This window comes from Schistocerca cancellata, chromosome 2, assembly GCF_023864275.1.
Source record: "Schistocerca cancellata isolate TAMUIC-IGC-003103 chromosome 2, iqSchCanc2.1, whole genome shotgun sequence".
NCBI lineage: Eukaryota > Metazoa > Arthropoda > Insecta > Orthoptera > Acrididae > Schistocerca > Schistocerca cancellata.
Window position 1 is genome coordinate 977,604,124 of NC_064627.1, and position 144,179 is coordinate 977,748,302.

General features: G+C 40.3%; 3 protein-coding genes across 4 annotated transcripts in view; 1 reads left to right on the plus strand and 2 right to left on the minus strand.

Annotated features, from left to right (window-relative positions):
• The first annotated feature begins 32,063 nt into the window (after positions 1 to 32,063).
• LOC126162960 (chromatin complexes subunit BAP18) lies at positions 32,064 to 79,732 on the plus strand. The gene is made up of 4 exons (XM_049919799.1): positions 32,064 to 32,351; positions 54,702 to 54,793; positions 63,430 to 63,528; positions 79,289 to 79,732. Exons 1-4 carry the CDS (start codon positions 32,334 to 32,336, stop codon positions 79,518 to 79,520), a joined length of 441 nt encoding a protein of 146 aa, XP_049775756.1. The 5' UTR covers positions 32,064 to 32,333; the 3' UTR covers positions 79,521 to 79,732.
• Positions 79,733 to 88,711: 8,979 nt separating this feature from the next.
• On the minus strand, positions 88,712 to 130,183 carry LOC126162958 (chitin deacetylase 1). Of its 2 annotated transcripts, none has more exons than XM_049919795.1 (8): positions 129,935 to 130,183; positions 120,019 to 120,157; positions 113,812 to 113,924; positions 112,679 to 112,828; positions 104,757 to 104,872; positions 102,773 to 103,009; positions 92,650 to 93,219; positions 88,712 to 89,721 (listed from the first exon to the last, which is right to left on the minus strand). In XM_049919795.1, the coding sequence occupies exons 1-8, from the start codon at positions 129,984 to 129,986 to the stop codon at positions 89,488 to 89,490; spliced, it is 1,611 nt and encodes a 536-aa protein (XP_049775752.1). In that variant the 5' UTR covers positions 129,987 to 130,183; the 3' UTR covers positions 88,712 to 89,487. The 2 variants fall into 2 exon arrangements, with proteins under 2 accessions (XP_049775752.1, XP_049775751.1); XM_049919794.1 differs by lacking the exon at positions 113,812 to 113,924 and adding an exon at positions 115,323 to 115,453 and having other exon boundaries at positions 129,935 to 130,182.
• Positions 130,184 to 144,022: 13,839 nt separating this feature from the next.
• The window catches only part of LOC126160296 (craniofacial development protein 2-like), an 816-nt gene continuing 659 nt past the window's right edge, over positions 144,023 to 144,179 (minus strand). The window contains exon 1 of the mRNA XM_049916898.1: positions 144,023 to 144,179. This exon is cut by the window's right edge and continues 659 nt beyond it. Coding sequence (XP_049772855.1) covers positions 144,023 to 144,179 — 157 coding nt within the window.

The window sequence follows — 144,179 nt, forward strand, 5'->3', positions numbered from 1 at the left end:
GGAACTTCCTAGCAGATTAAAACTGTATGGTGGACAGGGACTCGAACTTGGGACCTTTGTCTTTTGCGGGCAAGTGCTCTACCAACTGAGAAATCCAAGCACGACTCACGACCGGCCCCACAGCTTCAATTCTGCCAGTGTCCTGTCTCCTATCTTCCAAACTTCACAGAAGCTCTTCTGCGAAACTTACAGAACTAGCACTCCTGGAAGAAAGGATACTGCAGAGACATGGCTTCGCCACAGCCCGAGAAATGTTTCCAGAATGAGATTTTTCACTCTGCAGCGGAGTGGGCGCTGATACAGTGTACATATTCTCCACAAGGTGCAAAAAGCTTGTGTTCTCAGCACATTAGAAAATCTTGAAACTTATAAAGCGAAAAAGGATGAGCAAACAAAAGTGCTCAATGAGCAGAGCGATTTTTTGCCAGATGCCTACTTTGCTTTCTTTGACAGCGTCCTTCTTTAACTACTGAACGCCTCTATTAGATACATCTTGCCTTAGTCTTAAGTTAGAATAGAATGCACTATATATTTACTTAATTTTCTTATTTTGAATGTATTACTTTCGCATTTCCTCACCTTTTTCTGTTTATATGATGAATTTCAATAACTAGATAGTCTTATTAGTTGACTGTTATGGTTTTTTATCATTCTTTTCATGAAACAGCGTGTTACTGGGTATGAGAGTCCCTCTGGCATGTAGTTACTCCAAGCACTTCACACATATGCGGCTTTCTGGTGGCTACACCAGGAGAGAGCACCGATTGCTTACCACAATGAGTTGTTTCATCCTTTCCCTATTTATTTTCTCATTTTTACATTAGTCGCCGGCCGATGTGGCTGGGGTATTCTAGGCGCTGCAGTCTGGAACTGCGCGACCGCTACCATTGCAGGTTCAAATCCTGCCTCGGGCATGGATGTGTGTGATGTCCTTAGGTTAGGTAGGTTTAAGCAGTTCTAAGTTCTAGGGGACTGATGACCTCAGACGTTGAGTCCCATAGTGCTCAGAGCCATCTGAACCATTTTTTTAACATTATTCGTCTAGTTCCTTAAGCTTTTTCTTATATTTGCCACTGTATTTTTATTTAAAATCATCAAATGAACATATGAGGATTATTGTCATTTAATTATTTCCTTTTTAACTTTAATTGTATTTTTAATTTATCGCATTTTATCACCGTAATAATTTATGCGCCTGTTAGGCCCATTATAAACTTTCCCTATTGTATTCTTCTTTTTCTTGCATATTGTACAATCATGTACCTGACAAATATGTGTAGATTCACAATAGTAATGTCTAATGAACGTCTGAAACAACACATTTTGTGGTTACTGTATAGCAGTTTGCTGTGAACAGTAGCACTGTTATAAAGATGACTCTGCTTTCACTGTGGCTTAGTATACGGCATATTTTAAATGTGTGCCATGACGCTAAGCTGACTTTATCCTTATCTTTTGATGATGTCTCTATGGCTTCATTATATTAGGACAAGTTCTAAAACGGGTCTGCCTCATCACATTTAAAGTGTACATTTTACACATGTATTTCAGTCATACTTTTCATTATGGTCTACTTTATTGTTTTATGATGTAGACAATCCACTGGTTGTATTTGTATTTCCGATGTTCTGCTGCAGATCTGAAGATGGTCATTGCTGACCAAAATCATTAGTCAAAGGACATAACGATTTTGTGTTCAAAGGTAGAAATTTAAAGAAATTTATTCTAAGCTTTTGTTGATGCTTCCCTGAATGCTCTGAAGATATACAAGGGAGATATAATTAACATGAATGGAGGGAATCGATCAACAAAGAAACAAAGTAACGAGAATTTCATGATACATGGGAGTTAACAGTGTGCTGTTGAGAGAAGAAACCAATTTACAGCAAATAGGTCTTCAAAATTAATTATAACCAAGAAGGAGAAATTGAAAGACATAAGGAGCGGTGTGTAATAAAAGGCTGTGCTCAGAGGAAGGGTTATAATGAAACACATACTCCTTTATCACTTTTGGCTACTTGAGAACAGGGAATTACATGAAAATGTCTACATGAAGATCTCTCAAGGTCTTACACGTCAAAAGAATAGAATCTTCAAATTACAAAGGGCCATGTGAAGACTGAAACAAAAATCAAACGTTGCATTTCTTTATGAAGAGCTTTCTTCACACGAAGGAATGTAACATTTGATCGTTTTGTCAAAAGTTTTGGACTTAGACATTCTAATGTTGACAAGTGTTTGTTTATGGGCAATTTAGAAGATAATAGAGTATCTCTTTATGATATGTAACTACTGGAAGGAGCTCTGATGAGTTTAACAAGATTAAAAGAGCTTTGCCAAATAGATTTTTTTATATGATACATGGGAGTACTTAAATCATTTCTTGGTATTGAGTCCAAAACATCAGGTGATGGGATGATTATAAGCCAACCCAGATACTTGTGAAATCTATTGGACTTCTTTGAAATGAACAAATATAACCTGGTTAAGATACCAACTGGGAGCAAAACCTCAATGGAAAACCAACCAGAATGAAATAATGATCCAGATTCCATAGGCAAATCCAAACCATTTCGTCAGTTGATAGGTTGTTTAATGTGTGCTAAGCTTACAGCAAGACAAGGCTTGAGTGTAGCAGTAAATTATTCTGAGGGTACGAAGGAATGTTGGATTTTGGTTTCCACTATGAAAGAGGAGGAATGAAGAGGCTTCTGTACTACACAGATGCAAATTTTGTCAGTGGAAAAGGTAGATGATCTACATCAGGATTCCTTTTGCAAGTGCATTACAATGCTATTTGATGGATGAGAAAGCTTCAAAGCTGTGTTTCCTCATCTTCAGCTGACGCTGAATATGTAGCCTTGTGCACAGCAGCAGCTGAACTTCTTTGGCTAATTCACCTCTTGACAATGGTTAAATCCTGCGTCCAGCCATCCTCATTTAGGTTTTCTGTGATTTCCCTAAATTGCTCCAGGCAAATGCCTGGATGGTTCCTTTGAAAAGGCACGGCCGACTTCCTTCCCCGCCCTTTCCTAATCCAATGAGACTGATGACCTCGCTGTCTGGTCTCCTTCCCCAAACAACCCAACCCAACAATATCCTCCATTAAATTCTACTACAGTAAGATTCCCTGTGGCTCATTGTCAGTAAATCCACATACCCACCAGTATCATAATTTTCCCAGTTAGAAGGAAACAAATATAGGCAGTATTTCTTCTTCAGACTTGGCAAACAAGGCATAAATTATTTAAAAACTTGTGAGGCTTGTTGCTGATCACTGAACGTGGAGCTGATAGACTCATTAGCTATGCAACATCCAATTGCTGTTATTTCATATTAATTATTTATAAAATTTATCCAAATTTTACAGTTGAATGCCTGCTCAGCAATCGCATACAAGGAAACTTTAGAGAATGAACTTTCTATGAAAAATTGAGACCACTGCAATTTGTGAAAAATGGTTGAAACTGGAATCAAACATTAAGTTTAAAAGGTGCTATATACCCCACAAAGAAGACAAGTTGGTAACGGAGGTGTAGCTCTATTAATAACGACCTCTGTGGCTTTTACTGCACATTATATAGATTTTTCCAACATACATACTTCCCAAGCAGCAAAACTGTAAAAGACATCAGTAGCTGTGACTATAATCTGAATGCATTAAACTCTGAGATCTAAAATAACAATTAGAGAATGGTACCATTGTTTAATCAGTTACATCCGCCATTGAGTACTCTTAATTCTTCATGGGGCAGTTCAATCAATGACGTCTATGGAGAAACCATTTTGGGTGCCACGTATAAATTACATTTATTTATATAAAACGATAGGTCTTCAACATTGCTTACTTCACCATATTGGAGTAAATCAGTTGCTGATTTATCTACATGTTCAGCATCGCTAGCATATACATTTGATTGGGAAGTTATCAAAAAATTGTTCAAATGTGTGTGAAATCTTATGGGAATTAACAGCTAAGGTCATCAGTTCCTAAGTTTACACACTACTTAACCTGAATTACCCTAAGGACAAACAAACACACCCATGCCCGAGGGAGGACTCGAACCTCCACCGGGACTAGCCACGGGAAGTTATCATATGTCCAGTAGGCTCTGATCACTTTCCAATTGAAATATCACTATGTACATACCCAATTGATGTTATTTTTGAACCAAAATCGAGAGAGGATGTAGGAAAGCAAACTGAACCAGTGGTACATTTTACCTGTTAGAAGCATGCCATGGTAACAATGGGAAATTTGCAGATATGATGAATGCAGATGATTCAGCTTCCATCACTTAGAAGAAGGCAATAAGAAATCCAGAAATAAATTTGATTTGTGCCATGGTGGAAATCTGAGAATTAACATGGAGTGTACTTTGTACAAGCACGACAGCATGTGGGAAAGTTTTTGCAACTATAAGGAAGAATATGTCAAAGAAAAACTATCACATAAACTCCAAAAGAAATCTTACAGGAAATAATAATGTGAAAGGGTTGCCAAAAATTCCCCTCTCTCAGAAGTCTGGGCAATGAAAAGGAGGGTCAACAATAAATCTCTGCACCTGAATTCATAAATAACTGTACTCAAGACCTTGCAGACAGTATTGCACTCCACTGGCAGAAAGATAAACGTTACAATTTGAAAATGGCAATAACAAAATACTACAGGTATGTAGTGATTTTTTACTAAACCATTCACATACAAAGTATTAGATGTGCTATTTAAATATTTTACTATTACAGCACCTGGAATTGATAATGATCTTCGACTTTGCTTCAGTAGCAAAAATCGTACTTTCATACATATTAAATATAACACGGGTAAAAAGGGAAATTTCTCAAGGATGGGCTATAAATACTATTACATTTCCATTAAAACTCATTAAAGATACTTTGGATAGAGAGGTATTTGCGATTATTATATGGAGACTATGATATGCAGTTTCAAATATTTGTACTTTTCATCACTAAATCACAGTTTGGCAAGAAGAATTTTTAATTATTTGTTCGAAAAAACTGGAATCAGTATAGCAAAAACAGCTCTTCAGCTGCAGTGGAGACAATGACTCACAAGAGAAAGAAAGAGAAATATTGTAAATAAATTGTAGCTAGTACTGTGAAATATACTTTCGTTACACATGTTAATTGGGGACTACAGTATATGGTCATAAATACATGTATATATAAGTAATGAATCGAAAAGTTATCGTACATGAATAACTATCTATTGGAAAGAACATGAACTGAATACTGCAAAAAAGTCCCTCAAGCCGAAGTGTTGAGTGTGATAAAAAGTACAAATAAAGAAGAACATGCAGTAAAGAAAACATTCACAGAATATTAAAATTTCCTGCAAATTAGATGAGACGGTATTTTGTTTCTCATACACACACATATTAAAAATATCATTTCTCTCGAAACCAACTAAAATATGACAACAATCACTGCTATAAAGAAATACACCTCAATATGTACACCAAGAAAATGACATCAAGCATCCATTATCGTTATGACACTGGTCAAAGCCAATAGCGTGTTTCACAAATTCCTCTTGAACTGATCCTTCAACAACAGATGCAAATTGTCATTTTGCACTATCACAGTACTTGCTAAAGACTTTTGAACACCTTCTCAAGCTATGTTTCAAGTTATGGTTGGGACATAAAACAATTTTGACAGTGTCACAGTATGACTCCCAAATCAGGAGGAGCACTGTTTAAGTATCCCAACATTGCATATCAAAAATACCTTTGCTGATGAAGGTTATCTTACAGTTTTAGTTTTAGATATATCAGAAGTATATGAATCTGTTGACGTTTTCTAATAGCTGCAAATTTTAGGCCACCTATGGGTCCCACATATTTGTTTTCATTTTCTTCAAAACTATTTACATTGTAGAACTGTTTACATCAGGCAACAAAACAACTATTTACATGGACCTTTCTCATTGCTGAAGGACTACTTCAAGGTATTCTAAGTCCCTTCTTATATGTTTCCTTCTCAGCAGATCTAGGAAACATAGTTTGCCCCACTATTGATGTAATAGAATATGCAGATGATGTCTGCACGCACACAGCATCTATTAGCTTAGAAATGCATTGCTCATGATGAGTAATGCAACTTATCCACTATCTGAATAGCCCTGAAAGAATGGACACAATCTGGCACCTTCGAAATCTTCTGCGGTTTTCTTTACAAGAATTTACCAAATTTACAGTGGTGGATTTACATATAAGCCCACTAGGCATGGGCCTAAGCACGACACCTTAAGGGAGGTGGCATTTTTTGCTCTGTATTCATTTTAATCTTTTACTTTTTAAAACAACTGTGCTTACAAACAGCAAAAATTTTTGATAATGTTAAACAACTTGCTAGTTTAAATAAGCCTTAAGATCGAAATTCGAGAATACAAGTTTGGAAATATACATAGTTTACTTGGTGACTAAATGGAAATTATAACTGGATGGCAATCTACTATACAATGTTTAAAACGTTATTATTCCAGGAATATCGCCTTCCACTTAACTCTACCATAATTTCCCTTTGAAAATGTTGGGACCCCTGAAAAGCTGTGATAAACTAATCAGCAGTTTCTTTTATATAACATGCGTGGGCCTCACTATCTAAAACTTGAAGTTACTTAAATTTCTTGTAGAAAAATGTATTAAGCCAACCCTCCATTACTGTAATTAATGTGAAGGCTCTGTTGTTTTCAATATCTGAGCTTTGATTTAATGACACCCATTTAACAAATCATGTTCATAATGGGAATATTTCACATTTTTAAACACATGTTTATATGAAAAGAACATAAGCGGAATATCTAATACTGTGTGAAATACGCTTCACAACACTTTAAAATTTTTGTTTTACTTAGTTACTTTTTTGGTGAGAAAAGAAGAAGAAACCAACTTTCGTTTGTCTCATTTGTTGTGCTGCAGCCTGCACGATATGTAAGTTCCCACTCTGTGCAATCGAATAGTATGTGGCATTGCAAATTTTATATTAAACTTCTTAACTAAGCTTTCTTTATTCAAGGAAATGTTATTTTAACTTTATGTTAGAATAAAAGGTGCATTTGCGTGTAGACATAACAGCAATGTTTACACAACAGACAACACACCACATCAACTGCCAACAAGACTACTTAAACTTTGTAATCTGTCTTCTCTCCCCACATAAACTGGTAAAATGTTATAAGAATAAGTGGGATAACAGTCGATCCAGCACACCTCACTGCAAGAAACTGCTTAAATTATTTGGTTTTTAAATTAGAAAGACAGAGTCAACCATATTCAGAACATATTTGCGTCCCAGAGAAAATTCCAGTGATGTGGGAAGCAGAAGCCGCAAAAGAAACTGTCCCATTTTCTTTACGAGACGAATTCCAGCTGGTAGGTGTTCTTCTACTTTTCACTGGCAACACAGAAACAGGCAACAATGAAATTAAACTATTCTGCATTGTCGTTCTTTTGTAGCACAGTTACGTCGAGTAGTCCGAGTTGGTCAGTTCATGGCTCCGTGCTTAAAGGAAAAAGCTTTGTGCTCATATGTGGTGTAGTACGATTGGAGCTGGATACAGTATTTCTTTCTTTCCTTTTACAATTTTTTCTTTTGTTTTGACTGTTCGTTGATAATTTTGTAAGTGCCTTAACATGAATAACAGTGCAAAAAGCAAACATGCAAAATTAAGTGGGGTGGCATTTCGGAAATTACCAAAGGAAAGGCGAGAACGAGAAGCCTATGTTCTAAAAACTCTTGGCAGAGTAGATAAATTTTTCGCAGAAAATGTTGCTGGTTTGACTTCAAGTAGTACAGATGATATTTCTGGCACTGCAGCTGTTGTAAAAGACGTAATTCAGAAGAAACAGAAGTTAACAACGAAGAAAAGCATATTATTCCTGATTTCGAATTTCACGACAAACCAAGTGTCGAATCTGATATCACAAAAAGAAATAACCTTGTTAGTGATGATCCTGCAGAATGGTGTGTCAGTGAATCAACAATCGACATTCTGTTACAATATGGCATTAATCAAAATTGTAAGGGTGATTTTTCTAATTCAAGAAGTTCAATAGACGATAAAACCAGGCATTTGAACAAATATGTATTTTACTGTGAACCTTTAAATGGTGAATCAATTTTGCATGATTTTCTAGTATACTCCTGTAGCAGCGGTGCTGTTTTTTTTTGTACCATGTAAATTGTTTAGAGGTAAGGTGGCGATTGCTACCAATGGTATTGCAGATTGGAAAAATATTTCTAATATTTTATCTCATCATGAGACTTCGCTTGAACACAAAAATTCTGAGTTATCACTCTTAACAAGAAAAATGTCACTTGGAAAATAGATAACCATTTCGAGTCATATGTTGAGACAGAAAAAATGTACTGGCGCAGTGTGTTGAAAAGGGTGTTTGCTGCAGTGAATTAGCTAACAAGTCGTGGACTTCCCCTACATGGACATGTTGAAAGATTCCATTTATTACAGAATGGTCAATTTATGACGTCTCTTGAATTTATAGCCAAGTTTCATCCTTTTCTCGTAGAGCACATAAACGATATGGAAATCTAGGGCAGGGACATACAAGTTATCTTTCTTCAACAATCTGTGATGAAATAATAGAGCTGCTTTCTGAATAAATAAAAAGAATTATCATAAGTGAAATAAAAGAGGCCAAATATTTCTCTATAATAATAGAAGATTCTGCTGAGGACATTTCACATATTAATCAATTATCTTTCGTATTAAGATATGTGAATGAGAACAGTGAACCTGTTGAACATTTCCTTCTGTTTTTCCAAATCCGGGACACAAGTCGGAAAACTTAGCTGAGGCCGTACTAAAAGTCCTGTCTACAAATTCCATTAATGTTACTGACACTATAGGCCAGTCACGTGACAATTCAAGCAATATGTCAGGTACCTACACTGGTTTGCAGGCCCTTATTAAGGATTGAAATCTGAAAGTGCGTTATGTGCCTTGTACAGCACATTCTTTGAATTTAGTCGGCACTAGTGCTGCAAGCTGTTGTCAGGAAGCATGTTCATTTTTTGATGTAATGGAAAATCTTTATAATGTTTTCTCTGCTTCTATACAGCGCTGGGATAAACTTCTTTCTTCCATGAAACCAGGGGGCAAAACGGTAAAAAGTTAACCAAGAACATGGTGGTTAGTAAGAGAGAAAAAGTGTGTAAGTCTATATGAAAACTGGGAGGGCGTTACTAATGCCCTCAAACATATTGCCCTCAAACATATTGCCAATAATACTTGTGCGAAATGAGGCTTCAGCTTTATTAAACCAACTCAGCAGACTCGAAACAATATTCATGATGACAATTTTGGTAAACATTTTTGGAAAACAGTGATCAATTAATTGTTATATTTTGACTAAAGTTCAGTCTTGATCACATCATTTATGTTTTAATGATATAGGTAACCGGTTTCGGTTCTTTTTACAAAACCATCAGACCTGTGGATAAATTTTAAGAAATACTAGATACCAATCTTTAAATAAAATGAAAGCGTCTAATGATGTAAAAATATAACAAGATAAAATAAAATTAATTATATCCATGGCTCCCTAAGGATGGTAGGCGGAGCTCTCCTCGCTGCTATGCATAGAGTTACCTGTATCATTAAAACATAAATGATGTGATCAAGACTGAACTTTAGTCAAAATATTCATGATGACAGTTTGGAAGGACATACTCGAGAGATTTAATAGTGTAAAGCTGAAATTGCGAAGTGTAAATATTGATACTAAACTAGTGCATGAATTATATGAATCACTTGTAGGATATATTGCATCTATTCGTGTCATGTTCGACTATTATCAAAATAAGTCCATGGAGATTGTGACTGATATAGACTATGAATGCACCTACAAATGATCACGAAAACGCAAACTCCCTGATGACAAAGAAGCGGAGTCTGAAGAAGTTTTTCTGACTGCAAAGGGAAAAATTTACAGTCGAAATATTTCTCCCAGCACTCGACAACTTGTACACCAAATTAATGAGGAGGAAGGAAAGCTATAGAACACTGTTGGATTCCTTCACAGTTTTCAGTAACCTTAAGAACAGTTCACCTGACTATGTTGCTGAACGTGCAGCAAAACTTCCAAGCATCATATGACACAAATTTTACGTTCTAAGTTGTTTGAGGAGAGATTGAACGCCTTGTCCATTATTCACAATGAAGCCGACCGCCTAACTGATAACCGTCTGAAATACGAAGACATGATCAATGAGTTTTCTACCGTCAGAGCCTGACACAAACTTTGCTAACTCGTGAGTTAGTTTATTTATTGGTATAAGTTTTTAAAATTTAATATCATAATATGATTTTTATTATAATTTAGAGCACATTCATTGGATTTACAAACTACATATTACGTGTTTATTTTACAATTGCCGATGGCAGAACGTGGAACTAAACCTCGTTTACATGCAGACATGACCGAAGGCATTCGACAATACTAAACAATACCGGAATGACCCAGGCTTCTCATCGCTGTATAGTCAAGTCACACTGATACTGCAGTATATTAAAACTGGTGCGTATTCTTGGCGTCTGCTGAAATGTATAGTTATCGCGGAAATATATGTTATTGGAGAGTACGTTCAGATGAAAAAGTGTTAATAAATAATGTACTTCAGATCTGTCGATAAATACATAAAGGCTTTGCTAATACCTTTAGAAAGAGCTATGGTAAGAGCAGTAGCTGCAGTACAAAACTTATCCCTTACAGGGATTAAAGGTATTGTGCACACTAATTATGCTGCATGTAGCTACACTGACCCTAATGCTTTAAACGTTAACTAAGACGTTAACTATTAGATTATGAAACAAATTTGATTTTTCCACACCAGTCAGTAAAATTATGTAATAGCAGTTCTGCGTTTGTTATTCTGTATTTAGTTATTAGTTCATGCACTGAAATCTCTATTTTATTTTCATTTCATAAACTTTCCTATAGATTCACATATTAATATGGAATGTGTTTTTTTTTATCTGCTATACATTCAAGTTATTAGATCGTAAAACGACAGTTTAATTTTAATTTGGAACGGACCTCTGTAAAAGTACATATCAGTTTCTAATGTGTGACACTTTCGCTTCAATTTTTCGATCATAACACAAGTTTTTTATTTTCATTTTCAACTGTTTCGTGTAAAAGAACATATTAAAAGTGAATGTATAACAAAAGTCCGTTGACTCCTACACGCTCTGCTGAATTTTTAGGTCATAAAAGAAAAGTTATTTTCCTTGTGTTCGTTTCTGTTGTCTTTCTACAGAAGAATGTGTTAACACAATGCAGTTTTAAATTTGTTTTATCCACTGCCATACAGAAAGTACAGTTCAGGAACCATATTATATTTTGAATGAGAACGACTAGACCACTGACGCGCCCTTGAGAACAATGAATAGCAGAGTACGGAAACAGCTCACTATGCTCCCATCCAAAATGGCAGTTGTGAAGTGATCGGATAATAATATGGTGGGCTTAGGGGCTCAAATTTTTTTAAATCCGCCACTGCAAATGTACGCTATGAATATAATAAGCCTGGTACTTTTACATTTACGAACATCAACAAAGGTGTTGGGGCTTCTTCTGGATGAAAGGCTATACCGGACCGAACAAGTTAATCTTATTGATTGGAAACAGAAGGAGCTCTAAATATATTATATGTACTAAGTCACATTTGGTGTGGAGACCATCTCAGCAACTCCATCACCTTATACTATGAACTAATATGGTTTGTAATGGACTATATAAGTTTTGTATTTCAAAATGGCCCATCACATGTACTACAAAAAGCATTTGTACTTAAATTTCTGACTATTAGACAGAGTGAAAGAGCAATGAGGTCATCACAAATAATTCCCTTCCAACAGAAGCCAAAGAAATTCCTTTTTATATCCACAAAGAAATGCTGGCTAAGTAGTCTCTGCTTCAAGGATCTATAACTATTAATATCCCCGGAATGGTTAAAATTAAGCATTTGGCAGAAAGGTGTTGTCCAGAAGAAAACACAAGAACACGATTGTTAGTAAATATCTTCCAGTATCTCAAATTCATATTTATTCTGACATGGAAGGCTTCAATGTTATCAGTGTTTAATAAAGAATAGGAAACAGCAGTCTGTCAACCGGAAGTGTTTTACTGACAAGTCAAAATGTATCAACAGTTTAGCATTAATAATGATGTAATAAACTACATAAAAAGCAGATGGCCATTTATATATGTAGTTTTTGGGGATATATGACAATATACAGTGTGGGCCATAAGGAACTGTCAAAAACGTGTTTGGTGAAAAAATGCTAAACAAATGAAAATTCAAATTTATTATCTATACAGAAATAAATGTAGGGTTCAATAACCTACAAAAGACACTCTATGTTGTTCCCATGCTGTCATAAACAAACAACGCATCTTTTACACAATGATTTACAAATTTTGTTCTAAATTTTCCAGGTCTGTAGTGTTTCAAATTTTGATTGGATTCGTTCTTTCAAATGTTCAACATCATCCATGTTGAGAGAATAAATTTCATAAATTTCATTTTAGCACACACCAAACTGAAAAAGCTATGGCTGTGATATCTGGGGGTTGTGGAAGCCCCTCAACAAGACCTCGCTCGCCAACCAATGCAAAAAAGTTTTCATTTAGAAAGTCTCTCACTTTAAATCAGTAATGCAGGGATGCTCCATCTTGTTGACATATCAACTTTTCCTTTACCGGCTACAGACGCTCAAAAAATGGATTATTTTCCAGTTTTAGCAACACTTTTTGAATTATATATAGGTTATTTATATAACTGACAATACTGTTAAAATGAGGCCTGATTACCTCATTGCAGAAAATCCCTGTCCATACCCTCATGCCAGGAGAGTTTAGCTCTGTCTCCATCGCCAAATGACGATTCGTAGAATCCCATAAGACACAGATGTGTCCATTACCTCTGCCACTAATCTTAAAAGTCACGTTGTCATCCCAGTGAATGCTTTAAAAAAAAAAAAAAAACTTGGGGTCGGATTCTTGTCAGATTGTGTACAGCTTGCAGAATTCCACACGCTAGCCCAAATAATCTAAATTTACACTTTGAAGCGTAGTAGGCTTATATGGTCTCAATTTAAGCGTTTTCTGAATCCTTCATAGGCTTGTTCTTGCTATTATATACTCCTTGGACACCTCTATTTCAGATTTTGTTGATGATTTCACAAAACATTGTGTGACATCCTTGACACATTCAAATCACTATGGGCAGGTTGTTAGTTTCCTAATAGCCAGTGTGAGAAGAATCTGCAAGGTTGGCTTTCCTGATTGTTGCTTCATGATGCATTATTTCCAAGACGTAACTGCTTGAAGTCCGTTTTTCGCTCGTTTCGTACTTTGGGAAGCCGCTAAACGGATGTTCCTGTTTCCATAAAGTGCTATGTGACCTGAAAATCGTATTATAGGCGTGATCAGTTCCCACAGATTTGTTGCTGCAGTGTGCTACCGTAGCTGTACTGTCACAAAAGTTTGTCTTAAAATGTTGGACAGTTTGACTGATGAAAGAATTCTGAGGCTGCTTGAAGAATCTGATCTCGAAATTTGCGATAACGGTTTTGAAGTCAATGGCAGTACTTATGAAACGCACAGTAATGTGCTGGAAGGAAAATTTATGATGCCTGGGGGACTGGAGCAGTCACTAAATCTGGACTACAATGTGTTAAGATTCTCTTCTACCTGAATGAGAGAGCTCTACTATCGACCCCATCTCTCCAAATATTAAATTTAGTTTGCAAATATCCTGTCGACATGGGGGTTGGATGTTTGGAAAACATTCCACATCCAAATCACAAACACCATTGTAATTATGGCCAAGTTTCCAGCATGTTTGCCAAAGAAATACACGTAGTTCTGTAATTAGCTTTCTATTCATTGTTTCTCATGTAACAACAAATAACAAATCTCAAACTACTGGTGACAAATGACATATGAATGTGACACACTAGTCGAGTTCACAACTGACTACTGCTCCACTAGGCAAAACAACGTCAAAGGATTGTTAGTGATAACTGAATCATGGCACATCTGTAGTTCCTATGTGTATATGTCTGCCGCAAAGTGAACTGCACAGAGTTTAATGGAACTTTCTGACAATATACTGTGCTGTCCTCTGTAATCATGGCTGTTAAAACATAGCTTGCTTTATTTCTGCAATTTAGATTTCAGAATTACTTACTTTGCTGCAATAGTTCTAACAGGTTATGGACCCAGAAATCAGAGAATGTGTTTGGAATAACTATTCTGATATACAGAAGGAAAAAAATCATTGGATTAGTTTTGAACATGAAAGTGTGTTGTGAAATCTGTCGAGACTAGCTCGTTGCAAAGGAGTTTGCGAAATTTCGTACTGTCCTTATTACCAAGAAAGGTAACTGTGAAAAATGAGTGTGGCACAAATACCACAGATAGAGGAACTTATGGGTCACGAGAACTATGCTATATAGAAATTTGCTATGGATGCATACTTACACTAGGACGATATGTGGGTTTTAGTGAATATTAGAATGAAGCCCACAGAACAAAATTACACCAAGTGGGTCTAGAAGATAAGAGAAAAGTTGATTCTTTTGGTTGACCCATTCAACTTTGTACACATAGAGAAAGTTGTGAGGGCAAAACAAAACTATGACAAGTTACAGAGCGCATATGAAGATGGAGGTCTTACAAGTGAAGTCAGAACATGAAGAACATGGACTACATTTAAAAGGTAATATCTACATGAAGTCAACTAAGGCATCTTGCGCATTAGATTGCCAATCGATGCATTGGCACATTGTTGGCCATACTCTGAAGAAGAAAACAGTTTCAGCACTTTATTCTAAGAATTTAAAAGAAGAAACGAGTAAAAAAGTGATAGAACTGTCAGAAGATGGGCAGCATCACATCCCAATGCAATAAAAGGTAGAGTAACCGGTTAACAGCCCTTCTAATCAAGGTAAGTCACTCTCCATTATCACTTTTATGGAAAAATGAGTAATACATATAGACAAGGGCATCACTGCATAGCATTCGAAACAAAAACAGCTCTTTATGGTATTAGTCATAAAACGCACGTGGATATATTTACAGTGAATCTTTCTAAGCTACAATCTCAACTTCCTGGTAAAGGTGATCTTAATGTAATTGTAAAGTGAGAAGCATAGTATTGTGGCATGTGATGTTTACTATGCAAAAGATATTGCAACTAACTTGTTATATGTAAGTGCAATAGTCAAAATGGGCAACAGAGTAACTTTTAATATAAAAAGAGAAAGAATAGTTAATTACTATGGAGAAATTATAGCTACGGTAACAAATGAAAGTGGAATTTTCGAATTTGATACCACTACAGACAAAAAGGACCCGCCAAGTTAGCCTAGAGCGTTAATGCTCTGCTTCCTGGACTCGGGTAGGCGTACTGGCTCTGGATTGAATCTGCCCGGCGGATTAACAACGAGGGCCAGTGTGCTGGCCAGACTCGATGTGGTTTTTAGGCGGTCTTCCACATCCCACTTGGTGAATACTAGGCTCATCCCTATGTCCCGCCTCAGTTACATGATTCGCAGACATTTGCAACATGTTCGCACTATTTCATGATTTACACTAGAGGCAGACAGCTGGATTACATTGAATCCATCCTGGGGGGGGGGGGGTATGAGGTGGTGGCAGGAAGGTCATCCAGCCATCCCTTCAAATTAACCTCGACAAATCCGATTGTAACCACGCCGACCCTGCGAAAACTGTGAGACAAAGGCGTAAGCAAATGGAAGAAAACAAGATTTTGCTACAGACTACTACGTGTACTATAGACTATGCTGTGTACTCTGCAACAGGTTTCTTATGACATAGAATCATTTTTAGTTAGTAGTTCTCCATGGATGTGAAGAAGCATTTCTTTGGTTTCTATCAGGAGGATATTAGTTGATGATGACAATGAGCATGCATAGTAACTAGAAATTAAAGTACAATTAGCTTTGTAGCACACATTGTGTGGCATTTTCAAATAGTAAACTTCTGCGGTCCATTACTGGGCGTAATCAGTCCATAGTATAAAATGATGAGGATGTTTGCTGGGCTCCCACCACACACAAATCATACCACTATTGTCAGTAAATTTTTCTGGTGTACTAGGTTCAGATTTTCTTTAATAAGAAAGGCCTATCAGTCCGACATATTTTATCCACTAATCAGAATATATCAACAGTATGGCGTTAATAGTGACATCGTAAATTACCTGAAAAGTGGATCGCCAGATTTTCTGCATGTGTATAGCACGCTGATAGGTCGAAAATACACAATGGAGTTGGTTACGCATGTTATTGCCTTATGTTGCAGGTATAAAAAATTCATTACCACAATTAAGTAGTGTTTATACTACATAAATAACTGTAATTAAAGAAGCAGTTCTGTTTAGAACCGATAAAGGTAACAAAACATTAATTATGACCATCTCTTGAAATGCTTTACTTATTTATTTGTCCATCTTTAAGAATTTTTATGCAATCGATGTTATCATGATTAATGTAGAAAAGACTGTATGAAGTATAAATGGTATGTTAGGAAACATATTTACACACACTACATTAACACACATAACTAAAATACTCATAATAATTAGAACATCTAAAATGGAAATCTGTTAATTGATATGTTTCTGACATGGTAGAATTAATAGTCAAAGCCAACAAAGGCAATAAAGCTAATCATCTAATGTGGTTAAAGATGGCACTGAGTTGATCTACACAATGAAGTAGTAGATGACCTTGTGAAATACAGCACCTTCCATATTCAGACTTTCTCTACATTTTAAGAAAATAGACATACAAATAATGGGAACAGCAGCTGCAAATGTAGCAACAAAAAAGAGCTTTTTATTCACTTCAGTTCATTCCACTATTTCAGCAAAATTATGGTACAGCCAGAAGAATTTTCTGACAAGACGTTTCACATCCATTATTAGAATCAGTCTGCGACACTCACGTTTCCCTGCGCCCTCTAGAGGACTGGAGTGACACAATTTCCCAAATGGAACGAATATCGGGAAGACATAGAAATTCTTAACCAGAGCATTCTGGAACGTTCTTAAGTAGCCACCACACCAAAATAAACTGTGGGAAAACCTCGAAAACATGCAGATACCCCTCCCAACGAATATTATAACATCAATGAATCAAAAGAACATTCAAATTAATTTTTGACTAGCACTTTACATGCTAGAAGTGAATATGAACCTCTGACATATCAGATAACGACATTTGTAATTTTATATTCGTATAAAAGAGCTATGTACTTAAAGCTTAACTCTTGTCACTAATCATTCTGAGCAATTGTAATAACTGCATTAGTTCCAGTAAATAGCCAATGAAATTAGACACTGTCACCCCAAGTGGTGAGAAAGCAGACAGTCACAAGTGTCGTAAGGATAATGTTTATTTAAAATTATTTTCTACTTAAGTAACGAAATAATTCTTATATATTTGCTCTCCATGCATTAGTGTGTCACCAAGGGATATGAATTATCGGGAAATAATTATAAAAAGAGCTGAATTGCAATGATTCGAATACATAAGCCACAATGTGTTCATGAAGAAATCCATTCGAATATGTGTATAGTATCAGCTTATTCTGCTGAAAGAAAGTGAATATAAACACATATTTCATGCGTGAAAAGCATATATTCTGTTGTTATTATCATAGGCACTTTTCCTTCCTCTAAAAATTTTGCATAGAGTCTAATGTTTCTCCCATTCTTACACTTCACTCGACTTTCTAATACGTGAATATTATTTACATGTAATTTCTTTTGGTTAAAAAGCGAATGTGTTGTAGATTCTCGCCTTCTATGGCTCAGATTTAGTGACGATTGTGAAATTGGTTTCTTCTGTGTTGGGAAATAGTTTTATTGTTTTGACAATTTATTTTCACATCTGTTATGTTTTCCCTTAAGCTACAGTCGTGGTGGCTCATTTAGTACATTAAACAATGTAGGTATTATATTCTCTATAGGTCTCCTAAGTTACATATTCACTGATTTGGCTGAAAGTCTAGCAAATAAAACTCTGCTTTGTTGGGAGATTACGACGTCTTTCTACATAAGGTAAGGTCTTCAGGTGTTTACAAGCAATTTTTTTGTTATGAAAGGAAAACGGCGTTATTCAGTAAATGTCTGTCCATTACAAGAATATCGTAAATGAACTGATCTGTAATGTGCCATTTTGTACCTCCCAAAGACCTTAGGAAACAAAGTAATGGCAAATGTGGTGTCATTTTTAATTATTGTCGATTTTTATGGCACTACATAGTCTCTATTTTAAAAAGTATGTTACAAATTAATATAAACGATAGTATTCACTCTCATCCAATATTGTATTCAGAAACATCGCTTGTTGGCCGCTTGGAGCGCTGCTATCGCTATGGGTAACGAAAACGAAACGAGTGTCTCGACTGTTATGCTAGACTGTGGTGAAACTGTCTTGTCTGTATATCTCTGAACGGAACAGAACCACTTATTAACATATACACGTAACACCATAGGTGGAAGATGCTAGATTCACCGCAGCAACACTTCTCTGTGACGTCACTACGTCATTTACATGCCCAGTTTCGACTGTCGGGGACACCTATCAACTTTCATGGTCGTATCGAGTTCTGAAAAGTGGAAAAAGCCCTATTTGATCAAGTGGAGCCCACAGTGCATGCACAGAACCGATATTTTTCACCATACAGCACATTAAGTCAGTGTGGAGAAACTGTGGTCAGTTAACACACACTATTGTGTGTTGAAGCAAGTAAGTTCAGTATTGCTGCTGTTTGTTTTCATGTTCTATCGAGTTTATTTTGTCTGCTTGAAGTTAATAACGCCGAACTGTACTATGGCTGTATGTGAAAACTGTGTTCAGAAGACTGTCATACGTTTTCCAAAGATCCTGAAATATGTGCTCGATGGGTTCAGCTCTGCCGTGCAAAGTATTAACATTAAAAATGCTACTATCTGTGGCATACATTGTAAAGAAGACGATTATTTACAGGGTCTCCAAGCTGAGTTAATGAAACATCAGCCAAAGAGGATCTTAAAGATGACTGGAGTTCCTACATTACATGTCATTAAATCCATTTCTGTTGTTGCTTCATTTATTGTCCAACAAAGAAGTAGCAGAGGAAAAGATTGTGAAACATGTAAACATGCACTTAACACACTAGCTTCAATGTCACTGAAGGAAAAAAGTGCATCAAAGCATAGAAAAGGAAAAATGCCATGTCGATGATGAAATGGAGAGACTTGGTAAAGAGTTATATCTACTGAGAGAAAAGAAACAGTGTATAACAGCTGCAAACAGTACGCTGAGAACCAAAAACAAATTACTGGCGCAATCGATTTAGTAGGCAGAGGAAATAATGCCAATGCTTTCAGTATCGACAAAGTGCTAAAGTGACAACAAAAGTACATCAAACTTTAGAAAAAGTAGTTAAGGACACAAAAATTAAATGGCACTTTAAATCCAGGAAAAGCACCCATTAGAGTCAGGAAGACATAAGCAAAGCCTTGCTTTTACACTCGCTGCCCAGAAAAAAATATTATGTTGATTTGAGACATAATGGGTATACCATTACTGGGATTTTCTACAGGAAGAAGACAGATACCTAATTCTTTTCGCTGTATTCCTGACATTTTGAATGATGTGATGTACTTAATGAGTAAGCAATCCACAAGCTCAAATGAAGCAGAGAGGCTGTGCTTGTTAAGCTTTGATGGACAGTCGCATATACTATTGCCAAGAAACCGACACTATACCTGGACCACTTAGCAAGTTACAAGTTGCTATGGCACATGGTTTATGTGGACCTGGAAGCAGTTTATATTTTAAAATTCTAATGCTACGATGAAACAGGTTTTTCTGGTCAGTATCATCAAAGAGACACATTAAGTGGGATTTGTTGTAGTTGATATTGTACCTGATTTTTTTTGGGGGGGGGGCGGTAAATATGGAAAAGCGTGGAAGAAATTCCACTTAGACTGCACAGGCGTACTTCACCAACCCAAATGATGAAACTAAACATGTGGGGGTATTTGCTGATTTACCACATATTTTGAAACTTTCTAAAAACTACTTTTTGGATGTTGGTCCTTTATTGAGGAACGGAAAAGCAACAACAAAACACGTATTCAAGCAACTATTGTTGAAAGGTAATACAGAACTAAAACTGTGCTATGAGCTTTCTGCTCATGATCTGACAGTTTCTGGAAGAGATCGACAGAGCTTTCATCTTGCTTGCCAACTCTTTTCCAAAACTATATCATGGGCCATTTCTTTCGTAATGTCAAAAGAAAAGGACACTGCAGAATTCTTCAAGTTGGTGAATGACACTTTTGATATTCTGAATTCGAGGGTACCTGTTTATAAACGATTAGTTGCAAGTCCTTTTGTTTATTGCATATGTAGATACAAGAGGAAGTTCTTCACAGGTTCTACTCTGTGAAAAAATGAGAGTTGGAAGTCATAAAATTTTTCTAAAGGGGCTTACTCACCTCGGTACGGTCATTGCTATAGCGTTGACCGTTTGATCGAGCAAGCGGTCCCATAACATGTACGTGTACATGGGCTAAACATACAGTGGTGTCTGGAAAGTCGCCGATCGGGGCATGTACATGCCGAGACACTTTACTCCTTTAGCAGTAAAAATATGTCTTTGTCCTTCTCCAATATTCCTTTTCTATGCTCGGCCACACAAAGCGTTGGGAGATACGTCGAAAAGTGGGGCATACTCCAGGGTGGCACAAGTTATGGATGCTGTTGAAAGATTGTCTTCCGGACACCGGTGGAAGAAACGGGCGATCTCGTCCACCACGAGAGACGTCGCAGTAAAGCTTGACATCTCCTTCCAGATCGTCGATGAGCTGCAGTTGTAGTGCTGACTCGTCGTTGTCGACGAACGTTCGGAGTTCCCCGTCTTCTTTTTTCCTTGTGCAGTGCAGAAAAGTCGACGGCCTTCCGACGCCTGAAAGACAATCGGCCACGACATCATCGAGTCCCAAGTCGTGCTTGATGTCAATATTGAACTGGGCTATGAACTCTAGGTGGTTGACGTGGCGAGGAGAGCAGCTGGTACTGTAATGTCTGAATGAAAAAGTCAAACGTTTGTGTTGCGTGAATATCGTGAACACTCATGCTTCGACTTGAGGGCGGAAGTATTTCACTGCTTGCCAGGAGCTGGCGATCGTAGGCCCTCCGCGTTCTCTGAGATGGTGAGAGTTTCCGAGAAAAAAATGCCAATGGTTGCCACGAAACGTCAGACCACTTGTAGCTCCGTGCCAATAGCCGTCTGACTTGCATGCACCACTAATCCAAGATGTGTATTGAGCTTAGGATGATCTAGAAGTACTGCATCAGTCTATTCTGTTTCACAGCCTCAAATGCGGAACACATAGCCTCAGTCCACTGCACTGTGGAGTTACCTTTCGTCTTAGGACCAGTCAGCGCTGCAGTCAATGGTTCCAGCAAGTCTGCTGCATGAGGCAGTTTGCTACAATAAAAATTCGACAAAGCAAAGAAATAATGCAATTCCTTGATTGTGAATGGAGTAGGTAATCTTACCTTCTATGTCAGAGGCAGGGAGCCAGCAGCAGGGAGTCTGGCAACATTCAACACGACTCCACAATGCTCCAAACACTTGAACATATGTTGTAGATGCTGTCGATGTTGTTCCTCAGTCTCAGATAATACGAGCCCTCAGATAACATGAGCACTTGAAATCCAGGAAATGCACCCATTAGAGATTAGAGTCAGGAAGACATAAGCAAAGACTTGCTTCTTCACTCCCTGCCCAGAAAAAAATCTTATATTGATTTGAGACTTAATGCATATGCCATTACTGGGATTTTATACAGGCAGAAGACAGATACCCAATTCTTTTTGCTGTATTCCTGACATTCTGAATGATGTGATGTACTTAATGAGTAAGCAAGCTACAAGCCCAAATGAAGCAGAGAGGCTGTGCTTGTTAAGCTTTGATAGACAGTTGCCTATGCTACAGACAAGAAACCGACACTATATCTGGACCACAAGCTGCTATGGCACATGGTTCATGTGGCCCTGGAAGTAGATTATATTTTAAAATTCTAATGCTACGATGAAGCAGGATTTTCTGGTCAGTATCATCAAAGAGACGTAGAAAGTGGGATTTGTTGTAGTTGATATTGTATCTGATTTTTTTGGGGGGAGCGGTAAAAATGGAAAAGTGTGGAAGAAATTCCACTTAGACTACACAGACGTACTTCATCAAGCCAAATGATGAAACTAAACGTGTAGGGGTCTTTGCTGATTTACCACATATTTTGAAACATTCGAGAAACTACTTTTTGGATGTTGGTCTTTTATTGAGCAATGGAAAAGCAACAACAAAACACGTATTCAAGCAACTATTGTTGAAAGGTAATACAGAACTAAAACTGTGGAGATCGACAGAGCATTCATCTTGCTTGCCAACTCTTTTCCAAAACTATAGTAGGGGCCATTTGTTTCGTAATGTCAAAAGAAAAAGACACTGCAGAATTCTTCAAGCTGGTGAATGATACTTTTGATATTCTGAATTCGAGAGTACCTGTTTATAAAAGATCAATTGCAAGCCTTTTGTTTATTGTATATGGAGATACAAGAGGAAGTTCTTCACAGGTTCTACTCTGTGAAAAAATGAGAGTTGGAAGTCATAAAACTTTTCTAAAAGGGAGTGCTCACCTCGATACGGTCATTGCTGTAGCGTTGACCGTTTGATCGAGCAAGCGGTCCCGTAACATGTACGTGTACATGGGCCAAACATACAGCGGTGTCTGGAAAGTAGCCGATCGGGGAATGTACATGGCGAGGCACTTAACTCCTTTGGCACTAAAAATATGTCTTTACCCTTCTCCAAAATTCCTTTTCCATGCTCGGCCACACAAAACGTTGGGAGATATGTCGAAAAGTGGGGCATACTCCAGGGTGGCACAAGTTATGGATGCTGCTGAAAGATTGTCTTCCAGACACCGGTGGAAGAAACAGGCGATCTCGTCCACGAGAGACGTCGCAGTAAAGCTTGACATCTCCTTCCAGATCGTCGATGAGCTGCAGTTGTAGTGCTGACTCGTCGTTGTCGACGAACGTTCGGAGTTCCCCGTCTTCTTTTTTGCTCATGCAGTGCAGAAAAGTCGACGGCCTTCCGACGCCTGAAAGACAATCGGCCACGACGTCATCGATTCCCAAGTCGTGCTTGATGTCAATATTGAACTGGGCTATGAACTCTAGGTGGTTGACTTGGCGAGGAGAGCAGTTGGCACTGTAATGTCTGAATAAAAAAGTCAAAAGTTTGTGGTGCGTGAATATCGTGAACACTCATGCTTCGACTTGAGGGCGGAAGTATTTCACTGCTTGCCAGGAGCTCGCGATCGTAGGCCCTCCGCGTTCTCCGAGATGGTGAGAGTTTCCGAGAAAAAATGCCAATGGTTGCCACGAAACGTCAGACCACTGTTATAGCTCCGCGCCAATAGCCGTCTGCCTTGCATGCACCACTAATCCAAGATGTGTATCGAGCTTAGGATGAACTAGAAGTACTGCATCAGTCTATTCTGTTTCACAGCCTCGAATGCGGAACACACAGCCTCAGTCCACTGCACTGTGGAGTTGCCTTTCGTCTTAGGACCAGTCAGCGCTGCAGTCAATGGTTCCAGCAATTCTGCTGCATGAGGCAGTTGGCTACAATACAAATTCGACATAGCAAAGAAATAACGCAATTCCTTGATTGTGGTTGGAGTAGGTAGTCTTACCTTCTATGTCAGAGGCAGGGAGCCCGCAGCATGGAATCTGTGTCACAAGAAGGTCACCTCAGTTGTGCGAAAACGCTCTTGGCAACATTCAACACGACTCCACAATGCTCCAAACGCTTGAACGTAAGTTGTAGATGCTGTCGATGTTGTTCCTCAGTCTCAGATAACACGAGCACGTAATCCAAGTACTCAAAACAGAACGGTAGGCCTTGAAGAAATTAATCTTTGCCATGTCTGCGCGGCGTTTCGTAATCTGAAGCTCATATAGATGCTCTCAAACAAGCCAAACTGTGCTATAAATGCTGTCTTTGTAATATTCTGTTTAGCCACAGGCATCTGAGTATAGGCTTTATCACAATCTAAGATACTGAATATTGTCGCACCATGTAACGTGTAGTTGTTGTCTGTTAATAACAGAACAGAATATTGGCCCGGCACTGTTCTCGCGTTCAGCGCACAGCGCACGACAATCTGTACATGGGCGCAAGGCTCCAACTTTTTTCGGCACCAGATGTAAGGCAGAGGACCACAGACTGTTTGAGGGTCTAATAATGCCCTCTCGCAGCGTAGTGACGAATTCGGCTTTCGCCATTGATAGATGATCTGATGCTAAACGTCTAGGTCGCCATGACATTGATGGTCCGTCTGTCGTCTTGATGTCATGCACTGTATTTTGCTGAATCTGTTTAGGTGCGTCGAGTGGCCTAGTCAAATTCGGAAACTGCTTCACTGATCAGGCTTAGTCGCCCTCATGTACCTGCACTAGCTTTGTACTGTGGACAGTTGGACTGCGATGAAAACTGGTGGCGGTTAAACCAGTAATGCTGTCCACTAATAGGGCGTCTGCCACGTCTAGAAAGAGGTTTTAATGTACTAGGAGATATGCACTGATGATCGCTGCCCTGTTGTCTGCAACAGTGAAATTTCATGTGGATGGACGACGTAGACCTAAGTCTGGCTCCATTCACTAGGTTCCATAGGTCGCAACAGTCGAGTTACTGGCAGCTGTTAGACTGAAGGCAGTTGGTGGCCAACAGCTATGCAACGAAGACTGTGTTTATGAGAAATTTCAGGCCAGAACCCCTGTCGCTGATGAACAGGCGCTCGGATGGCGAAGGGCAGTCAGTTGCGCCTACAATCGACTGCCACCGGCATTTGGTTGGAAGCTCGGTGAAATACATTTTCGAGCATTATCGCCAAAATTGCGGTGGTATCAACACACAGGCTGCTCTCCTTCACCAGCTCTTCGAACGTCTCCGGTAGAGCCCTCTGTTGTTTCCGGCACCGCCTTGTGATAGGAATGCTATAACCTGTGTATATAATATGTCTACTTTTGCTGCGAGCTAGTCGTAATTGGCGCGCGATATTGTTCTGCTGCTTTGCGCCGCGGCCGCGCTAATCTGGGCAGCAGTGATAGCTCAATGTATGCGGTCTGTCAACTCTGCCATGGCATCCAATGGTATGTTAGGTTGTGATGCCACTAGTGTCGTAATTTGCAGCAGTAATCTACCTATCCACAGTGAACACGATAAGTTGTCTGCCACAGTGATGGTGTCTACTTTACTGCGTAGAAGCCTCAGATATTGTGACGCTTTACGATCACCGATGTCTTCTTGCATAATAACATGTCGAATGCGATCTTTCAGCGAAGCAGCGACTCGATGTATTAGTTATGCCTTGAGTTTCTCGAAGGAATCCATCGCTGCAGGTGCAGTGATGAAGTCTTGGACTTCGGTTGTGAAATGGTCTTCCAACTGGATTACAACGAGTGTGAACTCGTGGTTTCGGCCGTCCAGCAGAACAAATCTTGCTTCCATTTGTGCAAACCACAAGACAGGTTTACTGGGACACACTAGTGGCAAACAGACCACTAGTCTCGATATGGTGCGTTCTTCAGACATCTCCTGAGCTCAATAGAAAAAACGGCACTCACTGGTGCCACTTCCTTCAGTGGAGGGTCACGTCAGGGTCACCACTTGTCAGAATCTGCATAAATAAACCTGATCGACTTAACATTTCTAATTAATCCGATGCCAGAGGATTAAGATCGCCAGGAAACTCTTTATTCAGTAAAAACAGGAAGCTAACTCACAATCAGTTGTAAGCCAGAGCAACAAAACACCACTAAAAACATTTTAAAAAAGCATTGAACTTAAAAAATCGTGCTTGGAGGATGCACTAGTATATGTGGAAAATAAAAAACTAGTGTTCCTGGTGGCTTGGCGCTGAACTCATTGACAGCCGCAATTCACTATTATACACGAAACACAGGGCCCTTGGTGGCTGGCATAGAACTACCTTGACAGTCACAAGTCCACTGTTACATCACACGACACTGCGAATACACACTCTTAAGCGAAAACTTCACTTCTCTGCACTAGGGCGTAAAATCTGGAGTGTCAGACGTTGTAAGTTCATTTTTATCGCAGTCAATTGTAATTATTCTCATGAATTACAACATACTTCACACAACCACCACACTTTTACCGTTAGGGAAGCTTGTTGTCAAGTGCTTTTCGTAATACAAAATTGCGGTTGTAAATAACAGGTTCTCACTTCCAAAACAGAATAGGAGAGTATAGTTTCGAAAATTTCAATGAATGTACCAGGTAAGATATGAGTTGCTGCTATAATTTGTGAACAAGAATGCCTACCACAATCACTACAATACTGCGATATTACAATATTTTTTTCGATTTCAGAAGACTTTTATAGTAATATTACATTTATTATTCAAAGCACATTTAATTATTTATATGTAGCCAGACAAAATTACATTACGTATATGGTCCCAAAATGAATAAACCGATCATTTAGAACGGAGTCAGTTAACAGGTCAAACTGAATAAGATGAAGGAAAAATTCTTGTAGTAGTTGGTGTTAGAGCTGCACCTTTTTTAGATTGAAGTCAGCTGATAGGTATACCTGCTTAAAGGAAGTCTCTCACACTAAGGGCTCACCTTCTGAGGATGTAATGTTTCCAAGTAGAGAAGGAATTAGAATATTTCATCAAAATTTAAGAGGTATTAGAGATAAAGTTAGTGAACTACTCATAGATGTTGACTCTGAAATTATTGGTATGTTGGAGCCCCACTCAAATAATTTAACAATTCAGAGGCTTCCTTTACCAGGATACAGATTAGCTAGCTGTTTTTCAAGGAGTTCCTTGTGGGGGCGGGGAGTGGCTATGTACATAAAAAACAGTATTCCATTTGAGTCCATAGACATATCATGACACTGCATTGAACAGATATATGAATGTTGTGCGGGGCAGTTGAGTTTATTGAAACTAAACTTAAAATTCTTGTTGTTTATAGGTCCCTAACTCTGATTTCAGAGCAATTCTGCTCAAGCTGGAGAGGGTACTTGATTCACTTTTGTACCAAGTATCAGGAATTAATTACATGTGGTGACTTCAATATATATTTTGTATATTATGGTCCAACGAAAAGGATGTTGGTAGATATCCTAAGTTCATATGATCTGTTGCAGATTGTGTTTTTTCCAAATAGGGTGCAGGGGAACAGTAGCACAGCCATAGACAATATTTTTATTCATTCTTCATTACTAGATGGGCATTCTGTTAGTAAAAGCATGAACGGTCTTCCAGACCATGATGCACAAATTTTAACACTAAAAGACTTTTGTACCCAAACAAATGTCATATTTAATTACAAACTATGTAGGAAAGTTAATCCAACAGCAATAGAGAGTCTTTTAAACCTTGTCAAGGAACAAGAGTGGCAGGATGTTTATAGTGCCAATAACATAGATGATAAATACAATGCTTTCCTCAACACATTTCTCATGTTCTTTGAGGGTTGCTTTCCATTAGAACATTCTAAACTGGGTACTAGCAGTAATAGGCAGCCTGGGTGGCTGACTAGTGGGATAAGGATATCTTGTAGAACAAAGCAGGAATTATATCAAAATGTTAGAAGTAGTCACAATCAAGCTACAGTAGCCCATTACAAACAGTACTGTAAGGTACTTAAAATATTATTAGGAAGGCAAAGAGTATATGGTATGCAAATATAATAGCTAATTCACATGCTAATTCACATGATAAAATTAAACTCATAAGTTCAGCTGTGAAGGAAGTGTCTTGTCAGCAGCACAAGGTCGAATATATAAAGTCAGTTCGTAGTAAAAATATTTCTGTTACTGATAAATCAGATATATGTACATATGCACAATCATTTTCTGAGCATTGCTGGTGAATTAAAAAAAACTTGTTTTCTACAGGGAATTAAATAACTCTTTTGGAAAATGCATTTCCGAGACTGATGTCTGAAATACTCCTCTGTGATACTGACAAGAGGGGATTGAGGCAATAATTAAATCACTGAAGACTAAGGATTCTCATAGTTATGATGGAGAGTCTAGCAGAATATTAAAGTACTGTGCCATACATGTTAGCCCTGCAGTTAGCCATATTTGTAATTTTTCCTTTAGGAATGGTCAGTTTCCTGAGCGATTAAAGTACTCAGTAGTAAAGCCGCTTTATAAAAAGGGAGAAAGGTATAATGCCCATCAGTGTTTGCAAAAGTTATTGAAAAAGCTGTGTATGTAAGGATAATTGATCATTTCATATCACACGATTTGCTGTCAAATGTACAGTTCGGCTTTAGAAGTCGTTTAACAACAGAAAATGCTTTATTCTCGTTTCTCTGTGAGGTACTGGGTGGGCTAAACAAAAGGTTTCGAACGCGTGGAACATTTTTTGATTTAACTAAGGCATTTGACAGTGTTGATCACAAAATATTGCTCCAGAAGTTGTATCATTATAGAATAATGGGAGTACCTCGCACCTCTTACTTTAGCAACTGGGAGCAAAAGGTCATTTCTTCACAACATTGATAACAGCTGTGATGTGGGGTCTGAGTGGGGTACTGTCAAGTGGGGGGTGCCCCAGGGATCAGTGTTGGGGCCACTCCTGCTCCTATTTATATAAATGATATGCCCTCTAGTATTATGGGTAACTCTAAAATATTTCTGTTTGCTGATGACACTAGCTTGGTAGTAAAGGATGTTGTGTGTAACATTTACTCGGTTTCAAATAGTGCAGCACATGACCTAACTTCATGGCTTGTAGAAAATAAACTAACGCTAAATCACAGAAATACTCAGTTTTTACAGTTTCTAACACACAGTTCAACAAAACCTGACGTTTTAATTTATGATTAGTGAAACTGAACAGTTCAAATTTCTAGGTGTTCAGATAGATAGTAAGCTTTTGTGGAAAGCCCACGTTCAGGATCATGTTCAAAGACTTAATACTGCCGTTTTTACTAAGCGAATGGTATTAGAAGCGAGTGATCGTTCGACACGAAAATTAGTCTACTTTGCTTATTTTCATTCGCTTATGTCATATGGTATTATATTTTGGGGTAACTCTTACCATTCTAAAAGGATATTTTTGGCTCAGATGCGGGTGATCGAGCAATAAGTGGTGTAAGTTCATGAACCTCTTGTCGACACCTGTTCACCAGACTGGGTGTTATCACATTGGCCTCTCAATATATATATTCATTACTGTAATTTCTTATTAACAATATTAGCTTATTCCGAAGAATAAGCAGCTGTCACTCAGTGAATACTCGGCAGAAATCAATCCTGCATTTGGATTGGACTTCCTTAACTCTTGTGCAAAAAGGTGTGCCGTACACTGCTGCATCCATTTTCAATAAGCTACCACTCGAATCTTAGCAGTTATCCACGCGCTTTCGAATTGAAACTGAAGAGTTTCTTTATAGGTCACTCCTTCTATTCTGTCGAGAAGTTCCTTGAAAAATTAAGCTGATTCTTATTGTATTGTTGATTGTGTTTACTTAAACTTATGGATTGGGTTTTTTTCAGGTTCATAAACATTTATTTTTATCTGTTATTACTCTTTTGTTTTAATTTCATGTACTGACACGTTCCATGACGTTGGAGATTTGGTCCCCAATTTGGTCCTACGGAACTTGACGTGTAAATAAATAGAAAATAAGGAAGATGTGACTTATCCCCTGTTACGCAGTCCATATATCCGTTTCAGTTTTGTAATACTAATGAGCTGCACTTAATAATTGGGCGTTTGCAGACCATTTCTGAAGAGATCATAACTTTGTTTTCCATGGGTTACTTTCATGAATGGAAATAAGTACCTATTGAAAACAGCAACCAGTCACATGATCAGATCGATAGACTGCTATTACTCACTTAGGTGGTAGCACGTATCAGTTCTACCACAGTCTAACATAACAGTCGCGACACTTGGCCTCGATTGTGTTGCCTTTTGCGATAGCAGTGCGCCAAGTGACCAGTAAGTTAAACTGTTGAATTAGGCGCGATCGTGAAAGCGAAAGCGAAAAGTAGTTGTTTATTTTGGTTTGTACTGTGTTTTTTTTTTACAAATGGAAACGTAGAGTAGCGCAATAAATTGCAGCAACAACAAGAGGAAGATACCACATCTGTCTTTTTTAGGTTTCCTAAACACCCTGAGAAGGATATAACAGAATGTTATTAAACTGTGTCGTCAGGATTCGCTTGCAAACTACATGTATATAGATGATTAAGATTTCCTTCTATGAGCAGAAAATAGATAGTGAATGTGTATAGCAGATGAGAACATCTTATGAAAAAAGACCCTGTTTACCTTTATAATAATGTTAAGTTTTCGCCGCTACACGTCGAACAAAACCAGTTCATGAATGCAGACGGTAATAACTTCGTGTGGAATGCAGTTAACCTCATTGTTTGACATTCCGGATAAGCTATCTCAGCTGATGCTGTATAAAAAAATGCCACAAAGGTTCGACATTCAGTCTAAAGCTGTAAAACACTCCTATGGCACTGAAGCAGCCAGTTCAACCCTCCATATATCAGTGCCAGATTCATCTGAATCGTCAACACAGGCCCGTTTCGACGATGAAGTAATAAAATGAAGTGCAATTATTCGTGTCTAGAAAAAGCGTAGAATATCAGAATGTGCAGATCGCTAGATTTCGTGCAAAACTTTTATCGGACAAGGAAAGTGCCTATCATTTTATGCACAGACAGCAAAGGGAACTATCAGAAAGCTCAAGTGAAGAAAGATAAACAAATTTTGAAGACTGTAGGATCCTGATATTTAAAAAACGATGCTCTTGACTTATTGTTAAGCCAGATAAGCATCCCATCTGCAAGATGGAAAGACAAAATGTGCTGTTGGCTCTAAATTTATTATATTACAGCACTCAGACATACAGGTTTTGTCAAAATGTTTTGTTTCCATCAGTGCATACATTACAGAATATGTGGAAGGTATATAAATAAAATGTAGGATAAGTGACAATATCTTCCACCTTTTAAAGCAGAAGGTACAACATTTCTTCGATACTGATAAACTAGTGCAAATGTCATTGGATGAAAAGTCTCTAATAGCAAATTTAACATATGACAGCACTTCTAACAGTGTTATTGGTTTGAAGACCTGGGTTTTCCACTAACAGTATGTTTCTCTCACTATTTGGTACCGTAGTTGCTTGTCCCACTTAAAATAATATAAAGATGAAGGTCGTACTTGTGGCAACAGGCGACACTGTCTAAAACACAGGAGACAACTGAACGACAAATGCGGCGTTGATCCCTTTTGCATGTAGAGATACATGTCTGTGCTTCTTGTGTCTGAATCTATGTGTTTATATTCCGTTGGTATCAACTTGGTACCGTGCAGTTTTATCCAACGTTAAAAGTGTTCTTTCGCGAATGCGTTGTAAGTTGCCACTGTTTTCATGGTTTTATTCCCTATATGCGCTTATTTTAGAATCATTTTTAGAAACATCTATGTCTTCTGATATTACACAAACACTTGGAGGCAAAAAAATAATTTAAGTATTTCGTAAACCACGTATGAAAAGGCTGCAAAACACACATTAAGCTTACGACGCATTTGAAGTTCTCCTTTCTCACCGCTAGGAGCGCTAGTGTTGCTCTAGCTGTCAAACGCCAACAACTTTCACAGCAGTGAATGTTGCGATTGTTATGTTAGACTGTATGCTCTAAACAGCATGAATGACCAAGGAAAAAAGTTACCTTTTTATGTGTGTCAGTACATTTATTTGTGACGGCTAAAAAGTTTGTATGCTAGAAGCCAATAAAAATAAAAAAAGTTATGTTAGGCTGTGGTTCCACCCTGTACGAAAGTCATAGACGTACCCGATGGTCGATACTGCGCATGTTTACGTCATAGTGACGTCACGCAGGAGAGGTGAATCTAGCGTCGCCTACCAGACGTCGTTTTGTTTACCTATTGCATCTTTGGCTTAAGGATAAGCGAGTATATGTTGCCGATGTTGTTATTTATTACGATGTGATATTCTCGTGTGCGATTAAACACGTGAGGGATTATATGATTTGGAACTACATTTTAGGGCATTAAACAGGTTATTTTATGACAGCACTCAAGAATAGTAATAACTTGTGGTGTGAAGTGTAGAAACTATTCTGTGTCGTTGCTCGTATTTAAAATGAATTCAGCTACGAAGGTAATGTTTTCATGATTTGTTTGTAAGACAAATCTTTTATATTAACATGTTTTGGTTCAAGAGATAATATTACCCAAAGCTGTTACGGATAAAAGAAAGCAAATTAAAGTCCTTGGAGATTTTGACATTAATTTTATGAAACGTTAAGATAAAAGAAATGATTTGGAATTGTCATTGAACGCATATGTCTGAGTTCTGTTTCTAATTTTCCCACCATAATTCTACAGGAAAGCAATACACCGACATTTTAATAGGTTCACATAAAATAAATAAATTTTTACCTGTGATGAATTGCATCACTGTCAATTAGTTTTCTATTTCTTTGTGTAGTCTTGTGTAAGATATTTTCAAGGTTCTTTAACATGATGTTAATATCGCCAGTAAAGGAAAGAGTAATTAATGCTTAGGCAACAGAAAGTTTGAAGAGAGCCGTGCATGAAGTTTATTGGAGGGACATGTGTAATGTCACAAATGTCAGTTCCAAATTTAATGTGTTTATATTTGAATTTCATTCATCTATAGTAGCTGATTTCCCAAGAAAACAATTTATGACTTAAAGACAGTCTCGTGGAGTAGTTCTGAACACATTTTCTGAAAACTATCTTGAGCAACTGATTCAGCAAGCCACTCAGTAACAATATCTTAGATCCTGTAGCTGCAAAAATAATCAGAATTATATTGTCTTACGACATATGAACATAAAATCATTGATTCAAGTACAGGAGACTCTTCAGTATAGATAATGTATTAGAGACACAAGCAGTGTGTCAAAGAACAAAAACAATCTTAATTTACAAAACTCATTTGTTTCATAACTTTGCAAAGAAATCTTCATCATCATATAAAAATTCCATGAGTGAATAATAACATTTTTGTGGTAGGATGGTGCATAACTTCATCTTCACTAAATCTAGTTCCATACCGTGAAAGTTTTTCATTTATAATTTATTATAAATTTTCATAACTATTTATTAAGGAGTCTGAGGGTAGAGTTTCTGTCTATGAGACAGGAGCATACAATTTGCTTTGTTGAAAATGGTTTACTGTAGATAATTCTGGATTGGTACGGATAAATGTAAATACATGGAACAGTAAAAATTTTTAGATCCCTCAAAAAAGTCAGCAATAACTCTCAAGGCTCAATATTACACTTATTTCTAATTAATGGTTTTTTGATGTAATAATATTCTGTTTACATCATTTATAATTCCCATATTTTACTGTGGCTTCAACATAGTTGTGGTTAACCACTTTCCTGGTGTCAGTGTCACTTGTGTAATACGTTGTTGTCATTGCAAATGCAAGACTGTTTAGCTTGTTTGCCAAGGCTTATCTGTGAAGACCCGTAGAAAGTTTTTTCCAAAAATATTCCCAGGTATTTGACAGATTCTGCTTCCCTAGCTTGTTTTTGTGGGTATTTTGGAAGTCACTTGATTTTGATTGTTTGTAAAATGTGTGACATGTTTTATCATGTTAGGTTTTAATACATTTACATCAAACCAATTTTCTAAAATATTTATGGCCTCAATGAATCTTTGGGGAATTTGTTCTGTGGTCTCACTTTCAGTAAGTAAAGATTAAATCATGGGGATGTTATATTTAGAGGTAAATTATTTATATAAGATAAAAAAAGGGATTGGACCTAAGATGCAATCTTGTGGGGCTCCCTGTGAAACAGTATTCTATTCTGAGAAACAGTTTCATTGACCTAACATTACGACTACCTTTTGCTTTCCATCTGTTTAATATGATATTTACCATTTCAGAGTACTACCATTTATTCTGTATCTCTCTAATTTTTGTAACACTAGACAATGGTTTCCACAGTTAAAAGACTTCTTGACATAACGAGAAATTCCTGTGATTTTAAGATTTCCTCAAAGATAAGCAAATTTTCTCAACAAATTTGTTGGTGGCAAATATTTTACATTTCCCTTTCTGGAAGCCAAATTGATGTAATGTGATGACAATACACTTTGCCATGAAATATTGGATATGGATTACAAGTTTTTCGAATATTTTTGAAAATAGTGGGAGAAGACTTACTGGTCTGTAGTTTCCTGCTTCTGCCTTCAGGCCTTTCTTGAATAATGGCTTTACTGTTGTGTCTTTAGAGCATCTGGGAAGCATCCTTCTTCAAATGGCTGATTTATTATTTCAGATAGGGGTTCTGAAACTGTACTAGAAACTGTTTTAATTACTCTAGTGAGTATTTCATCCCATCCAGTCGAATTTTTAAGGGAGAATACTACTTTTTCTACATCTTCAGCTGTAATTCATACAAATTGAGTTAGAAATTGCCTCTTATTGTGATTAAGACCAAAGGGTTTGACATTCACTAGGTAACTACTTACATCAACATCTGATTTTGATACATTTATAAAATAGTCATTCCATGTCAAATGAACACAGAAAAGTTCAGTTTTCAACCGCTCTGATTTTCATAAGACTTGGCATGTTAATTCCGCATGACAACAGAATGGAAAATACTAAGTTACAGAATTTTAACACAAGTAATGTAAGAGTAATGGCCACTCAAAGTTCTAAATATGTGCGCAAAATTTGACAAACACTGCTGACAAAACTGGCTATAACTTCTGTTCTAAAAAAGATAGAACAGAGTATCAAGTAGTTTTGGTGATACATGATTTTGTCATATTCAAAGAATTTACACTATTAAGGTCAGTGACCTTGACCTGTAACCTCAAATAACTCTAAACATGTGTTGTTGTTGTGGTCTTCAGTCCTGAGACTGGTTTGATGCAGCTCTCCATGCTACCCTATCCTGTGCAAGCTTCTTCAACTCCCAGTACTTACTGCAACCCACATCCTTCTGAATCTGCTTAGTGTATTCATCTCTTGGTCTCCCTCTACGATTTTTACCCTCCACGCTACCCTCCAATGCTAAATTTGTGATCCCTTGATGCCTCAGAACATGTCATACTAACCGGTCCCTTCTTTTTGTCAAGTTGTGCCACATACTCCTCTTCTCCCCAATTCTATTCAATACTTCATCTTTAGTTATGTGATCTACCCATCTAATCTTCAGCATTCTTCTGTAGCACCACATTCGAAAGCTTCTATTCTCTTTTTGTCCAAACTATTTATCGTCCATGTTTCACTTCCATACATGGCTACACTCCATACAAATACTTTCAGAAACGACTTCCTGACACTCAAATCTATACTCAATGTTAACAAATTTCTCTTCTTCAGAAACGCTTTCCTTGCCATTGCCAGTCTACATTTTATATCTTCTCTACTTCGACCATCATCGGTTATTTTGCTCCCCAAATAGCAAAACTCCTTTACTACTTTAAGTGTCTCATTTCCTAATCTAATTCCCCTCAGCATCACCCGACTTAATTCGACTACATTCCATTATCCTCGTTTTGCTTTTGTTGATGTTCATCTTATATCCTCCTTTCAAGACACTGTCCATTCCATTCAACTGCTCTTCCAAGTCCTTTGCTGTCTCTGATAGAATTACAATGTCATCGGCGAACCTCAAAGTTTTTATTTCTTCTCCATGGATTTTAATACCTACTCCGAACTTTTCTTTTGTTTCCTTTACTGCTTGCTCAATATACAGATTGAATAACATCGGGGAGAGGCTACAACCCTGTCTCACTCCCTTCCCAACCACTGCTTCCCTTTCATGCCCCTTGACTCTTATAACTGCCATCTGATTTCTGTACAAATTGTAAATAGCCTTTCGCTCCCTGTATTTTACCCCTGCCACCTTTAGAATTTGAAAGAGAGTATTCCAGTCAACATTGTCAAAAGCTTTCTCTAACTCTACAAATGCTAGAAACATAGGTTTGCCTTTCCTTAATCTTTCTTCTAACAAGGGAACCTCCCCATCGCACCCCCCCTCCGATTTAGTTATAAGTTGGCACAGTGGATAGGCATTGAAGAACTGAACACAGATCAATCGAGAAAACAGGAAGAAGTTGTGTGGAAGTATGAAAGAATAAGCAAAATATACAAACTGAGTAGTCCATACGCAAGATAGGCAACATCAAGGATAATGTAAGTGTAGGTGCGTCGTGGTCTCGTGGTTAGCGAGCGGTCTTTGGTTCAAGTCTTCCCTCGAGTGATAAGTTTATTTTCGTAAAGTTTTGATCTGTCCGTTCGTTCATTGACGTCTCTGTTCACTGTAATAAGTTTAGTGTCTGTGTTTTGCGACCGCACCGCAAAACCGTGCGATTAGTCGACGAAAGGACGTGCCTCTTCAATGGGAACCCAAAACATTTGATCGCAAGGTCACAGGTCAACCGTTTCCACCACAGGAAAACACGTCTGATATATTCTATATGACACAGGTGACGGCATGTGCGTCACATGACAGGAATATGTTGTCGACCCACCTAACTTGTACACTTGGCGAATGGGTAAAAAGATTCTTCTACCTTTCACGATTTAGGTTTTCTTGTGGATGTGATAATCACTCCCAAAAAAGTGATGAAAACATAAGAGTTTGTGACATAAACTGAAAACAAAAAATTAAAATTTCCACTCGAGGGAAGACTTGAACCAAGTACCTCTCGTTCCGCATCTGCTCACACTAACCACACGACCACGGCGCTCCTGAGGTCACCTTGTCCTAGATGTTGCGTATAGCGCATGGACTACTCAGTTTGTATATTTTGCTTATTTTTTCATAGTTCCACACAACTTCTTCCTGTTTTCTCGATTCATCTGTGTTCAGTTTCTCAAGGCCTATCCACTGTGCCAACTTAGAATTAAATCTGAGGGGGGTGCGATGGGGAGGTTCCCTTGTAAGAGAAGTGGTAAGGTCAGTATTGCCTCACGTGTTCCAATATTTCTACGGAATCCAAACTGATCTTCCCCGAGGTCGGCTTCTACCAGTTTTTCCATTCGTCTGTAAAGAATTCGCGTTAGTATTTTTCAGCTGTGACATATTAAACTGATAGTTCGGTAATTTTCACATCTGTTAACACCTGCTTTCTTTGGGATTGGAATTATTATATTCTTCTTGAAGTCTGAGGGTATTTCGCCTGTCTCACACATCTTGCTCACCAGATGGTAGAGTTTTGTCAGGACTGGCTCTCCCAAGGCCAGTAGTTCTAATGGAATGTTGTCTACTCCCGGGGCCTTGTTTCGACTCAGGTCTTTCAGTGCTCTGTCAAACTCTTCATGCAGTATCGTATCTCCCATTTCTTCTTCATCTACATCCTCTTCCATTTCCATAATATTGTCCTCAAGTGCATCGCCCTTGTATAGACCCTCTATATACTCCTTCCACCTTTCTGCTTTCCCTTCTTTGCTTAGAACTGGGTTTCCATCTGAGCTCTTCATATTCATACAAGTGGTTCTCTCTTCTCCAAAGGTCTCTTTAATTTTCCAGTAGGCAGTATCTATCTTACCCATAGTGAGATAAGCCTCTACATCCTTACATTTATCCTCTAGCCATCCCTGCTTAGCCATTTTGCACTTCCTGTCGATCTCATTTTTGAGATGTTTGTATTCCTTTTTGCCTGCTTCATTTACTGCGTTTTTATATTTCCTCCTTTCATTTGTTAAATTCAATATTTCTTCTGTTACCCAAGGGTTTCTACTAGCCCTCGTCTTTTTACCTACTTGATCCTCTGCTGCCTTCACTACTTCATCCCTCAGAGCTACCCATTCTTCTTCTACTGTACTTCTTTCCCCCATTCCTGTCAATTGTTCCCTTATGCTCTCCCTGAAACTCTGTACAACCTCTGGTTCTTTCAGTTTATCCAGGTCCCATCTCCTTAAATTCCCACCTTTTTGCAGTTTCTTCAGTTTTAATCTACAGATCATGACCAATAGATTGTGGTCAGTGTCCACATCTGCCCCTGGAAATGTCTTACAATTTAAGACCTGGTTCCTAAATCTCTGTCTTACCATTATATAATCTATCTGATACATTTTAGTATCTCCAGGATTCTTCCATGTATACAACCTTCTTTCATGTCACATTCAAAATTGATGAAAAAATATAATTGCTTCTTAATGTTACACCACACAGCATAGTAAAAAGTCAAGCTGGTATGACAGTGGGATTTGGAGATATAAATTAATATATACAGCAATGTGTTGCTAGAATTCAGATTCCAACAATATCACTCAAACCTCTGAAAAACATTTTAGTGTTAAAAAGGTGGTGTTATAACAATGCACAGTAAGGTAACAATGTAGGCAGGTTAATATCAACCTATCAGATATTGGGTGGGAGTGTGTCTGCTGTATGTACATCGATAGTTGCTGCAAAAGATGTTGTGTGTTAAAATTATACAAATCTGCCCTGAAGATGGAGTTCGAGAAGATCATGTGTTGTTGTAATCCATTCAGGGAAGATGGGCACAACAGATACAAGAAAAAACTACAGAAAGTGCAAATTTGGATGGTGGATATGATCGGTGGCATAATGACAGTCAACAAAATTTGTGATAAATGTAATAAAAATTAATTCAGGGACAAGCGAGTGTGGCTGATTCAACTACATTGAAACAAGAGTAAACCACAAATGTGCATAATTCCTCAAATGAGTTAGACACATCTGTAGTCCTAAAAGTTGCATTAAATGATACTTTGGTATCTCTTGGTGAGTTCCCAATGAAAAAGAAGACACTGGGAGAGAAACATATGCAAGGGAAAGTTGGAGCAAGTTTCTGAGGCATCCAGAAGTAAGTACATACCATGTGTGGAAGGAAAATGCTTGAATACTGCTCAGCAGTGTGGGATCCGGACCAGATAGGGTTGATAGAAGAGCTAGAGAAGATCCAATGGAGAGCAGCGCACTTTGTTACAGGATCATTTAGTAATCGCGAAAGTGTTACGGAGATGATAGATAAACTCCAGTGGAAGACTCTGCAGGAGAGACACTCAGTAGCTCGGTACGGGCTTTTGTTAAAGTTTCGAGACTGTACCTTCACCGAAGAGTCAAGCAGTATATTGCTCCCTCCTACGTATATCTCGCGAAGAGACCTTGAGGATAAAATCAGAGAGATTAGAGCCCACACAGAAGCAATCCTTCTTTCCACGAACAATACGAGACTGGAATAGAAGGGAGAATGGATAGAGGTACTCAAGGTACCCTCCGCCACACACCGTCAGGTGGCTTGCGGAGTATGGATGTAGATGTAGATGAAATATTGAATCTGAAGTGATTATGCAATTTGAAGGAGAAATTCAGTACTAGCACCATAAGAATTGAGAAGATCCAAATTCTGGCACTTCTTTCGAAAAGTTGTAGCATTCCAAGGACTGAAAATGAATTTGAAGCCTCTAACTATTTTGTGAGAAAAGCAAAACAAGTAGCCAAAGTATGTGGTATCTTAGCAACTCCCAATCCAAGATCTAAATGTGTCTTAAGCAAACAACTTGTGAATGATGTTATAGAATTATACAACAGAGACAATAAAAGCTGCTGTTTGCCTGGGAAGAAGGATGTTGTTTCTATGAAGGAAAATGGTTCTGGGATTCGTAAACAAAAAGAACTAGTGTTGGGAAACCTGCATGAATTGTATCAGGCACTCAAAGATGAACATCCATGGCTGAAAATAGGATTATCGAAGTTCTGCCAGTTGCCACCCAAGAACTATGTACCCATAGTGTGTATGTTTGCAGTATTCACCAAAATGTGAAGCTCATGTTGGAACATTCCGGATGTAATGTGTTGACACATGCTGCAGGCTGTCAACTTAGCACTTACACACACTGTCTTACTCGGATCATTTGTAATCCCACACTGTCAGAATGCTGTATGTCCACTTGTGAAAACTACCCATGTACACATTCTATCATGACACATGTGCAACAGTTGTTTGGTGAAATAACATATAAACTGTGGACATGTGCAGTTAGAACAACTCTCCAGACAAGTGTATCACCTGTGGAAGACTTCTTGGAAAACCTTGAAGACAAATTAGAATAGCTTCTATTGCGTTCCTTCACAACCATCCAAAAGTTGAAATTTCTACAAAATCTGAAGGAGACACTTGATGACAATGAACACATTGTAATATGTGATTTTTCTGGAAATTGTGCATTTGTTGCAGGATGAGGTGCTGGGGTTTCATTGGAACAATGCACAGGCCATCATTGATTCCTGTGTCGTTTATTATAGACATCTAGGAAACCCTGCAGTTGATCACATTTCCTCTGTTATAATATCAGAATGCCTTAAACATGACACATTGAGTGTTCATCTTTTATATCTTCACTTGGTTAGCTTCATGAGATCCATTTCCATAGAACACCCAAGTGCATGTACTACTTCTAGATGGTGCTGCAGCCCAGTATAAGAAGCACAAGAATTTTGTCAACATAACTTTTCATCAGGCTGACTTCAACATTTCTGCAGAGTGGCATTTATTTATTTATTTATTGTTCCATGAGACCAAATTAAGGAGAAGTCTCCATGGTCATGGAACGAGTCAATACATGAAATTATAACACTATAGTAGAAACAGATAAAATGAAATATAAAAAACATATTCAGGTGACAAGTCGTAAGTTTAAATAAAGAAAATCAACAATGTCACACTGGAATTTGCTCAATTTCTTAGCTCTTCCAGGAGCTCCTCGACAGAATAGAAGGAGTGAGCCATGAGGAAACTCTTCAGTTTAGACTTAAAAGAGTTTGGGCTACTGCTAAGATTTTTGAGTTCTTGTGGTAGCTTGTTGAAAATGGATGCAGTAGAATACTGCACTCCTTTCTGCACAAGACTCAAGGAAGTGCATTCCACATGCAGATTTGATTTCTGCCTAGTATTAACTGAGTGAAAGCTGCTAACTCTTGGGAATAGGCTAATATTGCTAACAACAAACGACATTAAAGAAAATATATACTGTGAGGGCAATGTCAGAATTCCCAGACTATTGAATAGGGGTCGACAAGAGGTTCTCGAACTTACACCACATATAGCTCGAACAGCCTGTTTTTGAGCTAAAAATACCCTTTTGAATCAGAAGAATTACCCCAAAAAATAATACCATATGACATAAGCGTATGCAAATATGCAAAGTAGACTACTTTTCGTGTTGAACTGTCACTTATTTCAGATACTGTTCTAATGGTAAATAAAGCAGCATTTAGTTTCTGAACAAGATCCTGGACATGGGCTTTCCACAACAGCTTACTATCTATCCGAACGCCTAGGAACTTGAACTGTTCTGTCTTGCCACATCATATGGCAAAGGATCATGTGATGGTATTGCTGGTATCAAGAGTCTTGCTGCCTGTGCCAGTCTGCAGCAGTGCAAATAACAACTCTCATACAATGACACCCAGACAGTTGCTTGAATGGTGCTCAAAGAACATTGCAGTGTGTCATTTCCATTGTCCAACTAACAGTGAGAACAGCAAAAGGGCTAATGTATTTCCTTTCACCAAAAGATGCAGAAAAAGTGTTATATGTTGTTTCATTGGTTCATGGGCATTGCATTGGACAGTGTTGTGGAAGCTGCACAGTGTTTCAATGACACAGTTGCTCATCACCTTCAGGTGCTTACTGATGTGCTGCTGCAATATATGATGAATAGCTAGAAAAGTCCCCCCAATGAACCATGGACCTTGCCGTTGGTGGGGAGGCCTGCGTGCCTCAGCGATACAGATAGCCGTACCATAGGTAAAACCACAACGGAGGGGTATCTGTTGAGAGGCCAGACAAACAGCCTTGTTGTGCTGGTACTGCGAACGGCTGAAAGCAAGGGGAAACTACGGCCGTAATTTTTCCCGAGGGCATGCAGCTTTACTGTATGATTAAATGGGTAAAATATTCTGGAGATAAAATAGTCCCCCATTCGGATCTCCGGGCGGGGACTACTCAAGAGGATGTCGTTATCAGGAGAAAGAGAACTGGCGTTCTACGGATCGGAGCGTGGAATGTCAGATCCCTTAATCGGGCAGGTAGGTTAGAAAATTTAAAAAGGGAAATGGATAGGTTAAAGTTAGATATAGTGGGAATTAGTGAAGTTCGGTGGCAGGAGGAACAAGACTTCTGGTCAGGTGACTACAGGGTTATAAACACAAAGTCAAATAGGGGTAATGCAGGAGTAGGTTTAATAATGAATAGGAAAATAGGAATGCGGGTAAGCTACTACAAACAGCATAGTGAACGCATTATTGTGGCCAAGATAGATACGAAGCCCACACCTACTACAGTAGTACAAGTTTATATGCCAACTAGCTCTGCAGATGACGAAGAAATTGAAGAAATGTATGATGAAATAAAAGAAATTATTCAGATAGTGAAGGGAGACGAAAACTTAATAGTCATGGGTAACTGGAATTCGAGTGTAGGAAAAGGGAGAGAAGGAAACGTAGTAGGTGAATATGGATTGGGGCTAAGAAATGAAAGAGGAAGCCACCTGTTAGAATTTTGCACAGAGCACAACTTAATCATAGCTAACACTTGGTTTAAGAATCATGATAGAAGGTTGTATACATGGAAGAATCCTGGAGATACTAAAAGGTATCAGATAGATTATATAATGGTAAGACAGAGATTTAGGAACCAGGTCTTAAATTGTAAGACATTTCCAGGGGCAGATGTGGACACTGACCACAATCTATTGGTTATGACCTGTAGATTAAAACTGAAGAAACTGCAAAAAGGTGGGAATTTAAGGAGATGGGACCTGGATAAACTGAAAGAACCAGAGGTTGTACAGAGTTTCAGGGAGAGCATAAGGGAACAATTGACAGGAATGGGGGAAAGAAATACAGTAGAAGAAGAATGGGTAGCTTTGAGGGATGAAGTAGTGAGGGCAGCAGAGGATCAAGAAGGTAAAAAGACGAGGGCTAGTAGAAATCCTTGGGTAACAGAAGAAATACTGATTGTAATTGATGAAAGGAGAAAATATAAAAATGCAGTAAATGAAGCAGGCAAAAAGGAATACAAACGACTCAAAAATGAGATCGACAGGAAGTGCAAAATGGCTAAGCAGGGATGGCTAGAGGACAAATGTAAGGATGTAGAGGCTTATCTCACTAGGGGTAAGATAGATACTGCCTACAGGAAAATTAAAGAGACCTTTGGAGAGAAGAGAACCACTTGTATGAACATCAAGAGCTCAGATGGAAACCCAGTTCTAAGCAAAGAAGGGAAAGCAGAAAGGTGGAAGGAGTATATAGAGGGTCTATACAAGGGCAATGCACTTGAGGACAATATTATGGAAATGGAAGAGGATGTAGATGAAGATGAAATGGGAGATACGATACTGCGTGAAGAGTTTGACAGAGCACTGAAAGACATGAGTCGAAACAAGGCCCCCGGAGTAGACAACATTCCATTGGAACTACTGACGGCCTTGGGAGAGCCAGTCCTGACAAAACTCTACCATCTGTATGAGACAGGCGAAATACCCTCAGACTTCAAGAAGAATATAATAATTCCAATCCCAAAGAAAGCAGGTGTTGACAGATGTGAAAATTACCGAACAATCAGTTTAATATGCCACAGCTGCAAAATACTAACATGAATTCTTTACAGACGAATGGAAAAACTAGTAGAAGCCGACCTCGGGGAAGATCAGTTTGAATTCCGGAAAAATACTGGAACACGTGAGGCAATACTGACCTTACGACTTATCTTAGAAGAAAGATTAAGGAAAGGCAAACCTACGTTTCTAGCATTTGTAGACTTAGAGAAAGCTTTTGACAATGTTGACTGGAATACTCTCTTTCAAATTCTAAAGGTGGCGGGGGTAAAATACAGGGAGCGAAAGGCTATTTACAATTTGTACAGAAACCAGATGTCAGTTATAAGAGTCGAGGAACATGAAAGGGAAGCAGTGGTTCGGAAGGGAGTAAGACAGGGTTGTAGCCTCTCCCTGATGTTATTCAATCTGTATATTGAGCAAGCAGTAAAGGAAACAAAAGAAAAATTCGGAGTACGTATTAAAATCCATGGAGAAGAAATAAAAACGTTGAGGTTTGCTGATGACATTGTAATTCTGTCAGAGACAGCAAAGGACTTGGAAGAGCAGTTGAACGGAATGGATGGTGTCTTGAAGGGAGGATATAAGATGAACATCAACAAAAGCAAAACGAGGATAATGGAATGTAGTCAAATTAAGTCGGGTAATGTTGAGGGTATTAGATTGGGAAATGAAACACTTAAAGTAGTAATGGAGTTTTGCTATTTGGGGAGCAAAATAACTGATGATGGTCGAAGTAGAGAGAATATAAAATGTAGACTGGCAATGGCAAGGAAAGCGTTTCTGAAGAAGAGAAATTTGTTAACATCGAGTATAGATTTAAGTGTCAGGAAGTCATTTCTGAAAGTATTTGTATGGAGTGTAGCCATGCATGGAAGTGAAACATGGACGGTAAATAGTTTGGACAAAGAAGAGAATAGAAGCTTTTCAAATGTGGTGCTACAGAAGAATGCTGAAGATTAGATGGGTAGATCACATAACTAATGAGAAAGTATTGAATAGGATTGGGGAGAAGAGAAGTTTGTGGCACAACTTGACCAGAAGAAGGGATCGGTTGGTAGGACATGTTCTGAGGCATCAAGGGATCACCAATTTAGTATTGGAGGGCAGCGTGGAGGGTAAAAATCGTAGGGGGAGACCAAGAGATGAATACACTAAGCAGATTCAGAAGGATGTAGATTGCAGTAGGTACTGGGAGATGAAGAATCTTGCACAGGATAGAGTAGCATGGAGCGCTGCATCAAACCAGTCTCAGGACTGAAGACCACCACAACAACAACAACAACAACAACAACAACAGCTAGAAAAGTGCATGTGCCAAGAGGTACTCTAGATGATTAATTGAGCAGGACAACATCCAGTGCCCTCTGCGAGAGAAACAGACCGTAGTCTTTGCATTCACAGCATGGAAAAAGTGTGGCTGCAAATTGTGGACCTTTGCATGCATGGACACTGTACTGGCATCCAGTTTAAGTGTGCAGACTACAATTGTCTGTCTGTGTTGACTCGGATTCATTCGTCTGTGGCTGTTGATGCCTTAGTGCTACCAATGCTGGTTCCCATGCCTTGCCGAGTTGAAATCCTGTGTCTCTGTTGATCAGATCATTACTTATATGTATTTCAACTGCTGCTTTAGTGATGGGGTCCCAATATGTGGAAGTGGATGAAAGGATCATTGGCTCTCTGTAGTTCGTGCTGTGTCCCATACCAAGACAGTGTTCAGCCACAGCAGACTTTTTTGCTGACCTAATCTAATGTGACATCTTGTGTTCAGTGCATCCATCCTTGACAGTGCAACAAGTCTGGCCACTGTTTGATTTCCCACACTGCCAAGGGACTTTATATATCCTTGGTCGCCTTAGACCTAGATTATCTTTAACAGGACCCAGCATAGTTTGCACTCGCGCTGTAAGGTGTGCCAATCTTAAAGGACACGTCACCAGCAAAGGGTAGAAAAACCATCCTCGTGGAGTTTTCCTTTTCTTCTGGTTGTTCTTGAGAATTAGTGCTTGCAGGTTGAAATGCATTATGAATCTGTTTATCAGAGTACCTGTTTTGTACGAACATAGAGCAAAGATGGCTAAGCTCTGCTGATAAGCTCCCTGCATCTGAGATAATTCTGGCCCTTTGAACAAGAGTCTGTAACACACCCCTGGATAGAGGTGGGTGATGGCAGCTCGCACCTCATAGATATTGGTCAGTGTGAGCTGGTTTATGTAGCATGCTGTGACGCAAGGAACCATCTTGTTTTGTGCAGAGCAAGACATCTAAGAATGGGAGGTCTCTATTTTTCTCTGCTTTCATGGTGAAGCAAATGCTTTGATGGATGGCGTTAAGGTGTTCCAGAACGGCATGAAGCATTGCTGCTCTATGTGTCTAAACTACAAAGGTGTCATTCACATATCTCCAGAAACATTTAGGTTTTCAGCACCACTGCAGGATTCAGTGTACTCTAGTCTCCAGAAGGATCCTACTGATGCAGTACAACGGAAGACATCTGTGCTCCTCAAATCCAGCCACTTTTGTGGTTATCTTAAAAAGAGCTTAAGAGTACAAGCACCAGTTCCACCACAACTGTATAGGCTGCCTAAGATCCATAAGGAAAGGGTTCCACTTCACCCCATCATGAGGAATGTAGGAGCCCCATCATAGTACCTAGTAAAACATCTGTCTTCTCTTCTGATCCCTTTGGTAGAAAGATGTGAACATCACATTCAAAACTAGGCAGATTTTATACAGTGACTGAAGACTTTACATCTCAAACCAGCTGACTTATTAGTGAGTTTCGGTGTAGTCTCCTTGTTGAAATGAGTATCTCTGGTGGATTCATTACACCTTACAGGAACTAAGTTGAAGGAGGACATCTTACATCTATTCAGACATGTGCTTAGCTTGACTTACTTTTTATTTAATGAACAATATTTTGAGCAACCTGACAGTGTCACTATGGGTAGCCCTTTGTCTCCCATAGTGGTTAATCTTTTTGTGGAAGACTGAGGAAAAAGCACTTCTGTCAGTGGTGTTGAAACCTAAACATTTCTGGATATATGAAGTTTGGCCACATAGAGCAGCAATGCTTCCTGCATTTATGGAACACCTTAACTCCATCCATCCAAGCATTTACTTCAACATGGAAGTGGAGAAACATTGAGACGTCCCATTCTTGTATGTCTAGGTTTGCAGAAAAGTAGACGGTTCCTTGGGACACAGTGTCTTTCGCAAACCAACTCACACTGACCTGTATCTATGAGCTGCCATCACCCATCTCAATGCAGTGGTGTGTTACGGACTCTCATTCATAGGGCTAGAGTTATTTCAGATGCAGGCAGCTTGTCAGCAGAGCTTAGCTATTTTCACTCTGTGTTTGTACAAAACGGGTACCCTGATAAATGGATCCATAATGCATTTCAACCTCCACTCACTAATGCTCAAGAACAGCCATAAGGAACGGAAAACTCCATGAGGATGGTTTTTCTACCCTCTGTTGGTTGCATGTCCTTTAAGATTGGCAGGCTGTTCAAGAAACACCAAATAAAATGTGTTTTACACCCTCCAGTGCCAGTGCAAACTATGCTGGGTTCTGTTAAAGACAACCTAGGTCTAAGGAGGCCAGGGATATGTAAAATCCCATGCCAGGGTGGGAAATCATACATTAGCCAGACTTGTTGTCAAGGATAGATGAGCTGAACATAGGTGACACACCAGATTGGGTCAACCAGAAAATTCTGCTGTGGCTAAACACTCTTGACACGGGACGCAGCATGAACTACGGAGAGGCAAAGATCTTTTCATCCACTTCCACTTACTGGGACTCCACATTAAAGAAACAGTGGAATACGTATAAGTAACGACCTGATCAATAGAGGCACGGTATTTCAACTCAGCAAGGCATGGGAACCAGCATTGGTGATACTAAGCCATCGTCGGCCACTGATGAATAGATCCATGTCAACACAGATAGGGAATTGGAGCCTGCACATGTGCAGGGCCACAATTTGCGACCACGCTTTTTCTTGTATCGCAGATGCAAAGACTGTGGGTTGTTTCTCTGGAAGGGGGCACTGGAGTCTCCGTGCTCTATGATTCACCTACAATGATGTTATAATCCCGCCCTTTGGCCCTGTGCTTTTCTAGTGAGTCAGCGTATATATTGGTGAGCCATTGCAACAACATGTCTGTAAGCACATGAAGATGACAAGCAGCTGTCCACTGAAATTCTGTGCAGCTTCCGCAACATTATCTAACATGATGCCCATGAACCAATGAAGCAGTTACTATGTCGAGAAAATCTCTGATAGTGTTATATGTTGCTTCCCATTATTGAGGCATAGTTTGTCTAGATGATACATTTGTCATATTTGTTTCTGTAAGTCAGAATCTGTTTACCATGCCGCCCATGCATGTGTTTGGCTGGGATGTCTGTATCATGTTTTGCGTCATTGAAGGTCACATGTGAGAGTGTGTGACCTGCTATGGCTTGCTATAGGCCTGTTGACTGTACTATCTTACTGTGCTGTTTTATAACACCACCTTTTTAACAATAAACCTGTTTTTCAGTGCTTTGTGTCATAATGTTGGAGGCTGAATACAATTTAGTTTGCATTAATGCAACACATTGCTGTACTAACATGAAGAGTGACTGACCATACTGCCTTTGATGTATTTGTAAGGTTCAGAATGAATTTTTTGTGTGTCATTTCTTTTGCTGCCTTTACCACCCTTCTAAATATTATTTTATACCTTTTTATGTAATTTATGAAACCTAAATTCTTATTACTTTTCTATTTATTATGTAACCGTCCTTTTCTGGCACTTGATACTTTTAAACCAGCTCTTATCCATTTCAGTTTGCTTGTCTTTTTTTTGTGGGGGATTTAGTGATACTTCGTTAAACACATGCAAAAATAAAAACTCTTATCATAATTTTTGGAACTTGTAGTACAATGACACAATGGCCAGTCTACTTCTTTAAGCCTACAGTTAAAAAAAAAAAAAATCCTTACGCATTGTTTGATGGATGTTTTTCTAATGGCTGATCCATTTATTTTTATTAGCTGCAAATACAGTGCAGAATGATCAGAAATACCTAAATCAATGCAAGATTTTTTTATATCATCGAATGAATAATTTGTCACAATGTTATCTATACAGGTTGCAGACTTGACGTTATTGACAATGCCCAAATAGAGATGGGGATTAGTGTTCATAGCAACTGTGGTTGCTAAAACTCGTAAATCCATCAAGAAAACTAACAGTGTCTTTATGCTGGGAATAGCAGATAAGCAGTTGCTAGCATCCTAGCAAAGTTTAAACTGATTGTGATGCTTGCTCTGGAAAAGTATGTGCTAAGTAAGTGATTTAGGGATGGGAAAGTCCCACCCACTGTAATATAAAAACAAAACTCACAAAATACAGAGGAAAGAGAGATTGTTTCACTCTTGGTTCGAAACAGCACACGGACATGTCAACAGTCAAAAGTTGGCAGAAATTTACATGTCTGCAAAAAGGTAGATGTGCAAAGTGGACAACAAATTCCACAGTCACATGTTAGTGAACGGTCTTATGTAAAATTATTTGTATGTCTACATCTATACTCTGCAAACCACCCTGAGTTGCATGGCAGAGGGTATGTCCAATTGCACCAGTTATCAGAATCTCTTCTGTTCCATTCATGTATGGAGCATGGGAAGAATAATCCAAAGCTTTCAGTATGTCATGTGAGAATAGTGCAAGTTGGGTTTCACATGATCAGTGTTTTCGAAATCCATGCTGGTTGGCATTGAGGAGGTCATCTTGTTCAAGATACCTCATTATGTTTCAGATCCGAATGTGTTCTAAGATTCTACAACAAATCAATGTCAAGGATATTGGACCATAGTTTTATGAATCACTTCTACTACCGTTGTTGTAGACAGGTGTGACCTGTGCCTCCTGTGCCTTTTTCCAAGAACTGGGCATTTTTTTTTCTTCTGAGGGATCTACAATAGATGAAAGCTAGACGAGGGGCTAACTAAGCCACAAATTCAGTATAGAAACTGACAGGGATTGCATCGAGCCCCAGAGCTTTGTTAAATTTTAATAATTTCAGCCTTTCTCAACATCACTGACACCAATATTTTGTTCATATTTTCAGTGGTCAAGGATTACACTGGGGCAATTCTCCTGGGTTTTCTTTTGTAAAGGGACATTTGAATGCAGAGTTAAGTATTTCAGCTTCGGCTTTGCTACCCTCAATTTCAGTTCCTGCCTTATTCACTAGGGACTGGACACTAACTTCGGTGTCACTAAAAGCCTTTACATACAACCAGATTTTCTTTGGTTTATGTGAAAAATCACTGGACAATATTCTGCTATGGTAGTCATTGAAGGCATCACACATTGCTCTCTTGACAGCCAAACGCGTTTCATTCAGCATCTCTCTAGCTATAGCCCTACACTTTGCTATGCAGTAATCTCTTATTTCCTTAGAAGTTTCTTTACAGTGACTGTATAAGTGGGTTGAAGGCTTGTATCCAGTCATTCAGTGACCAATCTTGTCTGGCAGTAGAAGAAAGCAAAAGGAAAGATGAGTTTTAAATTTTCTGTTTAAAAAATCATTGAGACAGGAGGATCATATAGATGTACCATCCGTTGACCATTGTACAGGCTGTCGTACGGAAGGTATAGAAACAGGCATCCCTGGCAATGAGAAGCAACTGATAAGAGTTGAATACAGATAGGTTGCCAGTCTAGATGGAATCCCATTCAGTTTCAACAGTGACCCCTTACTTAGCTTGCATTTATCACGAATCAACACAAAGTCCCAAGTGACTGGAAAAAGTGCAGGTAACTCCTGTATATAAGAAGGGTAAAAGAATGGACCTTCAAAATTACAGACCAATACTTTAACATCAGTTTGTTTCAAAATTATTGAGCATACTCTTAAGACAATCATGTAAATTGTCAGTATTGTGCTATATTTTTCACTGAAAAAGTGTGCTGTAATTGTTAAACTGATTCATTCTTCATCATAGGAAGAAGTCACACTAATGAACCATGGAAGTTAGTTTCATAGTTTCATGTTCCATTGATCATTTTGCGTGGTAAATCCTACTTGTGTGGAAAGAATCGTTTTTCATCCACATCACAAATTAATTTGTAAATATGACTACATGCTGATATTTAGAAGTTAAAAAAAAAAAAAATCAGATGTTAGTGGGCCCCTAATTTCTACCCATCACCTTCTACACATTACAGTAGTAGAAATTCTTCTACAGTATACAAGGAGATGTCAAGTAGAAACTTGTTCAGTTTGTTTTCAGATTCTACTTTGCTGTGTGTCAGACATTTTATATCACTGGGCAAGTGATCAGAAATTTTAGTTGTAGCATTGTGCAGCTCTTTTTGTGCTAAAGTCAATTTGAATTAATGAGTGTCTCATTTTTCCTTCTGGTATATTAATTATATGTATAATCATTCCTTTGGGACTGCAGTAGATTATGTACAACAAAATTCATGAGGGAATGCAGTAAGCAGTAGTGAGAATGCCCAACTTCTTAAACAAATGTCCGGAAGATGATAGTGGGTGAGCACCACACATTATTCTTACAGTGCATTTTCGACCAATGAAGACTTTCTTTCTTAAAGATGAGTTACCCAGATCATTATTCCATATTACATTACTGAATAAAAATATTCAAAATATGTCAAAAATACTTGTTTGTTCCTCCCCAAGATTTGCAATGATTTCTAAGTGCAAATAACTAACTAACTGCCTTTCGATGTGCTGCTGAAATTGCTGCAGGAAATCAAACTGGACAATAAACTGAATAATTATGTGCTGCGTTGAAATATTGGAAGATTTTGCAATTTCTCTTAATGACCTGGTTATAAACAGTGTGTTAAGGGGCTCCGGAACGCCCTATACTTGCAATGTTAAAATAACGCTTATAAATTACATCTTTCCTCACAAAGTATTTGAGGTAAGAAGTTGAACTTTTTACAGATTATTTATTGGAATATGGGCTACAACTTAACACAGGGATTTTACAAAATTTTAGTTCAGTTATTAAAGATGATTTTTTTTCAATTGTAATGAAAATTCACAACATTTTTTTGCAATTTTTTATTTATATATTCAAAAATATACAGTTTTTTGGAAAAAGGCTGTGTTACATTATGCAGAAGGTACTGTGTAACATTTACTGAAAGTTTGAAACAAATATGTTTGGAAGATCCTTAGAAAACATGTAATTAGTATGAGAAAATAAAAGTTTAGGGAATCGAGCGACAAAGATTGGATTAACTTTTTAGTGCATTCCAGGTCCATAGGATGGATTATCTTCATCCTCTGCAAACTCCTCCTCCAGCTTCCTCTTGTTCCTCCTCCTGTTTACTCTTGCTTGTATTTCTAGACTCTTTACAGCCCTGTCTGCAGCCCGAAGGCGTTCCTTGTCTAAAGCAAGCATCGCTCGTACCATGTTAGAATGTTATTATTTACAGTAATAACACATACCTTTGGCTTTCCAACATTTCTCCTTTTCTTAAAAGCCTTCAGAGGATTTCTAATAACTTTACTTTTACTCATTATTATACTTCAACAAAACAGAGACTCAAGAAACAGAATTAATTACGAATATTTTCGAGATAACAACAGAGTAAATAAACATGAAACAATCAACAATCACACCAGCGATGTATATTGAACCATCACAGCTTAGCCACAACACATACTTTATCTCACATCACTAAAATGTACCTGATGAACACGGACGTTAATAATAACACCATTTGACAGCAGTTTAACAGCGCCATAGTGGGTCACGCCCATGTAGAACACATTTCAAAAAAAATTTAAAAATAGTTGTAGTCTTCGGAATTGAATAAATTATATATCTATTAAAAGGTAATAGTCTGCAGATTCAGAAAACGCAAAAAGGTAAAAATTGAACTTCTCATGATTTTGAGCCTTTCCGGAGCCCCTTAAGCCCTGTGAAGGCATGGCACAGGTGTAATATCTAACCAGCATGGTTCATTGTTTCGTTGATTTAATAGTACATACCCTTTTTTGTGTAATAGCCATAGATTCTTATGAAATAAAAGGAAAGCTTTCATATGGGCACTGTTTTTTTATTATTTCATTTTATTTACTGGTATGTCATCTTACAGTGATTATTTATTTCAGTCACAGTTGCAATTTAATGTATCACTTATATATTAACTTATATACCACTTATATATTCACTGAAATAAATAAAAAGCTATAACTTGCCAAAAGTTGCTGCATCTCTCCACAGACAGCATGTCTGCCCATACACGTTATTTTGTTGTGCCTCATTCATGACAATTGTAAAGCCACATGCCCCATATAGGACCAGTAAAGAAACATTTAGAGAAACATTTGTATGAATATCAACAGCTTAGATGGCAAGATAATACTAACTGAAGAAGGGAACACTTAAAGATGAAAGGAATGTATGGAAGGCTACACAAAGGAAACACACATACAGACAACTTGGTGGAAGCCAAAGATGATGCAAACAAAGATGAAATGGATGGTAAGGTATTCACAGAGAACTGAAAGACATAATTTGAAACAAGACACCCTGAGTAGCTGACATTCCCTCAGAATTATTGAGAACCTTGGGAAATAATTTATCAAGACTGCTTGAAGGTGGTAACATATGCCAGGAAAGTAAAACATCGCTCATCATCAACTTCATATTGACATTGAATGAAGTCAAAGGATGGCTTACACACAAGTTCAGATTCTGTCTTGGATTTCGTATGTTGAACATTGTATGTTCTTTGTGCTGGTAGTATTTCACTTGTTTTAATTATTTTATATTCTCAAACATTGTATTGATTACTGTGGTTGGTTGACAAACCTTTTATGCAATTTCTCTTGATCTGTAAATGAAAGCTTAGACTTCGAACTGTGATAATGTTCCAAGTGAAGAGAAGAATTGATGAATATGAGAGGAGAATTGAAGAATATGATAGAATACATCAGCTTTGACCATTGAAGCCATCGACTGGTATGGCGACTACAATGTCATACAGTGATGCATATTTTAAGGCAACTGTGATGTCATACACTGATGCATGTTTTAACTATTGAAGTATACAAATTCTTGGATGAGGATATTCTTACCATTAATGTCTTCAGACTTGAAAATTTCATCCCACAGCAGAAAATAAAAAAATGAAATCATGAAAGTTGTACTTAATTAGTAAAAGAGATTGTCATGATATACCCGTTAGCTTTGCTAAATCGTAATAAAACTTCCAGTGTATGAGAAAGGGGAAGTGAGTCATCAGCATAAATAGAAAATGGAACTATCATATTATTCTCCTTTGCAAAGATCCATTACAAATTTATAAGAAACCAAAGCGTCTTGGGATTAATATAAAACAATATAGAAAATAATTTATTGACAAAGAAATGACTGCGCGAACATACCAAAAAGAGAACAGTGTCATTCTTGCGACTTTATTACTTCTGGATGAGCATAACAAATTTTGCTGTCTAATAATCATGAGTAGAATGAACCAGTCTTTTACTTAACAGAACTTGAAAGTAGGAGAGAGTTGCTAGCAGAGCAATTGCGATGGTGGGTCCTGAGTCGTTTCGGGGTACCTAATTAAGTGATAGTGTTACCTACAAAAGGCAATGATCCAGGATTGAGAACTGATGAGGCACTCAGTTTTAACCCATCAGTAAGTTAGGCAATAAGTAATTTGAAGATGCAATGTTGTCACTGTAGACACACACTTTGTTTCCTGAAGTAATAATATCTGGCCACACAGGGTAAATAATAATGGTTAACATTAAAAGCATCTAGTAATATAAGATGAGCATATTAATTTTGTGGAAACCAAGAATAATTATTCTTTTGGGTTGACATTGTGTGTATTGTTATTGGTTTACTGTTGCAGGTTGGCGAGATTTTTGCTGCAGCTGGTGCAGCATTCAATAAACTAGGTGAACTAACAATGCAGCTTCACCCCACAGCTGATTCTCCAGCTGGGTAAGATTATTTTAGAGATGGGGAGTTCACTTCAGTAATTTTTGACATGATAATTTGATACAGTAGAGCTGTGTTGTGACCTTCAGTCCAGAGAATGGTTTGATGCAGCTCTCCATGCTACTCTATCCTGCGCAAGCTTCTTTATCTCCGAGTAACTACTGCAACCTAAATTCTTCTGAATATTTTTAGTGTATTCATGTCCTGGTCTCCCTCTATGATTTTTACCCTCCATGCTTCCCTCCAATACTAAGTTGATGATCCCTGCCCCAGAACATGTCCTACCAACCGATCCCTTCTTCTAGTCAAGTTGTGCCACAAATTTCTCTTCTCCCCAGTTCTTTTCAGAACCTAATCTTCAGCATTCTTTTGTAGTACCACATTTCAGAAGCTTCCATTTTCTTCTTGTCTAAAACTATTTATCATCCATGTTTCACTTCCATACATGGGTACACTCTATACAAATACTTTCAGAAAAGACTTCCTGACATGTAAATCTATAATCAGTGTTAACAAATTCCTCTTCTTCAGAAACGCTTTCCTTGCCATAGCCAGTCTACATTTTATATCCTACCTCCTTCGGCCTCCCCCTGCGGGTCCGGGGGTAAGAATAGGCCCGAGGTATTCCTGCCTGTCGTAAGAGGAGACTAAAAGGAGTTTCATGTTTCGGCCTTTATGTGATGGTCCCCTGTAGGGTTTGACCTCCATTCTTCAAAATTTTCCCGATGAGCGAGCCAATTGGGTAAGGGTGCCTTACATGCTGCATTGTGTCCATCGTACATTGAGATCTTTAGCCCACTTTCTCGTTGTCACATTTCAGTCCCGCTCATTCTCCATCTCTTGGGTGAGGACACATTCCTGGGTGCGTTTTCTACCGTGCACTAAGCAGTGTTGCTTTCTGCATCGACGATGACCATGGACTTCTTTACACCTGATATCCAGCATAGTAGCCAGTCCGTTGTGGTGGGGCTGCTATGTACCCTGTTTGTTGTAGCCCCCTGACCACACAGGGATCGCTCTGCTGATGCCCGCGCTGTTAACTCCCCACGCATACCAAGGGGTAGATGCCCATCCCCCTGTGGCATCGGGACTCCTGGCAGTGGCCATCTGCCAGATGGCCTTTGCTGCACCCATGGGGAGGGCCCCTGGTCAGAGTGGGTGGCATCAGGGTGGATGACACGCGATGAAGTGTAGTCCATCATCTCTTGCTGGTGGTGAAGCATCAGCAGTCTCTAAGCTTTCAGGAGCTCAATTCAACGCACAGAAGTACGACCCCAAATCATTCCCCTCCCTGGCCACACCATGGGAGTAACATCAGGCTAAGGATGGCAGCAGATCTTATTCGCCCCGGTACCTTGTATGTTCGAGAGCTGATGAGGAATCTTTCATGACGATGAAGCCTCAGTTTTTATTGAACATTTAGAGGACAAGTTTGGGGAGGTGGAGAGATTGTCCAGAATGAGATCTGGGTCAGTCTTGATCAAAACAGCATTCTCTGCCAAGGCACGGATGTTACTCACTTGTCACAAGCTGGGAGACGTTTCTGCAACCATCACACCACATAAGAGCTTAAATGTGGTCCAGGGTATCATATATCACAGGGACCTGCTTTTGCAGTCTGACGATAAGCTGCATGCCAGTTTAGAGCAGTGAGGTGTACATTTCGTCCGGCATGTCCACCGGGGTCCGAGGGATAATCTGGTTGCCACCAGTGCCTTCATCTTGGCCTTCAAGGGTGATACATTGCCTGAGAAGGTCAAGATGATGGTCTACCCCTGTGGTGTAAAGCCCTATACCCCTCTCCTGATGCGATGCTTTAAGTGCTGAAAGTTCGGCCATATGTCTTCCTGCTGTACTTCCAGCATCACATGTCGAGATTGCGGACGCCCATCATGTCCCAATACTCCATGTGCCCCACCTCACATCTGTGTCAACTGTGGAGAGCACCATTTGCCTTGCTTGCCAGACTGCAGGATTCTCCAGAAAGAAAGGAAATTCATGGAATACAAGACCTTGGACCAACTGACGTACTCGGAGACTGAGAGAAAATTTGAACGCCTGCATCCTGTACGTTTGACATCATCTTATGCCGCCGCTGCAACATTTCTGGCACCATCAGCTCCGCCAACCCCAGTCACTTCTCAGAGCCGGAAGACTACACCGGCCCCTTGATGGTGGGGGGGCAGTTCCCTCCTTGTTGCTCCCGCACCACCTACTTCGGGAGGAACACCCCCTGAACTATCAGGGATGTCTGTCCCCACTTCTAAGCCGGAGAAGCGTAAGTCTTCTTCGGCTTCTCTCGTTAGGAAGGGGTCCCTTGGGTCACTCCCTTCCCAGGTTTCTGCTAGTGGGAAAGATGACACCTGCCAGTGGCTGAAGAGCTCAAAAGTAGCTGGTCGTAGGTCTTCACGCTCATCCTCAGTCCTGGAGACTGAGCCAGTGAAGCCCTCCCAGGCAGGGAAATCCAAGGAGCAGCAAGAGAAATCCAAAAAGAAGACCCCTAAGACCATGGAAATTGCGGTGGCATGACATGTAGATTCTGGTGTCTGCTGAGGACCTAGATCTCGCAAGATCCTCAGACACAATGGATATAGACTGCTCAGGCAATAAGTCGGTGGCAGCAGGTGACCCTGAGGCGTAAACAGCCTCATTGAACGTTCCATGCCTTGACTGTGGGAGTGTGATTCATGGTTTGGCGACACCCTCAGCATTGCATTTGCTTGACCCATTGCACCATTGCAGAGTTCGACTAGTGACAGGAGCTTTTAGAACGAGTCCGGTGACAAGCGTACTGGTGGATGCTGGAGTTCCTCCATTGAAGATCAGACGTACACAACTGCTCGCCAATTACTTTGCACACATTCATAGCTCTTCTGAACATCCTAATCATCGTCTTCTTTTCCCAACCACGCCGGTTCATCTGCTGTATAGGCAGCCCAGGTCAGGGCTAACGATTGCGGTTCGCGTACGATCGCTTCTGTCTGAACTGAAGTCCTTCCCTTCACCACCTCTCCTCAAAGTCCATTCACGTACACCTCCATGGTGTAGCTGAAGGCTGAAGCTTTGCCTGGACCTTTCGTGTGGCCCTAAGAATTCTGTTAACCCTGCGGCTCTCTGCTGTCACTACCTCTTGATTCTTGAAGTGTTCCGGGGCTCTGAAGTGGTTTACACCGACGGCTTGATGGCTGATGGTAATGTTGGCTTTGCCTTTGTCCACAGTGGCCATATTGAACAGTATTCCTTGCCCAATGGCTACAGTGTATTCACTCCAGAGCTGGTGGCCATATCTCGTGCACTTCAGTATATCCGTTCATGCCCCGAGGAATCGTTTCTACTGACTCCTTGAGCAGCCTACAAACAATCGACCAGTGCTACCCTTGCCATCCTTTGGTGGCATCCATCCAGGAGTCCATCTATGCCCTGGACTGGTTCCGTCGTTCACTGGTGTTTGTGTGGACCCCAGGACACGTCTCATCCCAGGCAATGAACTTGCCGACAGGCTATGCAGAAACTGCTTCTGGAGACAGGGATCCCTGAACCTGACCTGCGTTCTGACTTACGCCACAGGGATTTTCAGCTTTGGGAGATGGAATGGTATAACAATATGCACAACAAACTGCGTGTCATTAAAGAGACTTCGAATGTGTGGAAGTCTTGCTTGTGGGCCTCTCGGAGGGATCAGTTGTCCTCTGTCGGCTCTGCATTGGCCACACTTCGGCGACCCACGGTTACTTGTTGCGCCATGAAGACCCACCTCAGTTTTGGTGCGGTGCCCGGTTGACATTGGCCCATATTCTGGTGCACTGTCCCACTTTGACTGCCCAGCAATGAAATCTTGAGTTACCGGACTCGTTGCCGCTCATTTTGTCTGACAAAGCCTCATTGGCTGGTTTAATATTACGTTTTATTCGTGAGGGTTGGTTTTATCATTTGATCTAAGTTTTTGCACATGTCCTGTGTGCCTCTGTGTCCTCCACCTTCGTGCTTTTAGGATGGAAATTTTAATGTGTTGCAGAGTGGCTGGCTTTTCCTTTTTATTCTCATGGTCGGCCAGCCACTGTAATTTGCATACGTATTTTACTCTCTTCTGTTTCTAGCGTCTCTGTTGTTTTATTGTCCTCTTTTGTTCCTTTTAGTGTTCATTGCCTTTCCTTCATTCTTGTGGTTTTTGCTTTCTTTTGGTTTTGTGTTATATGTCTTGTTTGTTTTATTCTCACACTTGTGGCATTGTTTTATTAGGAACAAGGGACCGATGACCTCGTAGTTTGGTCCCTTCCCCCCTCTTTTAAACCAACCAACCAACCAACCAACCAACCAACCAACCAACCAACCAGCCTCCTTCGACCATCATTAGTTATTTTGCTCCCCAAATAGCAAAACTCCTTTACTACTTTAAGTGTCTCATTTCCTAATCTAATTCCCCTCAGCATCACCCGACTTAATTCGACTACATTCCATTATCCTCGTTTTGCTTTTGTTGATGTTCATCTTATATCCTCCTTTCAAGACACTGTCCATTCTGTTCAGCAGCTGTTCCAGGTCCTTTGCTGTCTCTGACAGAATTACAGTGTCATCAACAAACCTCAGAGCTTTTATTTCTTCTCCATGGATTTTAATTCCTACTCCTATTTTTTCTTTTGTTTCCTTTACTACTTGCTCAATATACAGACTGAATAACGTCAGAGATGTTTCCTTTCATGCCCCTCTTATAACTGCCATCTGGTTTCTGTACAAATTGTAAATAGCCTTTCACTCCCTATGTTTAACCCCTGCCACCTCTGAAATTTGAAAGAGAGTATTCCAGTCAACATTGTCGAAAGCTATCTCTAAGTCTACAAATGCTAGAAAAGTAGGTTTGCCTTTTCTTAATCTACCTTCTAAGATAAGTCGTTGGGTCAGTATTGCCTCACGTTTTCTAACATTTCTATGGAATTCAAACTGATCTTCCCTGATGTTGGTTTCTACCAGTTTTTCCACACGTCTGTAAAGAATTCGTGTTAGTATTTTGTAGCCGTGACATATTAAACTGATGGTTCAGTAATTTTCACACCTGTCAACACTTGCTATCTTTGGGATTGGAATTATTATATTCTTCTTGAAGTCTGAGGGTATTTACCCTGTCCCAAACGTCTTGCTCACCAGATAGTAGAGTTTTGTTATGCCTGGCTCTCCCAAGGCTATCAGTAGTTCTAATGGAATGTTGTCTACTCCCAGGGTCGTGTTTCGACTCAGGTCTTTCAGTGCTCTGTCAAACTCTTCATGCAATATCATATCTCCCATTTCATCTTCATCTATGTTCTCTTCCATTTCCTTAATATTGCCTTGAAGTACATCTCCCTTGCATACTTGTAGACCCTCTATATACTCCTTCCATCTTTCTGTCTTCCCTTCTATGTTTAGAACTGATTTACCACCTGAGATCTTGATATTCATACAAGTGGTTCTCTTTTCTCCAAAGGTCTCTTTAATTTTCCTGTAGACAGTATGTCTCTTACCCCTAGTGATATATGCCTCTACATCCTTGCATTTGTCCTGTAGCCATCCCTGCTTAGCCATTTTGCACTTCCTATCGATCTCATGTTTGAGATGTTTCTATTTCTTTTTGCCTGTTTCATGTACAGCATTTTTATATTTTCTCCTTTCATCAGTTAAATTCAGTATCTCTTTTGTTATCCAAGGATTTCTACTAGCCCTTGTCTTTTGTCTTTTTACCTGCTTGATCCTCTGCTGCCTTCACTATTTCATCTCTCAAAGCTACCCATTCTTCTTATACTGTGTTTCTTCCCCCCGTTCTTGCCAGTCATTTTCTAATGCTCTCTCTGAAACTCTCTACAACCTGTGGTTCTTTCAGTTTATCCAGGTCCTATCTCTGTAAATTCCTGCCTTTTTGCAGTTTCTTCAGTTTTAATCTAAGTTCATAACCAATAGATTGTGGTCAGAGTCCACATCTGCCCCTGGAAATGTCTTACAATTTCAAACCTGGTTCCTAAATCTCTGTCTTACCATTATATAATCTATCTGAAACTTTCAATTGTCTCCAGGTCTCTTCCACATGTACTGTCTTCTTTCATGATTCTTAAAGCAAGTGTTAGCTATGATTTAAGTTACGCTTTGTGCAAAATTCTACCAGGCGGCTTCCTCTTTCATTCCTTACCCCCATTCCGTATTCACCTACTACTTTTCCTTCTCTTCCTTCTCCTACAATCGAATTCCAGTCCCCCATGATTATAAAATTTTCTACTGTCTTTACTACCTGAATAATTTCTTTTACCTCATCATACATTTCATCAATCTCTTCGTCATCTGTGAAGCTGGTTAGCATATAAACTTGTACTACTTTGGTAGGTGTGGGTTTCATGTCTGTCTTTGCTACAATAATGCGTTCACTATGTTGTTCATAGTAGCTTACCCATGCTCCTATTTTTTTTAAATTCATTATTAAACCTACTCTTGCATTACCCCTATTTGATTTTGTATTTATAACCCTGTATTCACGTGACCAGAAGTCTTGTTCCTCCTGCCACCGAACTTCACTAATTCCCACTATATCTAGCTTTAACCTTTTCATTTCCCTTTTTAAATTCTCTAACCTACCTGCCCGATTAAGGGATGTGACATTCCATGCTCCTCATCAGACAATTTTTAGCTTCATTTCCATAATCTGCCACCACCAAACCACCCTTTTAATACATCCTCACGTAGTTTTTTCGAAATTTTCCCGTAGGGATATGTGTGTGTGTGCGAGTGTATACCTGTCCTTTTTTCCCCCTAAGGTAAGTCTTTCCGCTCCCGGGATTGGAATGACTCCTTACCCTCTCCCTTAAAACCCATATCCTTTTGTCTTTCCTTCTCCTTCCCTCTTTCCTGACGAGGCAACCGTTGGTTGCGAAAGCTAGATTTTTGTGTGTATGTTTGTGTTTGTTTGTGTGTCTATCGACCTGCCAGCGCTTTTGTTTGGTAAGTCTCATCATCTTTCTTTTTAAGTATATTTTTCCCACGTGGAATGTTTCCCTCTATTATATATATATATATATATATATATATATATATATATATATATATATATATATATATATATATAAAATGAAATGTTGTATTTCATTATTTATTCTTTTAGTTGTTATTTATTTGTCAGGCTATACATTCAATACAGTTCGTAGTGCATTTTCAACAGTTCATAATAAATTTGTAATCAGTTTTCAAAAATTTATACTTCAACATTAATGGAATATGTTACTTTACTTCTGTTATTGTCTCTGTGTTGTTTTCCTTTACAAAAGCACATGTGCCCATAGTACAAGCTAACAGCTGCAGTTATGTTATATGTTGAAGGTGAGCACTACCAAGACCAATCAATCAACTAGGAAACTATTGTTGAGCTGTTGTTTCACCTGTAAGGTGTTGTATGCAGAGGCTTCATCATGCCAGAAGTAAATTGCATTATTTGTAGCCCAGGGAGTACCCTTCAGTTGTGTCATTCATTCCTCCAAAATAAAAGTCACAGAGTACTGTCTCAAACTTGAAGATGTTGCACATACTGTAGGGGTCAAAATGGCAGAAGCTTTTTGCATGTAATGATTGCCATACATATAATGTATGTATGCAGACTGAAGCCATGTATGAAAATTTGTACCAAGGCTGGTATTCATATCCGAGTCTCCTGCTCACTAGGCAGTTGTACTAACTATGCCACACTGCACAGTGACTTTGCACAACTGCGTGGACTAACCTAGCATGCCTCTTTCCTCAATCCAAATACCTTTCCGTGCTTCAGCCTACTTGATACACCCTGTACACCTGAACAGCATTGCAGAGTTAATCCAACTGTATTGGAATAGCAGCTCAGCCTTGAATGGGTAAGGCGGATTGCGCCTTCATCAAATGAAATACCAAGTAGGCTGAAGAGTGAATGGAAATCAGGACTGAGGAGGGAGGTGTGTGAGTGTAGTCAATGCCACTGTGTCAGAGTGGAATAGTGATTAGCACATCTACATAGTGATCAGGAGACCCAGGTTTGAATCTCGGTCGTGGTACACATTTACATTTGGTGCTTCAGCCTGTGTATGTACAGCACAGGTGTTTGGACGTGAAAAGGTTTTGGGATCCACATAGATTCACATGTACCGTACACGTGTTGGTGAAGCACTAGATGTGCAGGAGGTGGTTGCATGCTAGTGGCAGAACTGTGACGGATGCTATTGTTAATGTGTTGTTGTTCTGCTCATGTGTTGAACTCATCCAGATGCAGATGTTGATTAGGCAGTTCACTCCTTTCATGCAATGTGTTAAGTTGGAAAGTGCAGTTAGCATTCTTTAACAGAATAAGATACACTGCCATTGCATTGTCTTTTATTTGAATAGATTATCCATTTATAATTAGCATTTTTATTGTGCTCTTAATGTAATTGTAGTCAAGTATGTGTATTGGTTCTTTACAATTTTAAAATAGTTGTTTACATACTAAAACTATTCAATGTGTCTTCTACAAACAATTGATAGTCCTTCAATGTGAATCACTTATTTTCTTTTCATTGTTTCACTCTTTTGTTTGTTCATTAGTAGTACTGCGTGTTGGCACTGTTGACTTAAATTATTTACTGGTATAACACAGTAAAAAAATTTCTTTTTTTTTGTGGCAGTAAATGGACTGATGAAGAAATAGAAATGCTTCGGCAGGCTGTCAAACACTTTGGTGAAGAACTTACGAAAATAAGTGAGCACATTAAGGGCAGAACTGTGTAAGTTAATGTAGCATGTGGGATCTTTTTCACTGACAAGTTTGTGCTGCTCCAAGCAGACCCAGTTTTCTTTATTTTATAACCATTATAATACACTTTAAGTTTGAAAGTTTTTATGGTCCATGATGCTAGGACTAACGAAGTAGTTTTTTGTGGACCAATGTTTGTTCAGTATCGAGCTAGTTACGAGGTGAAAGGTCATTTAACTCCAAAACTGTGAAGAATTTAGTGACGTGTCAGATTAACAATGCAGGGGTGAATGAACAGACAGTTTACATACTTAACAAGGAAGACTTTATAAAAATAAACCTATATTAATGTTTCAGACTAGTTTCTTTTCTTCTAAATATATTTTTGTCTTACGATTCACTAAATGTTATATCCTTGTTATTTGTGGAAGATTATTGTGTAACGCTGGTACACAAAAAGGAATACAGATTTTATTGGTAGCTGATGTCAGCAAAACTCATATTCTAATAGTTCAAGTGGATTAAACTGTACAAACAGATTACGACAAGAGAACTCTAGAAGTAATGTTAATTTGATGAACTGAAGGGGGAAGATCAATGTGGAAATGAGTGATCACAGATTAATTAGTCCCATAATTATTGGTTGCTGCATTGCATTTTACCCTCTATTGCATGATGTTATTTTTTTAACAAACTGGTAGTTTATGTATATTGTTAAAGAAACCACTTGTTTATGCATTGTTGTGACAGGTCATCACAAATGAATTGGGCTCTGAACAGTTGATAAATGTCATGGTTATTGCACTTGAAACATGTAAGAATTGAAATATATTTACAGACTAAATGAACACTTATCTTTTGTTATACAACTTCTCCTTTGCTGTGACTGTGGGTCATGTTAAAATTAGATACATTAATAGAACCACTCTGAAACTTGTGATGAAACAGACTGTCATTGGTAATACAATTCGAAGCACTGTTCAGTAGAAACTCTCTTGTGTAGCACTGTTCATTCAGTAGAAACTCTTTCTTGTAACACTATTCTAAGACAACGTTCACAAACATATGCAAGGGCTTGCATATTAACCTCAAGAGTGTAACTGGTTGTCGCTAACTCTGTTCTTGCCAGACGCGGTACTCCTCTTGCTGCTTTCTGTGGGCTAGGCATTGACTGGAATGAGCCTGGCATAGAACAAACCTCGTGTGTGTGCGTGTGTGTGTGTGTGTGTGTGTGTGTCGGTCTATTTCAAGGCAGCCCACCGATGGTGGCGTGGAGAACTTCTGTGGGCGTGTCTCGCTACTTGTCTCATTGCTGTAGCCAGTGATCCTCTGGTAGCAAGGAGCATCTTTGTGGTGTTGACAGTAGATGCCAGCACCACACCTATCAACTACACCACATTCATGATGATGCTGTTTGGCAGTGCACACAGACTCGCCACATTGAGGTAGACTGTGACTAGCGTCATTATGTGGGCAGAAACAGTTCAAAATCCATGATCTTCACTGAAGGTCGCAAGTACATAAACACTCTTGAAAGCAGCTGAAAGAGTGAGTTACTGCTGCCACTTATATCATGCCTAGTCAGTTTTGTAAGGTATGTAAAATGAGAGCACAGATTATGTTTCTGTGTCTCTGTAATTTTACGGTTAATAATTAATCAATGTTTCTGGTTTGTTGCCATATGGCAACAAATCTAAAATACTGAATAAATCAAAATTTCCATGTTCAACCTCTTATGTAGCATTTTGTGTGCCAGACCCTACCCCCAGATATTTTTGTTGCTGAAATTAGTTTCCTAAAAAAAGTCAGCCAGTTGATTGACGAACAGCTAGTTGTAGTTAAATTATCACTCGGAAGTAATGGAAATAGAATCCTTGACAACAGCAAGAATATTATTCATGCAATGTAAAAAAAGAAATTTATAATAAATTTAAATACAAAAACAGGAAATTGTGTTGCCTGTTATGCTGTTTAAGAGACAGATGAAACATTTAACGCAGTTCAGAAATTACTCTGTGTCAAATTCTATTCAGATGTGTCTGGGTTCTGAGGTGGAACAGAACACACTAGTTACACTATATGCAACTTTTCTCCCTGTTGTCTTAACCCATTCGCCTACAGTCATTTTGGTGGTTCCATTTATTGCACTTCAGTGATGGGTACAGCTGACAAAGTGCTGCAGCAACCTCATGTTTTGCCTGGAAGTTGCTGTTTCTGTGGTACTTCTGTGACCACACCAGTAGATGAGAGTAGTGGTACATTTATGAAATTGAGTCCATCAACTGAGTTTGCAAGCATTCATTTGTTTCATGAGCTCAGTGAGTGACAGCATGCTCAACATGTACTAAGAAGTAGCTGTGAGAATTCTGTGTTTTTTGGAAGAAAGTGTTTGTAGTGATTCAGACAGTGTTGAGAACATTGATAGTGCAAATGGTATATTGCAAAACAAAGAAAACAGTTTCGGTATTTTTTATAATGGGCAAATTGAATGTACACAGCAAAGTAATGTGTTAGTAGAAAATTGCAGCTACAACATTGGTTTTTGATCCAAGCAACAACACGAGTTCTTTTCCTGTAACAGTGAATGAATTGAAAGTGCACTTTTGCCTCTGTATCCTTCTGTTACAGATAGTGAAACCTCCCATTCTAGATAACTGGTAAAGAAGAAAAATAATTGAGACTCCAGTTTTCGCTGAAACGCTACTACTGACAAGGAGACTGCACGGCAATCGGATTTTTGTAATTTTTCGTATTAATAATATGTGAAGTTCAGAAGTCAAGTATTAATTGGCCAGAGCAGTTTGATGCAACCCACAAACATTATCTAGAAAATCGACTTTCAAATTTTCCGATTTGTTTTTTATCAATGGGAGGCTTGGCTCTGTGGTACAATGTGCACCTACCTTGGGGGGGGGGGGGGGGGCTGGGTTCACTTCCTGGAGAGTGCAAAATTTTAACAGAAGTGCATGTCCCACAAGCATTTTTGGGAAGCATAGAATACATAAAAGTGGAAAAAAATTGATAGTGCTCGAGACTGGTAATTGTTGGTTTTGAGTCATGTTTCGGCTCTCCCCCCCCCCCCCCCCCCCTCCCCTCCTCTCCCCTTTTTCCACTTCCCTCCCTCTTTCGTTCAGTTCAAATACCTATGTCGTTAAAATAGAAAATTCATCAAATGAAGGGGATTTATGGCATAATGACGTAAGTCAATGTTGCCCATTTTGAGAAATTTTATCATTTTGTAAAACACTGTACAGGAAAATAAGGAAAGTGTAATAGAAGTACAGTCGTAGACTTGGTCGCCGGTCAGTCACAGCAGAGACTAAGTTGTTCACTCATGGTGGCCAATATAACAGGCTGCCATTCAGAATTCTAAGTCCGGCCATATGCACGATCTGGCAACACTGCAGGGTGTGGACATGTGTATGGAGGACATGCCATCATTCATTTTGAGCCGCTAAAGAGCTGTATGTGCTTGTGGTCTAGAGTTAAGTGCTGCGCAATGTAGATATGAAGTCGTGAGTTTGAGACACCTCGATGCCTTACTTTTTTAAATCGTATTTCAGGCATCTGCTAAAGTTCTGTCTGATGGAGCCTCAGATATAATTCGCTTCACTGTCTAATACACCAGTAACAGCAAAACTTGCAGAAAAAATTCCACCAAACAGCTTATGGCTGCATGAAAATCAGAACAGTTCATGCTGAAGAGTTGCCTCATCCTACACCGGCTACTGGCTGCCACCCATATGCCACCCACCGCCTAATGCCAGGCACCATGCAACAGCTGAATGTGGTGTGGTTTTCCAGCAGAATGAGCAGTATATTACTTTACTAATTACGATATGGAGAGTAGGCAGGAAAGCAGAGTACCCTTTACAGCAGTGAAGATTTTCGCACATATGTGCATATCTGTATTTAGCTGTGACTGCCAGGTGCCACAACTCCTTCCTGAATTAAGGTACCAGGCAACACAACTGTCAGAACAGTCCAGACTTCATTCTGTAAGTCATCAGGAGAGAGACTGAAAATCAAAATAGCATTGTGTTCAGAATCCCATTCAATCCAAAATTGAGTATTGCTTAAGGAAATTGAGAGTTAAGGCAATTAAACTTGGATAATACCCATATGAATATTTTGATAGCAGAATGTACCTATTAATGCACAACTATCAGGAATTAATTAAGATCAAATTGCAAGAACACGAAAAAATAAATAAAGGCTCTGCCCTTTGCTCTGTTGTGTTAACATTTATTGTTATTTTGGATCTCAGTCATAGGCGAACAGCATGTAGAAATTCATTGATAAGGCACTTTTCGCATTTCTTGGCATGCGTCATTAGCAATTATGTTGTAACTGTTATGAGTTGGTGATAGTAACATCTGAATGATCAGAGTGATATGAGTGCTCGGTAAATCTGATGGTGCTACGCTGTCCTCTTGGTTTGAATGACATTAGTGGTGACACGCGTACTCTAGTGCTGAGTACTTAAGCAAGAAAGTGTGGGACTGTTGGTGCTTCACCTTCCCTGATACATTGCCTTATGTTTCCCTCAAGAACAAGCAGAGAATGGAAGCAAGAACTCCTAACGTTTAGAAGGAAACACCTGTCAATATGCTCAGTGTAGCATATGTATCACATGTATCATTAGCACCTAATAGGCACAGAGTTCATTCTTGTGCTAAATACACTAATTCTACAGGTAGTTCCTTAACAAATATTACTGTCTGCTATGCACCTGAAATGTCACTAACTACACATTTTATATTTTACAGTTAATATAATATATTTTACAGTTAATATAATACCACTATGCCACCCAGATACAATTTTTATCGCTGTTGCGTGGATTTGGCCAATCCACATTCCGCCCTCCCATAGTGCCATCTATCCCAGTCCCTGTCCATGTCCTCTGTACTTGCTACTTGGAGATATCAGCAGGGGGTTGGACATAATTATGCATCCACACTGAATGTGCTGAAATCATTGCCCATCGAGGTGAATCAGTATTATGAACGCATAGTGTCTGTTCTTTCGAACATGTCCGGGTGATGTAGTGGTTAATGCAGCTGCCAAGTAAGCAGGAGATCCCAGGTTCGAATCCTGGTCTGGCACACATTTTCACTCATTGCCATTGATGCCGCACAAAGTCCTGATTCAGCTGATATCAATAGTTCCTTTCGTTTCCTCCTCCTTCAGAGTTACATAATATATGTCGCAGCTGTGGATTCCATGCGGTGTGTGTCCTTTCGAATATGTCCGAAAGATCAGACACTATGCATTCATATAATTAATTTGCTTGCTGGGCGGCGGATCCTCCGCATTCATTGCGGATGCACAGTTATGTCTGACCTCCTGCAGAAATCTCGAAGTAGCGAGCATGGAGGACATGGACAGGGATTGTGGATTGGTGGTGTTAGTGGGAATGTGGGTTGGCTGAGAGATGTGCCAAGATAGACCTCACAGTTGTGATATTCACTGTGTCCAGGTGATGAAGTGGTTAAAGCAACTGCCTAGTAAGCAGAAGATCCCGCATTCGAATCCCAGTCCGGCACACATTTTCACTTGTCACTGCTGATGCAGCACAAACTTCTGATACCGCTGATATCAGTAGTCCCTTCCTCTCCCTTCCCTTTCCTTTTCTGTCTCCCCCTCATTCAAAGTTACATAAAATTTTATATAAAATGCCATCTAGAAAATGTTTGACTACTGAGTGATAGGCAATAGACTTCCAGGACTTTAGCTGAATTATCCTACTATGTTTTCTAGACTTGTAACTTTGATGAAATATTCTGAACAATCTGCATGTAATAAGTGACAGTAAGTTGGAAAATTGCATTTTCGACTGCAAGAAGTTTATATTACAAACCTGCCTCTTTCCGCCTTTGCCTCTACTGCAGCAATGTGAGAATGTTCATGTTCTTGATGCCTTACTAGTTGTGACTGGTTTAATTTTAACAGCTTTTTGAGCCTACATTTTCTGCCATTGTATGTGGTTTCCAATACAGTAGCCTTTGTTGATAGGAACTTTGTTATTTGTAACTTACAAAGTCACCTTGCGGGTGTTCACACCTTGCAGTCAATGCTGTGTTGTCTTTTCATTCCTCTATTTTGGGGATAGTGCCAGTGACACTTATTCCAAGAAAAATATTTTCCAAGTCTGTTATTATAGAAAAAGATATGTTGCCTACTTATAACATTGACAGTATAAGCACTGGAGATGCTCCAGAAATGTGCATGTTGTCTGATGATTAGCTGTTTAGTTTTCAATACTCTTAGGACAGAAAAATGCAAATAATTGTGGCAGTTCTGGATGTGTGATGTTTAGTTCGCAGTCGGTGCACATTAGTAACTATGCTCTAGTCCCTAACCTTGTTAAAGAAATGCAAATAAGACTCAGTACCATATGCTTTTTGTATTCCGAACTTCGGCAGCCACATCTTTAAGACAGAATAGCTCTACAGCCAACTCAAGCACCATTGGCTGGTTTTCTTCTTGCAAGTAATCTAACTGAATCTTGGCAACAACACTGGATATGTTTGGCAACTATATGAATGACGAGTTACTTCCTGGCTGGCACAAAATTATCCTGCTAAATTCAATTGATCTATTTGTCCTGCTTTTGTTGAATAACGTGAGTGATTTGCGTATAAGGTGTGAAATAAGTTTGTCGGTGTGTGATTTTGAATCCAGGAAAGTTGTTCCATGTGGAGATTGCAACTAATTTCATCTTTTACATTGCAGTTTAGCTGTCGTAGCCACAACTGGGGCAATGAGGGAGGCAGCGAAACTATAGCTCTTCCCTAGCACCAAAGTAACATTGTCACCTATGAAGCAAAGGTCATATTTGTATCAGTTTCGTTTTTCATAGCTACAGGCAACCAGATGTAAAGTCAACACGGAAATCTTGTTGTTGTTGTTGTTGTTGTTGTTGTTATGGTCTTCAGTCCTGAGACTGGTTTGATGCAGCTCTCCATGCTACTCTATCCTGTGCAAGCTTCTTCATCTCCCAATACGTACTGCAGCCTACATCCTTCTGAATCTGCTTAGTGTATTCATCTCTTGGTCTCCCTCTATGATTTTTACCCTCCACGCTGCCCTTCAGTTCTAAATTGGTGATCCCTTGATGCCTCAGAACATGTCCACCAACCGGTCCCTTCTTCTTGTCAAGTTGTGCCACAAACTCCTCTTCTCCCCAATTCTATTCAATACTTCATCATTAGTTATGTGATCTACCCATCTAATCTTCAGCATTCTTCTGTAGCATCACATTTCGAAAGCTTCTATTCTCTTCTTGTCCAAACTATTTATCGTCCATGTTTCACTTCCATACATGGCTACACTCCATACAAATACTTTCAGAAATGACTTCCTGACACCTAAATCTATACTCGATGTTAACAAATTTCTCTTCTTCAGAAACGCTTTCCTTGCCATTGCCAGTCTACATTTTATATCTTCTCTACTTCGACCATCATCAGTTATTTTGCTCCCCAAATAGCAAAACTCCTTGACTACTTTAAGTGCCTCATTTCCTAATCTAATTCCCTCAGCATCACCCGACTTAATTCGACTACATTCCATTATCCTCGTTTTGCTTTTGTTGATGTTCATCTTATATCCTGCTTTCAAGACACTGTCCATTCCGTTCAACTGCTCTTCCAAGTCCTTTGTTGTCTCTGACAGAATTACAACGTCATCGGTAAACCTCAAAGTTTTTATTTCTTCTCCATGGATTGTAATACCTACTCCGAACTTTTCTTTTGTTTCCTTTACTGCTTGCTCAATATACAGATTGAATAACATCAGGGAGAGGCTACAACCCTGTCTTACTCCCTTCCGAACCACTGCTTCCCTTTCATGTCCCTCGACTCTTATAACTGCCATCTGATTTCTGTACAAATTGTAAATGGCATTTCGCTCCCTGTAGTTTATCCCTGCCACCTTCAGAATTTGAAAGAGAGTATTCCAGTCAACATTGTCAAAAGCTTTCTCTAAGTCTACAAATGCTAGAAACGTAGGTTTGCCTTTTCTTAATCTAGCTTCTAAGATAAGTCATAGGGTCAGTATTGCCTCAAGTGTTCCCATATTTCTACGGAATCCAAACTGATGTTCCCTGAGGTCGGCTTCTACCAGTTTTTCCATTCATCTGTAAAGAATTCGCATTAGTATTTTGCAGCCATGACTTATTAAAGTGATAGTTTGGTAATATTCACATCTGTCAATGCCTGCTTTCTTTGGGATTGGAGTTATTATATTCTTCGTGAAGTCTGAGGGTATTTCGCCTGCCTCATACATCTTGTTCACCAGATGGTAGAGTTTTGTTAGGCCTGGCTCTCCCAAGGCTGTCAGTAGTTCTAATGAAATGTTGTCTAAACCTGGGGCCTTGTTTCGACTTAGGTCTTTCAGTGCTCTATCAAATTCTTCACACAGTATAATATCTCCCATTTCATCTTCATCTACATCCTCTTCCCTTTCTATAACATTACCCTCAAGTACATTGCCCTTGTATAGTCCCTCTATATACTCCTTCCACCTTTCTGCTTTCCCTTCTTTGCTTAGTACTGGGTTTTCAACAAAGCTCTTGATATTCATGCAAGTGGTTCTCCTTTCTCCAAAGGTCTCTTTAATTTTCCTGTAGGCAGTATCTATCTTACCCCTAGTGAGATAAGCCTCTACATCCTTACATTTGTCCTCTAGCCATGCCTGCTTAGCCATTTTGCACTTCCTGTCGATCTCATTTTTGAGACATTTGTATTCCTTTTTGCCTGCTTTATTTACTGCATTTTTATATTTTTATTTATTTTATATTTTTATATTTTCTCCTTTCATCAATTAAATTCCTTTATTTCTTCTGTCACCCAAGGATTTCTACTAGCCCTCGTCTTTTTACCTACTTGATCCTCTGCTGCCTTCACTACTTGATCCCTCAAAGCTACCCATTCTTCTTCTACTGTATTTCTTCCCCCCATTCTTGTCAATTGTTCCCGTATGCTCTTCCTGAAACTCTGTACAACCTCTGGTTTAGTCAGTTTATCAAGGTCCCATCTCCTTAAATTCCCACCTTTTTGCAGTTTCTTCTGTTTTAATCTACAGCTCATAACCAATAGATTGTGTTCCTAAATCTCTGTCTTACCTTTATATAATCTATCTGAAACCTGTCAGTATCTGCAGGTTTCTTCCATGTATACAACCTCCTTTTATGATTCTTGAACCAAGTGTTAGCTATGATTAAGTTGTGCTCTGTGCAACATTCTACCAGGCGGCTTCCTCTTTCATTTCTTCCCCCCAATCCATATTCACCTACTATGTTTCCTTCTCTTCCTTTTCCTACTATCGAATTCAAATCACCCATGACTATTAAATTTTCGTCTCCTTTCACTATCTGAATAATTTCTTTTATGTCATCATACATTTCTTCAATTTCTTCGTCATCTGCAGAGCTAGTTGGCATATAGACTTGTACTACTGTCGTAGGTGTGGGCTTCGTGTCTGTCTTGGCCACAATAATGCGTTCACTATGTTGTTTGTAGTAGCTTACCCGAGCTCCTATTTTTTTATTCATTATTAAATCTACTCCTGCATTACCCGTATTTGATTTTGTATTTATAACTCTGTATTCACCTGACCAAAAGTCTTGTTCCTCCTGCCACCGAACTTCACTAATTCCCACTATATCTAACTTTAACCTATCTATTTCCCTTTTTAAATTTTCTAATCTACCTGCCCTATTAAGGGATCTGACATTCCACGCTCCGATCTGTAGAATGCCAGTTTTCTTTCTCCTGATAACGACGTCCTCCTGAGTAGTCCCCGCCCAGAGATCCGAATGGGGGACTATTTTACCTCCGGAATATTTTACCCAAGAGGACGCCATCATAATTTATCCATACAGTAAAGCTGCATGCCCTCGGGAAAAATTACGGCTGTAGTTTTCCCTTGCTTTCAGCCGTTCGCAGTACCAGCACAGCAAGGCCGTTTTGGTTAGTGTTACAAGGCCAGATCAGTCAATCATCCAGACTGTTGCCCCTGCAACTACTGAAAAGGCTGCTGCCCCTCTTCAGGAACCATACGTTTGTCTGGCCTCTCAACAGATACCCCTCCGTTATGGTTGCACCTACGGTATGGCTATGTGTATCGCTGAGGCACGCAAGCCTCCCCACCAAAGGCAAGGTCTATGGTTCATGGGGGGCAGGAAGGAAATCTTATTTATTTTATTTATGAACTGCCACAATTCTGACTCCTTGAGAGTGACACAAGACAGCGAATAAACACAGACCATTTTGAAGTCCATTGTGAGCAATATCTTGCTCATTCATGCCGATGTAAGCTCATTGGTGTTTTGGATACCTTATGTTTCATAACAATAGACTTTCAGTGTATGGTTTTCGTTCTAAGTAGCATTTCATTTCTATTAGCACAGTGTGTTATCTAATAGCACTTACCGTTATTTTATCTCAGACAGAAATTAATCATCAACATAATATTCTCTCATGTTATCTAAAAAGAGTCTGACAGTGCTCAGGTAGTTTACCAGTTGCCTGTAGAATTCTACAGGATCTGGATTAAAGATGACATCAAACCAGGTTTGAATTGCATTTTTGTCCAGAAAGGCTTTTTGATAAGGAGCAAGAATGATAAACTGTTGAGGGCATAAGATCAGAAGAATAAATGCATTAGGGATTACTTTTGAAACAAACTCCTGGATAGCTTTGTTTGTGAAATCAGCAGAGTGCATTATCTTATAGTAGCAACATGTGTTGTAGTTTCATTGGTTGTTTTTATTGTGCTTCACCTGAAAGGTGTGTTAGTTGTTGGCAACAAATACCAGCTGTGTGATAGGCATACCCCAGGGGAGAGGTCCGCAGTGCACAACACCCTTTTTGTGCTACTGGATACAAAATATTATGTTCAGACTGATTTTGCTGGAGTACATGTTTTTTTATTAGGACTCAGCAATTAATTTCTTAAGAAGTTAACATAGAAGCATCATAACACACCACCAGTAACAATACGGCATAGGAATTTTCAGTGAGCGAACTGATGTCCCTCAAGGAAAAATGCAGCAATGGTCATTCCTTTGACTTCTGTTGCTTTGAGGTAGATCATCCAGTACTCCTCGAGACTTCTGAACCTTGTCTATTGAATACAAATGTTGCACAATGTTTAAATGGTCATGGTTCACCACAAATGTCTGTTATTGAGACTTCCTGAAGTGAAAAACCATTCATGCCAGAACAATCTGTCTTGAAAGAAGAAAATCGTCTTCTGACGTGCTTTCCCAAAAGCACTCACTTCACACACAATACAGGGGTTTGAAGCTGTTTGTGTTGCCTTCACTCTTCTATTAAACCCATAGCCTATAGTGAGTCTCAAATGTTGATAATAGACTCAGCGCAGAGATCAGCTGGTCTGATGACATCTGGCATAAGGTAGTGGGTGGCGTATGGCTGTCTAGCGTTTTTGATAACTAAGAGTGTGTGTAGTGTATGTGCAAACTCCCCACTTCTCTTACATGAGTTGACTTACTTGGCAATGCGCAGCTGATCTTCTTCTCTGGATAGCCGGCGTCTGGAATCTCTACAAACTACTTCTCCGAAGAATGATGCTAGTCACAGGAACCTTTAAGACTCTCTCTCTCTCTCTCTCTCTCTCTCTCTCTCTCTCTCTCTCTCTATGAAATAATGAGGTACTCAAAACTATCGGTATATTTGAACTTCCACAAAGAACAAAATTCACACTTCTCACATAAACAATTGACTTCTTGTAAGTCACCTGTGTCGTCTCACATTAGAAACAATTAAGTTACATTTACAACAGAGTTGGCTTGATAACCACGACTCTATTATACAGGAATCATACACATGTCCTGCCTCTAGCAAGTTCAAGCTAAAAGTTTAAGTCTTCTCAACTAATACATTCTTTTGTCACTAACAATAGTCACAGTTATAAAACAGCTCAGAATAACACAGAAGTTACTTGGTTCTGCTGTGTGCTTTCATTACAACTTCCATGGCACCACCAGCAAGTACTTGTCGGTGCCATTCGACCGCCATGTCTACCGACTTCTCACGATAAACTTCGGACCTGTACACACAGACAGGTGATGTGCAGTAGATAGTGTTTCTTTCTCCCACTCACATCCAAAATATTGTGTGTTTGAGATGGTGGAAGGCCGAGTGGTTCTAGAATTTACGCGGAAATTCTCGAAACACTACAGCTGGTAGCCTGTGCCTGATAGCTATTGTAGGCCAAGGAAACTCTTGAGCACGATCTGTTCTGATCTTGTCGCAGACACAAGCTGTTTGGTGGAATTATTTCAGGAGGCTTTTTTTATTGCTGGTGTATTAGTGAAGCAAATTATGTTTGAGATTCCATCAGACAGGACTTAAGCAGACACCTGAAATTCAAATTAAATAAGGCATCGAGGGGTCTCGATCTAGCGACTGCATTTCTGCATTGCACAACAATTAGCACTAGTCCACAAACACATAGAGCTCTGTAGTGTCTCGCAAAGAATGACAGCTCTTCCTCCATGGACTTCTGCATCATGCAGTATTTCCAGATCGTGCATATTGTCGGACTTGGAATTCTGAGTGGCAGCAGGTTTTATTGACCACCTTAAGTGAATGACTCCAACTTAGTCTCTGTGGAGGTCGCCTTTTATGTCTGTATGTCTTGGGATATTGAGTCTGATAAGGGATAGTGTTAATACTGGAACATTAAGTGCAATAATGTTACTATTATCACCATAATTATTATAAATTCCATCAGGTAACTTTCAGTTAACAGTACCTGAGCACAATTGAGTGTAGTAATAGTACATTATCATCATAATGTTATAATACAAAACTTACCTTAAAACAGTTTTGATAATGTTAAAATAAAACAAACTTTTCTGTGAAACAATAATAATAATAAGGAAAGAAAAACTTCCCAGTGGCAGCACAGAAATCTTATTTTGTTTCATGGCATTATGGTGCATGTCAAGCATACTTCACTTTGCCATAACATGTATCATACAAACCATTTCATAACAGAACTTATCCTGCCATCTGTGGTGCTATTATGCATGCAAAGACATACCTCACTATGCTATCCGAAAGAGTGCAGTTTCTACTATATTACATAGTTCTTAACTGATTTTTGTCAGAATTATAATCACACCAATATACAAGCCTTTCAAATATATTCTAGTTAACATATATCTAATTGTCATTTTTATGAAAAATTCATGTCTTTTTATTTTTTATTATATATGCACACAAAAATCCAGTTTTCATTGCAAATATAAGTTCTTAATTACGTGTCTTTTATAAAATATTGTTAATAAAGGTGTTTCAAATTAAAAATAAAAATTATTTATTTTTCATCTATATCCATTTTAAACTTTGTGGAAATGCTCATAGAGTATGCACCTTTGTTTGAAAATTTATGGCACCTAGGAATCAAACACAGGCCCCACACATGGCAGGTGAGCATTCTGCCACAGAACATACGACACATCAGAAAAGTGACTTTGATTTAGACCATTAAAGACTTCTTGAAAAACTCAAAGTTAATTTTCTTGAGAATTGCATTGATCTGCTTTTGGATATTGATATTTGAGTTCTGAACTTGATCCACTATAAACGTAAAAAAGAAAATACAAAAGTCCAATTGTCACGTGGTCTTCTCATGAGACAATTCACAGCAGTCCCCAGGTATTTTCGCATTGCTACTTTTTCATCAGAAATACTAAATGATAAACTGAGGAAGGTACGAAAATAATTCTGTAATTAGGCATGATCATCAAATTTCAAAGAATGTTTGTTCCTCAACATTGATGAAAATGTAATTAAATTTAGGGACAGACTTTCATATGTCCAGTACAGTCCATGAAAGAGACCTAAATTTGATATATAAATATATAAAGTTGTTCTTCAGAAAGTAAATACTGTCACAATCTGAAGATACACACTAGAAAGGAAAAAGAAAGTGGTAATTTCCTGCCAGTTGTATTCCAAATGTGTGCAGCACTGTTCCACCAGTGAAGAACTATTTACAGGGGTAAATGATACTGCTCTCCCAACTGTTCATTGAATTGCTACACAAGTTTCTATAAAATCAGGTTATAAAAAAGTACACCATTTATCAATGCTTCATACACCGAAGAATGTGGGGCTGCATAACACTGGAAGAACAGAGATTAGACCTAATTGTTTTATCAGTTACAGTGAAGAATGGGTGTAGGTGACATACACAGATTGTTGTCTGTCCTCTTGTGGAAATGTATGTTGAGGGGTATAAGAAGATAAATTTCTATCTTCTGGACATAGTAAGGGTGCAAGCATAATCTACCACAGGGCTTCCCAACCTTTCCAGCTGGTGGACCCCTTCTTCAGTCAAAAATCCATGGTGGACCCCTAGTCAGTCAAGAGCACAGTAACTTTAAATTTCAGAGTGAAACCCATGGGTACTGAAAGCTTCTTAATGCAAGTTCCATGTTTCCAATGCCCCCCCCCCCCCCCCCCCCCCGAAGTATCAATTGTCTTTGGTTTAGAGATGAATGAAAACAACTTGAAGGTCAAAAATCGACTTATGAAATAGGTAGTGCACTGACAAAGCAAGTTTAACATTTAATTATGCCTGGAGCCGCATACATGCCAGCGAGTGCTGTGATTGGTCAACAAAGCTCGCTTCGCGCATGCGTAAAAGGTTTCAGCACATCTACCACCATGAGCCGGTGCACAAACGACCCCTGTATTGTTGCGATACAGTCGATCAGAGAAGCCGCATTCTCCGGCACTAAACTGTGTATGCGTTCTCACTTAGAAACCGTAAAGGCTGCTTGGGAATATGACCTGAAGTAAAAGTACACATTTTTTCACACGAAAAAAAATAGTGATGAATTTGATTTTCATATTTTTATTCAATAATTTTACTCATTACTTTACACAATTTGGTGAAGGGTGGCCGCGGACCCCCTAGAAAGAGCCGGCGGGCCCCTAAGGGGTCCGCGGACCACACGTTGGGAAGCCCTGATCTACCATATACTGAACCCAGCACACTACCGGATGAAGTTCACTATATTCCAGCTCACTGTAGCAGAGCAGATTTTGAAGATTGTGATTCTCCCTCTTTAAGGGACAACCAGTCTAAGGAAAAAAATCCATTAACATTCAAAGCAGGAGTTGGGGATCTTATCCATTGAAAATAATATTAACCGAGAAGAAAACCACTCAATCTAGAAACTTCAACATCTGTTATGATTGTGTACAACACGGAGAATTGTGTTTTGAACTAAGCAATGTAAAGTGGCCCTTCATTTGGACAAATGCTTCATGCTGTACTGTACACGGAAGAACTGAGGTATTTGAGAATATTTGTGAGACAGTAAGTGCTAAGACGTCCATGATTTGTAATTGGTCATGTATATGTGAAAAAATGTATGGTAAAAATAAAGATGTGGCGAATATTATTTCAGAAAATTGTAGGTGACTGGGTTAATCTACTATGATTATGGTGTCAAGGTAAAAATTTGACCCTGTTCCACATGTGATGATCTAGTGAAACAGCTTACGTAAGAAAAAGAAACTCTTGCTGTCCTACATATTATAAGTGTTGTGACATGCAAATTTCACAAATTTATTGTACCATTGTATGTAAACTGAGTATGTGTGCTGTACACAGGAAACTTGTTAACTCATCATGTAATTGCGGCAGTTTCTTCATTTTTGTTTTTTGGTTGCTATTTTCATCAAGTAAAAATGTTCATACTAAGATAATTTTCATGTATCTATTTCCTCAATTTTCAGATCTCAAATCAAGACTACTCTTAAGAAGAAAGCATTTGAAGATGCAGGTCTCCCAGTCAGGACAATTACCAATGTGCAAACTCAGCAGGTTTCCCAGTCTGGAATGATGGGAAAATCTGCTGAAGTGACACTGAACATGCTGAATGCTCATGAATCAGAAGTAGATGTTGAAGGGTTACCAGAAGATGTGAAATTGGAGTTTGATGGGGCTACAGAAGAAGTAACCTCATAAAACTCTACTTGTATTGTGTAAACATGTTTCACTGCAATGAACATTTGTGATATGCAAAATAATTCAGTTTCATCCTGTAGATATGTTTTGTAACTTAATGTACCACGAGGAAGCATTTGTGCAGCCTCTAAACAAAAACTTGTTACTGGAATCTATGATGAAACTTATAAAAATAAAGTTATTTGTTCTTGTGTCTACAAGTGAAAAAAATACTTTCTGTGAATGATTCTTCTTATAATGATTAAGCCATGAACTTGAGGGAATGATGACTAATAGGGAAAGTCATATTTCGGAGGAGTGAAGTTAAAATTTCCATCCGGGCTACATCTTTAGATTCTTCATGATTTTCTGAACCCACTACAGGCAAATGTTTGGTAGGATACTGAAACAGACAATTGTTGGTTCCTTCATCCATACGCTATGTGAGACGGCTCACCATCTTCATGTTGACATTAAATTATTAATATTCTTTTTCTAAAACAGGATAATAAGTCAAAATGGCTCAGTCTTTCATAGCCAATCTTCAACAATCTAACCTCTATCAGCCATTCTCTGCCATCTCCTGAAGATGCAGTTCAGTCAGGTATTTGACAAATCTACTGGGAAAGTAGGAGAGCATTTCTGGAACTGTGAAGCTTAGAGCCAATCAATTAGGCATGTTAAGATCGTAATTCATTGCTTGTAAAAGACAAATATATGAATTAATGTTTTTGTTTTGCAGTTTGTTTAGAATGTATCCATGAGGTAGTTATTTACTATAACAGATTTTTGCAACAGTCAGACAGGTAACAGTGGAGCGATTAACTTGCTGATTCAGTGTTGGACCACAGGAATCAGTGAGCAGCCTACTTTCTGGAACCATCTGTGCACGATGGGTTACAGAAGCCAGCATCCCACAAGTGTACTGTGTCAAATATTTAATTTGAACATTATCCACAATCTTTCTTGCTATGATATTTCTAACAGGATTATATCATGAAAGGAGCTCTTCAATGTGCATAGTAAGTGGTTGTGGTTATGTATAATATTTGGGTTAGAAAATGCTTCATGTTCAGGCCCTGAAGACTGTGCAATGTTGACTGCCTGCTGTGTCATCCCCTGTCATGTTGACATCATGTTGATGTGATATGGAGGGCCATGGGCTCGGCACACCACTCTCCCAGTCATTGCAAGTGTTTAGATCTTGAACTGCTGCCTATCGGTTAGATAGCTCTTCAGTCAGCATCACGAGGCTTAATGCACCCCAATCCAGTCTTCCACCAAGTAAAAGCCCTATGCAGTACTGGGAATCGAGCCTGGGTCCTCTGCATGGCAGCCATCTAAATTGACCACTCAGCTGCAGGACAGATAGACATTTCAGTTGCATTAAAACAATATTGATATTAATCAGTCAACCTTATACAACTATGCCATGCTGTGCATCTGCTCTTTATATGGCATTTCACTATAATGACCTTTTAAAATTATGGTCCTTTTTCGATTTACAGCCCACAGTGTTTCATTACAGGGCCAATAGCAATGCTCTATTCAGATTGTTACATGGCCAGTAATGATGATCTCTTTAGTTTCAGCTTCTCCCTTCATATGCTCTACTATATTTTGTCTTTGTCACACTTTATTTCCTATATCACTTTATTTGTTTCCAGTGACTCGGTAGTTTGACATGTTAGTTTCTGTTTTATTTGCTTGAATTAATTGCTGAATCATAAGCATGTTTGGTGTGTGTAAATTAGAAAGACTGTGTTTTCATTATGGATGTAGTTAATTGGTTTATTCATCACATATAATCATTCCTTTTTTTTTTTTTTTAAGAAAAATGCCACCATAACGTTTGAAGTTTGATATTGATTCTAATAAAAAAGAGAAACTGAAAGTCTTTGAAGTTTTATGTGACATAGAAGCTGGTGAAAAAAAAGTTAACATTTGTAATGCAATGGTTCTGGCAGAGTCCACTGTTCAAAACATGTTGGATAGAAAAGAAGAAATCAAAATGCAGTACTATCTGCTGCTCATTCAAGTGTTTCATAATTGACTCACCAAAGAAGCACTGCAGTGGAAAAAATGAAACTCAACTTAAAAATGAAATGTGAAAGAGCTAGTGCAGATGATGATACAGCTGAATAATATCTCAACATTTCAGAAAGAAATATTGAAAGAGGTGGATATCAACCTGAACAAGTTTTTGATCTAGACGAGACAGCATTCCATTGGAAGTGAATACCTGAAACAATTTACATTTCATGTGAAACATCTGCATCTGTATATAAGGTGTCAAAAGAACAATTAACTTTGCTCCGTGGTGCTAATGGTTAGGTGATTTTAAGCTAAAACTGCTTTTCGGATATGTTTCAGAATATCCCAGCTATTTTAAAGGCCTGAATAAGAAACAGTTTCCCATAATTTGGAGGTCCAACAAGAAAGGATAGATTACTAAAATTCTCATTGAGGGCTGGTTTAAAAATTTATTTTTGTCCGAAAGTAAAAGAAGAAAAGAAATTTGTAGGTCAATAATTTAAACAACAAGGCATTGCTTATTTTGTTTTATGCTCCAGGGCACCCAGTTAATTTATCTGAATTATCTGCTGATGTGGAGAGTGAATCTCTTAACAAAAATACAACTGTTCTGTTCCAGCCAATAGGAAACAGCCGTCTTAGGACTCTTCATTAACTTATACACGAAACTGATGGTGAATCTTCTGTAAAACATTTTTGGAAAACATACATTATCGGAGATGCCATAGACAATATTATAGAATCATGGAGGGAATTAAAACCAACCACACTGAACCAAGTTAGAGGAAAAAATCTTATAAGAATGCATAAAAACTAATGAACCTGAAGTTGATTCTCTTTCTGAAATTTGGCAACTCATATTAAACTTAGGAAGCCATCTCGGTTCTAAAGATAAGAAGGTAATTTGATTGACCTGAGTGCTCAACCTGCTGATCGCGATCAACCGATTGATTGCCATAGTTTTATGGGCTGATCTGTCGAAAAACTTGTCAAATCTGTGTAAATGATTTGCTTTTGTAAAATACCAGTTTGTTGACAATGAGTGTTTTGCATGGTATTTGTAGGCAGTAAATCTGATGATACCATCTCTTTCTCTTCCATCAGCATTTCACCAGTTTTAATACTTGTGCCAGGCAACAGTATTTCCTCCTGCATGGTGAGGTTACTACTCATGAGCTGTAAGTGTTGTGATTCAGGGTTACTGTGTGAGCGGCAAGAGCACTCGGGGCTACAGGATGAGGTGTGGTACAGTGCATGCTGTTAGGGCAGGGGACTAGCTCTGCCTCCAGTAGGCAACACAAACTACTGTTTTCAAGTTTACATGAAACAACAAGTGCAAAATGGAGGTAATGTTCAAATGTCAAAGGATTTGCGTTATCAAAATACTTCCTCAAATACAGCCAGAATAGTCCGAGTAACAAACACCTTTGTACCAAGAAGCCAACCTGACTAAGCACTGAGGACAGAGCATGAAAACTGATATTCAGAGTTCAAGGCAATGAACCTATTCTCGCTTCTGTAGCTCAATGTTTCCAAAAAAGAGGATGTGGAAGAGATTTCAAGTAAAGAGAGTATCTTTTTCTCTTTTAGTGCGACTGAACATGAATAATAAATAAGTTGATTTCACAATGACATTTCATTAAAGTAGGAATGCAGTGTAGATAACTTTTGGAAAGAGGTGACTGTAAAAATATACCCTAACATTGTAAAAGTTACATAGTATCCTTTATTGTCTTTTGGATCACCTTATCTATGTGGGCTAGCATTTTCAATGATGAACATAGTGAAATCTAAATTTAGAAATAAACTTACTGATCCTCATCATTCATACTGTGTAAGGTTGACTCCAACCAATTATTCACCAGATTATAAGAAACTTACCAATGACACGCAAAACCAAGTATCTCACTAAACTTTTTTCAACATTTATGATGGTGTATATTTTAATGTTTTTTTCATAAGTAATATCTTGAAAATTGAGTAGTAGGCCTACAACATTTGATGGAGAGAAGATAACCTTTCATGTATTTTGTGTATTTAAAATGATTAATTTTGCCTACAGTGTTGTTTTGTGCTCAAACTGTTATGAATTTTCAAGTCAGTAGATCTCTAAATGTACTAAACTGCTCTCAAGTGTACAAAGGTTGAGCACCTCTGACCTAGATGCTGACAGAGAGCTACCCAAGTACGACTCATGACTCATCTTCACAGCTTCACTTCTTCTAGTACCTCATCTCTTTCTTCCAAACTTCACAGAAGTTCTCCTGCAGAACTTACTGGACTGGCACTCGTGGAAGAAAGGCTACTGTGGACACATGGCTTAGCCACAACCTGAAGGATTGTTTCTAGAATGAATTTTCACACTGCATTGGAGTATGCACCAATATAAAACTTTCTGACAGATTAAAACTCTGTGTTGGACTGCATCTCAAGTGCTGGACCTTTGCCTTTTTCAAGCAAGTGCTCTTCCAACTGAGCAACTCGAGCATGATTCATGACCCACCCTCACAGCTTCACTTTCTTCAGTGCCCCATCTCCTAGATTCCGAAGTTGGTGGAGCATTTGCCTGCAAAAGCCAAAAGTCATGGGTTTGAGTCCTGATCTGACACAGAGTTTTAATCTGTCGGAGTGAAAATTCATTTTGGAAACAATCCACCAGGTTGTGGCTAAGCCATGTTTCCCCAGTATCCTTTGTTCCAGGAGTGCTAGGCCTGGAAGTTTCGCAGGAGAACTTCTGTGAAGTTTTGAAGGTAAGAGATTAGGTATGGTGCAAGTGCAGTTGTGAGGATTGGTTTGAATTATGGTTGGGTAGCTCACACAGTAGAGCACTTGCCTATGGAAGGCAAAGGTCCTGCGTTTGAGTCCTGGTCCAGCACATAGTTTTAGACTGCTGGGAAGATTACTCAGACTCTAGTCAACCCTTGGTCTCCCTCTACAATTTTTACTAATCTGCTATTGGCTGAACTATTCCTTGATGTCTCAGGCTCTGTCCTATCAATCGATTGCCTTTTTTAGTCAAGTCATGCTATGCAGCTTTTTTCTTCCTACTTTTCTCCAGTAATACTTGATTAGTTAATCGGTCTTTCCGTCTGAGCTTCAGCATTCTTTTATAACACCGTCTGACAAAACCTATTCTCTTCATATTTGTACAGTTTATCATTCATTGTTTCACTTCCATCTAAGATTACACTCACTTTCTCGCACTTAAACTTATATTTTGTATTCCCAAATTTTTTCTTCTCAGAGATGCCTTTCTTGCTGTTGACAGCCTGCATTTTATATCCCCTTTACTTCAGTCTTCATCAGTTATTTTGCTGCATAAATAACAGAAAAACTACTATTATTAGTGTCAAACTTTCACAAAATCATTCGCAGTTGCCTGAGTATTCATTAACTAAAACTTTCGGGCGAAGAGGCCATGGTTGAACAGTAGAAATTCTTCCTCCTGACGTTTTGTTGCCAACTGCGAGCAACGTATTCCGAGGTGAGTCAACAACTGGCTGCTGGGACATGGAGGTTCTGTTTATATAGAGTGCATAGAGGGCGACACCACTCATCATGTGCTGTTGACAGCGAAACTATCTCTGACTAACATTACTCATGATCACAGGTAATCGATTGTTACATCATTGGTACAGAGTCCACCATCATGTCCTATTTAACTTCAAGCCTTCTTGTCTTCTGTCAAAATTATTGTGATGTTTATAAGTCTCTGTGGCTTCTCTATACATACATGCATAATAATGCGATGCCTTAGCCAACCCACTTGTCTCACTGAATATTCTTTCATGATCACCATGTTCAAAGACGTGTTCCATTACAGCCAATTTGCCGGTGTGTCCTAGACACATGTGGTAGCTAAGACATTGCATTGTTATGCACATATATACAGAGAAGCCATAGAGATTTATAAACACCATGATAATTTTAACAGAAAACAAAAAGGCTTAAAATTAGATAAGGTATAATGGCCAACTTAATGACAGCGATGTGGCAATCAATTATCTGTGATCGAGAGTTATGACATTCACTGTCGACAGCACATGACAAGTGGTGGTGCCCTCTATGTGCTCCATATAAACAGGATCTCCACGGCCCAGCAGCCAGTAGTTGACTCACCTTGGAAGGTGATGCCAGCAGTTGCCGATGAAATGTCAGAAGGAAGAATTTCTATTGTTTGACCACAGTCTTTTAGCCTGGAAATTTTAGTTAATGAAGACACCAGTCATGAAAGCTTAATGTTATGATGACTGAGTATTGTTTGTCAGAAAATTTCTGGAAATTTATGGAAGGGACATCAGCAGAATGAAATCAAGATACAGTTTTACTACATTATTCATTAGTCTGGTGCCACAGTACAAATTTCTGCTCGCTGCCTGTTTTTGCACATTAGTGAGAGATGATAAAAAACTGAAATATACGGTATGCAATTGCAGTGACTTTGTGCCATGTCCTCAATAGAGCTTAATGTGATCTTTCATTGATATTTCTCACTTAGCATTGACTGATTAATTCCACTGCACTCCATTGCTCTTATTTTATTTCTGCTGTTATTCAGATTAATATGCATCTTATAGGTGGCCTAATAATACTGAAGATGTGCTCCCACATTGTTGGTTAAAGTGTAGAACACTCTCATTTGTTAATGTGTAGGGAAGCAGCCTACTCACGTTGTAGTAAATTCACATCAGTTTCCATTGTGTGCTAGCCAGTCTGCTGTAACTAGCTCTGATGTCATAAATGTTGCGCAATACCTTACAAATGAAACAAATGACCTAAAACTTTTCTAGCATGTCAGGAATAATACTAAATTAATGTGTGTTAAATATCAGTTCGATAACTTCAGCCATTTTCGAAATTTGGACGTTTTTCTAAAAAAAATCATTGGCTAGAGACTTCAAAATTTATACTTAGATTCATCTTTCATAATGATTTAATAAAAACAGTACTTTGGATTTCACAGATTAAGACTTTAGTGGAAATTCATGATTTTCTGGTTTTCGTCTCAAAACTGAAGGAAGCAAGATAGATTAAGTAGGCTAATAAATAAGGCTAGGATGTTTAGATTTAAATAGGTTGGAGGTCCGCTATGACTGTGAAGATGTGAAAAGTTTCTTTTGAATACCTATAAAATTATAGCGATAGCGGATCTCAAAGGGGCCAGTTCAGAGCTCATCTACTGCGTGCAGTGTAATTTAATTAATTCTCTCGCCCAAAATATTTAACTTAGCCATGTCAAAATTTTATTATCAATACTTACCTGCGTGCTTTATGCACGTTTAAATTAAGAGCTTCATCAGCCATCAGCAAAAGAAGCTATAAATTATTATGTAACTTGAAGTGGTGCGTTACTAGCCCAGCAGCTAGTCGGGAGAGCCGATTTGATCAGGCGTTTCCTTAGCCGTCCGCACCGCGGCTATATATATAAGAGCGCTGCGCGAGATAGGAAGGCCCCAGTTCTCTCCAGACGCTGAATAGCACGTCAGCTGTGTCGGGAGTCGCGTCGCTTCGGTATCACGGCTACAAACAGCCTCGGGTGCCGTATTAAGTTACTAGAGATACGCGGAACCATGAAATCATTTCAAGTGAAGGGTTAATTCTGGGATGATTTTCATTATCTAGCCTCAGTTGGCGTATTGTCGTATTTTCACGTGCCGTCGCGGGACAGACATTTTACCAATTATTTAGCGTGGCGTTTGATGAAATATTCTCATCAAATTTTGGCGAGCATTCTTTTTAACATTTAATTCGGATATTTATAGTTGCATCAGCGCATTAGACTCTGAACTGCTCTGTTAGTTAGGTTGTAGGGATACTTGTGTTTTTATCAGTGAATTTCAGAATATACTCAACTATTTTGGAAAATCGTTTTTGATTAGAAATCCCGGACAATCTCCTAATTCCTCAGAGCTATAAGCTGCAGCTATAATGGTGCTCTCAGATGAAGTGGGCACTAGGAACTCTAATTACAGGCTTCACGTTTTGTTAAATCACTTTCTGGGTGCTAAAAAGTAAATAGAGAGCCAGTGTTGAGAACGGCGAAAGACAGCATTAACAACATTCTAAAAGCCTGAAACTGATTCAACATGCAAGCATTTATACAGCAAAATTTTAATTTGCACGAAGTTACTCGCCGCCCCACAAATGGATTCTTGGTCAGTGAATCAAATAAATGTGTTACTGACTGAGTCATTTCCATAATAACAATAAAGTAAACCCCAATTCAAAAACTGTCAAAACATTGATCAGCTACGTAAAAATCATAGCCTCCTTTCAGACTTAATAGTTGCTCTTTGCTATAAATTGTGAACAAATCCACTCTATTTGCCTGTGGAATAATTATATTGTATTTATCGTTCTGTGTTATTAATGTGTGTCAGCTAGTTACTCAGTAATCTGAAATGAATTGTGTTGGTGTCCACATTTGAATACTTACACGATTTGAAAGTGTTTCTTTCAGTGGGAGCAAGTTCTGGTTTAACTATGCTACCAGGCAGATAGTTGAAGTAATTAGGGGAAACAGTAACTGTCAAAACTGACCAAAGACTACTGTGGAAGTTTGTATCTAAATGAGACTTCGTAGAAATACCAAACACAGAGATCATAGTACCATTTTGAGATGTTATGTAGATCAGTAAAGAATGTGCACATTGAACTTTCATCTGAGTGACAGAATAATCAGTGTTTAGCATAATATGTGTCAGCAGAATTGAGTGGAACCAAACTTGACAAACAATACCATCATATCAGGACAGCACAACTAACATTACCTGATTCTTTTCATTAAATTACACAGCAGTATTACTGTTTTGAAATCAAGCCCGAGATGCAATATCCTTATGCATTAATACTACTGTGTCAACTCTGCATAAATGCCAGATGAGAATACAGAAGTCCAACAATGATTGTCATATCTCACTTTATCTGCCATCACTAAAACGACTTGATAGCATTGAGATTTTGAACATATTATCTTCACATTATGAAATTCATAGTAATAATATATATAATTTTTTAATTATATGTCCTCTGATCTACACTAGGTCTCAAGAGTTCCCCTTCCCTTCCAAAAAGGTCTGTAATACTTGTTTATAATTATATACAACCTGTGAAAATTAATTTTGTTCCTGTTAATCAAGAAGTAAAAGAAAAAAGGATGAAGGTGCTATATTCAAAAGTTATTGTACTGACAAAAGTTTTGACTTTATTAAAATACCACAATTAATTGCAATAGAACAACATGTTCTTGTTTCAGAAACATAATGAATACTTGGTCAACAGGCAATTCTGTCTGTTCAGTGTATAGTTATCTTCGGAGTGACATAATTTAATCAACTAAACTGATTACATATTTGATCTGTAACATCATTTAACTCACTGTAAATAAATCAATGAGAGCAGGTACTTAATAAAAAGAAAATGCACATAGCTAAGAATATAGAGATTGACCTGTAGGGATCTAAATAAAAATTTCTTTCAGTTAAATTAATTTAGAGTATGTGTAACATATATTACTGTATAATGTGTAATTTAAGTCCTGAACAATTTTATTAAATGATTTGATTTCACAATACTCAAACAATTTTTATATAAATATAAAGTTTGAAATGAATGTCAAAGGTCTTAGGACAACCACGAACTTCTAATGACTGTGGCACAGAACAATAGGAGTGCTCAGTCTTTCAGAAGACAATGTCAACATAAAATACATATACAAGTCAAAGTATCTCAGTCTAACGCAGTTGCAACACAGCACACAAGGCAGAGCATAATCTTCTTCACTGTCCGAGCTCCACATTTACGGATGAGACATCATTGAAGGATGCACTTTTCCATGTTGACACAGACTAGAAGGTTCTTCTTGTGTCCACTCAGAACAATGCACACTCTCCAGATGTATTTTGGGAATAGAATCAGCTCAAGTATCTATTTTGATGAGCTGTTGTAGTGGGGTTTACTTCTTCACAGAGAAGCCATCACCTGTGGGGTCGAGGATCCAGGGATAGTTGTTGGGGCACTCCATGCACGTGAAGAGCCGCAGTGTCTCACCAGGAAGCTCACGTGTCGTCAGTGGGCAAGCGTTGGGCAGTGAACAATATGGTTGACCCTTAACGTCACACTTTTCCTTCCATTCCTGGAAGTCTCGAAGCCCAGTCAGCTCTGTGGGGTTTTGCATCCACTGGATCACCTGTATAGAAGATCAAGTGTGGTTAGCTTTTCCATTAGTGTAATGTGCAAATGTTTGTCACTACGTTCCAATGAATTTTCAGTTTTTTTCAGATAGTGATACTTATTTACACAGATATTTTAAAAAAGAATTTGAAATTCTGGATTAAAGGAGGATCCTGATTTAAGGCAGTCAGCTGATGTGTGTGCTGTACATAAGTCACTCAGAACACACTTTTCTTGCAGAACAGGAAATGAACAACATCTAACTTCATGCTACTTCCTCATGAAAATTTATACCTTTGTGAGCAAGTCATTCATTGAATTATGTTGCTAAAACATTAAACTGACTTAACAATACACTCAGGATCTGTACTCTCTACAACTACAATTTAATCTACATTTGTCATTTTCCTTTATTCAGTTGCTTATCAGTTTACAGCAAGTATTAAATGTAAATTGTATAAGGACAGCTGGAAGTACCAAAAAACAGCTGAAATCACTAAAATTGAACACATTCCATGGCCTGATGAAATCCTTATCAGATTCTACACAGAATTTGCAGTCAATTTAGCCCATCTTTTAAATATAATCAACTGTAGATCCCTCAAACAAAAAACTATGCTCAGTATTTGGAAAAATTGTAGGTCACTCCTGTTTACAAAAAGGTACCAGAAGTGATCCACAAAATTATTGTCCAATATCCTTGACATCCATTGGTTGTAGAATCTTGGAATATATTCTGAGCACAAATATAAAAAGGTATCTCAAACAGGGTTATTTCTTCCATGCTAACCATCATGGATTCCAAAAATACTGATCATGTGAAATCAAACTTCTACTTTTCTCACACAACATCCTGAAGGCCATAGATCAAGGCAGTCTGGTGGATGCAGTATACCTCAATTTCCAATAAGCGTTTGACTGAGTACTGCATCTGCACTTATTATCAAAGTACCACTGCATGGGATGTCAAGAGAAATTTGTGACTGGATTGAGTATTTTTTGGCAGGAACGACACAATATGTTACCTTCGATGGAGTGTCATTAACAGACATAGAAGTACCTTCAGGTGTGCCCCTGGGAAGTGTTTTGGAGCTCTTGTTGTTCATGTTCTATATTAATGACGTGGATGATATTAACAGTAACCTCAGATTTTTTAGAGACTATGCAGTTATCTGTAATGAAGTACTGTCTGAAAGAAGCTGCATAAATATTCAGTCAGATCTTGATAAGATTTCAGAGTGTTGCGAAGATTGGCAACTTGCTTTAAATGTTCAGGTATGTAAAATTGTGCATGTGGCAAAATGAAAAAAGTGATGTGTTATGACAACAATAGCAATGTCATAGTTGGAACTGTTACTCTCATACAAATATCTGGGTGTAACATTTTGTAGTGATATGAAATGGAATGACCATATAGACTCTTGTCATAGGTAAAGCTGGGGACAAACTTTAGTTTATTTGTAGAATACTAGCGAAATGCAATCACTCTGCAGAGGAGATTGTTTATAAGTCACAAGCATGACACGTACTAGAATACTGCTCGTGTATGTGGGACCTATACCAAATAGGACTAACAGGAGATATTGAATGCAGAGAAGTGCAGTATGACTGGTCACAGGTTTGTCTCACCCTTGGGAGAGTTACAGAGATGCTGAAGAAACAGAACATGCAGACACTTGAAGAAACACACAGACTATTCTGGGAAAGCCAACTCACAAAGTTTCAAGAAACTGCTTTAAATGATGACTACTACGATGCATTGCTCCCGTAGAGTCTGTGAGGACAAGGCTACATTAATTACACTGCTTATAGAGGCATTCCAACTGTCATTCTTCCTGCACTCCACACATGAAGGGAATAGGAAGAAGCCCTAATAACTAGTACAATCGGAAATATCCTCTGCAACGCACTTTATTATGATTTGTGGAGAATGGATGTAGATGTGCTACTGTTATTTGGACAGATCTGTAAACTACTTTTTAACACCTGTGCTCCTTCTTGGTAAAAAGACTTTTCACTTTGTAGTAATATGAAGAGGTGGTCAGAGCAATGACTCATAATAATATATTTTCTTGATTCACATTTTCTCAGGAAACGCAGTTATCTGTAGGAACAAATCATTTCTAATGTAAAAAGGAACCTGGATATTTCTCTGAAAGTTTCTCAAATGATACTTGTCATTAAAACATTCAAGAACTGATGGTATCATTTGCATAGTAGTTATCTCAACATTTCATTGCTGAATTGTCATTTGTGTTGATGCTAGTATTTGAAAATGTGTGTTTTGATCATGCGACTGAAAAATGATATAATGCTGAAGGAACTCATTGCTACTCTCACATTAAAATTTTTATTCTCCAGTATGATGTGGGTGTACAAGGGGTCGTAATAAAATTTTGATTATCACTTTGGAAAAATGAAGTTATGTAATTAATTTTTGGTTTCCTTACAGGTACATGACTGCAGAACTGAAGTACACTGACATCCTCAGCTACAGTATCATAGCATGCCACCAAGGAGCCAAAATAAAATGGTGCATGCCATATCCAGGTACTGAGGAAGCTTCAAATGAAGTCCCTCCCACCCCCTGCCCACCGCCAACCTGCCACCCCCGCTAACACACCTTAGGCCCTCCTTCTGTAAATCTCAACATGACCAGGAAACTTGATAGCAATCGACCAATGTGCTGGGCAATTACACATTATTTTGATGTTACTTCCCAGTAAGCTTCAAGTGAGACTATCTTCTCCCCACTTTATCAGTGGGCGCCTATTTCAATGTGTACAAGGACTAGAGACCTGCACTTGCTAATTAACAAACTGGTAACTTAATTTTTTTGAACTGATAATCAAAACTTTATGGCTACCCCTCATATTTAAATGGACGTTTGAAGTCTCGCGTTTTTAATCAATAAAAATTAATTACGATTAAGGTGTACACTCACCTGAAGCATGGTGACGAAGTAGACGTCGTTCCTTTCAAGCATTTCCTGGATGAACTTGATAAGTTCATCCTTGAATTCCTTCTTGCTCTTGAGCCAGGAGGCATGGAAGTGCAGACCGAGAGGGGCACGGTTGGAGTTGAAGTGCCTGTTGAAGTTGTGCCTGAGGAGACGGGCGAACTGTTCTCCAGTCTGGATGTTGGAGCAGGAGTCGACCATGTGACAACCGGGCAGCGACTCGTCGAACGTGGGGTCATCTCTGCGGTCGAGCTCGTTCATCACCATCTCCCAGACCGGGTGGCTACGGCTGGGGCAGTTGTGGGCGTTGCCGTTGCACTTGTGCGGCATGCGGAAGTACAGCGTGTACGGCCAGATGGGCACTCGGCCGAGCGGCGCCGTGATGGACGCGTCGTACACGAAGAACTGGTCGGCCATCATCTCGAACTGCTTGTTGCCGCCGACGCGCAAGTAGGGCGCGCGCATGCCGATGATGGAGCCGTCCGTGATGTTGGCGAAGCGCTCGACGATGAGGCGGGAGCCAGCCATCTCAGCCAGCCAGTCGTCGTACGAACCCTGAGGAAGAACTTCAGTGTCAGCTAGCTATTCTGAACATGCACGTAATAAACGGAAGTGCGTGTGGCGAAGCTATTAATTTACAGTGTACCACCATTCAGGGACAAGATACATATTACGAAAGGTTGACTCTAGCTTTTACAGAAACCAGACTGTGAGTCGAAGGACATAAAAGAAATAGTTAAAAAGTAAGTGAGAGTGTTGTAGCCTGTACTAAAGTTATTCAGTCTGCAGACTGAAACAGTAATATAGGAAACCAAAGAGAAATTTGGATACGGAGAAGAAAATAAATTCTTCGAGATTCGCCCATGATATTGTAATTCTGTCAGAGGCGCCAAACGACTTGGAAGATCAGTTGAACGGAATGATTAATGTAGAGAAAAAGAGAAAACAAGATGACTGTCACGAAAACTGAGACAAAGGACAATGGAATGTGCCAAAGTAGTAGATGAGTTTTGAATCTTTGGGAAGCAAAACAACTGCCAATGGCTGAAGTAGAGAGGGTTTACAATGCATGCTGGTAATAGCAGTAAAAAAATATATTTCTCAAAAACATAAATTTGTTGACATCGAGTATAAATCAACGTGTTTGGAAAAAAACCGGGCCGGCTGGTGTGGCCGAGCGGTTCTAGACGCTTCAGTCTGGAACCGCGCGACCGCTACGGTCGCAGGTTCGAATCCTGCCTCGGGCATGGATGTGTATGATGTCCTTAGGTTAATTAGGTTTAAGTAGTTCTAAGTTCTAGGGGACTGATGACCTCAGAAGTTAAGTCCCATAGTGCTCAGAGCCATTTGAACCATTAAAAAAAAAAAAAAAAAAGAAAAAAAGAAAAAAAAACGCGTAATTTTGCGGCGGGAAACAAATAACGCATTGTCACGTAGCTGATCAGTTAGTTTTTGCTTGGACTTTCTTTTATGTATTGTATTTACAAAGCTCAACACAAAAATCGTGACAGCGACCCGTATTATAACAAATGAGCAATTATTTCCTGTAGTATGTATGATCGCTCGCACGGAAACAGATCCATGATTTCTTAAGTATCCGAATGCAGCTTACACAGATTATTGCCTATTCACAACTTCCACCTCTTGTATAATACGTTATATGTTTAACTTTTGCAAGAATATCGTTTTCCCCTGATGTTAGTGTCTTAGGGTGGCAGTTTCTAAAACAAAGTCGCTTTTCGCTGCGGCAGAAACTTCTCATGAAATTTCAATCACCAACTTTTCTCTTCAGAGCGTGAAAATATTTTATTGGCACCCACCTACATAGGGAAAAATAACCATCACCGTAAAATAAGAGGAATCAGAACTCGCACGGGAAGATTTAAATGTTCGTTTCTCCTGCGCGCTGTTCGAGAGTGGAACAGTAGAAAAGTAGTTTAAAGGTTGTTCGATGAACCCTCTGCCAGGCACTTAATTGTGGATTGCAGAGTAGTGATTTAGATACAGATGTACCAGAATTGACTGTAAAGAGAGGTGTGTACAAATCACGAAATTTTGTCTTGTTTAACGATTCGGTTTACACTTGTGTAGAGTGGTCACGTTCCAAGTTTAACGGCATGTCAGGCGGTACATTTCATGCCCCAGCAGATTTTGTATTGTTGAAATGAGGACGGACGTTAAAAATGTGTATCAAGGCATGAGTTTGGGCTATTATGTTTTTCTCCGTGACTCGTAAAAAAACTAGCGCGCCATATCAGCACCTACAACTAAATTTTTCTGCACGACGTCGTTACAGAGAATGAAATTATGCAAAAGCGGAAAAACGCTACACTTCTGCTGTGGACTGTCGTTACATGGATTAGGGCTGTGTAATTTGTTCATGAACTTCTTGGGACGCATGCCAGTTGGATTCACCGAGCGAATCTGCGAAGTGGTAAAACAGTGGATCCGTATTTTGGAGGAAGGCGGTACAAACCCCATCTAGCTAGCCAGCTTTAGGTTTTCCTTACTTTCATAAAACCACTTACTGCGAAAGCCGGGATGGTGCGTTTGAAACGGTACGGCAGATTGCCTTCCCCAATCTGAGCTTGTGTTTCGTCTGTAATGACCCAAATGTCGTCGGGACGCTAAGCCCTAAACTTCCTTCCTTTTCCAGTCGGCTTTGCGTCAGCTATATCTGCAAAACCTCCACCTCTTAAACACTGCATATTTTTTTATTTTTAAATACACTTAAAATTGCCACTACGGACGAAGCTTCCTTCAGGGGCGGCTGGCAAAAAAAAAAAAAAAAAAAAAAAAAAAAAAAAAAAAAAAAAAAAAGTGGTCGTTCGTTGTAGGCTACAAATCTTGGGAGCAAAAGACATAGAAACGTGTTGCGTGACAGACGGCGGGGCGCGTTTGCTGGAATCGCGTGCCGCTAAACGCTCTGCTGGCCCGCACGCGCCGCTGGCTCTGCGGTTGCCCGGCCTGGGAAGTGGGACGCACGCCTTGGCGCCTCTGAGCTCGGAGGGACCGCGAGATCTGCAGCCAGACCGCTGAGCTACGTCGCGCAAGTGCTCTACTCACACGCACTTATTCCTGTTCCTAATTAACTAACGGATGCGGCACTTTTGTCCACGTGGGTTGCTGATTAGCCCTCACATGGTGTGAGCTCAGGAAAAACATACTATATGTATGGGGTCTCTTTTGACTCCAAGGTGATCCTAGCAGCTATGTGGAAGTATGTCTGCAGGCTTTCGTGGTCGTTGCCACTAAAGGCAAAATCTGGGTTGTTAGGCCGCGTCACATTTCCTCTAAAAAATCGACGTTTCGACCCCTCTGCTGCGATCTTCTTCAGGATCTTCCGGTGTCCACTATTACTAGAACAATGTCAGAGACTAGTGTCGCGTTAATTCTCTGCGTATTTGCTGGATTCTTTCTCGAAGAAGTGCTTGGCTCTACGAGAAGATCCTGAAGAAGATCCCAACAGAGGGGCCGAAACGCCGATTATTTAGTGGAAATATGACGCGGCCTAACAACCCAGGAGATTTTAACTTCATATGGAAATAAAATGTAAAATATTTCCTCAAAAATAATAATGACTTATAGTGAGGCATTGTTGCACGCTATAATTAAGGTGTTTCTCTTGATTTATTAGCCTTTATTCAGCAGATTTTGTGCATTTATCAGGTAACTGGTCTCACAATCTACGGCGGTGCACACTTATATCCTGTACTGTCCATGTTTCGAAGGAATGTACATCTTGAATGGACACCGTCTCCTCAAAGCACACAGGTGCTCATCAACCGTAATATAAGGCCCGTGGCTGTAAGACGAAATGCATTCATCAATGAAAATTTCGAGCTCGGCCCACGTAGGTTCAGCTTTTGATCCAGAACCTGCTTTTTCTTTATCCTCTTGCAAGTTTATCATCGAACCGGACTCGCAGCAGAATATAACGAAATCTTGAACAGCTCATTGTGGCTCGAAAACGGGTAAGCCATGCTCATCTGATCGAAATTCGCTCAAAGGTTTCCAATGTACCATGTGTGAACCAGTTATTATTAGTAGACCAAAGCATGCCTGTAGTTATGTACGGTCACGTTCAATTCTGCGTTCAAGATATGGGTGTAGAATTTTACGTCTTTTGCACTACTATTAGCATTGCTGTGACACCCTGCATGCGATCAGTGATAAAAAGTCTGAGACAATGTGCCCTTGTCTGAATTTGTAGTCTGAGGTGACGTGGAATAAGCGTAGTTTCACGTATTACACTCCTGGAAGCCTCCTTGTACACGTCATATGTTACCTGTCCACTTCTGAATGCAAAAGTAGGCCCACTAGTTTCCTGAATACCACTATCGTCTTTTGAACGTTCATTAACGTTCATCTCATCTCCGATCTGTATATCTTCCTGTCACACCTACATCAGCATCACTGTCATCCCCATTTCCAAACTTTGATTCATTGTCATTATCACTTTTATGTATATATGCTAAAACCTGCTCGAGCCTCTAGACCCTTTCAAAGCGTATATCATGATCCATTACGAGTAAACTATAATACCACGAGTTAGTCCAACAAAACGTAATTCCTAACCCTGAATTTGTTCCAAACATGCATGTGTATGTATTTTCTACGAATTAATTAAAACAATGGACAAAGAAATTTTGATTGAGAAGGTGCACTGTTGTCAAGTTTTTATTTTCGTAATAAAACTGAAATATAACATTGAAAATCACATATCATACCTGGGGCATCTCCTGACCCGCAGGAAAAATTTCTAATTATTGTACCATGAACCGTGATATAACCGCTAATGTTTTGCCCATTTATTATAAAAAGGCCTAAAAAGCATATCTTGAGGATAAGAACACTATGTCCACGGTAAAACTCTTTCTTTGTAGTTAAAATAGCCTTGGGGTCGAAGAAGACCACAGACTACCAACCAAGGGTTAAGGCTTAACGGAACAGTACATTTCTCCACCGGCTGTTGATGTCGACGCTAGTAATCGGAGTCATTATTATTTCAAATAGTTCGACAACTGTTCCTACGATGCTGAATGAAAGTATTTACTGCTCACGGTCACGTCGAAGCCGATGTTTCATTTACAGTTGTTAACATAATAGGAAAACGGCCTGTTAGGTGCTTCAAATTTGATGTTTCTTTTGCACATGTGCGAACTTTTGAACAAATCCGACAGATGCCAAAGTCGTAGTCAAACATCAAAATGGCGTCTACGCAAGACGCTCGTTACAAGCAATGTGCTGAAATTGAACTCTTGGCTGCGAAAAAAGGATCCGTGATTAACATTGAAAAACGTTTTTGTGCAGTCCATGGTAATGATACAGTAGAGAGGAGTACTGTTGGACGACGGGTAAAGAGACTTCAACTGTCAGCAAGTACAGAAACTGATCTCTATGATTGGCCACATTCGGGACGTCTCATGGTAGCCACAGCATACATGGTGAATCGCGACGATGTCATCATTCGTGCAGACCAGCGCATCCCACCTCCACAAATGGTTCTACAGCTATTGGTGAGCATTAGAAGTGTGAATGCAGTAATTGAAGCTCTCGAATATTCAAAGGTGTGCTCCAAATGGATTACACGAAGACTCCTAACGGACTACGAGATTCAAAGAAAGCGATTTCATCTGAACTGGAGGAGCTGTTTGAGGCCAATGGAGAGGCCCTTCTGTTACGGAACGTTACAAGGTGAAGAAACCTGGGTGCATCATTTTGAACCGGAAACAAAACATTCACTGGAGTGGCACCACCAAGAATCACCAAAACAAAAGAAATTCAAGGCAGCTTCCTGCGCTGCAAAGTCATGATAGTGATGGTGTCAAATGGCTCTGAGCACCATGGGACTCAACATCTTAGGTCATAAGTCCCCTAGAACTTAGAACTACTTAAACCTAACTAACCTAAGGACATCAAACACACCCATGCCCGAGGCAGGATTCGAACCTGCGACCGTAGCAGTCCCGCGGTTCCGGACTGCAGCGCCAGAACCGCTAGACCACCGCGGCCGGCATGATGGTGTCATTCTCGTAGATGTGTTGCCAAAATGGTTAATGGTCATTGCTTCATCCACTTTACAGCCCAGACCTGCCGCCCTCGGACTTCCATCTGTATGGCCCAAATAAGGATTCTCTACCTGGTACACACTTTCAAAATAATGACAGCGTAATTCTTGCTGTGAAAACTTGGCTGCGAGCACAGGGTAACAGCTTTTACCAACAGGCAATACATGCTGTTACACAGTGCTAACGTAAAGTCATAGAACGAGGTGGAGAGGATTGATAAAATTGTATGTGTAATGGAAATGTTGACTGATATTGGCACCAAATTTCTAAATCTGAAGAATAAAAATGTTCAGCGAAAAAAGTGGAGGGGCATTATTCATTGAACGATGCTGGTAGTTTCAGCGTAATCATAAGAGTTTCTCGCGATTCAGGACACGAGTACAGAACGAAATCAGTGCCATGGATCAGGGCCTAGGTGGAAAACATCATTTCTTTAGCGCTAAATGTAATGAATGTATCTAGCAGACCACCCTCTTCTCCTACCATAAGCAGGGAGAGGAAATAATTTCATCCACTACAAACTATAATTTTTGGGAAGTCTTTAACTGTGTCAACAATAATTTAAATAATAAAGTTGATGCACATGTATGTTTTTTATCACACGTGACAACACGTTTCGAGAATTTATTTGCATTTTAGAGTGCTGTGAGAGTTTGCATATTTTTCGGATCTTCTACCCGTGTGTGTGGTGCTCTGCCCCCGCTTTTTGTAGTCGTCTCTTTTATATTCTTAAGATTATTGTGCCTCGCTCACGATGCAGAAATTCGCACTCCCCAATTTCACAGTACTCAAATCTGGAAACAGATTATTGAAACGCGTTGTGCTAAACAAGACAAAGAAATATATTTCTGCTGGGTACTGGGACCTGTTGGAATCCGCAGCAACGAAATGGCAGGTGCAGCAGCTAAACTGGCACGTAAGAGAAACAAGCAGTATTACTGGGGAAAGCTATAGTCACGGACAGATGGGAAGAAGAATGGCGTCAAGTGGATGGGATAAAGCTCTGATTGGTTAAACCAAGCATCCGGCCGTAGAGCAAGACGAAACAAGGCGAGAGGAAGAGAGTAGCTCGCCCCCTCGTAAGGCAGTGGCTGGCCTTCAGCCAACGGAATCCTCCTTCGACAAGAAAAGCCTCCTGTGTATGGCGCCTGTGGTGTTAACGTAACTATGTGCTCATATTTTTGTGGAGTAGTTTGCGTGTTGGACAGAGGACAGGGAATGGTTCGACGGAAGACCTGCTCTTTCGGTTATTCACTTTTTGTAACGAAATCTCTCTCATATCTAAATTCCCTATTAGGCAAACGTACAGTATGAGCTGATGTTAACCACTTGAGAATCGCTACGTTTATAGCTTTTATATTCCTGTTTAGTGTATTATTATATCACTTATACTTCAATTTATAACTTGTAACATTTTAATTTTTGTTATAAAAAATCGGTATTTTCAGTTTCCTTCCTGAAAAGCTTTAAGTGCTATTCAAAAAAGGCTAATAACTGCGAGCGCCCGAATACCGAAAACCCATCCATCCGGAAGATATGATTTCAGAAGACGTGCTTTAGGGCTACGCTATCACGGATCAGTTAAAGACATGTGCCATCTCTGATGACAGCGACGACGACGACAAGATGTTAAATTCTAACCTTCCTTGTAACGACAATGAACGTGTCAACCTGACTGATCGGCGAAATCTTCTAGTGCTTCATCCTGCGTTCTTCCCTTTTTATCCCTCATTCCAAAGAGCGACAAACAGGACTAAAAAAGGAGCATCTAGCGAGAGCATAAAATTACTGCTTAATTCCAGTCCTTTCACGTCTCTTAGCTTTGTTCGACTGACCACTGACAGTCATTTGCAAACAGTTTTTCTGTACAAGTGACACGCTGACTAATACTCTTGTATGTATTTAATTTATTCAGATAGTTACAAAGTGTTTCATTAAAAAATAATCCGCAATTAAGTGAAAATAAGTAAAATGTTTCCCCTAACTAACATTTAAAAAAAGCACTCGTCTGCAGGCCACAAGTGGCCCATCGGGACCATCCGACCGCCGTGTCATCTTCAGCTGAGGATGCGGATAGGAGGTGCGTGTGGTCAGCACACCGGTCTCCCAGTCGAACTATCACTAAAACATTGAGCTCGTATTTAGGAGGAGCAAGGTTTAGCTTTCCCCGTCTGATCACACAAATTTAGATTTTCGTGGTTACCCTAAATCACTTCTCGGGAAAGATTCTTTTGAGCAGGCCACGGCCCGTTACCTACGACATCCTTGTCCAGACGAGCAAGTGCCCCCATCCATCACGACCTAGTTGTCACCGTGTGGTTAACTCTAACCTGTGCAAGCTTCTTCATCTCCCAGTACTTACTGCAACCTACATCCTTCTGAATCTGCTTAGTGTATTCATCTCTTGTTCTCCTCTACGATTTTTACCATCCACGCTGCCCTCCAATGCTAAATTTGTGATTCCTTGATGCCTCAGAACATGTCCTACCAACCGGTCCCTTCTTCTTGTCAAGTTGACCCACAAACTCCTCTTCTCCTCAATTCTATTCAGTACCTCCTCATTAGCTATGTGATATACCCATCTAATCTTCACCATTCATCTGTAGCACCACATTTCGAAAGCTTCTATTCTCTTCTTGTCTAAACTATTTATCGTCCATGTTTCACTTCCATACATGGCTACACTCCATACAAATACTTTCAGAAACGTCTTCCTGAGACTTAAATCTATACTCGATGTTAACAAATTTCTCTTCTTCGGAAATGCTTTCCTTGCCATTGCAAGTCTACCTTTTACATCCTCTCTACTTCGACCATCGTCAGTTATTTTGCTCCCGAAATAGCAAAACTCCTTTACTACTTTAAGTGCCTCATTTCCTAATCTAATTCCCTCAGCGTCACCCGACTTAATTCGACTACATTCCATTATCCTCGTTATACCGCGTCATATTCCTCTTCAAACTTTCGAAAGGCCTGAAGAAAATACGACGCCGCCCAAGAATTAGGAAGGTTCTACCGCCAGTGTCAACGGCCACGAGAGCCCTCGGATTTACGTATATACACGGTGTTCCTTCTAAGTATAGTCAGGCGCATTTTCTCTTGTGTTTCGGTAGATATTTGCAACTTCGTTTCTGCAAGGTCCAGCTGGAGTCAGTCCAAGCGAATACTTCTTTTTAAGTCTTTTACGTGACGCCCATAGTCGACGGAAACCGTCGGTTTGTTTCCGTTACAAACAACATGCTTTTTAAACCGGAATTTAATGTGCCCGTTCGATAGAGCGATCCAAAATATTAATCTAGTGCGATATTTGTTTTATCGGTATGTATTAACAGGGACGATAAAACTGGAAGAATAACCAGTACCCCAGCGGCTACCGCCATGCAGCAGCGCTGCTCATTCGCTGTTGGAGTATTGACTCTTCTCCTTGTGTGCTGCCCCTGTTAATACATGTCGATGAAACAAAAATCGCACTAAAATAATTCTGGACCGCTCTAGCGAATGCGCGCGTAAAATTCAGCTTTCCGTCGATAATGGGCTTCGCATGAAAGCTTTGATGAGCACTATTTGTTAGGGCTGACTCCAGATACACTCTGAAAAAACGGAATTGCAAATACATGCCGAAACACCGTAGAACATGCGCCTGACAACTGTTAGGAGGTACAACCTGTTTAATCTTTCTTGTTGTTAGTAGTATAATTATTTCCTATTTTAAAACTATTTTTTCATAGCAGACTTGGCGTCATATTTCATGGTCAGTTATGGGATCAGCTGCCTTTATCTCTTTATTTATTTTTGAAGCAGTAATTACCTGCAGAAATTAATGAAGAAATTTACGTCAGCGAAACTGAGAAATAGCTTATCTGTTGCCGTGAATCAAATTAGCCCATTTCGGGGAGTATACTAACCTCTGTCTTTTTTTTTTTTTTTTTTTTTTTTTTTCGTGATCTGAACCTGTGAACCCATAGAGAAAACGTTTCTGTACGCTGCAGCAGATGGCGTCAGCTGTGGCAGGATACTAAAGACAAGAGCCCTCGTACCTGAGTCCAGTAATTGGGGTCATCCTTGTGAGTGAGCGAGAAGACGCCGATCTCGTGCCCACGACGGTGCAAGTCCTGCACGGCCGAGTAGTTGGTGTACTTGTGCGAGACGAAGAACGTGCCACGGATCTGGCAGCCGTTCGGGTTGTTGCGCTGGCCGTTGAAGACCTCCTCGTACAGGTCGATGTTGTCCACGTTGACGGCACCGTTGAACGTCAGTGTGATCATCTGTGGCACCTGCAACAAGAGAGGGCGTTGATATTGAAGAGGACGTTACTGTCAGCATTTTCAAAACACGTCTTCTATGAGAGGCTGTTTGAATGCCGGCAGTAACAGGTTATCAAATATGTATATGGAAATGAAAGTTTACATGCAGCTATGTACCGCTATCCAGGTTGAAGGAGATCTGATGGCATTGCTTTCAATCTATTTTGTTCTCAGAATTATGTAGATAGTTCAGGTTGGAAGTAGGATGTAGTGGTAAAGCATCCGCATTCAGAATTTTCAAACAACTTACGGGAATTTAGCCAGGTAATATTTACAGCGATTGCCCTTCAAACAACTTATAGGAATTCAGCCATGTAATATTTACAGCGGTCGCTGTAAATATTACCTGGCTGAATTCCCGTAAGTTGTTTGAAAGGCAGTCACTGTAAATATTACCTTGCTGAATTACCATAAGTTGTTTGAAAATTGAATACGCCAGGAGAAACTCAGATCTTGCATTGAGAATGCAAGCAGTTCTCTGTGTAAAAAAGTTTTCAAATATGGCTGCTTGAAATCGATTGTTCAGATTACAAATGTTTTAAAAATGTTTATTAGAAGTCTGCTCATTATTTTCAAAACTGCATTAAATTAGATCAGATTTGTCTAATCACTGAAGTTACTCTTTATTATCGAATATAGAACTGAAAGGGAATTTAGTTTTGTATTCCCTGCATAGGAGGCGCAAAAAACTTCCTTCTCCGTTAAAGTGTCCGATTCAATGCAATATATCAATTTTAAACTAATTAGAAATTTTATAAGGTAACTGTTTTTTAATAAAGCTGTAGTTACACAGCTGATGGCTCAGAGATGCATTTCTTTAAATTAATTATGAAATTATTAAATAAACGTAACCTTAGGTACCCTGTAAAATCCTAGAAAATTCCTAAAACACAGAGATGGTTTTTCAGCAAAATGTATATGATTTATGGTGATAGTTTAATCTCATGGTATAAAATTATTCTGTCGTGTATTTTCAAGAGCAAACCACAGATCTTAATCATCTGCGCCGAGTTAAATCTGTATGCCACATTGAAGCTCGAACTCAGATAGCTGCCTTTGTAGGGGTTCCATGGCTCACTCGAAGTCTCATAATGCCGGTATCCCTCCTTTATGCCTTTCAAACATATTCTTCGAAGAGTAAAATGATTTCAATATTATACAATCGTACTGTACCAAGATTTTCATCTCTCCTGAGTCTGTGCTCTATAGACACAAATTATCGAATTTACGACCAAATAAATAAATATTTTCAAAATCTACATTTGTAAAAAACTGTATTGGAAAAGAAGTGTCCTTTTACATTGTGCAAACATTTAGTCTTTGCGTCGGGCAGCACATGAAACCTGAGCTCTCTCGAGATTTTGACTCAAATCAGTTTGCAATTTCACAGGTTGCCATAACGGATGGGTTTTTCGTGTCTATTACTGTGAAACTGCAAGTGAGTTTGAGCCACAGTTTCCAAAGAGCTCTGGTTTCATATTTATAACAGTGCTAAAGCTGAAGTTCACCAAAATTGTGCTTATGCATCAGTGCGTCCCTCTATGTTTCAATGACTGTAAAACAACAATTCAGATCTGAAACGTGTCTGCTACGGCTTGCGTGCAGAACGTATTGGATACCTTGTGCGTCGCCTTTATCGACGATATACTCAGCTAAGACTAGGGAATACGGGCCAGGACAGGCCACATCGCGTGGTGGCTGTGTGCTGGTGACGTACCTGGTTGGGTTCTATGCTGCCGGGGATCCTGGTGCCGTCAGCGGAGCAGAAGCAGTCTGGCAGCACGCACTGCGTGGGGTCGCAGTCTGGCGCACGGTTAGGGTCCGTCTCCACGGCTGCGGCAAGAACGCAGAGGCAAACATGTCAGAATCAGGAGCGTGGCAAAGTCAAACTGTCTACAGCGAAGGACAGCAACCAGTAACTCATTCTTATTACTAATAATATGTCTGTAAGCTACGAGCGAAATTAATGCATCTACTCTGAAGCGGAGTTTGTATATAAAACGCTTATCGTTAAAATTAAACGTGGAGCTTTGTGATGTGAATTTATTACGACAAGCAGACGGCGTACGGTCTCTGCATATTTCACGCACAGGCTGAAAAGAACACGCATCGGACAGTGCCGAAGCAGCCAGATACGCTTAATAACGTAATTCGTTGCAAAGGACGTCCCACTGACGAATCGAGAACACAGAAACGAGCCTGTGGTCCGTCCGTTATTTATACGACGACTACGGCAATGGGCTTGCGACTTTGCATGTTGCCGATCTTGCGCATGGACTACTCAGTTTGTACGTGGGCTATCCACAAAGTACATTACGCTTTTGGAATTAAAAATAAATAAAGTATTGGAAATTTTTTTATTATATACAGATGAAAGCCACACTTCAATACTACTTTTCTACAAAGTTGCCATTTAAATTAAGGCACTTATCATAGCGATGGACGAGCTTGGAAATTCCTTCGTCGTAAAATTCGGCCGCCTGCGCCTTCAACCACGTGGTTACCTCTTCTTGAAGCTGTGCGTCGTCATCAAAACGCTGCATAGCGAACCACTTCTTCATTGCTGGGAGTAAGTGGAAGTCGCTCGGTGCCAGGTCGGGACTGTAAGGCGGATGAGGAAACAACTCTCACTTAAAAGATTCGAGAACTTCACGAGTGGCATTTGCCGTGTGGGCCCGGGCGTTGTCGTGAATCAGCAAGACCTTTGAGCCCAACTTTCCCCTGCGCTTGTTTTGTATTGCTCTTCTGAGGTTGTGCAGAGTTTGGCAATACCTTTGAGAGTTTATTGTAGTGCCTCTTTCCAGGAAATCCACAAAAATCGTATTTCTACCGGGTTACTGATTAACCACGTGGTTGAAGGCGCAGGCGGCCGAATTTTACGACGAAGGAATTTGCAAGCTCGTTCATCGCTACGATAAGTGCCTTAATTTAAATGGCAACTATGTAGAAAAGTAGTATTTAAGTGTGGCTTTAATCTGTATATAATAAAAAAATTTTTCCAATACTTTATTTATTTTTAATTCCAAAACTTAATGTACTTTGTGGATAGCCCTCGTATATTTTGCTTATTTTTTTCATAGTTCCACACAACTTCTTCCTGTTTTCTCGATTGATCTGTTTTCAGTTTTTCAAGGCCTATCCACTGTGCCAACTTATAACTAAATCTGAGGGGGGTGCGATGGGGAGGTTCCCTTGTCAGATGTTAAGTCCCATAGTGCTCAGAACCATTTGAACCTTAGTGTTTTGCACTAACGGCTTGCTTTGGTATAAGAAATGATGGTTAAATGACAGAGCCTAAGCTAGGAAATCGACGAGGAATTTCGTACGCGTGTGGCGAGAGCAGAGGGGCGTGGGCGCGCGCGCTGACATTCTGCAGGGCCGGCGCGTTGCACAACGCGGCAGCCCGGCTGCCTTGCGCGGACCACGCCCTGGCAGTCACGTTCCGCGGCGCCCCCCCCCCCTCTCCCCACCGCCCACAGCTCCCCAGCACGTGATCCGCGCCCGCGCGTATCCGGATGCGGCCTGCCTCAAAACACCATTGCGCCTTTCTCGGGTGCAGAATATTCTTGGCGTCCACTGGGAAAAACCCTACGTCGTGATGCCGTTTCTACAATGTCCCGTGTATATTATGCGATCAAAAGTATGCGGACACACATCATCATCATCATCATCATGAGTGTTCTTTCCTAGGACAGGTCTTCACATGTTTCTATCTCTCCATGCTGTCCTGTCATTTCCTACCGTATTCGTTCTCTTATAATTGTGTCATATCATACTGTCAACCAACTGGTATCTTCTGCGTCCTCTTCTTCTTCTTCCATTCACCGTTCCTTCCACACCATCCATCAGTAAACAATCTCTCCTCATCCAAAATCCAAGCAAACTGTGTTTCCTCTTCCTGATTTCCTTTAAAATTTCACTCTCCTCCTTCACTTCTTCACCTACTGATTTCTCACCATGTCTACCCATTTTATCCCTTTCATCCTGTTCCAAATCCACGACTCAGATGCTTCTATTTTTATTTCTTCCTCTTTCCTCAGTGTTCATGTCTTGGCTCCGTCTAATGCCGCGCTCCACTGAAGCACTTCGCCAGTCTCTTCCTCAGGTCCCTGTCCATGCATCCCCATAGATGCCTCCTCTTCTTATTAAATGCCTCCTCGGCAATTGTTATACGTGTTTTCGCGTTCCTGTTACATCTCATTTCCGTCGGTAATAATGTTTCCCAGATATCTGAAAACACTAATTTGCTCTATATCTTTCTGTCCTAACTTTATAGTAGTTCTTACTTTTCTTTCACTAATCACCATATATTTTGTCTTTTTCTTACTAATTCTCATTCCGGATTCCTCACAAGTCTTACTCAATTCTTTTAACATCCCTGTCATAGTTATTTTGCTCTCCACCAATAACACCATATCACCCGCAAATCGAATACATGCTATCCTCCTACCACCAACCCGCACTCCTCTATTTTGTTTCACAAATTTCTGAGTAATACGCTCCAAATATACTTTAAACAGTATTAGGGACAGAATGCAGCTTCGCTCACTCTCCTTCCAGTGGTGCTTTGCTCTGTTATCCCCTTCCCAACCTGTACTCGATTTTGTGTTGTAGGTATAGGTTTTTAATCAGCCTCCTACTACTCCAATCGACACCATTCTTCCTTAGAATATCCATCAATTTATTCCACTGCATTCTATCAAAAGCTCTCCCCAACTCAGTGTATCTCTCGGACACCTAGTAGTGCATCTAAATATGGGATGTGTGCCTCTCTGCTGGGGACACTTTCAATGAGCTGTCTGAATGTCTGTGAAGGCTCTATTTTGTTTCACACATTTCAGAATAATACGCTTCAAATATATGATAAACATTATTAGGGAGAGAGTGCAGCTTCGCTCACTCCCATTCCAGTTGTGCTTTCCTCTGTTATCTCCTTCTCAATCTGTACTCGATTTTGTGTTGTAGCTATAGATTTTTAACCAGCCTTCTACCCATTCAGTTGACACCATTCTTCCTTAGAACGTCCATTAATTTATTCGGCCGCACTCTATCAAAGGCTTTCCCCGAGTCAGTGAAAACAGTGTAAACTTCTCTTCCTCTGTCCATGTATCTCTCGGACACGTAATAGCGGACCTTAATATGGGATGTGTGCCCCACTGCTGCGGACACTTTCAATGAGCTGTCTGACTGTGTGTGGAGTAGCGGCAGCCCATTCTTCCTCAAGAGCCGAAACCAGAGAACGTATTGATGTTGGACGCTGGGATCTGGAGTGCTGTCGAAGTTCTGACTGGTCTCAGAGGTGTTACATCAGATTCACGACGGGACTATAGACAGGTCATTCCATGTTATTGTCCACAAACTATTGTCCCACAGGTACTACTTTATGACTGGTTGCACTGAGACACTGAATCAAACAGTCATCGCCTCCGAACGGTTCCTTTACTGCAAGCTTATAGCGTTTTCTTAAGCGCAATAAGGGGCTCACAACCTAACCACAAAAACACCCCCTTACTGTAACACTATCTTACCTGTACTTGACTGTTGTCATTACACAAGATGGCAGCTAAAATACTCCTGGCTTTCTCCAAATCCAAATCATTCCATCGGATTGCCACAGGGTATATGGACCACTGTACCCCAACTCCTTTCAGATAGTTATTGTGATAATTGGACTGCTGGTAGCACTGCTATGCTTGACGGTCCTTGTGCATCAGTGCATGAAAGCTACCTGGTTTTGATTTAGAGTTTTCACTTCACGATCACATCACTAACAGTCGACTTGGCCTGCTTTAGAAGGGTTGAAATGTCCCCGATGGGTTTGCTTTTCAGACGGTATCCAGTGCCTAGGCCACGTCGCAAGTCGCTGAGCTCAATTTGCCACCCATTCTGCTGTTACTGTTTTCTGCTGACAACGAGAAACTCCTCATCTCCTTTTATACTGGCGGGTCTGCCTCTCGTGACATCTAGCGGTCAGTTGCGCGTTACAAAGGAGTGTTTGGAAATTTTTGATCTCATTATTTATCTGTAAGCCTCTGTTATTCTGTTATGGGTATCAAAGGTGTGATACTGCTCCTCAAAACAAAAAACTGTGAAAAAATATATACAGGGTGTTCAAAAAGAATATACCTATTACGAAGTATTATTTTGTCCAAAATATCGATCGCTGCGCCTCGTCTCGGCTATTGGAGAAACGAATACATAGCCTAGTTTATATTAATAGCCGCTAGATGTCAGTTGTCTTCTGTTTTGCTTGGTAAACGTCATATGTTTAAAATGGCTACTCCACAGCAGAAATCATTTTTGTGTTCTCGAGTTTGCGAAGTGAAATTCCGTGATTACAGTGCAAAGACGTTTCAGGTTGAGGTACCAAATTGATGCTCCGAATGGGTGGAATATTCGCAGATGGTATCGAAAGTGTCTAGATACAGGATGTGTATGTAAAGGAAAGAGTCCATTCTGCCCTCGTGTTCCTGAAGAAAGTGTTGCACGAATTCTAACTGCTTTTCCAAGTAGTTCTTCAAAATCAACTCGTCGTGCCAGTCGGGAGTTACAACTGCCTACAACGACAATTTGGCGTGTTTTGAGACGTCGGTTGGTCATGAAGCTGTACAAGTTACAGTTGTTACATATTCTGCGTCCTGATGACAAACGCACACGTGTGGCATTTTGTAACGAGATTCTTGATGCTGTTGACATTGATAACACTTTCACGCAACGCCTCGTGTTCTGTGATGAAACGACTTTCCATGTTAGTGGTCAGGTAAACAAACACAATGTTCGAATTCGGGGCCTACATAACCCACAAGCAGCCATTGAACATGTACGAGATTCGCCCAAAGTCAATGTGTTTTGTACGATATCTGAAGCTGCACGAAGACTTCATTTTTCAACATGACACGGGGCACCCCCCCCCCCCCCCCCACTGGAGCCGCCAAATGCGTGAATATCTGAATGAAACTCTACCGAACCGTTGGCTTGGTCGTCAAGGAGCTGGCGACGTAGCATGTCTCAGCTGGGCTCCATGGTCACCGGATTTGACACCCTCTGACTTCTTCGTGTGGGATTTCGTTAAAGACAACATTTATGTACCACCACTCCCAAGAACCTGGAAGAGTTGAGGAACCGGATCCGTACTGCTATAACATCAGTGACGAAGGGCTTGCTTGCCCGAGTATGGGAAGAATTTGAGTATCCATGTGATATTGTTCATGTCGCTCATGGAGGACATATTGAACATCTGTAGTCTGAACTTGAGAGGTTCGTAAATACGTGTGTAAAGTTTCATATTCGTATGTCTTAAAGTTTAATAAATATATGCATTCGAAATACGTATATTTTTTTGAAACATCCTATATTTTATTTTACATATGTTTGTGGCTGCAGCCGAAACAAATTTTCTAAATAACAACAACCTGCAGCAATGGCAGTTGTTAGCTGAATTAAAATAACGTTTCGCTTCGGATTCGCCACTATTATGCAGTTTCGGATTTGTAGCCATTTTCAAGTGAGTAGAGTATAATCAGCCAAAAAGACATTTTCAGGTGACAGTCAAAATGTTATACTTCGTTAAAATATGGTTATTGGCCGGACTTTAAAATTACCAACATGACAACAAGACTTTCCTGAGCAGCAGTAATGTATCATACAAGAGCTGAACTCTGTTGCTTAGGAATCTTCTTGCATCAAGTTGTTAATTTTAAAGACTAGTAAGCTGCCATACAACAAAATTTTAACAAAGTTTGACCATACGTTCTGACTGTTCCGCAAAAATACTCGTTTGACTGATCAAACTATTCTCACTTGAAAATGGCGGCACATCCTAAACTGTGTAGTAGCGACGAATCCAAAATGAAATAATATTTTAAACCAACTAACAACTACCAGGGTGGCAGATTGCTGTTATTTAGAAAATTTATTTTGTCTGAGGCTACCATTGCAACAAAAAAGTATATTTTTATATGGTTATCAAACAAAAGTGCGTTCATCAGAACAGTTTCACTGCCTTTTGATTCCCATCCTAAGATAACATTGGCAGACAGATGTGCGCCTATGTTAGATAGCATTTACAGTGAGCTGTTAACTGTTGCCATTACCGAAATGTTCCACACTTTTATCTTTCCTCATATCCTCAGAGAAATACGAATACACACTGTCAAAGTATGGCATCTGTAAGGCGCTAGGCTTGATTTTGAACTGTGGCAGTAATTAATGTAATTTTTCTGCTGGAGAAGACATGAAATGGCATATTAAGACCCTGAATTGCATGGAGTGCAGTATTTTTGTGAGTCTGATTCCTGTCCCGAACGAGCAAGTACGATTAGAAGCAGACGAAAACGTTGTCGTTGATGAAACGGAGATTGTTCGACATTTCCTGAATACAGAAAACAGCTGGACCTTATAAGTGCTCAAAAAAAAAATCAGAATTAGTACATTTTTCATTGCCTTCTACGTCAATCCTGGTGATGCAAAACGAGAATATTTTTAGCAATAACATCGCTCCAGTACAATATGTAATATCTATAAGCTAGAACTTCTTTCAGTTAGTCTGCATTCCGGAATTCGTCAAATAAGAGATTCGATTGTATGAAGATCACTAGTGAAAACTGAATGCGTCACCGAATCATTCTTTATAATGGGGAACAAAAATGATCCGCGCGAGAATTAGCGGAGCGGTCTAGGGCGCTGCAGTCATGGACTGTGCGGCTGGTCCCGGCGGAGGTTCGAGTCCTCCCTTGGGCACGGGTGTGTGTGTTTGTCCTTAGGATAATTTAGGTTAAGTAGTGTGTAAGCTTAGGGACTGATGACGTTAGCAGTTAAGTCCCATAAGATTTCACACATTTTTCAGCGAAAGACCGTTGAAGGTCGTTGGACAGCACTAAGCTTTGGATGTACGAGGGATACTCAAATGAAAACCTTAAAAGTGTAATTTAGAATCAACATTTCGCGCTATTGTTCTGTAAGTCGGCATGTCTTTTACCAATGATGTAAGGAATGCCCTACGGGCTGCAGCATACTACCACTCCAGCAACCGCCGATGACGTGCACTTTGATACTCTTCCACAGCCGTCTTACTCATCAGACCTCATGCCGAGTGAGTACCACATGTTTGGATCACTCAAAGAGGCAGGGCGAGGAAAGAAATTTCGTTCCGATGAAGAGTGAAGAGGTGCAATAGAAGATGCATGAGTGGCTGCACACACGACCAACAGATGTTTTTTTTTTTTTTTTTTTTTTTTTTTTTTAATTCCGTGCACACTTCCAAATGTTGGAGGAAGTTTGTTGAATAACAGGGAGAATATGTCGAAAAATGAAACACTTGTGTTCCACTGATGTCCAATAAGAAAATTTCAAAAATATTTCGGGTTTTCATTTGACACCTCCTCGTACATTTTGGAGATCGTGGTAACTGTCTGTTCACAACTGCTTTTATAGCTCAATCACACTTATACTTTAAATGAAAAACAAAGACAGGGAGGCAAGTTAAAAAAGAGTTGTTTAATCCGTTATGAATCTCAGACTGACGTATTTTAAGTACGAAGATTCTATTCCTGCTGCAAATGGCTATTGGAGCCTTTGATTCACTTCACTGTATGTTCTGTGATTTTAGTGCGATAAATGAGAAGGTGCTTAAGTACTTACTGCAGGCGTTCTCGTCGGACTCATCCTTGCAGTCTGGCTTGTCGTTACAGAAGAGTTCCTTCTCGATGCACTCGCCGTTGCCGCAGGACAGCTTGCCTTCGGGGCACACTGGTTCGTCCGTCTTGAGGATGGGCAGAACCTTACGCGGCTCTGCAGATACAGGGAACACCGTTTGTAGAAGGGCGTCGTGGTCCACGGACAGTTTTGGAGAGTAAGTTGTCCAGGAATTGTGGAGTACAGGGAGCGGAAAGTCGAGTTATCGGCGGTTAGAGACACGCAACAGGCAACAGAAGAGGGGAAGGGCAGACACAAACACAAGAAACAGACACAGTTAAGAGAGACACACATTTCAGAGCGAGGCTGGCTCGCCGCGAAGGCCACGTATTATCAAGCATTGAAATTTGAGAAAATATCACTGTAGCAACAGTCAAGAAAATAAACAGTGAAAAATGCGCCAACAGAGTGATGGCGAAAAAGAAATTTTAATATTTAAAACAAAGATTGAGGCTGTGTGAACAGTATAAAGAAAATAAGTTCTATCTAATACGAAGTGATAATTCTACTTAGAAAACACAAAAAATTGTTATATTTTCATTGTTACGTGTTAGTCGTTAGTTCAGTATTCCCATTTCCTATTCATACTACTAAAGATATTAAAAAACGCTAACAACCAGTTTCAAAGTACGTATTTACCAAAGAGCTATTCTTACATAAGCAGTCTAAGATAGTACAGACTACACCCAAAGATTAACTGCTGAGTTCATTCACTACTCAACACAGCAAGTAATGGCGTCGAGAGATAGTGTTGTTATTGTAGACGTGCAGAAGACAAGGCGAGTGAGGGGAAAATGAGATAAGGTGTAGAGTTGAAAAGAGCATGCAAAGGAGTGAGGAGCCAAAGGATCCAAACTACAGGGAAATAGTTCAAAATCAAGATAACCTAAATAAGAAAAATACTACATCACAGTGGGTTCCATGCACAAAACTGAATCCGTTTACATTTTTTCATTTTCTACAATCCAAACCAAATACTTTTACTAGCTTTTCTCAGTCGGTCAATAGAAAGCGACCTTATTGGTGCACCTCTGCCGGACCGTCACCCCAACGGATGTTGGCATTTCCCAGAAACTTACTCTCGAGCTGGTTACAGTTCTGCACTTTACCCTTCCAATCGCAAGTTTGCTTTTCAACGTCGAAAGCCAATCCGGAGGGGCAACTGATTTGCTTTATACCAGACTTTGTGCACCTGATAAACAAAATAACAAAAAAGACCTTATTATTAAGTTAAAATGCGACGGCGCAAAATGCCACTGGATACGTCACCTATTTCTGACAGGGCCTACATATACGTTTTCGTTTTCATCGCATTAAATGTCACCTACTCACGTTTGATAATATCAGTCGTAATTGGGGACAAAGTTTCTCAGGTGAGAAGTCAAAATTTTTTGTCCTTGTCCTATGATTAATTAAATGATCCATTAAGAGAAAGACGACTTAACTTGTGGAGAGTAACATTATTATCAGCGTGAACTTCAGCAAATGATTACTAAAGTATGCAGGGTATTTGGAAATTCCCGTTACAAACATTTAGAACTTTTAGAGGGCAGTGAGTACATGATATTTTGAATAGGAGCCCATGTCCGGAAACGTACCGTTTCCGTGCTATAGCCGTTTGAAAACATGTTTGCTAGGCTGGTATGCAACGGGGTAGTCACGGTTTGGGTTGGTTATGTCGGATCGGCTGCTGTCATTTGACATTATCCCCCCTCCCCTCTGGCCTGGTTCGAGCCTCATTGCGTGTCTGTGAGTGTTAGAGCAACACGGTCGAGTATCTTTTTGCAGTAGTATTCCGATATGATCCTTCTGAATGGCAAAGCTCACGGTAACGGAGGAGCTTCTCGGCCGCCTTTGTCAAGATCATTCTCCACAAAGTCGGACTCCATCGCATACCCTTTTTGCCACAATTACGCAACGGCTTCGAGAAAGGGTACCCTCAGCGTTAACAGGCGTTACTGTGGTGCTCTGAGACACCGCACACCCGAACTGGAAGAGGTCACGGAGCATCACATTGAAGATAAACCGTCAACGAATAGACGATCACTTTTTTTGGACTATTAATAAGTGGAATTGCAAAACAAGTGAGGTATTGTAATCAGTTACTTGCAAAAGTAGTCTTGTTACCAACATGTTTTCAAATGGTTGTGGCACGGAAACGTTACATTTCCGGAAATGGGATCCAACTCAAAATATCATCTACTCACTCCCCTCTACAAGTCCTACAAGTTTGTATCTGGAATGTCTCAATGACACGTTCCTGTGGTTGTACGCTTATATAACCATAGTCTTCAAACTACAGTTCTAACTGTTTTCTTTGTAAATTGCTGCATTTCCTTCATAAGTCATTACATAACAGTGTGCAAACGACTGGCACGCCTTTTACTCGAAGGTCTTGTTGCATAAACGGCTCTACGACAGTTACGGTGTTTCATTATATACACACGCCGAGTACCGTTTATGAAATCAAAAAAACCAGAATATCAACATCGCCCTTTAGAAGGCAGGCGTCATATTCCTCAGAGTTGTAATTGGTGAGTATCTGTAGCATTTTGCGTCTCTGATTGACATACAGGTAAATCATACTTACTTTCTACCCTATCACAGTTTTTAACATTGGTTCTCCAATCACATGTTTGTCGCTCAATATCAAAAGCTAATCCGTTAGGGCACCTGACGGACGCCAGGCGCGTAATGCCGTTCTCTCCCGCTTGGTCGCACCTGGGAGCAGAACACAAGTTTCACTCACTTAGCGGGCGCTGCTCGTCGCCTCGCGACTTGCGCCTCGGCCACAACGGGACACCTGCGGGCAGTCAAGTTTGCTCCGCCACGCGCTCCACATACATGCGCGGTACACTTTGTGTGACGGGGAACTTCTTCCGTCACAAGACAAGAATCCCTTGGTTGGAATAACTCTTCAAATTTTTTATATATATAAAACTGACATGGTACACGCAAGAGCGCTAGTAACACTTTTTTGGGAGTTCCTAGCCGCCGCATGTTGTCCCGTTGTGAACTGCGCTCGCCAACGGAAGCTTTGAGGATCGCTTTTGCCACGGAGTCACCACAAATTTCTCGGAGAATCAGAATTACTTCGTGTCTATGGTGGTACCATCTCATACATTTCGGAAATCGGGTATTCAAAAGAACACTATTAAAATTTAATAAATGTGGGAGCATTCATTATAGTGCAGTTTTTGTATCTGAAAGGGACATGAGACTGTAAATTCACTTTCTGTCCGAGTGTCAGACTAACTTGAATTGACGAACTTTCAGTTCTGCAGGGAGGTCCAATCTATCTTTAGTAAAATCCTATCACTTCAGCGTCATGCCATACGCCAACAGCCCATGGCATATTCTGCCTCTCCCTTCAGATCCCTGAAACAAGATAGTATACCCCGACTGCCTACTGTATCTATGTGTCTTCCTCTTTCGGCAGCCGCCACCAGCCCGTAATACAGGGTGATCCAAAAGTCTGTTAACATTTGAAAATTCAGTACTTCGCTGAATAATGCAGGAGAGAGGTAAAATCGACGCACGTGCTTGAGATGCTATGGCTTTTTATTGAAACCAAAAAAAGTGCACAAAATGGTCAACAGGTGGCGCTTCATATGATATAAAAGCAATAATTACCATAACAACTGACTATTAGCGAAAATGATGTTCTGTATGACGAAACATGTCGACCGTCATTCATCAACAATACCTGCAGTACAGCGACAATGTTGTAAACAGCATTGGACAGCATATCAGTAGGTTCGGTGAGAAATTGCCGTCGGATGTAGTCTTTTGTCATCCCTAATGATGTCGGGCGATGGCTGTAGACGTGCGACTTCAGGTAACCCCACAACAAATAGTCACTCAGATTGAGGTCTGGGGACCTGGGAGGCTAAACATGGCGGACGTGGAGGCTCAGCACGTGATCGTCACTAGACAGTGTGCGAAGATCTTTCACACGTGTAGCAGTAAGAGGTGGAGCGCCATCCTGCTTAAAAATCGTTCCTTCCAGCAGACGTTTGTCAGCCAGGGTAGGAATAATCTGACTGCCTCTCTCACTAAAGCTCATTTTATACACGATTCTCATGGGACGTCACTGATGTGTTGTTGACCAGCGCCATCGGTTGACCAGTTTTTGCAATCGTTTTTGGTTTCAATAAAATCCCCAGTGTCCTTCTTGCAAGCGTGTTAATTTTTACCACTCTACCTATATTATTCCGTGAATTTGTGCGTTTTCAAATGTTAACGGACTTTCGGGTCACCCTCTACTTCTCTGTCTGGTTCTCTTTCTGGTACATTTATTCTAGCTGTTCGATTTTCTCACGGTACTTTCTAGTTTCGTAAGTCCTATCACTTAGCCCCAAACCGCGGCATGCTGTTGTGCCTTTCCATTCATACACCCGTATCTGTGTATCTTAATGGCCTATCGATTGTCAGTGATTCCTGCTCAGAGACTGCTGACAGTGCAGGTAATGCGTCACTCGGACCGTCGGGAACAGATTACTGGATGCTGGATTGAGATCTCGAGTTGCCTCGCGTCGTTCAGCGCTGTCACCACAAGACAGACTAAGGAGCCTTGCATGGTGAAGAGGCAAAGTCAGCTGGGACATTGAATAGATCCTGTGGTGTTCAAGGAACAGTGTTGCTTATGTTTGTGGTCACCTGTCAGTAGACGACCTGGTCAAAGGTCACAGGAAGCAGCAGCTCTCGAGAGCTCTACAAACTCATGCAAGCACGTTGTGGGGAGCTGTCGCATATGACAACAGGACCGATACAGTAATTGTTGACATGGGGCTGAATGATCACCAGCATGTGACGCGAATGGTAAACCCTGTAGTCATATCTTTAGCGACCAGGATACCAAACGGAATATTCCAACAAGGCAATGCAAGACTCAGCACTGCAGTTCTCGGTACAGAAGCTTTGAGAGTTGTTCGGATCTTTGACTCGCATTCCTAGCTCCTAGTCTATCCCCCATAGAGCGTGTCTGGGACGCGATGGGAAGACTATACTTTCGTAGTAGCCTCCAGGCAGCGGGGGGGTTCATGAACTGACACAATATGGCAAAAATTTCGTCAAGATTCCTGTTACGACATGGATATCTCAACAAATTTTGATAGTTATTGAACTGGTGATGTTCATAGTGTAACATTTACCATTCTCGTCAATGTTTGCAGCTTCCCCCACTCTCTGGAAGAACTAGGAGTAAAGAGAAAAACTAGCCCTGTCAGGCACATGCAGTGCACTTGTCATCGTACGTTTTCTACACTTCTGAAATCGATTACAGGAGCAAATTTTCAATCGTAGCTTGGAATATGATTCTTGACAAAGCTGTAAACATTGCAGTGGCTGGACTTTCTACAAGTAATGCCCCACTTTATGTAGGAGCAAGACGACCAGAGTTTTTCTCTGCAGTTTTGTGGAGCAGACTTCTCCCTTTGTTTCTTTTGCTACCGGGGAAGGGAAAGTCGCATTCTTTGTTAACGTTTCCCTGTTGCGCAACTTAATGCCGCTACGTGCATTCCACACAGGCTGCAGGCTGCTATAACCCCCGACATTTCGTTTGAGGTTTGTCCGGAGCGGCCGCTGTCAAGATTTCGCCATATTTTACACTGTAATTAGTTATATTGGCGTTGTAACTAAATACGACTATTGGGGCTGTATAAAGCGCTACTTTTTTCATACCAAGATCGATGTGGAAGCCATCGCGATCTCAGCTTTACTGGCAATAAGGCTTCCTTGATTGTATTCTTGTTTGACGTGTATATGACAACCGAAAGAAAATCAAGTCAGTCTGATGAAGGACACTGAAAACTAAATCAGTCATTCACATATTTTATCTACTGTAAGACTATCTTGTGGTTGCGATAATAATGCGATTATGCTCTGTATTAAGGCTGTCATTCGATAAATAATGCCACATTTTTACAGGCGTTAATGAATGTTAGAACATCCCCTTTTAGGAGCTTCAAATCTCTGGTTTATTTTGTACATCTGCGTAGTTTTCAACAATTTCGAAAACTGGCAGAGCAAAGTGATGTCAACGTGAGGCACTCATTGCTGTAATTGAATTCTTGTTCACGAAAAAAGAAGCTGTGGTGAACAAACATAAACGTTTGTGTGCAGTGTGTGCCTGAGGCACAATTGATAGGAATACTGTTGGTCAGTGGGTAAAGAGAGTTAAAGTGCCAGGAATTGTAGACACTGAGCTCCATGATCGGCCACATTCTGGACGTCCACCACGGCTTCTGCCCCCGAAGTGTTGAATCGCTGGATGCCATTATTAGTGCAGACAACTGACTCTATAACTATCGGTGAGCATTGGAAGTACGTATGCAATGACTGGATACTCAAAGGTGTGTTCAAGGTGGGTGTCACGAATGCTCACGACCCATCACAAGATTCAAAGAGAAGCTATTTCATCTTTACTGTTGGAGCAGTTCATAGCCAATGAAGATGCCCTTCTGTCACGGATCGATACAGGTGACGAAACCTGGGTGCATCACTTTAAGCTTTTAGCAACGGGGAATAAGTGCTCTTATTGAACGCTAGCGTAAAGCCATTGAATGTAGAACCTATGTAGAAAAACAGTGCATGTAAAAGGAATATTGACTGATATTTCCTTTAATTCTAATTCTTAATAACAAATATGTTCCGAGAAAATTGTGAGGCATTATTTACTGAACGATTTTGGTATGTAGTGCTAAGATGGAACATTTTCATGTTTTGTACGTACTAACAGGTCGAGAAATTTGTGGTAACCGCCATAACACAAATATTTTTGGGAAAAGCAAGAGACATCTTCATAGACAAACAAACGAAGAAGTATCGCAGATGTGGCACTCCGTTGGATTTTGTACCAATGCGAGAGAAAGAGAAAAACAGATTTACACTTTTACACACTTTAAAAGAAACATACTAAAGTTAACACATTTGCTGTAATTTTTAGCAGGATGGTATATGATAACGAGATATTTTATAATACTACATGCTCTATAAACAGACAGAATTAACTGTTTTTTTCATTAATGGTCTTTTCGTACTAGGTACCACATTACTAGTAAATTACACAGATGAAGCTCCGAAGATACTAATACGTAATCGAAACTATTCTACCTATTTGAGCTGTTTATGTGATGACTTTTTTCTTGTAAATAATAAAGCTCTCGATTACTCGATTTTTATGTGCAAATTGCTTAAAAATTGAAACTTGCAGCAGCGCTATGCTTTCCACGGCCAGAATCACTCATCGTACAGGTAGTAAGTAATAGCTTAGCCGCCGCCTCTACCTGACGACGTCTCTGCAGTCTCCGTCAGTGCTAAGGCGGAAATACTCGTCGGGTGGCCTCTGGTCGCACAGCTCGTCGATGGACTGGTCGTCGGCTTCAGCGCCGTCATCCTGTCGACGTACTCTCGTCAGTGCAGTAGCTGTAACACAGAGAGGAACACACCGTCAGGGAAAACTGTATAGTTAGAGACACGAGCGTTTTCTTGCAGTCATTGATACCTTTGGTCAACGAAGTGTCTAACATTTTCTTTACATGGGGTACCACAGCTACACATTTTCAAAACTACCTTCCATCTCGGCTGTTTTCAACATAAATTCATTTTATTACATCTTGCACGATTGGAAGCTTTCGGTCTTATAGGCCGTTTTTGAGCGCAGTAAGTGTCGATGTGATGCACAGTGACCCTGTTATTAATGGGCGATATAGTTGATCAGAAAGTGAGAAAATAACGTGCAAACGTCAGAATTGAAACTGAAAGCATTGTTCGTGCAGCAATAGTCATCTTCACAGCTAATTCCACACTATAGGATACTAAATCTGCTCGCTTTCGTTGTCGTACACCACCACTAACAACCACCATGAAATTTGGAACCACAATGTATGTGGCCAGCAGGAGTACTGTGAAAGCAGGAACACATTCTTATTTCTTCATTTCCAGTCTATGATCGCAACTGCATCCTCACACTTAATTTTATTTCTGACAGTATCTGTCTGGAGAGCGGCCTTGTACGGAAGTGAAAGGTGGACGATAAACAGTTCAGAGAAGAATAGAGTTGATGCATTTGAAATGTGGTGCTATAAAAGAATGCTGAAGATTAGATGAGTAGATTGAATAATTTGTGATGAGGTACTGAAACGAATTGGAGAAAAAAGAAATTTATGGTACAACTTGACAAAAAGAACGGATTGGTGGATAGCACACTTCCTGATGCATCATTGAATTATCTGCTCGGTAACGAAGGGAAGTGTGGGGTAAAAATTGTAGTGGGAGACAGGCGTTCAGGCGAATTCAGATTGCAGAGATGAAAAGACCTGCTCAGAATCGACTAGCCTGGAGAGCTTCATCGATCCAGTCTTTGAACTGAAGATCGTAACAACAATCCATTTTATAGTCTTTTTGGCTCTGCCCGAGGACAATATTTTGTGACTATAGTCTAGAAGTACAGAAAGAAATTCCTGTATTTCCTGAACTACTATGCCTACAAATGTGATTAAGAATACATTTTACTACTTATCATCATCGGAGCGTTTGTGGGGAGTCAGAGAGAGATGTCTGTATTGTATGGAGCGGCTAAACCGATGGATGATCGTTTGTGACATCATAGTGAACGTTCTGTGTCCTTACAATGATAAGTGTAATGACGATCAGGTGCGGCGTGCATGCGAGTATGTGCATCATGTATTCCTGATCACAGTGTGTATAATGATTCCATCATGGGAACCTGTTCCTAAGGAGTATTCAAATTCAAATTGGCGGGTCTCTGGTGTGTGTGTCCATAGAGAATAATTCCATGGTTTTCAGTTGTAGCACAGTTTTTGGAAGGAAAAACCCTTTGCTTCAATCACAGTATGTGAAGAGCGATACGGACTGTTTATTCAGTGTCGATAAAAGAGAGGTGTGTGATAGCGTTTAACGACTTGTCGACATCGAGGTTGACAGAGCAACTGTTCATTTGGAGAAAGACTCTGATGAGAAAGGAAGAGTAGCAGTATTCCCGTACTCGTCTCAAATAATTTAGGGGAACCACGAAAAAAAGTCTGTTTGACTCCACTGGTATTTGTTTACGAGTTCTGTATGAGTGCCTGAATCTTTAGAACGGAATGGTTCTGATGTTATTTCTCTGGGATGAGGCTAGATCTGCTTTAGTGAGTAATATCAGTTCGGCTTTTGGTGTTGGCGTCAATATCAAGTAACGCTTTTCTAGTGTCACAGGATCACGATTTACCAAAATCACGATAACAGCCTCAATCAAAATCAACATGTGAAGTAAAACTGTTTTCTACTTAGCTGCACTCCCCAGAAATCGCGTGTAAATACAAGTGAATAACATCTTTCCAGTAATTCTCGTTTCTAATCTGGGGTGTATTTTAGAATATGGCTTGAGGCTTACTGCCTTTGAGTCGACGGGATGTAGTGTAAATCAAATGGAAAAATAATCTTCCTCGTTCTAGATTCAGACTACTGATGTATGAAAGTGCCTACCAAAAAGTCTGCTATCCTAATTATAACGAGTAAGTTAAAAGAGAATTTACCACAAATTTTAAGAGGAAAGAATGAGTCAAGACGATAACAACAGCAAATTTAACTAAGAACGAAAAATCGCAATTTCTGTACGGAACGCTTTCGCTCTTTCTCTTTAGTTTATTCTGAGTTTAGAGTTCCATATCAATCAAGATAGTTATACTCCTTCATTGAGCCATTTCTACCTTATCCTTGAGGGAAGGTGATTAATGTGCGACATAAGTTTGCAGAAATGGAAATAATGTTAACTGAGTGCTTCTGGATGGAGTTAATGGGAGAGGCGAAACGTGGAGCCAATCCAGAAACCACTTTTATGTGGTCATCAGTCATCTGACTGTTTTGATGCGGACTGTCACTTGTTCCTCTCCTGTGTCATACTCTTCATCTCAGCTAAGCACTTACATACAGTGCCCTGAATTATTTATTGGATATATTTCAATCTCTGTCTTCTCCTACAGTTTACCTGCTACAGCTCCCTCTAGCACCGTGGAAGTTATTCCTTGGTGTCTTAACACATAACCTATCATCCTGTCCCTTTTTCTTGTCAGTGTTTTCCACGTGTTCCCATCTTCGCCGATTCTGGAGAGAACCTCCTCATTTTTTATCTTATCACCCGTCTGACTGCTAAAACAACTTAAGGCTGCTGCGGTGGTGCTCAGCGATATTCAGTGCAAATTTTCAGGAACAGTTCCGATCCTAAAACCTTACCGGCTGCTGTATTCAGTTGTGGTCGCATTCATACTGACTCGAGAATGTCATAGCTCCACCCTAAGCAGTGGTGATTAACGGTTTCAAATTTTCATTAAAATCTTCAGAAAAGAAAATCCTGCAAATCCTAATCAATGGATCTACTAACTGCATTACAACAATACACATCTTATTTTCCAGATACAGAACTTCATCAATTTCTTTCACTGCAAGACACTGCAAAACAAAATTTATACATATGTGTTTCAAAATAGACATAACTTTATTCTGTTATGCAACGGAAACCAGGCTGCAACTTCTATGTTGTCTTCAGAGTATAGCTCAGGTGCTCCTCATTTGTCACAATCATTGAGAGCCGCAACGCAAGGTTCTTTCCTTGCAACAAGATTGAAGAACGATTATCTATTGTGATAAGTAGGGCAGTTTTCATTATTCATCCTCTACTAGCTTGGTCGTTGGACGACCAGAGCCTTAACTACACGCGAATTACTATCAGAAATGGATGTTCATCACTAGTTCTTAATAAGTTGTTGCGGATCTTTAAGGCATTTCGCAACATGCCATGTATAATACCGAGATAATGTCTGTGAGGGCAGCGTTTACCGCAATTGCGATTGCATTGTTCCACAGTGGTAAAGAGCACGAAATGTATTAAAATTTAGTTACCATGTCGGATTGGAGAAATCTTTAATTAGTCCGCTGTGAAGACCTTTAAGCTAGAATTAGTTTGGTAAAACTGTTTTAAATGGATTGTGAAAAGTTTCTGTGAGGTAGATTTGGAAAACTTTGTTGACTGATAGTAAACAGTCGAAATAATTCATTATTAACTGAAAGGGATCAGAGTTTAAACGTGATTGATGGACACAAATTACAATTTGTCCCATGACTCTCCAGTGTAGTAAAACGGTTCAAATGGCTCTGAGCACTATGCGACTTAACTTCTGAGGTCAACATTCGCCTAGAACTTAGAACTAATTAAACCTAACTAACCTAAGGACATCACACACATCCATGCCCGAAGCAGGATTCGAACCTGCGACCGTAGCGGTCGCTCGGTTCCAGACTGTAGCGCCTAGAACCGCACGGCCACTCCGGCCGGCTCCAGTGTGGTAAAAGTAATCAGTATGTAATAACAATAATTTACACTAACACACAGGTTAACGAATAAAAGGTAAAGTAACATGGAATTAGAGGTAAAATCGTTTGGAATTATTGGCGGGAAGCTCGAGCAAGTAACTGCAAAGGTTTTATTTTTTCTCTGATGTTGTAACATTTACTTTGTGAAGTGAGGAAGTCGTTTCTTAAGTGTAGGTATTCAGTGTAGACGACTGTGAAGAGTGTAGTGATTGGCGATGATGATGATGTTTGGTTTGTGGGGCGCTCAACTGCGTGGTTATCAGCGCCCGTACAATTTCCCAACCTTTGCTCAGTCCAATTTCGCCACTTTCCTGGATGATGATGAAATGATGAGGACAACACAAACACCCAGTCATCTCGAGGCAGGTGAAAATCCCTGACCCCGCCGGGAATCGAACCCGGGACCCCGTGCTCGGGAAGCGAGAACGCTACCGCGAGACCACGAGCGGCGGACTGTAGTGATTGGTATCTGTTGCTTCAATGGGAAAAGGGAATTGTGAAATCAGGAGCCAGCACATGAACACTTCTCTCGAAATGCATCCGGCGTCCCCATCTGACGAACAGTCGCCATCAGCAGTGTCAAAGGTCATCAATACAACTTACATTTAGGACAATGTGGCGGGGTCTGGATTCCTCTCAGTTCATTATCCCACAGCCCAATAACCAGAATCTGCACATCGCCTTGTTTCTTCCCATTTACAATTAAATTCCGATGCTGTATTCTTTTTCTGTGTTCAGTTGGCTACCTTTGGTGCGATAATTGCGAATCAAAGGCATCGGTGCCGAAACAGTCTGCAGTAAACGAAACAAATAGCCTACGTGTAATGATTAGTTGAGTTCCTGCTCGTAATGAAGAATAGGTGGTCTATGTTTTAGACAGGATAGGAATCACTGGTTATAAGTTTGGATTTACAACCAGTACCAGCCACTCATATTTTCCGACCCTCGGAAATGGCAGAGACTATGCCCTGAGTTAGCATACTGAAGCGAAGTAAGACATTGCTTTGCTTAAGACACTGGACTCATATTCGAAACGGAAGAGGTTCACCAACTCGTCTCCCTGCGTGTTTACATAAGTTATTTCAGGCAGGTGTTGGATGCTTACTACAGTAAAACTCAAACAGTCCCTTTCCACATTGTAATCAATTGAGCTAGTCCCCTGTCTCTGATCTCCTATGATATTACGGGACGTCACACTCTTGTTTCCCATTCTTACCTTTTGGGAAACAACATTTTAAGTACGTGTATGTCTTACGATGTTTAAGATGAGTGACAAGTCGCGAAATAATAATACTCTCTCAAGTGAATTTACTTCAGTAGAGAGTAAAAGTCCTGCAAAGATGTGAAGCCATTTCACATGATTTCACGAGCTGTTGCACGTAAGTGAAAACAAGTTACCCAAATAATATACTTTAAATATTTATCAGTCAGTTGGTTGGTTGGTAGGTTGGTTGGTTGGTTGGTTGGTTGGTTAGGGGGGGGGGGGGACCGAACAGAAAGGTCATTGTGCCCATCGGATAAGGGAAGGATGGGTAAGGAAGTCGGTCGTGCCCTTTCAAAGGAACCATCCCGGCATTTGCCTGAAGGGATTTAGGGAAATCACGGGAAACGTAATCAGGCTAGCTGGACGGAGGTTTAAACCATCGTCCTCCCGAATACGAGTCCAGCATGCTAACCACTGCGCTACCTCGCTCGGTATCAATGAGTTCTTTTTATGACAATGAGAAGACTGAGCTACTGCCTCGGACAAAAATTTCTTGAGCGTAAGGTGACTGAGCCCGGGAGACTTTAACGCAGGAACAGAAGACGAACTTTTATTTAGAGGGCTGGGAACATGTAGTTCCAATTCGATTCATCGGTATTGATAATTTTATGATTGCTGCTAGTAAATATTACTATGATTTGATGTTAGCTCCTTTTCCATATGTCGGGCAGTAACTCTTTTAGAGTCCTAGTCCATTAAGTGGTGCCCGCTACGCAGAAGCCTGTTCGCCAGCAAAAAAACGACTAAAGTGATGTCCGCCATGTGACTGCCGGCACAGAAATCGAGGACAAGAGGACTAGAAAGCCAGAAACGAGACCTTGTAAATGTAGCCTGTCCTCGAAAGACCGGAAGCTCGTCTACTGGTTAAAGCCGTTAGCGGCGGCACCTAAAAAACTCTCTATGAACTGATAACGTAAGATATGGGGCAAATTTGGCGTTAGTATTATGTAGATAATTGATAAAGAAATTCTGAAGTGAGAATACTGGAGTAGGGTTCGACTTGAAAACACATTAAACAATGAAAGAAACTTTATGCCTAGAGGAAAATATGCCTTTTATTTACTGATGAACTGCAGTTTCCTCCTGGAAATTGTGATTTGAATATACACTAAAAATCAGAACTGGCCAATTGAACTGAAATTCGTTCTGGTTTACGTAATTTCATCCGGAGAAGGTGTTTTGAATAATGTTAGGAATGATTCTTTCGTGCTTCTTTGTCAAATCCGACCAAGTGCTACTTAGTTGTCGACAAAAGAAAACGAGTGCTTTAACGTCTCGTCGAAGTTACAAAAGGTGGACCGAGAAGTTGGTCAGAGAAGAACGGATAGAAGAAAACAGTTTCCTTCTTCTACAGGCAACATACCAGCATTCGCTATAAGTCGTTTACCGAATCAATGGGAAACTGTTGAGTTTTTCCTGATGGGAATTTGAAGCCAGAGTCTAATGTCTTCATCCCCGCTCCAAGCAACTGTCTGGCCGTGAACGGAACATACTACTAAATAAAATTTGGGCAAGGCGTCGGATTCATTCGGCTGAGATGCACTAAATGCTATACATTGACGTACTCTTCTTGTATTAAGAGAATGACTGGATTACAGGGATGCAAGACAGATGGAATATGGAAGTTAGAATTTTGGAAGACCTCTAACTATTTATGCTACCGAAATTTTATTTCCGCTGTCTATAGTCCTGTCCAACTTTGGCTGATCGTTCGCAGTTTGTTCATGTTTAACAAATGGGTATTCCAGAATGCGAGCTATTAGTGAGCCGCGTTGTGAGGAACGTGTCAGCGGAGCCGTGAACTTGGTTTCGCATCATCGACGAGACATTAAACTTTAATCTTCCTTCCTTTTTCATTGTCAGGAACTGTGCCGTTTCCAAAAGGCACACTCGACCTGTTTAAATGGGAACAAACAACTGGTGTACCGCATGCGGCGTCACTTTCGCTAGTACCTCACGAGGCTTCCACGCTTTGACTGCCCGGCACCCCTTTCTCTTTCATCTTAGAAATCGTGCTGACTGCATAATGGAAACGCCTACCAGCTGGAAGAAGGGGGAAGGGGGGGAGGGGCGCATACGCTGTTGGTGGGGGTGACCTCGATAGCGGAGCTAGCAGCCAGATTTCTCTGCTGTTGTTTTTCTCCTCCTTTGAGTTTCCTTTCCTGCACACACACACACACACTGAGTCAAACGGAGGTACACGGGAGGAATGGAGTCTGCTCAAGGTAAACCGCTGGAAGAGATGTGTAAAAAGGAATGAGAGAACGGAACCGCCGGCGGAGCCTTGCGTCGGTCAAGAAGGACGACTAACGGAACACTCTGCAGCAGTCTCGCCTCCTGTCGCAACATTTCGCTGCGGGATCACCCCTGCCACGATCTCGCACTTCTCCGCTCGCGCCTTTCTAGTTGCGCTACGGATGAGCGCTCCTTGTGGTGTAGCCTAAATTGGCGCTTGTCGTTAGGTTTTGCTTCCCATCCGCAACTGCCGAGAAAGTGGTTGTCACCGTCAGTGGGGACCCTACACAAAACACAGCTGTTCCGAGATTAAGTCTCATGTTGTTTCTCTAAATCACGTCAGGTGAATCTTATCTTCAAGACAACGGTCGATTTGCTCCCAAACGCTGAACAACTACGTTAATACACTGCCTATAACGACTTTGATATAGATCAGATGTTATGCTTATAACTTCTCTGAGGCTCTTTTTCCGTGTTTATTGATTAACTTAGTGGACATGTTTAAACAGATAACAATTCTTACTCGAAACTGGTAGAATGTCGTAACTTTTTATCCCTTGCTAATAATTGTCATCTATGCTCAAAATTTCTTCCTTATGTGTTCGGAAAATGGCAGCTCTAGAAAAGACTGAATTCCAGTATTTGGAATGGTAGTTCTCGTTTCCGGCAAAGGAAACAGAAGTCTAGTACTATATATGTTATGAAAGAGTATGCCAAAGATATATCGTTTATCTGTTGGCATTTCAAAGATCGAGTACCTCTAACTGCATCCCTTGCAGCAACTGATGAAAATGTGTCAAAGGTTTCACTTCGTAGTCACTTAACGATGGTCCTGCAAAGCAGCCGTTGGAAAACATCCAAAGACGTCAACAGCTAACGGAAACCACATACATGTCCTTGATTCGAATCCGTGAGGCTTCTGTCGCCTTTTTGTTAGCCTAGCTAGTGCTGCTAGCTACATTAGACTGTGAGTGGGTTCTCTTTTGGTCATATGCACCAATTTTGCTTGTTCTCCCACTCTCATATTAGTTATAGAGAGTTTCTTCAACTTGACATTCTTCACTGTTGTTGTAGACACGAGCAGAATTTTAGAATATAACTACAAAAGATAAATTTTACCCACTGAAAACGTCTGTCAATTGTTATTTCTAAATTAGAATTTAAACTCTAGATAAGTGGGATGTGCAAGACGGGAAGTTAAAATACCGAACTTTACCGCAACCAGTCAAGGAGACGAGAACCATTATGTTTTTATTGTGGATCTTTGCTCGAGCTTTTTTCCTAGTTTAGAACGCTGGGTGCGCTGCAGCTGTGCAACGTGGCAAATGACGCCAGCAGGGATACGCAGGCAGTCGTTTCTCTCCAGAGAAATCTGTGCTCCGCCAGGAAGGAAACTTAACGTTTCTCGTCTGGCACTTGCCGCAGCTAGAACGAGGTCCAGCGGTATGTGCCCTTTTAAAGCAGACTTGTTGCGGATTCGTAGCTACGAAAATGGCTTTTGAAATATGATCCACATAGATTTACATGATTTAATTTTATCCATTGGAGTTGGTAGCGGAGCCACGAGTGCGTTACTTGCGTGTAGTACTGATGAAAAGTCCGCTTTCACTCACATCTCGTGAATTTACTGAAGGTGCACGGTGCAGTCTGAACCTAGGGAGTCCATCTTCAGGTGGTTCACATATTTACGAACGTTTATACGAGCTGGTATTTCGTTGTCGTCAACATCACGACAGTTCTATTCACATCCATAAACAGAAATCGTTGCATGCTGATCAGTATTCATAGCAAATAATGATGACCCATCGTTTTTCTGTTATTAGGAGTCAGAGTTATGTAGAATTGTCTAAATGATAAAACCAGCAAGTGTTGCTTTGTTTCCTTCTGGACGCTGCTGCCATTTTGGCTCTGTAACCGTTCGTTTTCAAGTGGTTTATTATTATCCTTTGGAAGTTTGCATATGTTAATTTTATCCAGTGGAGTTGGTACCAGAACCACAATTTCGAAAGGATAATAATGGATCACTTGAAATTGGTTTCAGAGCTGAAATTGCAGTAGTGTGCAAAAGGAAATAAAACAAGTCAGATGGTACAAGCATTAGTATCTAGACAAATAATGATGACGTTTTCACTGTACCACGTTCGACCTGTGCTTGTAACTGCCTATGAATTGTTATACTTTTTTTTTTTAAAAAAAACTTCATTTTAATTTTAAGAAACCGCTAGTTATATAATTTTCGCACCATCTTGGATATTGTTTCGCGACGTATTTGGGAACGCCTGTGTTGTTAAGCTAGAGCGGCAGCTGGCGCCCTGCGCAAGCCAACTCACCTGCGCCGACGAGGAGCAGCAGAGCCAGCCACGAAGTCGTAGTCCTGGCCATCCTCGGTCGCACTGAGACGGACTCTCTGCGCGAAGGAGCTTGCGGGCGTCCCTTTTTATTTTATATAGCGGTGGCGGCGGCGCGCATGCGCACTGGACCGCTTCACTTTCACCGGCGCTGGCGTCTGGCGTCAGGGGGGAGCGGCGTGCTCCGGCTGCTGGCGCGGTCTGTCGGTTGGCGGTCTCCACTGGCGGCGGGCACTCACTGTGGGCGCCGCGCCGCCTCCGCCGGCCCTTATATTGACCGCCGCTCTGACGTCACAACCAGGGGTGCCACACCCCTGTCGAGGGCCTTGCACTCTCACGAATATGACTCGTTTCCCGCCTACGTACGCCGGCCTGTCCTTCTGTTTTTATTTTTCCCATTGTTTTTTGTTCTTAACCTCGTTTACGAGCACGATATGCAGACTGCAATTGTTTCTTTCCAAAACGTGTTCATTTTAGTTTTGCAGATCCATAATTTCCTTCTCCTTTCAATTTTTCACATTTTTTTTTCCCCACCAAGGATGGGGCCCCTCCACGCCCACACCAACGTGGTGACCAAACCAAAAGTTCTATTGTCGCCTCCGTATAACATGTTAGTCTTTGAATCAGGAGTCACAGGATGTGGGCTGTGATGTTATCCATGCGTCTCGGTAAGATTACTCATTAACATGGTCCATCAGGAGATAGAAAGTGGACTACCTTGCTTACTATTTAAGGACCACTGCCTTCAACCTGAACTTTAAACTTTTTTCCCAAAATTTTGTGGTGTCTCAACAGCTCTTGTTCTTCGCACATGTTCAATAGCCTTGGAATTCTAACTCTGGCATCCCTGTTGATATATTCCTCACGGAATTTGTGGTTAACAATAAGGGTTCATTCAAAATGCACAACCACATTCACATAGTGAAAACTAAACATAACGATTTGCACCTCAATTACGCTTTTTAACCATTAGACAGAGAGATTAGATAAGATAAACTCTTTGCCAAGATCACTAACAATAAATTCTCGATAACTGTTTTCGGTATTCAATGTTACCATCTTCATATTTCGACGGACAGGTTATTGCATATTTGTTAAAATAGCAGTAAAAGTGTCCTTTCTCGTGAACTGGCAGGCACGTAACAGACTAGAAGACTGGTGTATCAGCATGTCAAACTTAAAACAACTGTATACATGTTTTTCACCCCATACCTCTGTCTTTGTGTCACTCACAAAGAACGCTTTTGCTGCTATTTTAACATATATGCAATACCCTGTCCGTCTATATATGAAGATGGTAACATTGATTACCGAAAACGGTTATCTAGAATAAAGGTTATTATTAGTGATCTTGGCATACAACTTTAACCTATCTAATCCATTATCAAATATCGCCCATTGTGGCTCAAAAAGAGTAAACTAAATTGCATAGAGAGGTGTGCATTATTCTGCATGCTTACTTTTTAATAAGATTCTAATTATAATAAAAAAATAAAGTGACAGACCACAGATTTTCAAACCAAAGTTGAAAGACTTCCTTGTGGCACACTCCTTGTATTGCGTCCATGAGTTTCTCGCAGTGGTTTACAGTCTTCCACTACAACGAATTGTTTTGTATTTACCATTGTAAATCTTTTTCTGTTTATAGTATTCTTTTTGGATTTTTACTTCTTCTTAGCAACTTTCCACTCGTTTCACAATCGAATAGAGGTGGCGTGCACGGTCCCATGGAACGTGATTAATTATATTCAATTAAGTTTTTAAATTGTTTCAACACTAACGAATTATTCCTTAGGGTGTAATGCGGAAGATAATAAAACTTTTCATTTCGGTCGCCAGCTCACTGGCTTACTTCCGTAAAGAGCGTAACAGTAACTCCTTGTGGTGGAGTAATTTAAGAATAGGAATGTCATCATTTTTATGGTACAATGCCACAAAGTGACTAATACAACATAACAGCGACTATTTCCTAACTACCTCCATTTTCAACCGTTTATGATTTTAATCTCTTCCCTTTAGAGTATGAGACGTCCGTTAGAAGGGAAAATTTCGTACAAAAGTATTCGGAGTTTTCTTTTAAAGCTTCAGTTTATCATCAGTACAATTTATACGTAATTCCAACTAATGAATGAGAAAAGAGATTTAACTTCCAGGAGAAGACGTTTTTGTTACAGTTTTGCAGTTCCACCTTCTATGTTTATGGCAGTTTCCGTGTTCTCGTGCATGCACTCGAGAATGCGACTGTGTGTTACAGCTACGGGATATTCACCTCTGCGCAGCAACTTTTTGTGTTTCAAGTTTCGAGTTATTAGTATTAAATTGTAAGTATTTAGGGATTTGTATGATTGTGGGCGCAGATTTGAGACTAGTGCTGTGAAACTGACTAAGGTATTCATCATTATAGTAGAGTTAAAAAGTCAACTATTATAAATATGTATATTAAGGTATAGTCACCTATAAAACGCAGCTGTGTGTATGTTTGTATGGAAAGTTTCCATTCCTCTTCTTTTTTCGGTACAGCCTAATTATTACACGTAATTGTTACGGTTCTTTAGATGTTTGAGTAACAGTGATTCACACCTCAAGTCCATGCTTCTGTTTCATATGCCCTGAGACTGACATAAGACAGCGAAAGTGGAGAATGCTACTTTGTACACGTAAAAGTACGGCAAATTGCTTCAGAGCTGTGACTTAGCTGATGAGAAGAAATTGCGACAGACAGAGCCAATCTTTTGGTTTCCCTCTCTAGCTCTCATCTTCTCCGTCACGGCATGTTTAATTCACAATTATCAGTCACAAGTGATGTAATAATACAATTACTTCGACGACCACCTTACATCAAATCAAAATAGAAGCAAAAAACACGAGTTCGTCTTCCATTCCCCAATTTCCCGTTCTATCTTTCTGTGCTCTTCTCATGGCAACTGAAAACTTTATGATACAAATGTCTCTACGAAAAAAAAAAAAAAAGCCGTGAACTATTAGCAAAAGTTTAATCTGAGTTTTCTTGCTAGCTGTTTGGTATAAATACACTCCTGGAAATTGAAATAAGAACACCGTGAATTCATTGTCCCAGGAAGGGGAAACTTTATTGACACATTCCTGGGGTCAGATACATCACATGATCACACTGACAGAACCACAGGCACATAGACACAGGCAACAGAGCATGCACAATGTCGGCACTAGTACAGTGTATATCCATCCACCTTTCGCAGCAATGCAGGCTGCTATTCTCCCATGGAGACGATCGTAGAGATGCTGGATGTAGTCCTGTGGAACGGCTTGCCATGCCATTTCCACCTGGCGCCTCAGTTGGACCAGCGTTCGTGCTGGACGTGCAGACCGCGTGAGACGACGCTTCATCCAGTCCCAAACATGCTCAATGGGGGACAGATCCGGAGATCTTGCTGGCCAGGGTAGTTGACTTACACCTTCTACAGCACGTTGGGTGGCACGGGATACATGCGGACGTGCATTGTCCTGTTGGAACAGCAAGTTCCCTTGCCGGTCTAGGAATGGTAGAACGATGGGTTCGATGACAGTTTGGATGTACCGTGCACTATTCAGTGTCCCCTCGACGATCACCAGTGGTGTACGGCCAGTGTAGGAGATCGCTCCCCACACCATGATGCCGGGTGTTGGCCCTGTGTGCCTCGGTCGTATGCAGTGCTGATTGTGGCGCTCACCTGCACGGCGCCAAACACGTATACGACCATCATTGGCACCAAGGCAGAAGCGACTCTCATCGCTGAAGACGACACGTCTCCATTCGTCCCTCCATTCACGCCTGTCGCGACACCACTGGAGGCGGGCTGCACGATGTTGGGGTGTGAGCGGAAGACCGCCTAACGGTGTGCGGGACCGTAGCCCAGCTTCATGGTGACGGTTGCGAATGGTCCTCGCCGATACCCCAGGAGCAACAGTGTCCCTAATTTGCTGGGAAGTGGCGGTGCGGTCCCCTACGGCACTGCGTAGGATCCTACGGTCTTGGCGTGCATCCGTGCGTCGCTGCGGTCCGGTCCCAGGTTGACGGGCACGTGCACCTTCCGCCGACAACATCGATGTACTGTGGAGACCTCACGCCCCACGTGTTGAGCAATTCGGCGGTACGTCCACCCGACCTCCCGCATGCCCACTATACGCCCTCGCTCAAAGTCCGTCAACTGCACATACGGTTCACGTCCACGCTGTCGCGGCATGCTACCAGTGTTAAAGACTGCGATGGAGCTCCGTATGCCACGGCAAACTGGCTGACACTGACGGCGGCGGTGCACAAATGCTGCGCAGCTAGCGCCATTCGACGGCCAACACCGCGGTTCCTGGTGTGTCCGCTGTGCCGTGCGTGTGATCATTGCTTATACAGCCCTCTCGCAGTGTCCGGAGCAAGTATGGTGGGTCTGACACACCGGTGTCAATGTGTTCTTTTTTCCATTTCCAGGAGTGTAGGTAGACGTTTGGTTTCGCCTGTGAAGCTGGGTACGTCGTTCTAGCTGTATTACGTGAAGATTTAAATTCTACATTAACATCCTTATACATACTCCGGAAGCCACCGGAGGGTGCGTGGTGGAGGGTATCCTGTACCCCTACTAGTCATTTCCTTCTCTGTCCCACTCGCGGATAAAGCGAGGGGAAACCGACTATCTGTATGCGTCCATATGACCTGTAATTTCTCGTGTCTTCGAGATCCTTACGCGAAATGTATCTTGTTGGCTGTAGAATCATTCTGCAGCCAGCTTCAAATTCCGGTCCTCTAAAATTTCTGAATAGTGCTCCTCGAAAAGAGCGTCGTCTTCCCTGCAGGAATTCCCATTTGAGTTTCCGAAGCATTTCCGCAACATTTGCATGTTGTTGGAACCTACTAGTTAAAAATCTAGCTGCCCGCCTCTGAACTGCTTCGATGTCTTCCTTTAATCCAACCTGGTGCGAATCCAAAACACTTGGACAGCACTCAAGAGTAGGTCGAACCAGCGTCCTGTATGCGGTCTCCTTTACAGATGAACCACACGTTCCCGAAATTCTCTCAATACACGGAAGTCGACCGTTCGCCTTATCTGCCACAATCCTCACCTGCTCGTTCCATTTCATATCGCTTTGCAACATAGCGTCCAGATACTTAAAAGGTGTAACTGTGCCAAGCAGGACACTACTATTGCTGTACCCGAGCATTACGGTTTTGGTTTTCCTACTTATCCGCATTAAACTACACTCCTGGAAATGGAAAAAAGAACACATTGACACCGGTGTGTCAGACCCACCATACTTGCTCCGGACACTGCGAGAGGGCTGTATAAGCAATGATCACACGCACGGCACAGCGGACACACCAGGAACCGCGGTGTTGGCCGTCGAATGGCGCTAGCTGCGCAGCATTTGTGCACCGTCGCCGTCAGTGTCAGCCAGTTTGCCGTGGCATACGGAGCTCCATCGCAGTCTTTAACACTGGTAGCATGCCGCGACAGCGTGGACGTGAACCGTATGTGCAGTTGACGGACTTTGAGCGAGGGCGTATAGTGGGCATGCGGGAGGCCGGGTGGACGTACCGCCGAATTGCTCAACACGTGGGGCGTGAGGTCTCCACAGTACATCGATGTTGTCGCCAGTGGTCGGCGGAAGGTGCACGTGCCCGTCGACCTGGGACCGGACCGCAGCGACGCACGGATGCACGCCAAGACCGTAGGATCCTACGCAGTGCCGTAGGGGACCGCACCGCCACTTCCCAGCAAATTAGGGACACTGTTGCTCCTGGGGTATCGGCGAGGACCATTCGCAACCGTCTCCATGAAGCTGGGCTACGGTCCCGCACACCGTTAGGCGGTCTTCCGCTCACGCCCCAACATCGTGCAGCCCGCCTCCAGTGGTGTCGCGACAGGCGTGAATGGAGGGACGAATGGAGACGTGTCGTCTTCAGCGATGAGAGTCGCTTCTGCCTTGGTGCCAATGATGGTCGTATGCGTGTTTGGCGCCGTGCAGGTGAGCGCCACAATCAGGACTGCATACGACCGAGGCACACAGGGTCAACACCCGGCATCATGGTGTGGGGAGCGATCTCCTACACTGGCCGTACACCACTGGTGATCGTCGAGGGGACACTGAATAGTGCACGGTACATCCAAACCGTCATCGAACCCATCGTTCTACCATTCCTAGACCGGCAAGGGAACTTGCTGTTCCAACAGGTCAATGCACGTCCGCATGTATCCCGTGCCACCCAACGTGCTCTAGAAGGTGTAAGTCAACTACCCTGGCCAGCAAGATCTCCGGATCTGTCCCCCATTGAGCATGTTTGGGACTGGATGAAGCGTCGTCTCACGCGGTCTGCACGTCCAGCACGAACGCTGGTCCAACTGAGGCGCCAGGTGGAAATGGCATGGCAAGCCGTTCCACAGGACTACATCCAGCATCTCTACGATCGTCTCCATGGGAGAATAGCAGCCTGCATTGCTGCGAAAGGTGGATGGATATACACTGTACTAGTGCCGACATTGTGCATGCTCTGTTGCCTGTGTCTATGTGCCTGTGGTTCTGTCAGTGTGATCATGTGATGTATCTGACCCCAGGAATGTGTCAATAAAGTTTCCCCTTCCTGGGACAATGAATTCACGGTGTTCTTATTTCAATTTCCAGGAGTGTACATTAAACTACCTGCCATTCATCTCACAAACTGGAAATTTTGTCCAACTCGTCTTGTATCTTCCTACAGTCACTCGACTTCGACACCTTACCGTATACCATGGCATTATCAGCAAACAACCGCAGGTTGCTGCCCTCTCTGTCCGACAAATCATTTATGTACGTAGAGAACAACAGCGGTCCCATCACAGTGCCCTGAGGCACTCCTGACGATACCCTTGGCTCTGATGAACAATCGCCGTCGAGGACAGCTTACTGGGTTCCATTATTTAAGAAGTCTTCGAGGCACTTATGTGTCTGTGAACCTATTCCACACGCTCGTACCTTCGTTAAATGTCTGCAGTTGGCCACCGTGTCAAATGCTTTTCACAATTCTAGGAACAGGGAATCCGCCTGTCGCCTTTCGTCTATAGTTTGCAGTACATCATGCGAGAAAAGGGTAAGCCGAGTTTCGCACGAACGATAGTTTCAAAAATCGTGCTGATTCGTGGACATAAGCTTCTCGGTCTGAAGAAAGTTTATTATATTTGAACTCAGAATACGTTCAAGAATTCTGCAACAAGCTGATGTTAAGGATATTGGCCTGTAATTTTAGCGGGTCCTAACGTTCTTATACAGGGTGTTACAAAAAGGTACGGCCAAACTTTCAGGAAACATTCCTCACACACAAATAAAGAAAAGATATTATGTGGACATGTGTCCGGAAACGCTTAATTTCCATGTTAGAGCTCATTTTAGTTTCGTCAGTATGTACTGTACTTCCTCGATTCACCGCCAGTTGGCCCAATTGATGAAAGGTAATGTTGCCTTCGGTGCTTGTGTTGACATGCGACTCATTGCTCTACAGTACTAGCATCAAGCACATTAGTACGTAGCATCAACAGGTTAGTGTTCATCACGAACGTGGTTTTGCAGTCAGTGCAATGTTTACAAATGCGGAGTTGGCAGATGCCCATTTTATGTATGGATTAGCACGGGGCAATAGCCGTGGCGCGGTACGTTCGTATCGAGACAGATTTCCAGAACGAAGCTGTCCGGACAGGAAGACGTTCGAAGCAATTGATCGGCGTCTTAGGGAGCACGGAACATTCCAGCCTATGACTCGCGACTGGGGAACACCTAGAACGACGAGGACACCTGCAATGGACGAGGCAATGCTTCGTGCAGTTGACGATAACCCTAATGTCAGCGTCAGAGAAGTTGCTGCTGTACAAGGTAACGTTGACCACGTCACTGTATGGAGAGTGCTACGGGAGAACCAGTTGTTTCCGTACCATGTACAGCGTGTGCAGGCACTATCAGCAGCTGATTGGTCTCCACGGGTACACTTCTGCGAATGGTTCATCCAACAATGTGTCAATCCTCATTTCAGTGCAAATGTTCTCTTTACGGATGAGGCTTCATTCCAACGTGATCAAATTGTAAATTTTCACAATCAACATGTGTGGGCTGACGAGAATCCGCACGCAATTGTGCAATCACGTCATCTACACAGATTTTCTGTGAACTTTTGGGCAGGCATTGTTGGTGATGTCTTGATTGGGCCCCATGTTCTTCCACCTACGCTCAATGGAGCACGTTATCATGATTTCATACGGGATACTCTACCTGTACTGCTAGAACATGTGCCTTTACAAGTACGACAGAACATGTGGTTCATGCACGATGGAGCTCCTGCACATTTCAATCGAAGTGTTCGTACGCTTCTCAACAACAGATTCGGTCACCGATGGATTGGTAGAGGTGGACCAATTCCGTGGCCTCCACGCTCTCCTGACCTCAATCCTCTTGACTTTCATTTATGGGGGCATTTGAAAGCTCTTGTCTACGCAACCCCGGTACCAAATGTAGAGACTCTTCGTGCGCGTATTGTGGACGGCTGTGATACAATACGCCATTCTCCAGGGCTACATCAGCGCATCAGGGATTCCATGCGACGGAGGGTGGATGCATGTATCCTCGCTAACGGAGGACATTTTGAACATTTCCTGTAACAAAGTGTTTGAAGTCACGCTGGTACGTTCTGTTGCTGTGTGTTTCCATTCCATGATTAATGTGATTTGAAGAGAAGTAATAAAATTAGCCCTAACATGGAAAGTAAGCGTTTCCGGACACATGTCCACATAACATATTTTCTTTCTTTGTGTGTGAGGAATGTTTCCTGAAAGTTTGTCCGTACCTTTTTGTAACACCCTGTATACAGGAATCACCTGCGCTTTTTTCCAGTCGCTTGGGACTTTGCACTAGGCGAGAGATTCGCGATAAATGCCAGCTTAGTAAGGGGCCGATACCGTAGAATGCTTTGTGTAAAACCGGACAGAGATTCCAACCGAAACTGGCGACTTATTTGTCTTCAATCGTTTCAGTTGTTTCTCTACGCCAGGGATGCTTATTACTATGTCGTCCATGCGGGAGTCTGGTCAAACGACTATAGATTCTCCTCCATGAACGATTTCTTAAATCTGAAATCTAAAACTTCGGCTTTCGGTTTTCTGTCATCAACTGCCACACCAAAATGGTCAACGAGTGACTGGACGGAAGCCTTAGAGCCGTTTAGCGATTTTACATAGGACCAGAATTTTCTCGGGTTATTGGCCAGATCTTTTCTAAAGTACGCTTCAGGCCTAGATCTTTTCACGGACGCACAAATTTATAATAACCTTTGCCTGTCGTTATTTGTGTGTTTTACACGGAAGGGGAAAGAGAACCCAAGCGTGACAACAGACTTCTATCAAAACTGCATTGATAACACAACGATGAGTTATGTCAGTGATCACAATTTATATCCTCGTTTGGCAAGGAAACCAGACAAAATATTAGCCCTTAAAAGAACACACTGGTCGAGCTTTGGATACTGTAGACATTCTAAAAATAGTACCTGGCGGTCGCGTGACGATCCACAGCTGATTTGAGTGGCGGCGATGAAGTGGTGTTTATATGCTTCTATAGACTGAGATATAACTGAGTACTAGGATATATATATATATATATATATAGATGGAAAGAAAAGTTATGCTGACAGGTGAAAGTTTTAACAAACAGCTGTTTTTGCTGATGCAGTACGGCAGACTTGCGTTGTTTAGTTTCATTCTCGGACTTAAAGCTCATCATTCCTAACCACTCTTCAAATTTTACTTTTTTCTGTCTTCCCTAATCCAAAAAAGGTGCCATCCTGACGCCTTTGACCACTGGTATTTTACGACACATAACAGTGGCTCCCCCCTTATGTTTTCTGCTATTAGACCCTTTCTTTTCCGTTAAGGTGTGAAGGTCACGTCTGTATAACCTGATCTACTGACAGAAACAACAGGCCTCACACCAAGATTTGGCCCTGCACTCGATATAAGCGGCCATTCCGAATTAACTTCCCGAGAAAAAGCTCAAATGAGGTAGGTCATAGTATCTCAGGGAAGATACAAACTCAACATTGGTATGTCTCGATGCTGATGCAATCCATACCAGGTCACACTCTATATTGTACCCAGTATCTCTGTCAGTAACATTGTAGAGCCCACTTACTGTAACCATGCTGTATTCCTTGGAGAAATCTTTACAAAGCGACTGTAGATTTTGTATCTCGTGACCTAGACAGCACTAGACTTAAAAACTTTAGTTACCTGGTATTCTGATCCTAGATCATTCTCAAAAAGTTGGCCTACACTTCTATAATGAGAGCTACCTAACAACAATACTTTCTGTCTATTTAACGACTTCCCTACATTCCTTCTTTTAAATTTATTGCCGAAAGATTGTTGTTTGCTGTCCACACCTACATATCTCTGCTGCTCATGAGTTTCTAACTGAAGCAACAGGCCAAATGCTGACGGTGCAACAATGAAGGAAGTACCACTCGCTACCATGTAACACCACAAGAACAGTGATCGTAAACAGATCATTATCGACAGACAATGGAGATAAGTGTCATGCCTTGTTAATGACTACTAATTTCAAATCTGGCAGAAATTATGTATGTAGTGTCTGGTCTTTCGGACAACTCCTAAAGAACAGACACCATTTTGATCCCAAAGCCACTATGAATCGAGACGTAAAGGAATTAAAGACATTAGCAGCCTGTGGAGAGTGCTTTATATCAATGGGGCAAGTTGAAAAATTTGTGCCAGACTGGGTTTCGAACCCATGTCTCTCGCTTACTATGCACATGCACTGACCACTACACCATCCAGACATAGTGGTCACCACAACCACGGACTGTCTAGCACGCTTCCCATTAGACACAAATTCTCAACTTATATCACAAACTACTGATGCAGTGTCCCTGCTGATTAGCTTCATTAATTGCGGCATCTCGCCGATTCTCGTAAGAGTTCAAGCTTGGTGTGCATCTGCGTTGAAGGAATCATTGGCCGTCCTCCCTTTGTTAGAAAAGTTCCAGGAGAGTTTTTTTTATTTCTGAATTTGCAGTAGTAAAAAAGTAGCAAACGTTATTTTTATGTTACCTGGCGCGTGTGCAACCTCGAAATGACCTTTACCATATTTCGGCACAAACTCACTAGGTGGCAGGACTGTGTTTAGCAACACAGTGTTTGGGTTCTTCGCGCATTAGTTATGGTGGATGCTGATTGTGAGCAAAGAGTGAACTTTAAGTTCTGCATTAACCTCGGGAAAGCCCCCAGTGGAACGTGGACAATGATTAAGGAAGCAGGCGAGGAACTTTCAAGCAGTCGTGTTTTTGAGTGGCACAAAAGATTTTGTGAAGACAGAGATTCAGTGTAAGACAGTCTCTGAGCTGGTCAACCGTCTACAGCACGTACCGATGCCAACGTGGAGAGTGTAAGGCAGTTATTGCAAGAAGAATGTCATGCAACCGTGCATGCCATATCAGAAGAAGTTATTTAAAATCGTGATGGGTGTCACAAGATTTTACGCGAAGATTTAGGGAAACGGAAGCTTAACGCAAAACTCGTCCCTCACGCACAAACAGACGAACAGAAAGAGGGAAGTCGAAGAATTTCTGAACTGCTGGGTAGAACCAGACGCGTTCCCACATTTCTGTCAACGATTATTGCTGCGGATGAAAGTTGGTACTAGCAGTATGACTAACACGAAGCGTCAAAGTATTGAATGGCGGAGTCCTGGATCCCAAGCCTCGAAAAAAGTCAAACGACAACCTCGGAGAACAAAGACAAAGTTGATCGGATTCCTTGATAATAAAGAATTAATCCACCACGAATATACTTCTCCAGGTCAAACAGCGCACGAAACTCTTTACGTCGAAGTCTTTAAACGTTTGTGACAAGCAATTTGACGACGACGCCCTGATTTGTGGCATTCTCAGGACTTGTTCTTGCTACATGACAATGCAAGACCCAATTTTGCTTCATCTCTTGCCGATTATCTGGCCAGACATTCTGTTATTGCCATCCCACGTCCGCCATATTCACCCGACCTCTCGCCTTGCGATTTTTTCTTGTTTCTGCGAATGAAAAGGCGACTGAAAGGAAAGCTTCGTCAAGATGTTGCAGACATCCAAAGGGCTGTGACAAAAGAGATTACTAGCATCGCAGTTGAAAATTTCCCTGCTTGCTTCCGAGACCTCCAGAAACGTTGGCAGCTGTGTATAGGCAGCCAAAGGGCTACTTTGATAGGAGGTGGGATCGTCACCTGGTAAGTGTAATTTTTTTATTTTTATTTTTGAGCTTTTCCTCAATACAGAGGCTTATCTCCAACATAATAATTTACTTGGAAATTACAATACAAACAACAAACGTTCTTAAACTATATTTTTAAAATATTCCTCCAGGTGTTTCGATCTTGTGTGTCCTCTTCCTCTGCGCCCATTCTCTTCATTGTGTGCTGTACATTTTGGAGCCAGGTGGTTATAGGTCGTCTTCTTCTTCTCCCCTCCGGTTCCCACTCCAGTATCAATTTTGATATTCTGGTTTTCTCCATTCGTCGTATGTGCCCGTACCACTGTAATTTCTTCCTATCCATTATGTCATAAATTCTTTCTTTTATTTCAATTCTCCTTATTATTTCGGTGCTCCTTATCTTTTCTTTCCTGGAGATTCTTGCCGATCTTCTCCAGAAGCTCATCTATAGAGCTTGTAATTTTTTAATGTGCTTCATGTTAATTGTCCAGGTCTCCGTTCCATACAGAACCACACTCTCTAATATGGATTTGTATATTAATTTTTTAGTTTTGCTAATTACATCACTGCTCCATAAGACTGAGTTAAGCATCCCAATGATCCTCCGTCCACTACTAATTCTTTTATTGATTTCTGACTCCGATTTTCCCTCGATTTCTAAAATGGATCCCAAATAACAGAAAGTGTTTATCTTTTTGATTTTATTTCCTTCAATGTATAGCTCATCTGAATCATTAGTCAAGTATTCTGTTTTTTGGTAATTCGTCTTCAAACCCCAAGTTTTGTATGCTACTGCTAGTTGATTGCACATATAGTTAGCATCCTCCCCATCTTGTGCTACGACTACTTGATTATCAGCAAACAATAAATGATGTAGGTAAACTCCATCTCTTATTTCTAATCCCATACTATTACATTTACGAGACCATGTTCTAAGGCTAATATCTATATAGATTCTAAATAATGATGGTGACATGGGACAGCCCTGTAAAAGGCCTTTGCTTGTTGTAAATTTCTGTGAAAGTTTATTACTAACTTTCACTTGGCAAATGTTATCTTTATACATCTGTTGTATTATTTTAATCAAGGAAGGGTTTAGTTTGCCGTATGTAGTGCTCTCCAAAGTAATTTTCTTGGAACAGTATCATAAGCTTTTTCTAGATCTATGAAAATTAATCCTATATTTTTTGATGTTTCCCTATGTTTCTCCAAAATCTGTCGTAATGTGAAAATATGGTCTACACATGATCTCCCAGCCATGAATCCACATTGTTCTTCTTGGGTTCTAAAATTTTTTTCCAGTTTGTTTTTAATTACTTTCGCAAAAATTCTCATTAATGTGTTTGTAACACAGATTCCTCGATAGTTTGAACAAATTTTGCGATCCACTTTCTTAAATATTGTATTAATGTAACCTAGCTTCATCTCATTGGGTATTGAATCTCCATGTATCGTTTTGTTGAAGAGCTGTGTTATCAGTTTCACAATTTTGTCACCACCATATTTCAGACATTCCAGATTGATATTGCCTGGTCCCGGTGACTTACCATTCTTTCCTGTTCTCAACGCCTGAAGTACTTCACTTTCTAAAATCTTGATCTCATCATCTTCATGTCCTTTTTCTTCCACTGTTCCTTCTTCTAGATATTTTTCTCTGTCCTCATTTAATAATTTTTGGAAATTCTCTTCCCATTCCTTTTGTGTTATCAGTTGGAGATTAGTTTTGCTTTTTGTATCCTGTCGAAGCCCTTTTAATACTGACCATGCTTCTTTTGCCCTCCCAAATCGTAATTTGCTATTCACCTTGGCACATGTTCTTTCCCATGCTTTATTTTTTGCCATCCTTTTGTTTCATCATTTCATTCTGCTTTTCCTTGTATATTGATCTTGTTTCTTCTGATTTATCATTCAACCACTGAAGGAACACATTTCGTTTTTCTCTAACGAGGACCTCTAGTTCCTCTGACCACCACTCTGCTGCACGA

What these genes read in the sequence shown, in the direction of transcription:
- LOC126162960 (XM_049919799.1), top strand. An exon ending in ACAGCTGATTCTCCAGCTGG is followed by an intron (nt 54,794 to 63,429) that starts GTAAGATTATTT and finishes TTTTTGTGGCAG; the next exon opens with TAAATGGACTGATGAAGAAA. An exon ending in CACATTAAGGGCAGAACTGT is followed by an intron (nt 63,529 to 79,288) that starts GTAAGTTAATGT and finishes CTCAATTTTCAG; the next exon opens with ATCTCAAATCAAGACTACTC.
- LOC126162958 (XM_049919794.1), bottom strand. Translation starts at nt 129,986, where the DNA reads ATGGCCAGGACTACGACTTCGTGGCTGGCTCTGCTGCTCCTCGTCGGC. An exon ending in GTCCGACGAGAACGCCTGCA is followed by an intron (nt 104,873 to 112,678) that starts GTAAGTACTTAA and finishes TTCTTGCCGCAG; the next exon opens with CCGTGGAGACGGACCCTAAC. An exon ending in ACCCCAATTACTGGACTCAG is followed by an intron (nt 93,220 to 102,772) that starts GTACGAGGGCTC and finishes GTTCTTCCTCAG; the next exon opens with GGTTCGTACGACGACTGGCT.